General features: G+C 36.0%; 1 protein-coding gene across 1 annotated transcript; it reads right to left on the reverse strand.

Moving 5' to 3' along the window:
* Positions 1-18550: 18550 nt before the first annotated feature.
* Positions 18551-20322, reverse strand: LOC131035243 (coniferyl alcohol acyltransferase-like). Its single transcript, XM_057966911.2, has 2 exons — positions 19818-20322; positions 18551-19692 (listed from the first exon to the last, which is right to left on the reverse strand). Exons 1-2 carry the CDS (start codon positions 20256-20258, stop codon positions 18763-18765), a joined length of 1371 nt encoding a protein of 456 aa, XP_057822894.2. The 5' UTR covers positions 20259-20322; the 3' UTR covers positions 18551-18762.
* Between the last annotated feature and the right edge of the window lie 123857 nt (positions 20323-144179).

A 144179-nucleotide genomic window follows, 5' to 3' on the forward strand; every position in this document is an offset into this window, starting at 1 on the left:
TCCTATCATATGGGCGACCATGGCTTGAAATCTATTTGTATCCAGATTTTGAGGTACATTGGTTTCCAATAGCGCTTGTTCCAATATGTCTTTGTGCTTCGGTGATAGTTTCCACAATTCTAGTATAGATATTTGAGCTGGAGTTTTGAGTAGTTGGCTAACCAAGTCATATTGGATTTTTGGTGTAGTAGTTGCAGGTGATGTATGTCCTTTTAAGACATATTTCTGACTTCGGGTTGGTACATTGACAGATTCATGATCACACTGATCTCGGATGGTGATGACATTTACTTGATGATCTTCAGCTGATATGTGGTTTATGGTGTTGTTGTAGATATGGTTGATACAAGGTCTGCGTGTATCATCCGAGGTTGAAGCTCCATCTTTGTTGTAATTTGGGAGAGGATTTTTAAAAGCTCCATGATCATCATTTGTTTTGAGACCATCTATCATTAAGTCACCTCGATCAATCATATCCTGCACCATGTGTTTCAATCTCATGCAATCGTTCATCCGATGACCCTTTTTATGATGGAAATCACAATAGTGTGAATCATTCCACCAAGGTGGTTTGATTTGGGGTTCATAGTTGCTGATTGCAGGCAAGGAGAGAATTTTGTTTGCCAGAAGTTCTCTGAATGCTGATTCTAGTGATTGCCCCAGTGGTGTGAAGATACACTTTTGGAAATTGTTTGTGTTTTGCGTGAATTGTTGTTAGGTCCTGGATTCATGTTTTTGCTTTGAGTATCATTGGTGTTGTTTGTGTTGAGTTGTCCTTAATTGGTGTTTGGTGCATATGTGTTAGCATTTGTATTAGCATTTTTAGGATTTTTTGTATTTTGAGGATTCCTGGATAATGCAAGCACTGGCTGCTTAGATTTGGGATCATGTGAGTCATTGTTGCCTTCGTTTTTGTTTCGAGTCCAAAATCGAGATTTGTCTAGGTTGGTGTTATTCTGGTTATTGTAGTTTGATGAGTTTGTTCCTTCCTTGTAGAATTTGAGTGTTCCCTTTTTGACACATGCTTCCTCTACTTGAATGCCATTTTCAATCAATTTAGCGAAAGACGGTATACATTGAAGTTTTAGCCCATAACTCATTTCACCATTCAGATTGTCAATGAAGATTTCCATTTTCTCCTTTTCAGAAATATCTCGAGGATATCTGGAGACCATATGTCACCAGTGTTGAAGGAATATCATGAATGTTTCATTGTTCTTTTGTTTGGTTTTGCAAACATCTAGCATGGTTATGGCATGTTGGATGTTATAGGAGTATTGGGTTATGAATTTGTTAACCAATTCATCAAATGATCTGATAAGTGGTGTAATTTTGGATAGCCATTCCATGGTTTGCCCTCCCAGGCTTCTTGGGAATAACCTCATTAGATAGGTGTCATCATGAGCAAATTCAAGACTCATTGTGCAAAATTCTCAAACATGATCTCGAGGATCACTTTCCCATCATATTTATCAAATTTGGGAAAGTTTGAGTTTGGAGGAAAAGACACCATGTTCAATCTTCTGTCAAATGGATAAGGACAGATTTCGTTTAAAGAGTACCGCACTGTTGTCCCTTGTTGCATGTCATGTATTTGTCTTTGTAATATTTGCATTTGTTGAGTAAGAGAAACCAAAGGTGCATTATTTTGCCGAGGAAGAAACTCTTCCCTTGTATTAGTTCTTAGCTGAAAAGGTGTGTTAAATGGTATATTTTGCTCTAGACTTTCGAGCTCGGGTATACGCATTTCCGATATATGTTGTTCTAGAATGTGTTGTTTAGGTATGTGTTGTTCAAGGTTACAAGTTTCTTCTTCTCTTTATTGTTCTTGATATGCATATTGTCGAGATCCAATTTTAAAGATGTTTGTGTCTAAATCTTCGGGAAGTTTAATGCCTTTACTTCTGAGCATGAGTAGATACTTTTCTTTGTCATTTTCCATAAGCCTTTCTACAAGCCTTTGGAATGAAGGGTTTTCCTGACATTCCTGAAGAAGCGCTTTAGAAATTTCAGTCTCTTCTAAGTGTGGAACTTCAAAAGGATTTGACAACCTTCGATTCATACTAGACTCTCTGTGTGTCTCGCTTTGTTGGTTTCTTTGAGAGTGAGTAACAGGCATTTTAGTAGAAACTTTCAGTGATGAAGGGGAAAATATCCTTGTTGATATGCTGCTCGGGAGTGGGTGGTTCTGGTCGAGATGTGTTATAAGTGATACACTCGTCAGGCAAGAATACCGGATTGATTTTTCCTTCGCAGTTTATGATTTGATTAAAAGCAGACTTTTGACAGTAGGCTCTTGTTTTTAAGGGCTCTTTGTCAAATTCGTTGGATTTGTTTTGGATATAACGTTTGACGTGATGAAGGAATACCTGATGAGATTTGAAGAGTTGACGATTGATGCATAAAAACTTATTTCTCTTGATGAACTTGGAAAAACTAGGTTGTTGTTTCTTCAACGTGATGTTACGATAAAGGTTCTTTCTTCTCAGAATATGGGGATTAGTCATGCATGTGTGATCAATGGTTTCCTTTGATTTGTTTGGATTCAGTTGATCTTGTTTGGAAAATTTCAAATTTTACACTATCAAAGTGAAGGTTTAGATGCCCCTTCACGACAAAGCGTGTCAAATGATACGGATAAAAGCCTCCCGATATGGAGACTTGATTTGACAACTTGAAATTTTGAAACAAGTGTTTTGGAGATGAAATCCGTAAGATGGTAAAGGATTCTATTGAGACTGATGATGAGGTTTCCAGATTATGATAAAATAGAATGTTTTATCATCCGATCAGTTTTAGGATTTTTACAATGTTTTTTTTGACACAAATTTAGCTCAAGAAATAGTTTTAATGGTTTGTTTTCGCTACTCTGCTTTGATAAAAAATGTTGTTGATAGTGAGAGGCTTTTGAAAATGTTTTCAAAAATTCTAAAATTTCTCACTGTTTTCCCTCTGTCTATATGTTTCTGATCACACACTAAAACAGGGATGAAATGCGCTACCAAAATTACTCCACGCGTTAAAATAATGACCACATGCGCTAGGTTGCCTCCAGATACGCGCTAAAGTTTTGACTGTTCAAAAAAATAGTTTTCTACCTGTTTGAAAAGTCATGCACTAGCCTGGGCCTATAACGCGCTAACTTTTGAACCTGATGCGCTAATGTTTGGTTTCCACGCGCTAGACTATTTTTCTGATGCGCTAAATGTTTCAACACTGGTTTGATTTTGGGATAAAATGCTGCTATTTGGAACCGACGCGCTAACTTGATGGTTGGACGCACTAACAAAAGTACCTCACGCGCTAAGAAGTTGCTCTTATGTGCTAAACTACCTTGACTTTTCCTTTGGTTGGTTTTTGTAAATTTTGGATTTTTGTTGTGAATTTTTCAGGTTTGATGGATGATATTCTAAAGTAGTAAATGCAAGCATGACACAAAAAGTACAACCATTTTGCCTAATCTAACAAAAAGTGTATGTTCTGCGAGGATGTGTTCAAATCTCCAATGTTTTAACAGGTTTGGATACGAATAATACACTTCAAAAAGACTCTTTATTCAAAGGTCATAAATAACATCATAGCCCACTAGTCTTGATACCCCATCAGCTCAAACAGCCATGTCACCCCCTAGAGGGTGCCCATTTTTTTGCCTTTTGCCAAAAATTAACTCAAAGTGAATCGCTTCATAGTTGAGTAGTTATCTTGGGAGATATATGGTGAGTAATCTTGGGGGTAGATTCTTCCCCACCCTTGCACTATGATGTTATAAATGTCTGGTTACTGACTCGGTTCAAAGCTTCTATTTCTATGGTTCGTAATCAGGCTTCCTGTTCGACCGTCAGTGATAAACTCCCTCAGGAGGCTTCCCAACTTTTAGAACAAAGGCTTTACGTATCTCGAGGATACTGGGGGAAGGCTAATCACTGCGCGCAACCGTTGAAAAGGACTTTCGTTACTTTTCACTTTTGATTATAATGGGTTGGAATACTTGGCATCAAAGTCATTCCCCACTTAGGTCGTTCCCTTCACACCGGCCATAAATAGCTTTAAGAGTTGATTTCAACTCTTCGGGAAGGCAGGCCTACTAAAGGATGTAAAATGTTTTTGGAGGAAAGAAATCTTTTTAAGAGAGGTCTGGTTTTTTGGATCACCCAGTTAAGGGGAGAGCATATACCTTCCTCTTTCGATTCAAGGCAATCACAAATTCTTTTTAAACCTTCAATTCATTGATTTTATAATCTCTACTGGGAGATGTTGCTCCAAGAAAAGCATGGTGTTAATTTTACTTCCTCAAAGTAATGATTATTTAATCTAAGGAAATAACCGCGTCAACAAAGTAAAAGGTTCGATTTGGTCAACAAATAAAAATCAGTAAACAAAAGGGGAATTACTTCTCTCTTTAATTGTAACAAAACTTTTGAGGTGAGGTTCTTTCCTTTGCAAAAATGAAAGTGGATCCTTTTATGCACCAAAGGATGGTGAGGTTATTTTTAAGCTCTATTTTTGTGAAAAAGAAAATTTTGTGTTGTTCTTTTTAGAGCCCAAATTGAGAAATTTTCTCCTAGGAAAGCAAGAAAAGAAAGAAATTTGAACTTTTGCTTAACTTAGAAAAGTTAATAAAAATTTAAACTATTTTAACTCTAACTTAAATAAAATGGATCCAGAACCTGCAGCCAACTGTCAGTAACCTGCAGAAAACCAGTCAATTTGTTAGCAAAAAGGCGAATTCCGTGGACTTCCACAAGTCTAAATTTTAGTTTCTGTTACAAATTAGTTGTTTTTTTTTTTTTGTTTTTTTTTTGTCTATGATGTGTTATAGAACAAACTGTACGCGCTATAATATAACAGCGATGCGCTAAAAGAAGGTTTCAACATGCTACACTGTTTTTGGGATGCACTACTCTGTGCACCAAAAGCGCTGCTCTGTTTTTCTCCCGCACCGAGACCTATAGGAAAAATAGTAATCCTATTTGCTAATATATGGACTTCACGCGCTAGATGATGGACTCCACGCACTGAATAGTAAACCGAATGCGCTAGGCTGTTAACCGGATGCACTAAATAGTTAACTTAACGTGTTAATTCATTATTTCCACGTGCCTACAAAAGTGGTTAAATTAAAAAACCGATTTGATATATGGGGTGATGCCCTACGGTGGGCACCAGAAATGTATGCGGGAAAAATGGGTTGATAGAACTCAATATGTGAAAAATGGAGCTCTATGGAGCCTTGCTCACACACTCACAAGACTTCTTGGTGCAAGCTATGGAGTAATGAAGCATCACTTAGCTTCCCAAGGTTGGTCCCATGGTTCTCTATCTTACACGGTCCCTCAAACCAATGTTTTTGCTCTTAGATCACTGAGTAAAATGGTTTAGGGATGGTAAATGCAAGAACGAGGGATGCTTTGATAGATTTTAGAATGAAATGCATCTTAAGCTATGCATGATTCTAGAAATGCAATAAACTAGATTATAAGATGACAAGGTTAGTATAAATACTATCCTAACATGATATATTAGTCTATGATTGAGCTAAATGATAAAAAAAGTATTCTAAACATGCATATTTAGACTAATTTCTATTTTAAAGAGAGGCTAAATGAAGAGCTTGAAATGAAAGCTTGAATGTAGTTGAGCATAAGTATGATACTACAAACTTGGATTTTTAAAATGGAGGATGAGAGCTCTATTTATAGCAAAAATAGGGCAATGGATGGTTACGATTGAAAGGTTTAATCAAGGGCTAAGTTTGAAAGTCGGGAATCCATGTTTGCAATTTGCACCAATGAAATGGTGACAAGTATCAACATAGGGTTGGGTTGAGAGAAGGGGTTGGAGGCATTAAATGCCTGAGAAGACCTTATGGTTATCTAGAGGGTAAGGGTCAAGCTTAAGTTAGGCTTACCCATTGGATTAAGAGTTAATCCAAGGATAAACTCTTGTACAAATGATTAAGAGATAATCATGGTCAAAGCATTAAAGGCTTGATGAGACCCTTGGGTTGGATGAAGGTTAAGTTAGGCAAAAAATCTCTAACCATGTAAGAGGGTTGAATAAACCATTAATGGTCTGGGAGACTTTGGGGATATTAAGTGGTTGAAGATTTGAAGCCTTTAATGGTTATCAAAGACTTTAAGGTTTTGAGAAGTGACCTCCCCTTGCTTAGGGATGTGACAAAGTTTAGAAGATGGGTTAGGCTAATTAGAAGCGATTAGAAGAGTCTAGAAGAATTTAGGAAGGGGTTTAGGAAGCAAGTGGGAGATGTAGGAAAGTGCAAGTGGATGGAGGGATAATAGGATTTAATTGAAATAAAGTTAATTTAATTCAATTTGGTTGCAATTTGGGGAAATTAAATAAATTAGATTTATTCAATTTAGGATAACTATTTAATTAAATTTGAATTTAATTAAAAGTGGATAGGGGGGATTTAATTGAATAAAATGATTTTTTCATTAAATGGGTATAGTGAATTTAATTGAGTAATTTACTTAATTAAATAGAGGAATGTGGATAATTTAATTAAATTGGATTTAATTAAATAGAGAAATGAACATAAAATATTCATTTAGGAATATGGTCATTTTTATATGTCTACAAGTACTACAAGCACTGAGATAGTAAAGGAAGTTGGTCAGACATCAGGTACTTCACTAAGTGAATTCAGACCTAAAAATGTGACAGAAGTACTTCTGGACTCAATAAAAAAGATAATTGATTGTAATGCTTTGGCCTACAAGGCAATTGATGATACCATACCTATTCTTAAGATGATTACACCAAAATGCAATTTAGATAATGTAAAGGATTCTTTAGGATAGTTAGACACATTATCTAAATTTATTGTTGGAAATGTAATAACAGTGGATAAGGTAAATGAGAACACACTCAAAGAGAAAATGGAAAAAGAAAAATTATTTGAGGAGAAAAACAAAGAAGTGCACTGAGCATATTAACACACTTTTACCGGCACTGAATACAACAATTTTGGAGTATAAGGAGCTATATAGAGAAACATGCAAGCCACATTTGTTGACCCAAGACATTGATAAAGAGATAAGCAGAGTACAAAAGGAAATTGATGATATAGCTAATAACATCATTGGTTCATCCAAACCTATATCAGTTATTGAGCAAGAGATAGCAGGATTTGAGGAAAAGTTAGAGAAATTTGAGAAAGAAAAAGCAAGGATCAAGGCAAATGCCAGAGAGATAAAGTATAAACTCAGTCCCAAATTGGACAACCTTATCTCTTTGAGGAATGAGATCTCTAAGGCATTAATTCAAGGAGAAAGATCACCGAAGGAACATATGCATCATCTCACTGGTACGATCCAACGAACTGAAGCAACCATGAATGATAGCAACATATTCATGCAGAGTTTAAACTTGGTTTTGGCTGATATATTTCAGATTGTAACCAATCAGTTACAAACCTTAAGGTAAAATTTTGCACTCATTTGACAATTTTTGACAACCTTTGTCATTGATGTCAAAGGGGGAGTAGTGGATAGAGAAAAATGGCTATTCAGAGGAGATCATCTACTCAGGGGGAGCACATATTTTTTGGTAACTTTTTGGACTTCATTTTTGGAAACAATTTTTGGATTTTTCTCATGAGTGTTGCCATCAATGCCAAAGGGGGAGATTGTTGGCATTCTACACTCTAGTGAGAAATGATATTGTCGTCATTGATGGAAACCTACTGGCAACCTTCAAGCAACCACCCGGCATTCATCTGGTAAACCACCGACAGGCACCGACACTGATAGACTCTTCACCGACAATGACAACAATACATACCGACACTCCAGCCGATAGGAATAAACTTTTGTTTATTGTATTTAATTGTAAATATATTTTTCTAAAGCCAACATGGAATATTGTAATAGACTCATATATGTATGAGATCTTGTAAATCATTTGAGATGATAGAGAGTAAGGATAGTGGATGGAATAGAAGATGAGATATATGCAAATGCATAGGATAGATTTTGTATAAGGTTTATGGTTATAGTATGAGATTAAACTGGTACCGAACCTGGCATAGTTGATGCTAATTTGAAGCAGTACATTGTATTAGATTTTCATAATCCATTTTGTAAGTCAGTGAGACTTCTATTTTGTGGATTGAGCAGTAAGCTCTAGGCAGTTGGCCTTCCTGCATGTGCAGGCCCCTCATTGTAAGTAATATTTATTCATTGGCCAGTGAGTGAATATTGTGGGTCACAAGTCCCACCGAGGTTTTTCCCACACTGGGTTTCCTCATTAAACATCTTGTGTTATGGTGTGTTTTCTATGTTGTCTTTATTGTTCCCATTTAGTGCATTAATTTTTATTTACCGGTACACTGTTTTGGAATGCAAAACACTTAATAAGGTTAAATATTCTGCTAACCAGTTAGATACTGATTCACCCCCCCTCTCAATATCTTTGGGACTATCATTAATCCTAATAGAGGCACTACTTTTGGCCCAAATTGCATACATATGTCAGGAGATTTGTTGAGACATGTGTGATATGCCAAAAAGCAAAGGGGAAGTCCACCAATGCAGGCTTATACTAGCCTTTACCCATTCCTTCAAGACCGTGGGAAAGTATAAGTATGCATTTTGTTTTAGGATTGCCTAGGACAGGAAAAGGTTATGATAGTGTTTTTGTAGTGGTGGATAGGTCTAGTAAAATGACACATTTCTTGCCATGTAAAACCACTTGTGATGCTTCTTATGTTGCAGATTTATTTCAAAAAAACTGTTCGAATACATGGTTTTCATTTGACCATAGTCTCTGATAGGGATGTGAAATTTATTGGACACTTTTGGAGGACTCTTTGGAAGAAGCTTGGCACAAATATATCCTTCTCCTCAGCCTTTTGGAGGACTCTTTGGAAGAAGGTTTTCATGGAATCTAAACCTTTGTACTCAAGTTATGTGCAAATCTATTAAATATTATCTGGTGACATTTTGTGTTCTCTTCTTTCAAATTTATCTCAATCCATCACATTCATCAAATCCAACATTATACTCATGCCAACATATGTGGCACAAAATAAAGTCCGGGATACAAATAGAAGATTCCTTTAGATTAATATAAACAATCATGGATATATTATATTATTCATTAAATAATACCAAGCATATTTCTTCCAATATAAGATAAATTTGAATGACGTAATGAAACCCTATGCTACTCTTACATTGTTGTGACTAGGAACAACAAATGAAAAATTATTTGAACAAGGAATGAACTTGTATAAATGGTTCATCACATAGGTTGTAGCTTGTGGGCATGAAGTACAAATATTGAAGGATTTTTTAAAAAAATGGACACCAATGTGATAATGAAAATATATCAAAATAAATTCTAATTGATTTATAACATGCCATGGTCATCCATATCACTTGGGTGTATTTCTTCCACAATTTATGCTTATAAGCATTCTCATATATATCAAGATACACGAAAAAATATGCGACAATACACCCATTCAATTTACAAATTGCCCTTTTAGAGTTGTAATTATAGTTTTAGCACACTTATTTATGCATTGAATCCTCAAAATGGTGAGATAAATGCTTCGAGTTTAAGTGAACTCAATCTAGTAATTAAAACTCTTACCATGCTGAGGAGGTAAGTGAAACAATACATGCATTACAATCCTTTGGAAGAAGCTATTTGTTTGTAGTAAACTATAAATTTTGGTTCCTTTCTAGATTTAAATTCTAGGAGGGTCTTGAGGACTTATGTGTAATGAAAATTGGGATCTAAGGTTTGGAAGGGAAAATAGAATGGAAATTAGTCATGGACATGTGGATCTCATGTGCAAGCCCAAGATTAGAAAGAAAATAGGATTAAATGATAAAGTTGGGAATGAAAAGAGGAGATGATGACAGTGACTATAAGAGGCATGTGTAGCAAGGCTAAGATGACCATTACGTTCAAGCATGGTAAATAAACTAGAACTATGGAGCTTAGAAAAGTTCCTATTGCATAGGTCCCTTTAAGGCTCCAAAATCCAAGGAGATAAAGGAAGGATGGAGTTCAAGGGATCAAAACGATTAATGAAAATTGGTAGGGAATCATGGTGAAAGAGGGGTTTTTGACATAGGGAATATAATCAAGCTAGCACAAAGAACTTAGTGCCAGTTTTAGAATCCTCCAAAAATTCTTAGTTTCTAGACGAGGAATTATGAGTGACAAGGGTCTTAGGGTTCTAGGAATATTTATAACTAGGATAAACATCATGGGGATTAGGATGAAGAGGAAAATAAGGACTTCAAACTAAGTTCCAATATCTCAATTCTTCTTAGGGTTTACATGTTGAATATACTAATGCATGAGACAACTGAGAGGGGGGTGGGGGTGAATCACTTGTACTCTCAGTTGTATAAAACCTTAAATTTATTTCTTAAATCAGATCTACAACAACTTGACCTTAACACATAATCCACATAAATATATGAGCATGAAACATCAGAACACACCATACACAATGAGATGCTAGATTTTACATGTAAACCTTGTTAGGGGTAAAAACAACAAAGAAGGTTATTTTTACAAAGAAAGGCTCACTACCAGAGGCTCATTACCAGATGGCTCACTTCCTAAGAGAAAGAAAGATAGGATCACTATTGGAGGGATCACTACCATAATGAAGAAGAATAAAAGAGAAATAATCCACTACAAATGCACTTCTATAACTACAAGATCTATAGATACCTTCGGCTCATTGCTTCCAATAGCTAACACATGAAAGCTCACTTTACTCAACACTTCTCACCAACTTAGCATCAACCACGAAACAATTAGGAAGATAGTTTGTCTTTCATATACCTTCATCACATTTCACTTTCTTTCACACACACACACACACACACACACAATACTCAAGCATAACCATATATACCATCTTCTCATATGCAAAGTCTCCCAAGTTTGGCTAAGAAACATTTTCAAACATAATTCAAATTAGGTTTGCACTAAATATTCCCATAGTGGAAAAGAATGTAAAATATACCAAAACACATATTAATTAGGACCAAAATAACCATCAAACACGATATACAATAGTCATAATCATCAAAGAAACAATATGAAGTGTAAATACTCGAGGTTGGCAAAACCTAGAGTAAAACACCATTGAACTTGAAAATCATGATTCCAAAGCCTAAGAACATGTGCAAACAAAATTAAAATGAGGAGGGTGGGAGAAAAGGCAGGAGAGAGGGTTTCTAGAGAGGCCGATGGTGGGGATGATGAAGTAGATGAGGATGATGGATTTGGGTTTGTTCTCTCCTATTTGCGTTTGTGTCCTGTTTGAGGCGCTTGGTGGCAGGAAGAGTTTTTTTGGGTGTTTTTGTGTTGGCCTGTTCTCTTCGATGGATGCTCTTTACTGTGGGTTTGGAGCGCTGGATCTTTGGCTCGTGTTGGGGAGTCTGTTGCTTTGGCCAATCATGGGGTGTGTTTCACTTTGTTGTTCTCTGTCGTAGTGTTTGAAGTTGGTCGTTGTGCGGGTTGTTGTGTTGGGATAGCTCTAGGCTCTTTTCCTCTTTCTTGGTGCCTCTATCCCTATGGTTCTTCTACCTCATGGTGCTAGTATTCTTTAGGTGTTTGGGTTTCTTGGCTAGGGGCTATTTGGGTTGATGTTGAGGTCGTTATGGATGATGTGGAGGGGCGCTCTACCATGGCTATGGTTGCGGTCATTTCTTGGTTGCCCTCCTCGTGTGCTTTGAGCGATGGTTCTATGGTGTATGGTATTTGCGATTGTGTTGTTACAACTTTTCGTCAGTTTGGCTAGCACCCCTTTTCTTGGTTGTGAGCTTCTTTTCTTTCTTCCTTTTTCTTCTTCTTTCCAAGGTTTGTGGATTTTTCGGGTGCATGGTTCAATAGAGTTTTTAGAGGATTTTATTTTCCTTCCTCTTCGGCTGTTGGTCTTAGTACTTCTTACTTCCTTGGTTTCCCTCTTTGTCTTCCTTTTCAAGGGTTACTCCTAGATTTTTCTATTGAGGTGACTCCATCTCCTATTGAGGTGGAGATGTGTTATGCGTGTTTTCCTTTGATTAGGTGCAGGGAGCTATTCTAGGGGGCTTTCTTCTAGAGATGGAGCTCTCTTCCCATTTTTCTCTAGGAGCTATTGAGGGCTCTGTGGTTTCCTTTTTCCCTCTGCTTTCTAGATTATGCTTGGAGGTTTTATTATTTTTAGGTTGTTTTGGTTCTGGGAGCCATGCTAAAACCTAGTGCTTTTGGTTTGGGGAACTTGTTAAAACCCCATGGGGTGGTTTATTTTGATTGCAGGATCTTTGTGTTTACCCCTGGTTTGGTGTTTTTGGAGAAGGTTATGGGCCGCATTTTAAAACACTTGGCTCTTCTATTTTTGGGGTCTGGTCTTTCTTGTTCCTATCTTTTGAATCCTTAGTCTTTTCATGTTGAGGATTTCTTAGCACCCCTCTGTTTCGATTCCTTGGCTCAATTCATTGTGTTTCAACATCTTGGGGTTTCTCTAGTTGTTCCTATTGAGGTGGCCCTATCTTCTATGGAGGTGGAGATAAATGTGGTTGGAAGTTACCTATCTCCTATTGAGGTGAAGTCGGATGCTACTATTGTTGCTTGGAAATGTGGTTTTTGTGACTGATGAAACATAGCTTTTTGGCCTGATTGAGGTAGCCTATGAAAACCCTCATGGTATCCTTTGTAGGAGGATTTTGGATGCCTCGTTGTGTGACAGCAAGGGAGTTTGTGATGATATTTATGTCATGTACTTACTACTTTCTACTAGGATTAGTCTAAAGGATATGGTTGTGGGAGTCGAGATAAAACCCATGATGTTGGCCAAGGGAGTCTTGTTCCCTATGCTCATAATTATGTAATTTCTTTTGAGGTGGCTTTGGCCTTCTTTTTTGCCACTTGTTTTATAATGTTTGATTCTTCTTGTTAGTTTGTGGTTGGGCTACTATTTGTATTTGATAAATCTTTTGCAATGTTCATTTGTTGGTTCTGAATCCGTGTAAAATCCAAGTGTTTTAGGTCCCTTCAAAACTTGTTGTATGGGGTTTCTGGTCCCCTCAAAACCCATTTTCCTCTCTAATCAAAATATGTGCTAATTGAATAGAATTAAGCTAAGGACATTATCAACTTAGCTCCAAAACTGCAACACCAGAAACCATAACACTGAGAAATGTGGAGCATGCATTTCATATGGAAACATTGTCAAACATATTGGTAAAGACTAATTCCTTGTCACAACAATCCAAAGAACCAAATCTAGAATATAACATCTTCAAGCATACCTTAATAACATATCCAAAGTGCAATGATAGATATGCAACGTAGAAGATATGTGGAGAAAATTTGTTAGCATAAATACATAGAGAACTCAATAGCGCTCATACTAATTAGTCACTAATGACAACCAAAGCATGTTGACATCATTAACAACACATAAATAACTCATTCTGATCAACCTTGCAACGATCTCCCCCTTTTTCATTGATAGAAACAAATCAACAACAACAACAACAACTCACCCACTTTTCTAGAAACCTTGTCTTCTCATTCTATCTCCCTTTTCCATCAAGGATAAAGATGCATATACAAAAATTGTTAGCTCATTCAATTCAAGTCTTCATAAACCTAAAATTTCACCAAGCTCCCCCTAAGAGGTAGCATCAAATTATTAGTTTAGAATAGTAGTATTCATGAATTTTTCTAGACTAATGCATCTTTTGATGCATTTAGTCTAGAAAAGTAGTTGCAATAACCCCCAATTTATCCTAGAGATATTCAAAAGTATGTTTAGGAAGAGTTTTAGTAAATATATCAACAATTTGTTCCTTTGTGGGCACATAATCAAGCTTTACTTCATTCTCCAAAAACAATTCCCTCAAGAAGTACCGAATTGAAATATGTTTCATTCTTGAATGCAGTACCAAGTTCTTAGTAATATTTATTGCACTAGTATTGTCCCAATAGATAGAAATAGTTTCATAAAACATTATTCCAATGTCCATAACGTTTGTTTCATCCATATTACATGAGTACAACAATTAGCAGGAGCAATATACTCAAATTTAGGTAGATAGAGATATTGAATCCTATTTCTTACTTGACCAAGAAACCAAATAGGGTCCAAGGAAAAATGTACCCCCACTAGTACTTTTCCTACCATCCACATAGCCATCCCAATCTATATCTATGTAGACAATCAAAGTGAAATTGGATCTTTTAGGGTACCATAAACCATAGTATTCTAATCCTTTCAAGTATTTGAAAATTATTTTCATAGCAACAACATGCAGCTCTTTTGGGGTCTTGTTGAAATATAGCCACAAGAAAAATAGCATGCATGACATCCAAGCTAGTAATAGTTAGATAAAATGAACCTCCAGTCATAGATCTATATATGCTCTAATCAGCCTTCGATGATTCAACATCTTTTCTCAACTTACAACCAGTAGCCATTGGAGTACATACAAGTTTAGCATTGTCCATTCCAAAATTCTTCAACATTTCCTTAACACTCTTAGATTGTAAAATAAATATATCATCAATATTTTGATTAACTTGCAAACCAAGAAAAAAATTCATCTCCTAAATCATAGATATTTTTAAAATATAATCTTGTATTGGTGGTCTCTCTCAAACATTGCATCTATTTACAAATATTTTCTTAAAATTAAATGGGAGCTCTTTATTATCAAATCTTTGTTAATATAGTGACAAGATACATTGTGAAATACTATTTGTGTTGTAATAAATTTTTAATCTTGATTATGGAATGGAGGAGTTAAGTTTCTATTTTTTCCACATTTGCAACCTCATTATGGATGTTCACTCTAGAATTAATAAATTCTGGTACATTAGTTGCACATGATTATTTATTTTCTCATGTTTTATGTTTTAATCAAACTAATTGACATGTATGAAAAATATGGCACATGTAGAAGGTATATGAATTGTTCAACATTATGCACCATGTAGGTATAATATTTTGAATTTCATTTAAAGTATAGGTTTCTTTGTGACCACTTAAACTTTTTACCACTCTTATTTTCCCTCAATTTCTTTGTGACTAATGAATATTAAAAATTGATGCCTATAAGATTGTGTGAAACTTTATTTATTGTTGTAAGTGTATAAGTAATTTTTAGAAATGTTGCTTTATTTCTTTATGTTACATGTATTCAAATGTTGGTATTTTTGTTTGTTATTAGTTAAAAAAAGAGAAACAAATTATTATCTTTTTATCCTAACCTATAGTAGATAATACTATGATTCTACTAAATATTAAATTGAGACATGAATAAAGAAAACAATGATGGTAAGAAGATTATGCATTCAATAGAAAGGAACCTCCTCCTTGGTATGATTCTCAAACTAGATATACCAAAATCTTATAATATGGTTAAGTGAGACTTCCTGTTTAAAGTCCTCAATAAATTAAGTTTCGAGGAGCACCAAATCAGCCATATAAGAGAATATGCCAATAGTTAAGTATTTTATCCTTGTAGATGGGATTTCAAGGGGATTCTTTGGGGTCAAGAAGGGCATTAGATAAGGAGCTAAATTATTTCCTTACCTATTTATAATGTTGGTGAGGTTCTACGTAGGAATATTCTTAAGCTTATTGTTGTTGGAGCCCTTAAATGTGTCAAAGTTTCCTCCACCCTTCCTACTTCAGCTCTACAATAATTTGACAATGATACCTTCCTTTTCAACATTTCTTCCATGGAAGAGGCTAGGAGGTGGAAGAAATGCCTATATAACTATGTTGGGGTCTCAAGCTAATGTATCAATTATGATAAAAGTAAGGTATACCTCTTCAACACCAATGCTTGTTTAAGGAGGAAAATTCAAGATATTTTAGCTTATTAATGTGTTGAAATCCCTAGAATTTACTTTGGGCTCCCCCTCAATGTAAAAGTTGTTTCTCCCTCATAGAACTTTATCCTAGAGTGCCTCCAAAAGAAACTAGCTAGAAGGAAATAAAAACTTCTAAGCAATGGAGTTAAATTACAACTCCTTGCTACCTCTCTCAAAGGTATCCTAGTCTACTTCCTCACCATTTTCAAAATACCTATCTACATTGCTAAAATATTTTTTTTAAAATAGAGGAACTTTCTATGGCATGGCACCAAGGAAAGGAAAAGATTGTCTTTAGTAAGCTAGGATAAATCTTTCCTCCTTAAAAATAAGGTAGGATAGGGATTAGAAAAATCAACATCCTAAAGAAAACCCCCAGGTCAAAGATAGGTTGGGACCTAATGTAAAAAAAAAAATATTGGTCCACTATAATGAGTTCTTAATATCTCAACCATAAAAAATTTCCCTATGTTTTGTATGAACTAATCGTCTTATGTGGCTCTCGTATTTAGAACATTCTCAACACTCAAAGTTTGATCTTATTGAACCTCAAATAAAAGTTGGGAAATGGCCATCTCATCCATTTCTAGGAAGACAACTAGTTGACTAACCAACACCTCATTACCCATCCCAACATATAAGGATCCTCATGACCTAGATAAAGGTTTTTCAGCCAATTTTTCCTAGACTACTTGTTGAATGACAATTCTTGGAAGAATCATCAGATGTACAACTATGATCAAGATCACTTACTCCAAAAAGCTTTGCTACTCCAACAAGATCTTCAAAGGGGTTGGTTCTCTCTCTTCCCCACAGTGGATCATTGCTTTTGGGCCAAGTGACCTTAGGAAAACTTTTCTATCAAAATTTCTTAGAATCTACTACTAAAGGGCACAACCATAGTGTTATCTGGGGAAGAGTTTCAAACCATCAACTCCTTTGTGAAATATTTTTTTCTAGTGGATAACTATGCATAAGAAAATTCTAACATAGAAAAATATCATCAAGTGTTGCTTGTAATTACCAAATAGATGTGCCATTTGCATGATGGATAAAGAAATGGTCCCCCTCATTCTATTACATTTCTTAAAATAATTTATATAATCAAATGAATTTTTTAATATAAGCACAACCCTAAATAAAAACAATGGGTCACACAGATCCAAAATAAAATGATTTATATTCTTAGTTTCTATGATTTATTTATTTCAAAAAATTTGGTCTAGTTATTGTGTAAACAATATTTGTGTTACTTCTAGCCTGTACACTTTCTTTTATTAATGAAATGTGCATTCATACAAATAATTTAATAGAGAGAAGTGATGTATATATCTTTGGAGTGGTTTTCTTAGAGATGATATTTGAGAGGAAAGCATTTCATGTAGAGCTATGTGAAGAAGAACCAAGCCTTTTGAAGTGGGTGAGCCTTTATTTAAACCACACTTAAAATCTACCAAAGTTTTATTTTAATTAACTTATATCATTTGTAATATAGGTAGATTTAATAAAAATATGTGTGTGATTTTTATTTTCTTTTGTCATCTAATGCTACATGTCAAGGGGAAAGATAATTATGGTGGTCTATTCACAACCATCATAGACAAAAAGTTGTGCATGTCTGTCATTCACATGAAATCTTTATATCCTATATTTATTTTGTCACTTAAATGCATTCAAAATGAAGCATCCAAGAGGCCGACCATAACTCACATACCAAAGCAAATAAAAAAGTCCATGGCTATAATTAAGTTTTTTTATATGAAATATAAAAAACTTCATTTGATTAAAGTTTAAGAAATTATAGAAATATATTTAGTGATTTATATTTTATTTAAAATATTTATATTGAAGAAAATAATAAGAAACAACAAAAGAAAGTGTAAATTATAATTTGTATAAAGACATCCATTACCTCAATGTAAAGTTACAATCAAAGCATGATGAATGGTAGAAATAAAAAATTCACCACATATGTTGATTTAAAAGACATTCAAGCACATTGAAGTAAACTATATGTAGATTATAGTTTTAAGACGTTGAAAAAGACACCTATGTGTAGAGGAGGGTCTCAAAGTCATAAAGAAGAAAGTCAAACCTCGAAAAAAATGTATATATAGATTAAATTTAAGATAAGCATATATGTGTGAATGGATAGAATATACATGACAAGTATGTTCACATGAAAAAAATAATCTTGACTTAATAATTTTATAATGTAACATATTAAACTTGTGGAAAACTTATTTAATATACACTTTGTCATGGTGCTCAGCCAGGGATATTTATCTAAAAGTCCATTCATGTAGATTTGTGAATATCAGATGATTTTGAAAAATTTTACCATTAATTGGAACAATCAATACACAAGTTTCAATAGCTTTGATCACTTAACAGCCCATATCTATAAAGTGACTCACATCTTAAGTCAGATATGAACGTGTTTACAAATGACCACTTAACAGACAATTTCTATAAAATTACTCACATATTAACTCAGATATGAAAACATGGTTGTACTATTTAAAAAACTTACAGAGCCAAAACTAAGGTGTGTGTTTATAAATAACACTTACAGCACATATTTATAAAATGTGTGTGAGTAATAGATCCTCTCCCTTAAACCAAAAGGGTTGTTTCATTAGTTATTAACTCGACGTTACCTAGATTGGGGTACTCTATGTCTCATGAACTGGTTGATGGCATAAATTATTATTAATTATTCTTACAAGTAAGCCATTATATTTCTGCAATCTAGGTGATTTAGAGCGAGTTACCAAATTTATTACAAAACAGTGGATAAAAACTGTCGAAAACAATAGTTTAGCATCAAGAATCCTACCGTGGAGGAAACGCGATAGCCTACTACAATTCTTCGGGGATCTTTATACTATAAACTCCCTAGTACTACCAGAAATTCATCCGACTGACCCTCACAAACAAAAACTCACGATCAGTTTCAATAGCATCTAAGTCCTTCTCAGCCATGTGCATATAAACCACCATATTCCCATCTCCCAGGGGACTCGCCTGCAACATCACATAACCTGCTGTTCCTCCCCATGGAAAATATACACTTGAAAACCTAGGCTTACCACATCCCAAGTCAAATTGATACAATGGAATCCTCACTCCCGACGACACCACCACGGCAGACCCTTCCTCCCCATAAACTCTCACTAACATCGCTGCTGGTCTCTTCTCCTCCACCCAATCCACGACGGACCTGAAGTATTCACTGTTTGCTGAAGCACTTATAACGTTACGTACGATTTCTGCTATCTTGCTTAATGGCTGCTCTAATATGTGCTCTGCATAACTCTCCTTGAAAGGAATTGCTATCACGTTTCCGAAGTAGGAAGGAGGGAGGTTCAGATATGCACGCCCGTCAATCGGGATACCAATTCTGGTTGGTTCTGAAGAAGTCAAAGCTTGGGCTCGAGCAAAAACTTTCCAAATATAGGAAGAGACTGCTTCCATCTTTGTTATGGGTTTGCCAACAGGGGGATTTCCTTGAGTTTGGTTAGCCAGAGCCTGTAATCGGAGAAGCGTAGGAGCATCCAAATGATAGATGCGCCCAATTTGGGGTGGAGAAGGATCTGTATGATCGAGAGCAGAGAAAGGCAGTGCCATGTAATGGCTATCAATGGCACCAGAGTTGAGAGGGTGTCGTGGATTGATGAGTGAGCGGTCAAAGCAGGGCGTGATAATAGAAGATGAGAGACCTTGAGCGGCCTCCGTCCATGCTTGAAAGAAAATAGTGCTGCTTATTCCATCTACTATTCTGTGATCAAAACAACAACCCACTACAATTCCTCCACACTTCATCCTCGTCACCTGCAAACAATCATGGTCGCTTAGCTTCTTAATATTCTCACTAATATTCAACAATACTTTTTTAATTTTGTTCTATATCCAATATGGAATTGCCGGACGTAAGTTGTGAGTAACTACTTACTTACCTGTACAGCAAGAACAGGAATACAATGAGGGGATTCTCCTTGGAGAGGGTGCCTCTTAGGAGTCAATTTGGAAGCACTAAAACTTGGCTGAGAGAAATCAAGATCCTTAATGGCTGCACCCGCTTCAGCTTCAATGAAAGGCACTCCTTGATTATTACACTCTATCTCAGGCTCACCATTATGGCTGGTGATGAACCTTCCAGCCACTGGATAAAACAGTACTAGTGTCTCAGAGAGCGCCTTCTTGGTCGAGCTTGCCATCTCTTGGTATGTCTTATCTTGCACTCGTTTGTAAACAAAGAAGTGCCCCGGACTAATGGCAGGAACAGTGAGATCTATGTTGGAGCCCTTGAGCGTGCATTCTTTTGTGGGTACAGGCGATTTAATGATGGAGGTTCTTATGATCTCCACGCTATAATCCATAAACATTTCTTTCTCCATGCTAATTACTAAGCACCACACCTACTATAATATCAAAATAGTTCAAATGAGAGGTTCTGTAATAAGCAGAATATATGAAGAGGGACTAATGCTTGGTGTAATGGATGATACCACACATACATATATATAGTAGTCTGCAGGATCAAAGATCAAAAAACCAAAAAAACATTTCATAGTCTTCTCTAAACAGACGCTACCAGGAATTCTGACTGCATTTCCCGTTTTGAAACGGAAAACAAGCCCAAGAAATTCCAATGGCATTATTGAGTCCAGACAAAACTATGTTCGCTTTCCTCGATGGAGGAAAGTCTTAAGTGGGCAATGTCGGAAGTGACATTATTGTTACTTGAGTGGTAATTTTGATTCCTAAAATTTGTATTATTTCATCATTTCTATCAAGACTCTTTTCTACATAAAATCCTCTCTCTAAAGTACTAAATTTAGATTGCATTCAAATTATCGAGAGATGAGAACTAGTTTGTTCTGCTTTATTCCAACACGAATCAAGTGAAAAAACTTTATTTGTTTAAATCATTAGAGGGGCATTTAGTGTAAACATCTTTCAATGTAAATATTTATTTTTATTGTTGGTATCATTCTTGAAATTGTCTATTGTAGTTACCTTATACTCATTATGTTATGTTGTAGTATAAAAGGTTGATAAAACAAACATTTATTTTTCCCTTTTTTCTTGTTTTTTTTTTTTCATTCAACCATGTTTCTTTATGTATAGTGCAACCTAAACAATTAAACATTTCAATAAGATGTTAATAATTCATCACTCTATGATCAAGCATGGATACCTCCACATGTCTTCACATCAACGAAGAGTCAATCGTAGAATTTCATGTGGCTTAGTGCTTTAAGTTTAGTTGAACGTTGTGTATTAAAAAATATGTTTTATAAATATGGTAAAAAAATGAAACAAACCAAAACATCTTCATTCAATGAGCATTCTATTTCTAATTGTACAAGTCTATTGATAAAGTTAGGTTGTTTGATCTTTGGTAAGTTGTGCAAACTTGATCATGACATCAGTATTGCTAATTTGACATCCTTCTAAACACATTTGACATAAATATCATATTTGTATTCATTAATTGGTTTCTGCATAAACATCTCAAATGGGTTGAAATGACATGGATGAATAGCGAGCTTTCATATGATTCTAGCTTGCATATGCTATGTGTAGTCAAAGTTGTTGTTTTAAGGGTATGCTCTTCTGAATTGATTTATAGTAATATTTTCCAAATTAGATGTGTATGTGTAAGCAACACAATTTAAAGATAATTATTTGTGGTAGATTAAAGATATAATATGACAAGAACACACTAAGATGGCAAACCTAACTATCCATTGTTTAGGATCAAATATGCTTTTTATATCCATAATTGCAATTGCAATGCAAGTAGACTATGTGTTTATTTACGATTGGAATGGATAAAACTCAAGAGCCATCTATATGAATCCTCCATTTCAGCTCAGCTTGAACGCAGTATTTATAAGATGTATACTATCGACATTTGTTAACACATGGATGGTTCTTATTGTTCTAAAGATTAATGCATAGGAGTTCAAGGGGGGCACTAATGCAATGACTACTAAGTGGAATGACGTCTTGGGGGTGGTGAAGAAGTGTAATGACGTCGTGGGGTAATGAAGATGGTCGGTGAGTTCAAAAATATATTATAAGACCACCAATAAATTGTCACACGTCTGGTTCACATTAAGAATAGTGTTATAATAAAATATCTTTTGATTTTCATTTCGGTCTCTTTCCCCGCTTGGGTCAAATGGGAATTTGTGATACACAGCAACACACGTACTTGTTTTCTATTGGTTGAAAGATAAGAAGTATATAACTAGACAGAGTTTTTGTCTATCTAAAATGAGAAGTTGTCACATGGTATCTCGCTCTCTCCATGGTAAACTATGAATAGTTCAAATGGGAGGTTGAGGAATAAGAAGAATATATGAAGAGAGACGAATCCGTGGATGTGTATGGTAGTCCAAAGATAGAAGAAGACCAAAAAAAAAAGACATTTTAATGTCTTACTCTTGTGCTCGCCTGACATAAGCATCCACTCACGCGAAATTACGTCGAAATTACGATGCTTACTTACAACTAACCCACAACTTCCTGCTTTTTCCGTCTTAAAATGGTTAGGATATGGTTATGCTTCCACTTTAGGACACTGTTAGGAGATGGTTATGCTTCCTTTCTACAGTAAAGATAATGTAAGATGTCGAATTCCAACAAAGACTTCTTGCCTTTCAATTCGTTTGTTATTTAATTGCATGTATGAACTGATTTATCTCCATTTGTGGCTTACAAACTCTACATAATTTGAATGGACTCCAAATGTACCTTTTAAAATATAGTGCTCTTGAATTCTCCATATGCTTTAACTTGTCATTTTCATTGTAGTAGGTGGTGAGACTTTTTGTTTTGGTTAGTATCCGTAAAATCTGTATTAGCTTTATAATTTAAATTAAGGAATGAAAGATTAAGATATGTAAGAGACTTGTGTTGGCTTAATATTACATAAAATAAGAAAAAAATATTTGTTTAATTATATATTTTTAATGATAGCATTATTGTTTGAATGTCTTTTAATTTTTTATATTTATTTTATGTATTAGAATTTAGTTTAGTTTAATTTTATTTTATTTTTGAGTTGATTTTTAATAGATAAAGAATTTAAAAATATAAGTAGTAGTTTCCACGTTGTTCTTAATTTCTTTACAATTTATTTCTAATATAAAAATATAATATTAGATTGTTTCATTTTGTTTTATGGGAGGTTGGTTTGCATCTCGATGCCTTTGTTGTGTTTCGCGAGGCTTTCTTCACTACTGTCACTATTGAATTAAGGTGTGGTATTGCTTATTGGTTGTTTGGGGTTGTCGTGGTCCTTACCCCTCTTTCCACATCGTTGTATCTTACCACCATGGCTAAGCGATTCCTCTCTTCTGTGGGGTTCTTGTGGCAAGTGCTTGTGGAGATTCCTACTTGTTCATGGTGCCTTCCCATCCCTCTTTGCATCTGGTGTCTTCCCGTCACTTTGTTTTGTGGAACTGTGAAGCTCCCAAGGGTGTGGGTTTCGTTGTTGCTCGCCAATGGAGCTTCTCATTCTTGGTGGTTCAGATCGATGATTGTTGGTACTGTGAAGAAGGTCGTGGCCCTTGCTGCTAGGTTTCTCCTACACAAACTTTGTGATTTGCTATTTTGGGCTCCTTTGCTATGTTTTTATGGCCCTCTGGAGGGGGGCTTTTATGCTAGGCAGGGGGGTGTCCTTTGGTGTTATGGGTCTCTTGGGTGTGCTAGCCTTGTCTCCCACTCAGAGAGATTGTCTTTTAGTTCCCCTACTCTTCTTGGAAGGTGAATGTGTTAGTTATTCCATTCTGCTTGGAAGGTAAATGTGTTATGGGCTAGTGTTTGTTTCACCTTTGGTGAGTTCAGATGTGGGGGATGGTTGAGGGCTCTTGGGCCTTGGGATTAGTTCATTGTTTAGGAGAATAGGGTTTTTCCTTTGAAGGGGCTTTGATGTGGTCAAGAGCGGGTTGGATGTGGTTTCATGTTGATGGTTGGTTACCCTGTGAGCATCTAATTAGAGAGGGCTCTGCTACCTTCTTACTCGCTTCTTTGATAGTGTCAAACTTTCTTCAAGGGAAGCCATTTTCTTCTTGGACTACTTCTTTCCCTGTTGTCCATTGTCTTCCTACGATTTCTTTTGTGGGTTGGTTCCTAGTCCACTCCATGATTGCTCTGCTTTATGCTTGTCTGGTGTGGCTAGGTGTTTCATCCTTTTGGGGTTGTTGGGTGCCTTCCAAAACTTGTTTCTTCTGAGACCTTTTTGGTCTCATCATTTTTTGGAGCATGTTTTTGTAAAAGGAGTTTCTTTAGGCAAGAGGTTGTGAGAAGCCTTTCAAAACTTGTTGTTTGTTTTTTGTTTCTTTGGCGGGTATGTTTCTAGAGAAAGGGATTTTGGTTTGAATATTGTTGAGGGTCATGTCCTAAACTCCTCTATTCTAAAACTATAATCCTTTTGAGGAGTCAGGATCCCTGTTCCCATTGGTTGGGTGCTACAGTCAAGAGCCTCTCCTTCTATAAAGGGTTTTTCTCTCTATAGGTGTTGGTGTTCTCATTGCTTGTGAGTTCCCCCTTGTTTTGTATTGGGTCCAAGCCCTCTCCTAGTTAATCAATTTGAGAACTTAAGGACTAGTGCTACTAATCTTTATAGATCCTTCTAGTGTATAGACAAAATTAGTATATAAAACATGTTAAAATAAAACCTTTGACAATGATTTAATAATTGTTGAATACATGAACACATTTATGTTTCTATAATCAATTAATGATTCTTCATCTAAAATTTTATGCCATTATATTTTTAATATATATTAATTAAATAAAATAAAAGAAAAATGATTGTGAATAGTCATCCAAATAAAGTTGACAACTTTTGCATTTCCATATTATATGTTTGATTGATTCAATTTTACATGTGAAAGTATATGATGGGCCTAATAGTGAAAAAATTCCCCTAGCCACTTGAATTTGTAGGGAAGTAGCTTCTAATATTCAAATTTCATAGAGATGGGTAGGGAAATTTCAATTTGGATTTTAAGAACTTTTATTTTTAATTAATCCATTCATTAATGTTTAGGTTAAGAATTAGCAGTTAGTAAACATATGTGCAATATTTTTTAATGGGATTTTTTGTTCTAGGTGATTATTGAATCATATGTGCGATATTTTTTAATGTGATTTTCATTCTAACAAAGCAACCATAAAATTCCTCTCTTGTAATGATCAAATTAGTTCTAACTTTAAATAAATTTCTTAGCACAACTTAGAATTCATGTTTTAGAGAGACTATTTGATCCAAAAATAATGTTAATAGAAATGATAAAAATATTGTAATAATACTCCCTTAAAAGAGGATGAAAAGATGGGAGGCCTTCCTTTGCAGTTAGATGGAAGACAATATCTCATGGACTTTATCAATGATCAAGCTTTGATGGATGTGGATCTCAAAGGGATTAATTGTACCTAGACCAATAGAAGAATTGGCCATGATCTCATTCAAGTTAGGTTGGATAGATCCCTGATCTCCCCTAATTGGCTCTCTAAGTATAATTGTTCTCTGGCGTCTATCATTAAGATTGGTTCTTATCATTATTCTATCTCTTTCACTGCCAATCCTACTTCCTCAAAACATAATTTTCTGTTTAGATTTGAAAAAGCCTGGTTATCCCACCCCTCTCTGGAAAACTTTATTTTTGAGTGGTGGAATTCGAAGGTTGAGGGTACTACTTTAGTCAGAGTGGGAAAAAAGCTTAATATTATCAAAGCCAAAGTCAAAATCTGGAATAAAGAGACTTTTGGAGATATCTTCAAAAGGAAAGCCAATATTAAGATAGATATTAAAGAAGTTCAGGATAAAATTCAAGTGGAAGGCCTTTCTAAGGATTTGACGAATTCTGAAAATGGGTTGCTTTCCAAATACCATGAAATTATCTCTAATGAAGAAACCTTTTGGAGACAAAGATCAAGAGCATTATATTTGAAGGAAGGTGATAAAAATACCTGGCTTTTCCACGTGACTGCTCTTAAGCACAGGGTGGTCAACAAGATCTCCAACTTATCCAGTAGTAGGGGTATTTTGTCAGATGGAAATGAAATTAGAAAGGAAGCTGTGGATTTATTTAGTAATATTTTGCATGGTGAGGATTCTCTGGATATTAGAAATCAAGACCTTCTTGCTCAAGCTATCCCTACCATTTCAAATGAGGATGACACAAAAAATCTATCTAGGATCCCTTCGAATCAGGAGATCAAAAAGGCAGTTAAAGGATCCCTATGTTCTTCTTTCAAAAATTTTGGAATATTGTGGAGATTGACATCTGTAAAGGTGTTAAAGAATTATTTGGGTCTAGACAGCTTCTCAAAGAACTCAATGCTACCTTTATTGTCCTCATCCCTAGGATCCTTGGAGTTGATTCACTCAATAAGTTTAAACCTATTAGTCTTTGTAATTATTTTTACAAGATTATATCTAAGGTGCTCACTTATAAAATATTGGATATCCTTCCTTACATGATTTCTGCCTAGCAAAATGGTTTTGTCCCTAGTAGACAGATTCTAGATTCCATCATTTTAGTTCATGAGAACATTCATTCTCTAACTGCCGCTAAAAAATAGGGCTTTTTTCTGAAGCTGGATATGTCTAAGGCCTATGACAGAGTGAATTGGCAATTCCTTTCAGAATTATGAAAACTTTTGGGTTTAGGGAAAAGGTGATACAACGATGTTCTCAGCTGACTAGTACTACCTCTTCTGCTATTATTATTAATGGATCTCCCTCCAATTTCTTCAAAAGTTCTAGAGGCCTAAGACAGGGGGATCCTATCTCTCCTGTCTTGTTTACTATCTTGGTAAAAAGTTTGGGCAGATTTATTATGAGAAGTGTGGAGGAAGGGAAACTCAAAGGCCTTAAACCTTCATTGTCAAACTTAACCTATACTCATGAACAATTTGTAGATGACTCTATTACCATGGGAGAAGCTACCATAAGAGAAGCTAGAAATATGAAGATTGTCATGGATTCCTATGAAGCTGCTTCTGGGAAAAAAATAAACTGGGATAAGAGTTCTTTGTTCTTCATCAACACTCCTGTGGATAGACAAAGAAGGATTGAAAGGATCCTTGGATGTAAAATTGAAGAGTTTCCTTCTACTTATTTGGGTCTCCCTCTATGCTTAAAGCCTTTGAAGAATTTCTAGATGAAGCCAGTTGATAGATTTAATTCCAAACTAGTTGGGTGGAAGGGAGCCCTCCTCAACCAAGCAGGTAAGGTGACGATGCTTAAGGTTACTCTTCAAAATCTGCCTATCTATGCCCCTAGTATTTTTAAGATCCCCAGGAAGTTTGATGAGGCCATTGAAATAATACAAAAAAAATTCTTATGGTAGGGAGTGGAAAATAAAATATAATCCCCCTTATTGCCTAGAATAATATTTGCACTCTTAAGGCTTTTGGGGGTATGGGAATAAGGAACATTATGACTATGAACAATGCCCTATTAGCTAAACAAATTTGGTGAATGAAAGGGGAGGAAAGGGAATGGAATTCCATTTGGAAAAAGAAATACCTTCATATGCAACTATCTGATGAAAAATTTATGGATAATTCCTTCCTTGTGGATGGCTCTGCTATTTGGAATGTTGTTCAAACGACTAAAGTCTGGCCTGCTGTTGGAAGAAAGTGGAAACTGGGTAATGGGAGAATTATCAAATTCTGGGAGGACAGATGGCTAATGGATAAACCACTGGAGGAAATCTCCATTCTTAATGAATGGAAAGACTGGTTTAAAAGTAGGCATGGAGACCTTGATAGGGACTACTAGAGAAATGGTATGTGGATTTAGTTTAGCTAGGCATGTCCGGGCCTAAGATTTTTGGAGACCTTGCTCTCTTCCAAAATCTTCATGGAGCATTCCGAGGATTGTATGATTTGAAAGGAAACTTCTGATGGACGATATTCTATTTCTTCAGCTATCTCTATACATTACAAAGTTCTAGATGAGATTCCTCCATGGGCAAAAGTGTGGATGAAGAATTTGACTCCCAAAATTAATATCTTCTTTTGGATCTTTATCCAAAATAAGGTGCTAACCCTTGATAATCTCCATAAGTGTAGATGTTTTTTTCCTAACAGGTGCTCTCTTTGCTGCAGGGAGGAGGAGTATGCCTGCCATATCCTCTACCAGTGCATTTTCAATTAGGATATTTGGAATATAATCTTAATAAGTGGAAGTTGAGATGGATTTTCCTGAACTCACTTGGAGGGTTCTGGCAGCAATGGTTTTACCCTAGCTCTAATTGTAATAATGTTGAGCTTTGAAACTTATTCTCCCCATTATCACCTAGAACATCTGGAAGGAGTGTAACAATAGGATTTTTAGGGAAAAAAGTGTGAACCTTGAAGTGGTGGTGGATAAAATTTATAGAGGGATCCATGATTGCTTATATGGAATTGATACTGGATTATCTGCTAAGGAAGATTTTAATGAAAGATGGAGCCTTTCCAATACTAGAAATAGCAAGGATAAAGGTAGAGATGGTCTTTTCTAGAGCTTTCCTCCCCAGGGATGGATCAAGGCCAATTTAGATGGGGCATCTAAGGGAAATCCCAACAATGCTAGATATGGGTGTATTGTCAGGAATTTTGCTGAAGGTTGTCTTGTGGTTGTTGTTGGTCCTTTGGGTAAACAAACAAGCCATTATGATGAAGCTTCGACTGCCCTTAATACTCTGATTATTGCTAAAAATCTCAATCATGACAAATTATGGTTGGAGGGAGATTCTCTTAATATTATTAAATGCCTAAAGGGTGAGGCTGAGCCTTCGTGGTCTATCGAAAATATCATTTTTAAGGCCAGATAAATTATTACTAGTTTTAAATCTGTTATTATTGAGCATGCTTTTAGGGAAAAAAATGTCGTCGCGGATGGTCTTTCTAACCTTGGTGTTATATCCAAAAAATAAAGCATATGGAATGGTGAAGATAATATTGATTTCAATATTAAAGACCTCATTAGAAAGGACAAAATTATGGGGAAAGAAAGATTGCATTTTAATCATGGTTATATTAATGGTTAAACATCAAAACTTTAAAAAGGAGATGATAGCTTGTCAGAAGGGCAGAGTTTTAAATAAGAATATTAAAAATTTGTACGCTCTGTGGGTGCTTATTTTCAAGTGTCCGAGTGTTATCTGGAAGCTCGCTTTGAATTTGTTGAAGCAGAAAAATTGCAGAACAAAATCAAGAATGGGAGGTGACCTTAGAAGAGAGGAACCCAATAACCCTTCTAGATGGCGGGAGATGCCGAAGATCTGGACAAAGCTGGAGAAGGGTTTTATGATGTCGTTCATGGAAAAACTGGTGGATTATGACAAAAGCAGAGTTAACTTGGTGGTTACTAGAGTGACTAAAAACTAGAAAAATGGCACTTTCAAAATCCATGGTGTCAAATTCAAGTTGGATGTGGATCTCATCTCTATGGTCACAGGTATGCCCCATACTAGCCTCAATTTCTTTAGGGACCTGAAAGTCTCCAATAATGTTGTGAATCTTTTTCCACGCAAAGATAAGGAGAGAGATAAATTAGGCAAAGCGTCTGGGGGTATTATGAAGCATCTAACATTAAAAAAATTTGGGGTTTTGTGCTTAATGCCATTATGGAGTATATCACTGTGGAGGGCCGCTTCACTAGGGTCCATACCTATCACTTTGTGCTTTTGAACCACTTTAGGCATGAGAAAAGGGTGTCTCTTCCTTATTACCTTTTCAGGTCCCTATCACGCTCGTTGAACAAGCACAGTAAGAACCCCTCTTCTCCTGTGCTACATTATGGTCTTATTTTTCTCATTTATGAGCATTGTAAGATTTTGGCGATTCGAGAAAATAAAAGGCTGTTGGTATCCCCGGGAAAAGGCAAGAGGAAAAGTGAGGATTCTGGGCCCAGCAAGGATATGCAAAAACATAGTAAAAAGGTTAAAAAAGGCTCTGTGGAGAAAAATGTGGAGGACACGGATTTGAGCCATAAACATAAGGATGTGGAGGTTGATCTTGAGTATAAAGGAAAAGAAGGTAGTGATATGGAGACTGATGATACTAACAAGGCAGAGAGCTGGAAAGATGAGGAAGTGGGGGAAGAGGAAGGAGGAGAAGAGGAAGATTTTGATCAGAACAACTCAGTCAAGAAAACATCTAGAATGGACAGTGGTAATGAGAAGGGAAAATAAGAAGAGGATGAGGTTAATAAGGAGGAACCTACCCACAGTGTGAGCCCTAGTGATCTCAACAACTAGCCCATGGAGGAGCCGGACAACTAGAAAAAATAGGAGGACAAGGAAATGGAAACCGAGCTGAACAAGGATAAGGAGGATATGAGGATGGAAAAGGATAGAATTGGTGATGAGATGAATACTGGTATGCTTATCTTGCATAAGCTTAAGAACCAGTTTGATGCTTCTCTGAGTTTTGATAGATGGGTTTATGAAAGAATTAATAAAATGGAAAAAAAGGCTAAACATCAGGAAGAATAGGGACAGAAAGGTGAAAGCAACCTAGAGCAATGGGAAAAGAAAATGGATGAAAAGGTGGAGAAGCTGGAAATTCAGATCAGCAAGCTAGAGGAAGGGAAGGCTACCATGAAGAATTTCCTGATTCTGATTCTGAAGATCCTCAACTCCACGACCAGAAACATGGAGGAAATAGAAAAACACCTTGATGGTCCCAGCCCTACCAGGTCTATTGTGGACCTTGATGTTGAAGAGGCTACTACTGAGGTTGGGAATGTGGATAGTGCTCCTGGAGGTGTGGCTAAAAATGACCAGGGCGAGCTTGAAAAAGGTTGCCTTGGCTTCATCAAAGGAAATCCCTATCCTCAAGGAGAATATCAGAGAAATGCAAGGGATTAGTGAGAAATTGGCTAATGCCCTTAAAAACATAATGTAATTTGTCTTTTTTCTGTTTTTGCTCGTTGTTGCTAGTAGTGTTGGACTTTTGCGTTGGCTTTTTCCCAGCACTTTGCTGGTTTTTTCGCTATCTATCCTGTTTAGTTTCTTAATGCTTTTATCTTTTATGGTTCCTTTGTAAAGGGTTTCGGGGTCCTTTCAAAACATGGCTTTCCCGTAATAAAAAACATTGTAATAAATTTGATCATATTATAACAAAATATTGAGGTAAATGAATTAAATATTCAAGTTCATGTTTTTTTATGTATTTTTCTTCTATTTAATATTGAAAAATAGATTTATATTTAATTTACTATTTTGTTGATGTACTAAAATAATGCATAATATTATAATGAGGTTTCTCACCTTGAGCATAATCCAAGTCTTTGAAATTAGTGTTTGTGTCCTACCAAGAAAAGAAAACTACAATGAGATATTTGTTGGAAAATATTACATTTATCAATTAATTTTTAATTAGTTTAGTTTAATAAATAAAATAATAATAACTAGTATTTAGGAGTTATTCTCGTAAGTAGGTTTTAAAATTTTTGTATAGGAAAAGAAAAACTATAAAAAACTCTACTATATATCAATGCACTATCATCCTAATTGAATCAATTGAATATCAATTTCAATATTAAAATTTTGTTCTCATTTTCCCCTTTTGCGCTCTTATATGGGCATCAGAGCTTGACCTACACTCCTATGCATGTGTGCTAGTGATGGAAGAAGATCCTGATTCAAGGTTTACATTGAGGAGAATGCATGTATAATATGGTCTGGTATTTGATACATCCAATGATATCATTGTATGGTTCATAATTATGAAGAATAAGAATTCATTGATCACAGCACTGAAGGTTCATAGGAGATACATTTTCCTGCATTATTAAGTCGTAGAGCATGGATACAAGTCTCTTGGCTAGCTATTAATGGTGTATATATATGATTCATTTGTTAGCCCTATTTGAATACCCTCTTATAATACATCTACAATATTTGCATTCTATCATTCGCTTGTACATCACAACATTGTGTGTGTTGAAATTTGTGTGGAAAGCTCTATATTTCCATTGCCATAATCAGATTCTATGTGAAGTGAGTGAAGGATATTCCTAAGATAGAGGAAGGTGATGAAGAGTTGGAAAGACGTAGATAGGCCAACTTTGGGTTTTTTTTAATTTTGTTTTGAATGAACAAGTTTTGTAATGTAAAGGAGAATGACTTAAATCACACACACTAAGCCTACACTTGTAGGCTTAAAAGTGTTACACTCAAAGTTGACTGACATTTTATAGGCTTAATATGTTGCTTAAGGTGTGTGGTCACACTAAGAATACACTTCTAGGATTTGAAGTGTTAAACACTTAGAGTTGACTAACATTATCTAGGAGTAATATGTTGCTTAGTATGTGTGGTTTAAGGTTGGCCATGTAAATGTGTTAAAAAAGGTTGCAAAAGAAGGCATACAGAGTGAACTCTGTTAAATTGAACATCTACTATCTTCTAGTTTGGTAGATTTCCTAAACTATAATAAAATTAATTTTCAAACCATGGTTTTAAGTAGATGAATTCTCATGTTTGTGTGAAGATTAGCAATAACAGGAGTAAATGCTGCTACTTGAAATTAAAAAAGTTAAAATCTCACATTGCAAAAGAGAGGTATTTGAAAATTTTGGTTATTTATTTTCTTGTGTATGTGTATAAATTCTCTTTTCAATTGGATTGTAGATAATCACAGTTTCCCATCTTGTCAAATTGAGAAAGAGATTTCCTATTGGTGGTTTACAACACTCAACCATAAACATAAATCTATATAAACAAAACTTGTTGGTAGATATTAATTTCAGCCATCAAATATTAGTAAATTGTCAAGTTGTGCATTTAAAGAAAAAGCTTTCGTCCACATTTTGGATGTCTCTCTTGCTGACACTCTGGATGTTTTTGATATTTATTATTTTCTCATCTTCTCAGTTTTATGTATTACAAGTTTGTAATGTAAACTATCTTTGGGTATTATAAATACATACACGATTGTAATTTATTTCTTGACCAATCAATAACACTTGCTTTGTATGTTGTAGCATAAGTTGGTCCTTTGCAAATACGTATTTGTGTCTGCAATATGTATCTGCCATGTAATCAATGTATTTGTATTGTGATCAATAAAAATATTTTTTATATTGCAAACTTGAGTTCTATTTCAATTCATTTAGTTCTCTACATATTGTATGATCCATCCATCCACTCCAACAAAAATTTCATCAATCCATTGCAACAAAAGTTTCCTACCACTTGAAATATTTTTGCACTGGATTATTAAAATATTAAAGGTTATAGCTTCTTGTTTCATCTTAATTTGGCGGAGTCCTCTATTGTACTATGATAGATATATATTTAGATGTGGATGTGGTTGTTGCATAGTCAAAGAAGAGAACTTTCAAGAAGTTTGCTTTCAGAGGTATTGAACTCATTTGAAGAGGAAGCCAATTGCCTTCATCAAGAAACTATGCCAATCTAAGCAAGAAGCTCTTCCAAGTGAAAAGCCAGAAGTAGTTAAAACTCACCTCATGATGATGACATTGCTGAAAGATTTATGTTTTAGAGAGTAGAGAAGATAACATATTAGAGGTTGGAGTCAAATAGAGGTAGGAGGACACCTATCTCCTAAGCTAGCTTCTCTCTTAGGGATAATTTATTCCATGTGAAGAACCTTTCAAATTTACGTCCTTGAAGAAAAGAGGGGGCTTGGCACTATGTGTCCTTTCAAGAAGAAAGAGGGAGCTAGTTTTCTTGTGGATGAATTTGGTGTATTCACATTTGGTTGGTGATTTGTATAGTATTTGAGGAGGAATTATATACATTTGGAGGAGATGTGAACTTTTGATGGAAAGGTGTCTCATGTGCAGAACTAGAGGAGGCATTAGACACACTCAGAGGAGATGTGGAACTTTGGAGGAAATGTGTCTCATTTTGCATGGAGGGTGGAAAAACCTTTATGTTATCTCATGTTGTGTAGATGGTTACAACTTCTACAATGAGAAGATTCATTGATGTAGTCAGTTCAATGTTTCTTGGGTGACTGAGGAGGATTGGTGAAGGCACTTCATCAAAGTCTCCAAAAGAGTTATGATCAACCCTTACAATTTTTAACTCTTATTAGAATTAATTTTGTAATGGGGGGAATGTTGGTGAATATTACATTTGTCAATTAGTTTTTAGCTAGTTTAGATTAACAAATAAAATAATGTTGGTAATTGAATAATTAGTTGTTAGGACTTATTCCCATAAATGGGTTTTGGAAATTTTTTATGAGATATGGAAGGTTATAAAAAGATTATTATGTAAGAATGTAATATCATCCCAATTGAATCTCAATTTCAATATTAAAATTTTGTTCTATTTTTTTTCCTTTTGCGCTCTCAATATTATCCATCATGTACAAAAAAAAGAGTGTTAATAAACTTTTTTATACAATATGTATACTAATCATAAAATTCTTCCTTATACCTCCTTATAATAGAATAGAAATGTTAAAAGAAAATTCAACATAGATATTACACATATTAAAATATAAAGTTAACTATGCTTAATAAAAAATGTTGTAATATTTTTCATAAGAGGTAATGTTCCCTAGGTAATCCTAGTTTGGTTTAAGTTTTCTTATGTTTCCACTAATGGTTCTTCCCTTAGATTCTATATGTATGAAAAAATATACTCATCTTATTCTAAGTTCAGGTCCCGTACTCCTCTAATTGGCACGTTGAAGGTCACATGAAATATATTTTTAAAAAATATTGAAATCTTCAATCATTTAAAATTTGTTTTTGGTTCATGTGATGGACTTGAATGGTTTTAATTGATCATTGAGGTATTATTCAATTCCTTAGCATTAAATATAAAAAATCTCTTAAAAATTGATTTCATAATTTTAGTGGCATTTCATATTATTCGTTTTTAAAGGATAGAACATAACTAGTTTAAATCCCACTTATGTTTTATTAATAATGATTGAATCAATTTGGTTGACTTTACCTTTCTCACTATGAATTGTAATCTAGTTCCATTCAACATTCTTGAATATCCGAAATGACAAATTGGTGGAAATATTGATAAATTATTTTATAACATGCATATAGAAATCTAAGTTCTTTATATCCAAATAAAACATTTTATGCTCTTTTACAAAATTTAACATAAATGAATAAGAAAAATTCATGATGGGAAACTAATTCACTATTAATTTAATGTGGGTGGGGAGATTTTTTTCTCACTATGGGGCCATCACATGGCTCATATGTAGTAATATTGAAGCAATCAAGCATAAAATATGGGATTGAAGATATGGCAAGTTTGTTTGAATGACTATTCACATATCTTTTGTTATTATTTTTATTTAAAATCTATTTGGTTTGCATTTCATTTTCATGACTAAATATACCAAACAATATAGTGGCATAAAATTTTAGAAAAAGAATCGATAATCAATTATATTTATGTATTTAACAATTCTTTCATTTGTCATAAACTTTGTTCTAACACATTGTTTTAATTATCAATGTTATTTATATGATTGGAATGATCTCTAGAAGTTAATAAGGTCATTAAGCTAAGTTAATATATGTTTTTAATTTGTATCTACTAATACTATGTACAAATATTAAAATAAATTAAATTAGACTAAATTCTAATATGTGAAAATAAGAAAGAGTAAATAAAATCCCCCAAAAGAAGTCAATAGAACATTCTGGGTAAGAAATGTGAGCACATTAATGAGATCAATAGGAATGAGATAGAGCTTCTAAACCAACTGTTGATTTCTCTTTTGCTTGCATCACTTATAATACAAAGGAGAGAAAAATTCAACTCTAAATGAAATAGTCACAAACATTTCTTGTCTGAAAAGCGAATGATTTTTTTTACTAATAAGATACTTAGTAATTTCACCCAAGGGACAAGGTTGTCAAACACTAACCTCCCAAAGCCAGCGGTTGTGAATAAACATGAAAAATATTTGACTCTTCTCTACGAGACAATGATATCTTTTAAATTTTAAAATAACATAAATGTATTGTTCAAATATAATGTTTCAATAATTAGAATTCAATATAAAATTGTAATTATGTTTTAGTTAATAGTCAAGAGTTTCTAAAATTAGCTATCAATCAAATTTAGTTTGTTGTCGAATAATTATAATTAATTATCAAAGTATTTAATAAATTTATAAACAATTGTTAAATCATCTGGTAACTATAAATATGTAACTCTATTTATGAATAATCTATGTGCAACAAGAGTTTCACTTGTCTCATGTTTTTTCCTAACATGCATAAGTATTACTTAAAAGTCATATGAAATTCCTTTTTCTATAAGACAAAGAAAAAAGAAAGAAAGTTAAAAAGTAGATGAAAATAGAATAACAAGTTTTCCACCTGAAATTGACAGAAAACCTTGTGAAAATGGTATTCCATAGATGGTGTCATAACAAATGTACGAAGCAAGCGATCCACACAATTGGATATGAAAAGAAAAAGGCAATAACACCTCCCTGAGGCAAGATAAATTCAAAGATCGTCTTCAACGTTTTGGAAAGTAGAATATTTGCAACAGTATCATTGATTACAAAGTGCTCGGTTAGTTGTAATTTCCATGTAACATCGACTTTGAAATGTATCATTAATTTCCATGTAACATCGACTTGAAATATTTTTGTTTGTCTTCTTCTATCTTTAAACCTGTGGACTATCATATTTTCTTCCAAGTATTCATCCCTCTTCATAGTAGTTGTGGTGCTTAATAATTACAATGGAGAAAAAGACGTTGAAAGATTTTAGGGTGGAGATCATGCAATCGCCTGTACCCCACAAAAGATTGTACGCTCGATAAAGAAGGCTCTTTCTGAGATACTGGTACTGTTTTACATGGACTTTTGGTCTCTGGTAGACATTATTGAGTTAGGCTTAACAATAATAATTTCGATGTAATGATTTTTACAAGCTTCTTTCATTTGAAATTTGCTCTCTTCAAGATTTTGGAAGCACAAATATTTAGAGAAGAGGAATACTTATTATTAAACTTGATATGGTGCCTTGATTAGAAAGGGAAAGTTTATTAAATGAGTAAAATTGAATCATGAATGAAAAGAAAAATAAATTAAACAATGTGTAGTAGAGTTATGTAACAATTTGAAAGCAAATTATCTATCTTTTAGTGTAAGTTTTGTGGTAGTATGTTTTTTATTTCAATCAAATCTTATGCAATCCATCGAAACCCATAATATAAACTTGTATAAAATAATTTTTTCCAATCTATTATATTTGAAAATTAATACACCATAATTCATAAAATATAGGGTCTGATATATTTGTTTCACCAATCATTTGATTTGTTTTTCTTACTTTTTACTTATAATTCAAGGCACTCTTGATTAGATCAAACCCATGAGATATAATGGATAGTTAAAAAATGTATTATTTAAAAAATTAACTAATAATTTTAATAAATTTACAACTTAAAATTAAAAGCTATGAATTTAGATCTATATCTTTAAATAATACTATAGATTCATAAAATAAGTGGGTAAGAACACAAAGAACTTAAATTTATTCATTTTAAAAATAATCTTATAAAAGATTCTGAATAGATTAAATCGGGAGAAGCTCAAACCTTAACATAACAACATCAAACCAACAAGTGACAAATACTGAGGGCTCATGTGGAGTGAGGGCCCAAGACCATAATGCCTACTACCAAAAAGGAACAAAACCCAACAGACATCGAACACCACAAACATAATCCTATAAAAAGTTGTAGCTAAAACTGTATACCCATAATTAAAGTTAGTCATATTTCAAAAAAAGAAGAAGAGAAAAAGTTAAAATTATCGATACACATTTCTCACTATAATTCTATTAAAAGTTGTAGTTTTAATTGAGTACCCATAATTTAAAGTTACTCAATTTTATTTTTTTTTAAAAGTAAAATTTAGTAAGTCCAAATTAAATTAAAATTTTGATATAAACTTAGCTTTACAAAGAGTGTAAACATCAAGAGACGCTAAAGAGATTTTTGAAGGGATTAAGGGGCATTGCATTCTAGATCATTTTTAAAGCATAGTAGTATTTCATAAGGTATTCCTTTATCATACCATCTAAGAATCCAAATATGAAATGAATACCCACCTTAATGTATCTTTGGAAACATATGATATTCATGTTAGATGCATTTAAAAAAAATCAGATAGCTATATAGACTCTAATGAGTAAAATCAACACTTTTGTCTATTTATTTATTTATATAAAACTATATTATGGCTCAACTCTCTAGCAACTAGTTTCTATATAAATATAATTTATCAATGTTGGCAAAGATCATTTATAATCAATTATCATAGAATCATGATCTATTAGTGAAATTACTAGATACATCATATGAAACTTGATATAATTATAGAATTATCTTTACTACTATAACTGAGAGGTACTCCTATCACTTGTGATTTTTTTCATATATAATCCTAGATTTTAATTATATTCTAGTTCTTCACAATAGTCCCCATCGGAGCATGATCTACGTTAATATGAATTATCTAATGTTGGTGATACACAACAAGAAATATATCTATATAAATGTTGGTCTAAATGAACAATTGGATATATAAATTAAGTTAGAATGGCAATCTTAATATAGCCATAAGAAAAAAAAAATGTTAACGTAAGATAACAAGACCATATATAGTGATGAGGTAAGGATAGAGAACTGAGATATCTTTGTATCTAACAAACATAATAAATATAAAGTTTATCTCACACTTATCACTGAGTAGATTACCATTTGTTGTATTATTTCTATTCTTTTTTATTTCCGATTCTTTCACCAACTCATCCATCTCTTCAATGCACAAAGTTATCCATGATTATTGAAGAATGATATCATACTACATGGGTCCAAAAACTGTTGGGTGCAATGTGTCAGCAGACTTCTCGAATAACATTATTGAATTATACATATGTACTGATGAAATAATATAATAATTGTTTCATAAGTTAGAAACATGGTTGAATCTCCAAATAATAATAAATAATATTTATTGAAAAAGTAAAGATAAAATTTAATTCCTTATTACCACTATAAGTCTAATGCAATCAAAAATAAGAAATTTGAGCAATATTGATGATCAAAATGAAGGTAAGAAAAAACTCGTTAGTTTTTCTTCATTATTTTAAAATTAGATTTATCTAATTCACTCTAAAGGTAAAGTTACATATGAAGAATTGACACATTCCACAGATGAGAGAATGATGTTGCAAGTTTGGGTAGAATGAGTATTTGGTGTGTTCTCATTGATGTCAACATGCTTTGGTTATCATTAGTGACTAGTTGGTATAGTTGATGTTGAGTTTCCTGTGTAATTGTGTTGAGAGATTTGCTCCACATTTCTTCTATATTGTACATTTGTTCATGTGGTTTGGATATGTTATTAAGAAGTGTTTAGAGATATTAGATTCAAGATTAGGTGCTCTAGATTGAAGTGCAACGGAAGTTGTGTTCATCAGCGCGTAATGTTCAATGTTTGACAGTGTTTCCGTGTGAATTGCATGCTCCACATTTCTCCATGTTATGGTTTCTAGTGTTGCAGTTTTGGAGATAAATTGTTAATATCCTTAGCTTCATTCTATTCAGTTGGCACAAATTCTTGGGTTTCAAAGGCATGGTTTTAAAGTTTGATGGTGTTTACTCTAGGTTTGGCTAACCTCAGGTGTTTATATTTCACATTATTGCTCCCACAATTATGTATCAATGTGTAATGTGTATGATGTTTATTTTGGTCTCTGTTAAGATATGTTGTGCTCCAATTTACATTATTTTCCATCACAAGAATGTTTAGTGTTGATCTAATTTGAATTATGTTCAATTAAGATTCTTAGCCAACCTTGGGAGATTTTGTATATGTAAGGATGATATGAATATAGGATAATTTTTTGAGGATGAAAATATAAAGAAGTGTGAGTCATGGCATATGTGTATTGGTGTATGTGATGAAGGTCTATGAAAATGGATCTATTTTCTTGATTGTTTGAGTTGGTGATAAGTGTTGTTTGAGTTAGTAAAAAGTGTTGAGCAGTGTGGACTTTCATGTGTTATCTACGAGAAGCATTGAGCCAAAGGTATCTATAGATCTTATGGTTGAAGAGATGTATCAATGGTGGATTCTTTCTCTTTTATTTGTCTTCATCTAGGTAGTGAGCCTTTCTTTCTTCCTTTGGTGCAGTGAGCCCTTTGGCAGTGTGCCTTTCTTGGTAAAAATCACCTTGACTAGTGTCACCCTAACAAGTGTTCATATATTGAGAATAACATTCTCCATGGTTTTTCCCTTTAGAAGGTTTTCCATGTCAAAACCAGTGTTTCATTGTGTATGATGTACTCTATTTTTTAAGTTCTTTCATGCTCATATATTTTTGTGGATTAAGTGATAAAGTTAAGTTACTGTGGATTTGATTTAAGAAAAAGATTTAGATGTTGTCCCCCTCGTGCCCTCCCTCTACCCCTCTTAGTTTTCTTGTGCATAAGAACATTCAATAATTGGTATCAAAGCTTTGGTTCCTTGGAGAAGAGCCTAACTACTTGAGAAGATCCTGATGGCACACAAACTGAAAATCTCCATGTTTGATGTATCCAATCATGCTTTCTAGAAAGTGATGATGCAATGTTACCTAATTTCTCTTGGTTATGAAGTTTGGAAATCTATTTAAATTTTAAAATAATATAAATATATTGTTAGAATATAATGTATCAATAATTAGAGTTCAAATAAGAATTGTAGATATGTTTTAGTTAGCTGTCAAGAGTTTCTAAAACTAGTTGTCAATCATACTTAGTTTGTTGTCAAATAATTATAATTACTTATCAAAGTATTTAATAAATTTTTTAAATAATTGTTAAATCATTTGATAACTATAAATATGTAACTCTATTTATGAATATTCTATGTGCAACCATACTTTGAATTGTTTCAAGTTTTTTTTTTAATATGCATAACTATTGCTTAAAAGCCCGATGGAATTTTGTTTCCATAAGACAAAGAAAAAAGAAAGAAAGTTAAAAAGTAGATGAAAATGGAAGAACTCGTTTACAACCTGAAATTGACAAAAAAACCTATGAAGATAGTATTTGAGAAATGGTGTCATAACAAATGTACGAAGTGAAGAAAATCTTCAATTTCAAACATGCCAAGCGATCCGCATAATTGAATACGAAAAGAAAAAGGCAAGAACACCTCCCTAGGGCAAGATAATTTCAAAGATCGTCTTCAACATTTTGGAAAGCATAAAATATTTGCAAATAGTATCATTGATTGGAAAGTGGTCGGTGAGTTGTAATTTTCATGTAACATCAACTTTGAAATGTATCATTAACTGGAAAGTGGTCAGTGAGTTATAATTTCCATGTATAATCGAGTTGAACTAGAAAAGCTATTTGTGTGAACTGAGCACGACACAAGTCTTTGAAATGTTTTTGTTTGTCTTCTTCTATCTTTAGAGTTGTGGACTATTATATTTTCTTCCAAGAATTCATCCCTCTTCATAGTAGTTGTGGTGCTTAATGATTACAATGGAGAAAGAGAGGCTAAAATATTTTAGGGTGGAGATTGTGCAAACCTCCATCGTGCATTCGCCTGTACCCACAAAAGATTGTACGCTCAATAAAGAAGGTTCTCTCTGAGGTACTGGTACTATTTTACATGGACTTTTGGTCTTTGGTAGATATTATTGAGTTAGGTTTGTATTTTTCTATTGGGATTTTCTATGAGTAAGATTGGAGGTTTTCTTTGCTTGGTTCTTTCCTACCAGTGTTCTTTGAACTAAGTTTGTATAAAAAATTATAATTAATAAAATTAGTGGTCTTCCACTTTTATTGAAAAAAATAAATAAAAAATTTTGATGTAAAAGAAATTCATGATTTTTGGAAGCTTCTTTCATTTGAAATTTTCTCTCTTCAAGAGTTTGGAAGTACACATATTTAGAGAAGATGAATACTTATTCTACAACTTGATATTGTTCCTTTGTTAGAAAGGGAAACTTTATTAAATGAATAAAATTGAATCATGAATAAAAAATAAAATAAATTAAATAATGTGTAGTAAAGTTATGTAACAAGTTGAAAGCAAATGATCCAACTTTTAGTGTAAGTTTTGTGATAGTATTTTTGTATTTCAATCAAATCTTATGCAATCCATCAAAACTCATAATATAAATTTGTATAAAACGTATTTTTCCAATCTATTATATTTGAAAATTAATACACCATAATTCATAATAATAGTTTTTGTTTAAAATATAGGTTACAATATATTTGGTTGATCAATGATTTGATTTTTTTTCTTACTTTTCACTTAGAATTCAAGGCAAACCCATGATTTATAATGGATAGTTAAAAAATGTATTATTTTGAAAATTAGGTAATAATTAAATAATTTTACAACATAAAATTAAAAGCTATGAATTTAGATCTACATCTTCAAATAATACTTTAGATTCATAAAATAAGTGGGTAAAAACATAAAGAACATAAAATTATTTATTTTTAAGTAATCTTATAAAAAGTTTTAAATAGATTAAATCAAATCCAAATTTTAACATAATTGCATCAAACCAACAAGTGACAAAAATTAAGGACTCGTGAGGAGTGAGGGTCCAAGACCATGATATCTACTGTCAAAAATGAACAAAACCCAACAAACATCCAACACCTCAAACATAATCCTATAAAAAATTGTAATTAAAACTCTATACCCATAATTTATAATTATTCACATTTTAGAAAAAAAAAATTAAAAAAAGTTAAAATTATGAATATACAGTTGTAACTATGATCCTATTAATATATGTAGTTAACAATGTATACCTATAATTTAAATTTATTCACATTTAAGAAGAAAAAAAAAGGTAAAAGAAATAAAATTTAGTAAACCTAAAATAAATTAAAAATTTGATATAAACTTAGCTTTTACCAAGAGGATAAACATCAAGAGATAATTTTTTTGAAGAGATTAATGGGCATTGCATTCTAGACCATTTTTAAACCATAGTATTATTTCATACCATATAAGCAACCAAAAATATGAAATGAATATCCACCTTAAATGCATATTTGGAAACATATACCATTTTTAAACCATAGGAGTATTTCATGAGGTATTCCTTTATGATACCATATAAGTAGCCAAATATGAAATGAATACCCACCTTAAATGCATATTTGGAAATATATGATTTTCATGTTAGATGCATTTAAAAAAATAGATAGTTATATAGAATTCTAATGAGAAAATTCAACACTTTTTACTATCTATTTATTTATAAAAAAATAGATTATAGTTCAACTATCTAAGAACTAGTTTCTATAGATATAATTTGTCAATGTTGATAAAGACAATTTATAATCATTTATCATAAAATCATGATCTATTAATGAAAATAAAAATTACATTACATGAAACTCAATATGATTATAGAATTATCTTTACTACTATAACCAAGAGGTACTCTTATCACTTGTGACTTTTTTATTCATCTCCTCTATATAATCCTATATTTTAATTATAGTTCTTCACAATGATCCCCACATGGAATACTCTAGTTTAATATGAATTGTCTAATGTTGGTGATACACAATTATGTGTGTGTGTGTGTGTGTGTGTTGGTCTACATGAATAATTTGGGTATATAAACTACGTTAGAATGGCAATCTTAATATGACCATAAGATTAAAAAAAAATTAAGGTAAGATAACAAGACGATATATAGTGATGAGGTAAGGGTAGAGAATTGAGATATATTTGTTTCTAATAAATGTATTAAGTATAAAGTTTCTCTCACACCTATTAGTACTTGTATATTTTCATTTATTGTATTATTTCTATCCTTTTATATTTCCCATTCTTTCACCACCTAATCCATCTCTTCAATGAAAAGTTACACATGATTATTAAATTTAATGATATCATACTACATGGCTCTAAATATTATTGGGTGCAATGACTTCTTGAATCACATTATTGAATTATACATATGTATTGATGCTATAATATAATAATTATCTTGTAAGTTAGAAACCTAGTTGAATCTCCAAATAATAATAAATAGCATTTATTTAAAAAATAAAGATAAATATGATTCCTTATTACCACTTTAATTCTAATGCCTTTAAAATTAAAAAAATTCAGAAATATTGATGATCAAAATGAAGGTAAGAAAGAACTACTTGTTTTTTTTCATTATGTTTAAAATTAGATTATCCAATTCACTTTGAAGGTGAAATTTGTTGGCAAGAGACATTGCATTGATGATCAGATGTTTTCATTGATGGAAACTTGTGTAAGATATTCTATACATATTTCATGATTCATTCATTCCAGAAGATTGATTGAGGTCCAGTGAGGTCCGATGTGAAAATTAGGTCATCCGACAGAGTGTACAATATTTGGTTGGCAATTCATTTGTGTTGCGTATTTTATGTTGTAGATCTCAGAGAAGCATTATGGTTGTGTGATATGCATTATTCCAAGTTTGTGACCTTCGGTGATAAGTTTTGGGTGAGTTGGAAGATATGGTAGACATACTTTTGGTTAGAATAGTGTTCATTCGTAGTAATGTGTGAAGATTAGTTGTGCGGATCGTGCAGAGTGATTTTTGTGGTTGTTTGTGCGATAGAGGATGATGTGCCAACATGTTAGAAGAATGTGGACAATTTGTTTTGGTCTGCTTGGTTGGTTTGATTGGATTTGAGTCGACTTGGATAAAACGTTTCATTTATGTGTTATGTGGTTTTTGGGCCGACATGGTATTGATCTAATTTGATGTTGCGGATATATTAGACTGATTGATATGATCATTTGGTATGTTGATGGTGGTGAGGAAAGTGTGTATGAGTGATTGTGCACAGTTGAAAGATTTGTGCTTATGTATAGTTTAAAATATCACAACATAGCAGAGTAACAGAGAAGAGTGTGATCATGTATTTTGTGCTTAACCAAAACTATAATCAGGCATTTGTTGGTGCTATTAAATAGTTCAAAACTTCTTGTAATCATTTGTAAACATTTTGTAAGGCGGCGAGTCTTCTGGGTTGTAGCCCTTACTTGTAATTGAGCAGTGAGCTCTAGACAGTGTGGCTGAATGTATGTGCATTCCCCTCATGTAATATTTTTATACTTCTCATAAAGTATATTAATATTGTGGGATTTATTCCCACCATGGTTTTTACCTTAACTAGGTTTCCACGTAAAAATCTTGGTGTTATGGTGTTCCTGATCTTGGCTTTATGTTTCTGCACTTTTCTTTTCTTCATTTGCATTAAGTGGTTGAAAGATTAGGTTATTAAAGTTAAAAATTCCTACACTGATTCACCCCTCCCCATCTCAGTGTTCCCTTGATTCCATCAATTGGTATCAGAGCCAATTTCCTCAGAAGGAGACTAACATCTTGAGGAAGATCCACAAAGATGTCTTAATGGATTCCAATGGTCTTAGACAACAACTAGTTGTTGGACTTGATGATCTTGATCAATTCAAAGCCAAAGTCCGGGAATTGAAAATAAATCTCAAGGATGCTAAAAAATTCATTGAGACATTAAAAGAGAAACTAAGTAAGTCCAAGGAAAAGAGAAAGGAGCTTATTGATTAGCTTCAGGAGAAAGAAAGTCAAAGAATTGATGAAGAATCCCTGAAGGAAAAGACAGAAGAATGTGAAACACTTGCTAGAGCTAATGCAGTTCAGAAGAATGAGATAGAAGCCATTGTGATGAAATTGACAAGGGAAATTGAAGAAAGGAAGAAGAATGAGGAAAAGCTTGCTCATTATTTGAAAGACAAATCTGAAGAATGTTGCAAACTTGAGAATTAGAATGGACAGTTGATGAGTGACATTCAAGATGCTAGAGAACATGAGGAAGATCTTGGAAAGAAAATCCTACTTCTTAAGTTTGACCTTGAAGCTACAAACGAATACAAGGAGAAGTTATAGACCAACTCAACCAGACTATATGAGATGCTTGCAAGTTAGAAGAATCCTAACGATACTCAAGGTCTTGGATTTGAGAAAGGTGAAAGCTCCAAGTTAACTCAACAGAAGAGAAATTCAAGAAAGCCTCTGGTAAGGCAACTTAATTCTCATAAAATCAATGGTAACTATTTTGTTTGCAATAAATTCGGTCATACGACTAGTCAATGAAGAAATAGGATGAATAATAATGGTCTATCTTTTACCGGTGAATGTTTCAAATGCAATAAGTATGGTCATAAGGCAAATATATGAACAAGTGCGATGAATAACTTTCAAAATAGGAGAAATGTTAGATGTTATATGCATGTAGTATGTTTGGACATGTTGCTAATCAATGCAGATCGAGAGGAAATTAGATGAACTTCAGACATATGCAAGGAAATATTGTTTGTTATGCTTGCAACAAATCTGGTCATATTCCTAAGTATTGCAGAAGCAGAAATGTGAATAGGAGAGGTCCAACAGACAAGAGCAAGGATGTGAAGTCAGATGAGAAGGGTAAAGAAAAAGTTGAAGAGTTTAGAGAGTGGATGAAGAAGACTTGGGTGAAGAAAAGTGATGATAATGCAGTGAATGGGTTCGCACCTGATTTCGATGTTGAAACTTCATTGGTAACTAAGCTAAGGCATCTGGCCTTAGGGGGAGGTTTTCATGAAAATCTTTCAAACCCCCTGTTGGAGACCTGTACCTAGTTTTGACATGTTGCAAAGATATGTGTGATGGTCATGTTAGTGTAGGTTTTTTATTCTCCTTATGTTAGGGGGTATTTATTTTTCCTACACATATATTATTAAGCTTGCTTAGGTTATTAGGTTAATATGAGGAAACATGGCTAAATACTTCAGCTACATGTGTAACTCTCCACCTCAATGGGTAGTTAAGTTACACACCCTATTTTGGCTTGTTGTGCCACCTCTCATAACAACTATTTTGACATTTCCTAACTGGGTTATGGGGTAGTTGAATTTCTCACCCTCTTTTGTCTTTATATGTCAACTTTCTCAATGCCTTTCCTATCTTCATGTAAGGAGGTTATGCCACATGTTTTGGCATTTACCAAGTAGGTGAAAACCTCCCACCTTTTATGGGGTAGTAGGTAAAACCTCCCACTTTTTGATGGAGGTGAGAGTTAATGCACCTCTTGGATGTATATGCTATTATTTTTCTATATAATAAGCACTATACTCTCACCTTCACTAATTTAGTGATAGCTCGGTGAGAGTCTTCTCCAAAATTCTCTTTTGTTTCTATTTTTTCTCTCATATTAGATTTATGTTCATTCAAATATTTTGATCTTCGATTATGTCTATTGCTTGGAGTTTCATGTGATCTGCGATTGACATCATATCCTGGTTGGGTTCTCAGTTCTCGTAGAATTTAACATGGTATCAAAGTTGTGTTGTCTAGTATAGCTCATTGTTTTTTTGATTTATTTGAGAGATTTGAGACTATTAGATAGATAATATTTTCCTTAAATACCAAATATTCTCTTCTCCTGTATTCTTGTGTGACCTGGAGAATCAAAATTGTTTAAAGGAAAATAAGCTTCTAGTTAAATCTGGTTTTATATGTATGTGTTCTTTGAGATCTGGGTGATTGCAATATTTTGACAATATTGGAAGTTTCTTTAGCATTTCTATAGTGTCCAGAAGGCTTAAGAAAGTCAAAAGTGACTTTTATTTCACTAAAATTAGAGTTTGGAGGACACAGTAAAAAAAATCAGAGTAAAATCTTTTTATTGGAGTTGTTTTCATTTCGGCTTCAGAATTCCACCTTCCACTCATTTGCAGAAAAAAAAGATTTCTAAGGTTTCTTCCCAACATCAAAAAACTTCTGAGTTTTTGGTGTTGTTCACATAAATTTAATAGTTTTTGCAGAAATCGAGTTTGAACAGGGAGTAAGTTGTTTTTCCAGCAGGCAAATTCAACAACCCTTCTTAAAAGTTGCATAACTTTTTCCTCGGGTGTCAGATTTTTGCAAACAAGTACTTGACGAAAAGATAGAAATCAGAACTTTCCATTATTGCAACTCTAATTGAAATATAATGCCTTTTTTCATTACATATTGTAGGTTTAATCAGCTGCATTTATTCCTTATATAGGTCATATCTTTCACCTCACAACTCTTTTTTTCAAAAATAAATAGTTGTTGGAAAGGTATTGAGATTCTTTGAGAAGCTATAAGGCTATTTTTTTTAGATCTTGTATCAAAATTATTTGTATTGAAAATTTCTATTTTTGGCCATTGGAGCCTTAAAAGCATTGCAATCTGATAAAAGGCCTTGTAAACGCACTAATTATAATTCCCAACCTTGTAATATTTGGGGGGGTGATTTTTGAGACTAGTGGAAAGGGGGGGTGTCTCTTGTGTCTTCTTTCTTACACTCTTCTTGAATCTTTGCAATCTTCTTTTCTGCTATAATGGATGCATCTACAGTTCCTCTCTTAACACCATATAATTATTTCGAATGGAAGTCTAAGATGATAATATATCTAAAAAGACATGGATATCATCATGTTACTATGGGACTTGAAACTGAACCTTGGGATGATGCAGAAAAGATTAAATGGTTTAATAAATGTGATGAAGCTTTTTGTACTCTATGTATGTTAGTTTCTCTAGACCTTCTTTTTCACATTGAATCTGCCACTACACCAAATGGAGTGTGGACCACTTTGGGAAACCTCTTTGGTAAGGAGGATGAGCTAAGAGGTCATCAGTTGGAGAATGAACTCATAGGGTTGAATCCAACCAATTTTGAGACTATGCAAAACTTCTTCACAAAACTTAAGTTTGTAAGATTGTAGTTGGAACAGTGTGGAACTAAGAAATATGATAAGAAACTGATCTTGAGTATTCTTTCTAAGCTTGGTCCTAACTATTCAGTGTTATTTTCTACATTCTATGCTACAAAATGTGCCCAAGGTACCACATTCAAAATGTCTTCTCTAGATGAATTTGTTGTAGAACTCACTAGGGAGTAGGACAAATTAGTTTAAATGGGTACAATAAAACCCTCTAAGTCACATGCCTTAGCTATAAATCAAGGCACAAAAGAATAGAAAGGGTCTAGTAAGAAAGATAGGAAACAAAAGAACCAAGGAGAGAAGAAGAAAGATAAAAAAATATGCTACTTCAAAAGCAAATAATCAAACCTCTTCATCAAAAGGTGAACAACCTAAGAAGGAGAAGGTCAAGTGTTATTATTGTAAGAGGCCTAGTCATGATGGACATAAGTGTTTAAAGAAACAAATTGATCACCTTTCACATCTTCTTGAAAATAAAAATATCAAGGTGCTTGATTCAGTCAAACAGAGTTCATTAGAAGGATCTTCAAAAGACACAAATAAGAGTAAGGGGAAAGGAAAGGGTAATGCCCTACTTGTTTTTGCTTCACAACCCAATTCTTGGATAATTGACTCAGGTGATTTGCACCACATGGATTCTTTAGAAGATGATTTCACCTCTTTAGAGCCATGTTCTATGCCTACCATACTAATGGGTGATGACACTCATGTTGAAGTGCATGGGAGAGGGTCTATTGATGTGAGCAAAGGAAAATTTCAAGACGTCCTTTGTGTTCCATATTTATCAACTAATCTCCTATATGTTTATCAAATCACTCATACTAGTTCTAGATAGAAAGTTGAGTTCACACCAGATACAATGGTAATTAGTGAAATGCATAATGGGTCTACTGTTGATGTGGGAAAAGAAGATCATCATTCTAGATTATATCAATTTTCTCTCCATTCCTAACTCTCCTTTTATAGTTTTACTCACTCATATAGATGAGATGATTTATTTCTAGCATTAATGGTTTGGCCACTTGAACTATTGTTACTTGCAACAACTTAGTCAATAAGACATGGTTTCAAGGTTGCCTTCTATTCGATTTTCTGATGGAGTTTGCTAGTGATGCATTCTTAGTAAGCATCTAGAGGAGAAGTATGATAAAGGTAAAGCATGGAAAGCTACACAGCTATTGGATGGTACAAAGTGACTTGGCAGGACCATTTCCACAACCATCTTTCAGTAGGGCTAGATATGTCTTCACATTTATTGATGACTTTTCCAGATATACATGGGTTTACTTTCTAAAACAAAAGTCTGAAGTCTTTGAGAATTTTTTAGATTTTAAAGCTTTTGTAGAGAAACAATCTAAGAAGTTCATCAAGATTTTGTGTACAGATAATGAGGGTGAATATGTTAATAATTAGTTTGAACAATTTTGTGCTTTAGAAGCTATCAACATGTAGCACACAATTCTATACAGTGCTCAGCAAAATGGTGTTGTAGAATGCAAGAATGAGTCCTTGAAAGATATGGCCAATTGTATGATTCACTCCAAGTCTTTGGCACCTCGGTATTGGGCAGAGGCCATCAAATCTGTGTGTTACATCCAGAACTGGGTTCCTCACAAAGTTATAAAGGGGGTAACTCCTTTTCAAGCTTGGACTGGTTGAGAACCCATAGTTAAGCACTTTAGAGTGTTTGGTTCTCTTGCATGGGCCCACATTCCAGTAGAGAAATGCAAGGTTGTGGATCCACAGAGCAAGCCTTGTATATTTTGTATATTTTTTGGGTATCCAGATGATGTTAAAGGGTATATACTTCTCCATCCCACTACTCATGAGTTATTGATTGAGAGGAGTGTTCGTTTTGAGGAGAGTTCTTCTAGTTCTCCTCATCCCACTTCTCCATCCACTATCATATTAGAGACATTGCATCATGATGATAGTTCTTCTGAGGATCTTAATCCTCCTACTCCTGATGAGGAGTCTTCTTCCTCCACTTCAGATGGCGACAATGATGATGAGGATTCATATTCTTCTCATAGTCATCATTCAGAGGTTGATGATTCTCTCCTAGACTCTCCAGCCTCAATTACTCTTTGGGCTCAACAAACATTTGAGTCAGGAGGAGATTGGCTTGGTGATCCATCAGATACTAGAAGAAAAAGGTCACAATTTCAGCAAGCTCCACATCTCTTCATTGCTTCAACTTATGATCCACAATCTTTTTGAGAAGCTTCAAGTGTTCCCAAGTGGGATGCTACAATGCAAGAAGAGTTTAATTCCTTGGATAGGAATCACACATGGGATTTAGTTCCTCTTCCTTAGGGAAGGAAACTTTTTTGGTGCAAGTGGATCTATCAAACAAAATTTGTAGCAGATGATTCGATTGAAAAGTATAAGGCTCGCTTGGTAGCAAAAGGATTTTCCCAAGTTCTAGGGGTTTATTACTCTAATACTTTTGCTCCAGTTGCTAAGATGAATTCCATTTGACTTGTCCTTGCTATAGCTGCAGCTCATCATTGGGAAACTCATCAGATGGATGTGAAGAGTGCATTTCTTCATGGTGACCTTCAGGAGGAAATCTACATGGAGCAGCCACAGGGTTTTTTTTAGGATCCCTCACTTGTGTGTCGACTTCGAAAGTCTATCTATGGCCTTAAACATGCTCCTCGAGCTTGGTATGCCAAGATGGACTCATTCCTTCTAACAATTAGTTTCACTTGATGTCATTCTGATCCGAACATCTATATTCTGTAGCAGGATGATACTCTCACAATTCTAGTTCTTTATGTTGATGACTTGTTGATCACTAGGAGTCACTCATCCACCATAATATATGTGTAATTTTTTTTATTTTCCTTATGTTAGGGGGTATTTATTTTTCCTACACATATATTATTAAGATTTATTAGGTTATTAGGAGTGGTTAATATGAGGACACGTGGTAAAATACTTCAGCTACATGTGTAATTCTCCACCTCACATGGGTAGTTGAGCTACACACCCTCTTTTGGCTTGTTGTGCCACCTCTTATAGCCACTATTTTGATATTTCCTAAGTGGGTTATGGGGTAGTTGGGTTTCTCACCCTCTTTTGGCTTTATGTGCCAACTTTCTCAACTCCTTTCTTGTCTTCATGTAAGGAGGTTATGCCACATATTTTGGTATTTACCAAGTAGGTAAAAACCTCCCACCTTTTATGCGATAGTAGGTAAAACCTCCCAATTTTTACGGAGGTGGGAGTTAATGCACTTGTTGGATGTATATGTTATTATTTTTCTATATAATAACTACTATAGTCTCACCTTCACTATTTCAGTGATAGCTCGGTGAAAGTCTCCTCCAAAAAAAAATTTGTCTTTATTTTTTCTCTCATATCAGATTTATCGGCAATCAACTATTTTGACCTTCGATCATTTGTTGCTTGGAGTTGCATGTGATCTATGACCAACATCAGATCTTGGCTGGGTTCTCTCTTCTCACAAAATATAATAGGTCATAGATGAATTTCTGGAAGTTTCTAATCAGATTTGATGATTCGCAAATGATCCTTTGGGAGAACTCTATGAATGGAGGGTATCCAAAAGAATTAAGGTTAATAGAATTTATTATACCTAAAAGTTAGGTATGCAGAGAATAAAAAGAAAATCAACATTTCATTTCTCACTTTGAATTCGAAGTGAGAGAGAAGAAGAGCGCAGTGAAGGAGAATTAGCAAAGATTCAAAGTGATATCAAGATTTGGTGTGTGATCTTGCATCTGGTTGAAAGGTATTTAATAGTGAAACCTCTTTTCAGCTGATGTTTGAAATTTGAATTTGATAAGATTGTTGCATCTGGTACTGCAATTCCTTTGGTTGTTGAAATTACTAAGTGTTCACGTCTGAGCTTCAAGAATCATCCATTCATATCGATGGAAGATGACCCTAAGAGTGTGTTTTCATTAATGCCCTACGAAGCACTCCATATTGAAGAAATTAGGGGATATACATACTACCCCATTGAGGAATTGGGTAGCTCACAAATGCTGAATTTGTATAATAATTAACTGTCTAACAAGAGTTCGGTATTGAAACTAGAATTTCAAGAGTTGGAAAAAAAGGGTTTTGGATAGTTTGTTAGGTTTTCAGTTTTTTATGAACATAAATGGTTCTAGTTTATTTTAAGCCGAGTTCATAATGAATTTATATGGTTGGATAATCCCCACAAAATCACCAAGATAGTCATTCAAGACGTAATAGTTTTATGCACAACCAGAGAACTACCATCCCTAAAAGCTGTGAAGAATGACATTGTGACCAATGTGATAGGATCAAAATTAGAAAAACAAGAAGTAAAAATTAACGATATCCTAGAGCACGATATTAGGATTGCATAAATGGTCATTGGGTATAAAATCTATTATTCTACCAGAGAAAATTCTATTTCTAGTATTGCCATTTATGTCGTGTATGACATGATGAGAGACAATAAGAAATATGATATTTGTGAGTTTCTCCAGAGTGATCTTATCAAGAATATTAAGAAGATCAAAGAAAATAAGAAACATCCTTTCAAGTTTGGCACATTGCTTCTATGTGTATTTTTCTACTTTGTGTAAGAGGTTCCGAGTGTTGGGCAAGTACAATGGGCATTTGATAGACCTGTAAGAGTTTAGATCCAAGAATTCCTATACAATTCTGGTGACTCCAAGGTATGGAACAAGAATCTATGGGGCTATTCCAACTATTGTAGAAAAATATCAAGACACAATGTGCTTTATGGTTGATACCGACCAATTTCTTATGGAAGTTGTGGAACCAAGAACATCATGGATCATGCCCATGGGATATGAGGTGGAAGGACACATTATTGATGAATATGCTCAACACTTATTAAGCAAACTGGTGGATCCCAATGAGGAAAGGTTTGAAATATATAAAGAGAAAAGCCAAAAATTTCATCATTAATTGAAGAAACCAGTGATTGAGAAGAGGGTTTGGAAAGAGGTTGAGGATCTTGCAGAAAGCATGGGGATATCTAAGAAATTTGTTTGGAAAGCTAGAGAGGAAAATATTCTTTGAGGAGTAGACTATGAAGAAGGAATCAAAATCAGAAGTGCTTAAGCCTAAGCCAAGGGAATTCAAAAGCACAACTCCTTCCTTTGGTTCTGCAAAGCCAACAAGCAAGCCTAAATCTTTAATCAAGCCATCCAGTGGTGAAAAGAAGACACAGATAGTCATATTTATGACTGTGGATGATGAAGAGACTAGATCTGATGCGGCGATGAAGGAGGTGAAGGCCAAAGCTCCTAGAGCCACTAAAGTTGCAAAAGAAAAACCATTCGGTGGAAGCAAATCTTGTAAGAAATATAAGGTATCTGAGTTTGATGAAGCATTGAAATAATGAAAATTCACTATTGTACCTCCCATAACATTAGAATAGATTCTGAATGAAGTAGTTAAGAATAGTAACCTGAAGCCACTATCTGAGTGGTATGACAATTTTGATGAATCCAACAAGAGAACACTAGAAGAGGTTGTTGTATAATATCTAAATGTATATAATAAATCTTTAATTGAATTAATGAGAGTTATACCAAATATCTTGTATGACATTTTGGATGCTAGAAGACAGATAGAAAATAAATAAGATGAGAGATTGAAGGAGTATTTATTAGTCAGCTTCTGTTCAGTTATTTCTATAGAGGAGATAGATAGATTTCTTAAACTAGCAAAGAACAAATTTAGGAGTAAGCATAGGGTAAATAAAATCATGCTAGGGAAGATAGATGAGGTTGCAAAGGAGACTGAAAAGATTTTGAAAAAAATAATTAGATAATCAGTATGATGTAAATGAGGCTAAAGGGAAAGACGAACCTCATTCAAGAGAGCAAGAAATGACATCACAAGTCAATCTGGAACCCGAGTAGACTATGGATGATGCTTTTATTCTAGAAGTCTAGACTGGTGAACATGTAGAGGTCAATGTGCAAGAAGAAGTTAGAGAAGAGGATATAGGGAAAGAAGAGGAATAAAAGGACAAGGTTGAGAATCCTCTAGCTGTAGCAGTCAATCCTTTGATTCCTGAGAATACAAAAAATGAGCAGATGGAACCTAAGGTGGAGGTTAAGACTAAGGCAAAAGACATTACTGAGACAATGAAAGGAAAATAAGTCATTGATGATCCAGAGTTCATTCAATGTCCAAATAACCTTGCCTCTCTATCCCCAATTCAAAAGCTTCAACTTGCATCATTTGCCCAAGCCAAAGCCAGTGAGGATCTTTTGAAATCTCATACAAAAGACAACATGTTGCTAAATTTGGCAACCAATGTTTTGGAGAAATTAGTGCCCTCTTTTCAAAAGGACACTATAGACACTCCATCCAGACAATTAAAGAGTTTGATTAATTAGATAGATAAACATTTTGAATCTTTTGAAAAGTTTGATGACCAAAATGAATTTAATGCAAAGAGGCTTCAAAATTTGAAAAGGATGATCGCCAAAGATAGAGCCACATTAGGAGAGTGTGTGAAAAGAATGCAAGATGCATTGTCTGAAGGTGGGAACTTATATAAATAATGGCTATCCTTGAACAAGTTCACTGCAAATATCTAGAATAAGTCTACTTGGTGCATGAGAATGAGTTTGAGCACATATCTCAGTTAGTTGATTCCTTGTAAGTATCATCGAGCAGTGATGAGAATCATGTAATATCTCTACTTGAGAAAATTAGAAGCCTGAACCATGACCAGGAAAAAATAATTGGGATACTTGGAAAAGTTAGGAGTCTCATTACTCCTAAGATGGACATTATGCTGAGTGCTCTCAAAGATACTCAAGATGCTCTAGCTAGCGGTGATCTGGATGATGTAAAGGCTTCAAAGAAACAATCTTACTTGTTTAGTGGGTTCATAATCATGTTAGAGAATCTTCAGAAAGGCTAGGACAACCACTTGAACTCATTAAAGAATTCTTATGATGCTAATATCTTCAAATTTTTTGTATGTAAGGATTGTGTACATATTTAAATAGTATTTTTTATTTCTGAGACCATACCTTTGTCATTGATGTCAAAGGGGGAGAATAGATGAGTGAAAAATGTTGATCTTAGGCGGAGATCTTTGATTCTTTGGAGTCCGACACTTAGATTCTTGTTGCAATGTATATATCCTGGTTTTGGTCTGATACTTAGTCATTATTCACTAAGTGTTGCCATCAATTCCAAAGGGGGAGATTTTTGGAAAGAGACACTCCATTGATGATCAGATGTTGTCATTGATGGAAACTTGTGTCAAATATTCTATCCGTAGTTCATGATTCAATTGTTCTTGAAGATTGATTAAGGTCTAGTGAGGTCTGATGAGAAAATTAGGTCATCTGGCAAAGTGTGCAACATTTGGTAGGTGATGTTAGTATTAACCGGTGACTGAGACAGGGGGGTGAATCAACACTACACCGGTTTATTCTAGATTTATCCTTAAGCAAAACTTCTATTCAAACTTAACACTTATCAGTATGGGCAACATTAATAAGAAAAATGCATACATAAAATCAAACACACATGACAACCAAGATTTATCATGTGGAAAACCAAATGGGAGAAAACCATGGTGTGAGTAGAAACTCACAAAATCTGCACTATTCTTGAGTATGCCCAGTGAGGAGCCATCCCTGTTAAGTGATTACAAAGACACTGTTAGGTGCCACCTGGTTAAGGGATTTTCTTCAAGGCTTGTTAGAACCTTTACCCTATTAGAGGTAGCCTTGTTAAAGGACAGGATCATCATTTAAGGTGTCACCCGGTTAAGGGATTTTACAAAGGGACCTGCTAAAGTCCACCCGATTAAGGGATTTTACTGTGATGCAATTATTAGAGAGAAACAAGTCATTGATCTGATGATGACACTTTTCTTTCATATAGATCTATTATGTATCTGCTTCAATATTTTCTCAGTGATGGCTTCACCAATTCATTAGGAACCCTTGTGCACTTTTCTCATTCTTCACCTTTGCTCAAACTTTCAACCTCAATCCACTTAAAACTCCATCGACATTTTTAAATTCAAGATGAAGAACATGTATGTAGATGTCTTCAATCTTGGTGTAATATTTCCCTCCAAACCTCGAACTCAAAAATTCATTCTATGTGCCAATCTGTTTGTTCCTCAAATCTCGCTTATTATATCGGTGTGACTAACTGTTCATGCCGCAAATCTCGCCAGTTTTATATCAAGCACTCCGTCTTCAACTAGCACTTTCTAAATTGATCAGATCCTCATTTCACCATTGTGATCTGCTACCGATTGTTTTCTTTATATCGGTGAACCTGCTTTAGTCATCTCAACTACCAGTTGCTTCCTATAAACCGGTCTCTACTCACTAGTGGAAGTCTTAGTCCCTTGTTACTTACCAATCCACTATAACCCTTTTTTGATCGGTTATGATGAAATCTAAACCGGTATTGCCATCAATGACAAATTCTTAAGTATTTCAAACTTCATCATGCCCACCATGATGCCAACAATCTCCCCCTTTGGCATTGGTGGCAAAGCATCTAGCTAGATTGAATTGGATCTCTTCCTATTTTGGTTCTCCCCCTGTTCTCTGCCTTCTCTACCTTCTATTCCAGTTCTCTCCCTATTCTCTTCCTTCTCTACCACTACTGGTACTAGTGTGCCTCTCTAATAGTACTACTCTGCTACTACTCTGCCTCTCTGCCGGTACTTCCTTTTCTGCCAATACTGCTCTACCACTCTATTGGTACTACTTTGTCTCTCTATTGGTACTACTCTGCTAATATACATTGTCTCTATAGTCATTCCACCTCATATGTCCAATCCATTATACATTAATTCTCCCCCTTTTTGCAACAATGACAAAGAATAAAGGAGTCAAAGTATACAAAATAATTTAGGAGAGTAAGTCAAAAATTTCTTTGAAATTGACCTTAGTAGCCTCCAAAGAAGATTCCCATGTAGGCTATGCTTGTTTCATAGTGATAATTTGTCCATGCAGGTGTGTGACACAATCCTCCATGTTATCTATTGTCTTGCAATCAGGTTTACTGATGAGGCCTTCTTCTTGTTTCACATTGCCTTGCAATAAATCAATGAAAGGGGCAAGATAACACTATATCTGTAGTAGGTTTAAAGCTCATTTGTCCTATTCCTCTTTTAGTTTGTTGATTTCATGAGTCAACTATTTAAATTTTCCACTAAAATTTGCTACTGAGCTTGTAAGAGGATCAAAGGAGCCTAGCAGATCTTGAATTTCCTATTGAGTCTTTACTCTTTTGACTTCAGGATCTTTGATGAAATCGAAGAAGTTTGAGAATCTGACCAATAATTGGCCAACTTCCTTTAAGATTGATTTTACCTCTTTAGTGCTGGTAGAAAGAGAAACTTTTTCAACTGATATTTGTTCTAGTATATGCTCACCTCTTCTAGTTTCATACTGCCTTGTTGCAACCCTCTCCAGATTGGTTTCTTCTGAGCCGATTGCTTTGACAAGAGTGCCCAATTGATCGATGATAGGTGGATTCTCATCAATAGGAATATTAGGAATGAGATCCGATAAGATTGTCTTTGTACTTTTAATAATTCTTGTCTTCTTTTTCTTTGCTTTAAGTTTGGTCTTTTTATCTTGAATTCTCAATTTTTCTGAAACTTTTATTAACTGTTTGGGGGTCATCTTGTTGATATCAATTACTGATTCTTCCCCTTCTTCCTCCTCTATTTCTTCTTCTTCTTCTTCTTCAACTTCTACCTCAAAGCTGGCTGAGATGGGGAGTTTAGCTTTCTTTTTCTCATTTTCCTTTTCTAAAGCTAACTTCCTCTTTACCAGAGGAGTGTCCACCATTGTTTTCTGACAACCTTCAGGTTGACTGAATGAAGAAATTTATATCTTCTTCTCTTTTTCTAGTTTGTTGGTATCCCCTGAACCAATATCGGTTGTTCTAGTTTCCTTCAACTCTTCATTGTTCTTTTATGCTTCCTTCTTTTCTTGTTCTTTCTTCTTTGTTTCATCAATAGATGGTATTGATGAACCTATCATCTTGGGGTTTTCTCCCTCTGCACCTTTTTCTAGCAAATGACGTTCATTGTCAATATGGTGTACTATGGGAATATTTATTGTCACCGAATGCCTTTGAGGTTTTCCTCATAAGGGATGTCCTCAATTTTAACTTCATCATCTCCAGGATGCTTGGCTTGATCGGTTCCCTTTGTCGATGTATCATCAATATCAATAGTTTCAACAGTTAATTTTTGTTCAACTAGTGGCGCTGCATCCTTTGTTAGATTAGGAATATCTAACACAACATCGCCTATGATATCTTCAACTGAAAATTCATCAAATCCATTAGTGGTGTCCTTGTCTTTTCCTTTGCTCTTTTCTTGAGCAGCTATATCTTGTCCTTGTCTTTTCCTTTGCTCTTTTCTTGAGTAACTATATCTTGTCCTTATTTCACTTCTTTTTCTATTTCCTCCTCAGCTGGCTTTTGCTGGCTCAAAGTTTTTTTCCACATGTCAATGCCCTCATCATACACAGCTTGAATGTCTCCTATGGCCACTCTCCCTATTTTGTTCCTTATTTTGAAATGTTGTACACATTCTTCGACCACTAAAGTTGCTTGATTATAATCCAATTCATGTTGCACTTCCATGAGTGCCTTTATTCTATGTTCCTTGCAGTTTTCCATCTCCCTTCAATGAGATTTTGTAAATCTGATGGAATTAATCCATGTAGTTCACTAGGAGTTCTGTAGAAATTATGTAAGTTCCAAATGAGTGCATCTTCAATTTTTCTTGTCTTCCTTGTTGCAGAGGGGATACTTTCTCCCAACACCAACTAAACCTCCATACTCTTTGATCCAATGGACCAATTCATCAACAATTGGAGCTACATTCCTACCACATCAATATTTGGAGCTAGATTCTTACCACTTTTTCCGACTTCTTTAATTACCACATTAGATTGGGTGTCAGAGTTATCATCCTCCTTTACGTCTTTCTTGGGCTTCTTCTTATCCTTTGTGTTAATTGACCTTTCAATCTTTTTCTTTCTTGCATATGTGACTCCTACCAGTCCACTTCTACCTTGGAAGATGTAGGATTATCTGAGTCTTTTTCTTTCATATATGTTGTTGGTTTGTTGGATGCAACACCCTTGGATCTTATCTTGGACATTTTCTTCTTTTCATTTGTTTGCTCTTCATTTTTGCTTGATTTTGCCCCTTTTTGCTTAGTTGTACTGGTGGAAGCAGTGGCACCAAATGCTTGACCTCCATATTTCTTGTCTAAGGTGTCAATCATTTTCCTGACTTTCTTTTGAATGATAGGCTCTTTGAATTCCTTCTTAATTTTGGAGCTTGCCTCCTCATAAGTTCCAAATCTCTTAGCTTTTCTATCTACCGATTTAGATAGTAAAATGTTTGCATATATTTTGGCAATATTTGCCTTGATCTCATAACCCATAGCAAGTACCCATAAAGTTCTAGGTTCAACCACTTGTATGATGCAATAATCAGTATCAACAAGAAAGCAAATAGTGTCCTTGCACTTTTGAACTATACCGGTCGGGATTCTCTCTTTGATGCATTCTAGTTTGGAATTCTTTAAAATAACCCCACATTGTCTCTCCAAAATTATCACCTAAGTCTCTAATCATTTCACCTATTTGAACTGCACAATAGGTTTATCTGTAGACCACACTACATTGCCCTTACTGGGAAAGAAATTTTGCACATAGAAGAAGATACATACCAGTATTGAACCATACTTGAATGATTTCTTTTTTTCCTTCTTAATGCGGTACATGTTCATGAGAAATTGACTCCTTATCATCTCACAAATATCATATGTGGCATCCTCTTTGATGATCCGGTACGCTGCATGGATAGCACCGTTCGACACACTGTTCATTCGGCTTGATTGGTACACTCTATAAGCTATCACTGCAGATGCAAGCCTTACTTCTGCATCCTCAATGTGAGTGACTGTCATTTCTCTCTTGTCATATCGGGATTGAGTCAACTGAGTGACCTCACCAGATGATATTGTCCTTAGGGTTAGTGCTTTGCCTATTTCGTTGAACCTTGTTACTCTTTGGATCACATCCTTTGTGATTTTGATTAGAGCTTCAACTTCCAACCATAGAAATTGGTCGTGCACTCTACTTAGCACATACCTGATCCAATTGACATGGAATTGGTTTGGAATATAAATAACATACGACAAACCCTTGGTCTTCAGATGCATATGTTATTCCTTCAGTAGACCATTATTGCAGAACCCTTTGAATTCATATTGAATGAATTTGTCTCCAAGATCTTCAAGCTTGCAGTGGATGAAGGAATGGACATCTTCAACCAGTAACACACCGGAGGGCACAGATGATAGGACACCGGTTATGTTGATTTCTTTGCCATTCATAAGATGTGGCTTGAACTCGAGTTGTGGTTCCTTAACTACCTCAACCAACATAGGAATCAACACGGAAACTACCATGATGAGTTGGAACAGAATTCATAGATTGACTTCTTCTACCATTTCTGCTAGAGCTTTTGATCACCAAAACTTCACTACTTGATCTCAAACTAACTTTGCATGTGATGCACTTAACAGATTTAGAATGCCTTTGATCACACTAGGAGCTCACGAATGCACAAATGAAAGAAAGGTAAGAAAAATGAGCTTTAATTTCCTTATTTAATTGTTAATTTTTTCGATGCCCTTTTACAATAGTTAAGTTGTATGACCTCAAAAGGTAACATTTTATAATTTACTGGTGTTACTTCCCTACCGGTAACAATACAACATTTAACACCTATACTCTTAACAATTCACCGATGAAGAGTTACCAACAATATGTCAACTTTTTTGCATCTAAGTAATACAAATAAGAATTACCTCACTTTGGTTACGGGGAATCAACCATGATTTTTCAATAAGTTCTCCCCCTAAGCATTGGTTTGCTTAGTTTGAAGAAGAACTGTCATCACCAGTGGATGATGACTTAGTTTCAGACTGCTTCTCTTCTTCTTTTCTTTCTTCCTTCTTAGTCCACATCCTTTTCATTTCATTCTTCACCTCTTCAACTATCTTCTTTCCTTTCAAATTATTTGGCCCTTTTTTCTTGCTAAAATAGTTCGTGTCTTCAAACCGGTTGTAGGATTGGTTCCTGCACTCTGTGGCCAAATGACCGATCTTATGGCAGTTGAAACATGCCATACCATTTGTCTTCCATGGTCCTTCATTGTTTCTCTAAACCATTCTCATCTTTCAATTCGCTGCAACATGATCAAAGTTTCCACAAGTAGAATAGGTGGCATTGAGTTGATTACTCTTTCCATTAGGACTAACCAGTTTGGATGGAGATCTTGATGCATATTCATTCTTAGATTTGTGTCCATATTTATTGCATGTAAAGAAATATCCATTAAATCTTCTTCTACTAGACATGCTATTTGATCAAGGTCTACACTCATAAGCAGTGTGTCCATACTTGTGACAGTTATAGCAATAACCATCAAAGGTGAATGGCTTCTTGTGACTGACCAGTCGATTTCTATAGACATCAGACTTATGACCTAGTTTACCACAATAGTTGCAAGAGGATTTAGAAAACTTCATACCTTTCATTCCTCATTTGTTCCTTTTATCATCCTTCATCCTCTTGGGATTAGATGATTCTCCAGTTTCTATTGGACTTGTACCAGAGTAACCAAGACCGGTTGTCTCCTTTGTTCTTCTCTGAGCTTTTAATTGTTCATCTATCTTTTCAGAGATTTCATTAAATTTTCAAAGGCTTTTCATTTCTCTCATCTGCAGCTTTCAACTCATTTATGAGTTGTTCAATTTCCTTCATCATCTTCTCATTTTCCTCTATTTTTCCATGTAGATGCTCATACATAGCTATATTCTTTTGACTAAGAATTTGAATTTATTCATCCTTTTTAATGATGATTGCATCATTCTCTCTTAGGGATTCTTCAACAAGCCTTTTGGCTCTTTCATCTTTAGACAATACTTCATCTACATTTCTCCTTTTTTCTTTTGCTATCCTGCTGGCTTCTAGTATTTTAGTCATTCTCAGGGCTTGACTTTCATGCTCTCTTTTTAGATTTGTGATTTCTTCAGACAACTTTTTGTTCTTTTCCATCAATTCTGAGGTTGCCTCTTCTGCTTCTTCAGATCTACTCTGATCAGAGAGTTTATCTATGATATCCTGACTCTCATTAAGTTGTAGAGCATGTTTCTTCCTTTTGGCAAATGATTTTTTCAGTCTCTCCTTTAGCTAAGAAATCATCTCATTAGCTTCATCAAGCTGCTTTTGATACCAATATTCCTCCATGATCTTTTCCTCAAGCTTTTACACTTTTTCTTCAGAGGACCAAAGTTCTTATACCAATTGTTAGTATTAACCGGTGACTGAGAAGGGGGGTTGAATCAACACTATACCGGTTTATTCCAGATTTAGCCTTAATAAAAACTTCTATTCAAACTTAACACTTATTAGTATAAGCAGCATTAATAATAAACATGCACACATAAAATCAAACACACATGACAACCAAGATTTATCATGTGGAAACCCAAATGGGAGAAAACCACGATGTGAGTAGAAACTCACAAAATCTACACTATTCTTGAGTACGCTCGGTGAGGAGCCATTCCTATTAGGAGATTACAAAGACACTGTTAGGTGCCACTCGGTTAAGGGATTTTCTTCAAGGCTTGTTAGAACCTTTACCCTGTTAGAGGTAGCCTTGTTAAAGGACTTAGGATCATTATTTAAGATGTCACCCACTAACAGATTTTACAAAGGGACCTATTAAAGTCCACTTGATTAAGGGATTTTACTATGTTACAATTATTAGAGAGAAACAAGTCATTGATCTGATGATGACACTATCCTGTTGTATAGACCCGTTATGTATCTGCTTCAATATTTTCTCGATGATGGCTTCATCGATTCATGAGGAACCCTTCTGCACTTTTCTTATTCTTCACCTTTTCTCAAACTTTCAACCTCAATCCACTTACAACTCCATCGACATTTTTAAATTCAAGATGAAGAACATGTATGTAGTTGTCTTCAATCTTGGTGTAATCTTTCCCTCCAAAACTCAAACTCAAAAAATCATTCTATGTGCCAATTTGTTCGTTCCTCAAATCTCGCCGATTATACTAGTGGGACTAACTGTTTATGCTGCAAATCTCACCATTTCTCTATCAAGCACTATGTCTTCAACTGACACTTTCTAAATTGATCAGATCTACATTTCACCATTGTGATATGCTACCGGTTGTTTTCTTTATATTGATGAACCTTCTTTAGTCAGCCCAACTACCAGTTGCTTCTTGTAAACCGGTCTCTGCTCACTGGTGGAAGTCTTTAGTCCCTTGTTCCTTACCAATCCACTATAACCCTTTTTCGATCAGTTATGATGGCATCTGAACTGATATTGCCATCAATGACAACTTCTTAAGTACTTCAAACTTCATCATGCCCACCATGATTCCAATAGCCAATTCATTTGTGTTGTGTATTTTATGTTGTCGATATTAGAGAATCATTGTGGTTGTGTGATATGCATTTTTCCAGGTTTGTGACCTTGGGTGATAAGTTTGGGGTGAGTTGGAAGATCTGGTAGACATGCTTTTGGTTAGAACAGTGTTCATTGGCAGTAACATGTGAAGATTAGATGTGTGGATCGTGTGGAGTGATTTTTGTGGTTGTTTGTGTGATCTAGAAGCATGTGGACAATTTATCTTGGTTCACTTGGTTGTTTTGATTAAATTTGAGCCGACTTGGTTAAAACGTTTCATTTGTGTGTTATGTGGTTTTTTGGGCCGACATAGAATTGATTTAATTTGATGTTGCACATATATTAGACCCATTGATATAATCATTTGGTATGTTGATGGTGGTGAGACAAGTGTGTATGAGTGATTGTGTGCAGTTTCATGTGCACGGTTGAAAGATTTGTGCTCCGGTATAATGTAGAATATTAGAACAGAGTAGAGTAGTAGATAAAAGTGTGATCATATAGTTTGTGCTTAGCCAAAACTATACTTAGGGATTTGTTGATGCTATTAAATAGTTCAAACCTTCTTGTAATCATTTGTAAACATTTTGTAAGGCGGTGAGCCTTTCGAGTTGTATCCCTTACTTGTAATTGAGTAGTGAGCTCTAGGCAGTGTTCTTGAATGCATCTGCATTCCCTTTATGTAATATTTTTATAATTATTACAAAGTATATTAATATTGTGGGTTTGAGTCCCACAATAGTTTTTCCCTTAACTGGGTTTCCACATAAAAATCTTGGTGTTAAGGTGTTGCTGATATTGGCTTTGTGTTTCTGCACTTTTCTTTTCTTCATTTGCATTAAGTGGTTGAAATATCAGGTTATTAAAGTAACACTGATTCACCCTTCCCCCTCTCAGTGTTCCCTTGATTCCATCAAAATTAAATATGAAGAAAGGAAACATTCAACAAATGGGAAAATGATGCTATAGAAAAGATTCAAACATCAAATTTAGTAAATATTTTAGAATGAAAGGATGTGATAGGAGTAAAGTGGATATACAAGATGAAGTTAAGTATTGTCTTGTATTTAAAATCTTAATATGCAACATATTGACCATAACTTACATGATGATTTATTTAATAGTGGTTATCATGAACATGTAGGATCTTTCCATGCAACTCATAGATGCTATTATTGCATAACATTGTATTTTGACTGCTACATTTGCTATCTAAGGGCTATGCAAACTTCCATCAGCTCTATAAAATATTTGATTACAAGTTGGACAATTTGAAAAAAATTCAAGATATGTTGGGACCTATTTTTATTTTAATGTTAATATATTATAGTGAATAACTTTTTAGAAATTAAAATAAAAAGGTAAATTCTAGAGGCAACGTAGTGCTTTGCTATGGTTTTTTATTACTGTTGGGGTCAATGGAGCACTTTGTTGGCATTTTTGGAGGTGACATTGGTGCTGGTGATTTGGATGATGGTAGCAAGCATGAGTAAGATGGAGATGATGAGGTGTTTGGCTTATCTATATGTAGTGGATGGTTTCCTTTGTGTGGTGAGGGTCCAATCCCTCTTTTTCTTTGGTTTTGACTGCCCTCTTCTCTCATTTTATTGCATCCCCTGCTCGGTGGTGGCTTATAGTCTACATGAGATCTATTGAGGCTATTTTTGTAGCACTATTCCCACTTCCCTTCTTTACTTTGGAGGTTTTGGGTGCTATTATTTTTTCCTACTTTGGGGCCTTGTACCTTGGTTGTTTATGAGAGTTCCTAAACTATGCTTTGTGGATGTTTAAAGGTGGTGCTTGGCCTGCTTTATGGCCTCAGGGTTGGATCTCTACATGGACTGGTGGCTCCTTCTCTTTGTTGGAGATTCGGAGCTATAGTGTACCCTAATGCATCTCGATTTGTGACTTTGTCCATCTTGTTGGTGGGTGTTGTGCCTCTGATGTTCTTAGAGGTTCTTTGAGGGGTTTTTCAAGAAAAAATTGTTCTCATTGTTGGATCCTCTTTTTGTTTTGAGGCTTTTGGTGAGATTGATGTCTCTACTTTGATTCTTAAGGTTTTTGTTGTATTCTTGGTTCCTACTATCCCTATTAAGGTGGCTTTAGTGGTGGATCTAGATGTGGTGGGTAGATGGCTCATCTTAGTGGGGATTCCCATCTTGTTGATCCCTATGTTTACTTCTGAGCCTTTTCTAGTGGTGGAGTCTACTCAATTGGGTAAAGTTGGCTCTAATTTATGGTGTTGGATTGAGGTTTATATTTCTCTCTAGGATCCTTTTGTTTCTATTAACTCTTCTTGGTGGACTTTTCAGAGTTTGGTGGTTTTGTTGAGCATGTTTTGGAGGAATTTTATGCCTCTTTTGGTGTTGTTTGTTCCATAGTGACTATGGATATTGTTGTCTATGGACCTATTGAGGTAGTCCATAAAGCATTGTCTGTAGGATTTTCTACTAGTAAAAGTCTAGACACATAAATTTGTCCAGAGATTAAATAAATATTTTTTATTTATATAATACACTAACATTCTTCTATTAATTAAATATAAATTCAATTAATTCATTTTAACCTAGTCTTCTAATCTAATTAAATAAATCTCATTAACTTATTTAATTACTAACTATAACCCAAATATTAAATAAATTAATAAATTTATATTATCTTTTTCTCTCATTTAAAGAAATTAAACCTTTATTTAAAATCTCTAACCAAATCCCTATTTAAATAAATCAAATATTTATTTAAAAATCTTATCCACTTGCATTCCTTATTTTAATTAAATAAAATATTTAATTAAAAAGCCCATTTATCCTCACCCACGTGTTCACTAACCCCCTTCTAGATTCTCCTAAGACTTTCTAAATTAGCCTAATCCCCGTTCTAATCATTTACACAATCCTAATCCAAAATTAACCCCCAACCCATCATCTCAACCATTTAAGGCTCTTACAAAGTCTTAATGGCTTTTCTTCTTAAACACACTAACCCACATGGGTTTTGTCACTTTGGTCAAGGCTTAACCATGGGTAAACTTTGCATAAAAGTTTACCCATTGGAAATAACATTACCATTGGATAATATCTTTATCCAATAACCCAACCACATGAGGTTACCCTCATGTCCTCTAAGACATTAAATGATTTTGCTCTCTCCTCTCAAGCCCTCTCATAATGACACTTGTCAACATGGGATTGGTTTGAAAACTATCACATGGATTAAGAATCATGCAATCCTATCCCTTCACAAGCCAAGTCAATCTTGACCCTCCAATCCACTTTTTTGCCTATAAATAGAACCCTCATCCTAAAGTAAAGGAGGAAAGTATTTTAGCATTGTTACTATAGTTGAATAACACTCACACTTGAGCTTTATCATAGGAATACTAGTTTAAGCATTTTCATAGCATTATCATTTCATCTTCAACCACTTTCAATACTTCATTTGACATCCATGGTCTTATACTAAAACTAAGGGTCACACTCAAGCATAACTTTGGATCTTGGAGAGGAGAGGAACAAGGGAGAGCCATCAAGCAACATGGGAGCATCTTAGGGAGTCTTCTTGCTCCTCTTTTATTGTGCTTATGCTCTCTTTGTATGCTTTCATTCTCTTTTGATATGAATTTAAAAGATTTTTAGCTTTTTTATTTTATTTTTTGGTTGGAAACTAACTTATTAACTCTTTAGCTTTGTTTTTGACAATGTCCCCTTTTGAGTGCATCATTTTGGTGAACCCAACGTGAATCCAACACCACTAAGTTAATTTTTTTAACTAACCCTTTTTTGAAACTTGCATATTTTCATGCACGGTTGTGCTTTAGCACTTTCGTCACATGGATTAGCACCTTTGTTGCGCATTATAGTGCTTTTGTGTTGCATTCTAGTGCTTTTATAAACTGTCTATTTGTTTAAGTTGTAGCGCTTTTGTTTCTTTTTATAGTGCTTTTGTGTTATTCTAGTGCTTTCATTCTCAGTCTGATGCTTTTTTTTTTGTTACCAGTCTACCGCTTTTGTAATAGATAGAGAGCTAAAAATTGTAACCTCAAAGAAAATTTTAGGCTTTTGAGCCCACCATTTGGACTAACACTTTGAAGGTTTTGCAAGTTCTAATATTGTATGTAGGTTCTCAAGGAGTTAATTATTTTATTTTACTCTTGTTTGTTGCAAATTTCTTTTTTTTACATAAGGACTTAAAAGGAATCTAACATTTCAAGTTTGGTGCAAGTTAAAAATAACTTCCACATTTCCTTTGGTGCCTAAAAAGAATCTCATTTTTTTTTTGTTACAAAATGGTTTTAAAAAGAACAACAAACAAATCTTTATTTCTTGCAAAGGACTTAAAAGGAATCTCACATTTCAAGTTTGGTGCACAGTTAAAAAGAGCTTCAACATTTTCTTTGGTGCCTAAAATGAATCTCATTTTCATTTTGCAAGGGATAAAAAGAACTACAAACAAACCTTTCCCTTTTGCAAAGTAGGTCACATTTACTTTGGTGCAATCTAAAAAGAACAAACAAATTTCTTCATTTGATACAAAGGGATAAAAAGAACACCTCACATTTCATTTTGCAAACTAAAAGGAACAAGCCATCTTTCCATTTTTTGCACAAGGTTCTTTCAAAGTTGTTACAAGGTTCAAATTATCACAATTTTTTTTGGCTAAAAAGAATAGTTAATTTTTCTATCTTGGTTAAAAATAACCCCATGATTGTTGGAGCAACATCTCCAAGTAGCCAATATATCACATTGCGATGAAGGGTTAAAAAGAACATTGTCTACCATGCTTGTGACGTGATAGGTATATGCTCTCCCCTTAATTAGGTGATCAAAAAGCCAGACTCACTCTTTGTTTGTTTTTTTGGAATTAAGATAACTCCTTTAGTAGGCCTACCCTCTCGAGAAGCCCATAAGGTCGGTAAGAGGGGAACAAACTAAGTGGGGAATGGATAATGCCAAGTAATCCAACCCACTATAATCAAATGTGGATGTGATGAAAATCATGTCCAACGGTTTTTCTCATTGATTAGCCTTCCCCCAGTATACTTGAGATACGTAAAGCCTTTTTTCTAAAGGTTGGGAAGCCTGAGGGAGTTTATCATTGAAGACCAAATGGAACCCTTTCTATGAACCTTAAGCATAGAAGCCTAACTGAGTCAATTATCCAAACATTTATAATATCATAGTGCAAGTGTGGGGAAGAATATACCCCCTAAATACTCACCATACATCTCCCAAGAAAATGATCCAATTGAGGAGAAATTCTCTTTGGTTCAACTTATGGAAAAAGGCAAAAAAATGAGCATGCCTTAGTGTGTGATAGGGATGTTTGAGATCTAGGAGTATCAAGATGTGGGATATGATATTATAAATGACCTTTTTGAGCTTAGGAGAGTCTATCTAATTTGTGTTATGATTTTTCAAAAACCTATGAAAAACAAAAGATGATTTGAAAAGATCCTAAACATACACATTGAATTCAAATCAAAGTTATCAAAGAAAAGAAGTGTTTTATGTGCTTATGTGCTTGACATTTCTTCTTGTAAAAGAATCAAACATTTGAAACAAGTTACACCCCAACAACAATCTAAACAAACAAAACAAACATCCTTGAAAAAGCCATCAATGCTTCAGGTTTGGAAATCTCTCAAATACTCCAAGAAATCAATTTATCAATGGACCAAAAAGAAGCAAAGTGAAAAGAAAACCCAAAAGAAAAGATACTTTTTTTACAAGAAACACAAGCTTTTGTTGAAACATCGCACCTTCCTCCATCGCTATCATGATTTTACTCACAGTTTCACTTACGATTTTGAACTAGAACCCCTCACATGACAAGCTTTCTTTCAAACAAGGGCTCTATCCTATCATCAAAACATGGTCAACACATTCCTCCATCATAAATTCCACAACCCACAATCACATATTAGAGATTCTTAGGTTCACTTTTTATCTTCTTCATTTTTCAATCAATACACCTTCTATATTTCCCACCAAATATCAAGGTTTTACACTCATTCGAAAACTTCATAATCATTTTGTATTCCACACTTTCTTATGTTATTCACTTCAAATATTTCCAAAATCAAAACATCATAATCATTTATTTCATCTTTCTCAATCCAAAATCAAACATCATAATCCTCCTACATTTTCTTAAGTCATTCACTTCAAATATTTCCAAAATCAAAACATCATAATCATTTCTTCCATCTTTCTCAATCCAAAATCAAACATCATAATCGTCCTACATTTTCTTAAAGTCATTTATCCATCCTTTTCACTTCAAAACTATTTCCAAAATCAATCATCAAATTCATAGTCCCTTAGTAGAAATTCCAATGTTCACATTCATTCCAAAGTTCACAATCCAAACACCAAAAAACCATTCAACTCTCAAACAAAGAGGTTTTTTTTTTAGTTCTTTTGGATATTGCTAATCATACCAACAAAATTACTCTCTAGTGTGTCTCTACATCTAGGATAAATAATCCTTAGGGACATTACTAAGCATCTAGATAGGTTAAAACTAGTTCATGAGTGCATGATGTCATAGCTAGGTAGCTTGTGCTTGTAACAATACAAACCTTGCTACACCTCATCTCATAATTGTTGAAAACCAAGCAAGAAATATTAAAGAGGACTTTGTTAAGATGCAACCCTTAGTAAAAGATATCACTCATCCATAAGAATCTAAAAATCATCATCACCATCATCAAATATTGGAATCATAAGAAGGGGATCAACCACCCACTTTTCACCCACCTCACTTCCAAAAATACGAACTTCAAACATGGCTAGGAATAGATCTCAAAGTCAAAGACAATCGTAAGATGAAATATGGGAAGAGGAAGAGGAAATCAGACCCTTTGGATCTCTTACACAAGAAGAAATAGAGGAAGCAACTAGTAATCCTAGGTTCAACAGGATTTTTGATGAGATTCTTAAGGAGAATATTGCTAACACTCATTTCCTAAGACGTTCTCAAGAGGGTGCAAAACTCCTTGAAGACTTTGATGTATCACAACTTAGGGACACACCAGAACAAACACAACACAGTCGTCGGCAAGAATGAAATCAAGATGATAGGAGAGCAAGGAACACCAGCAATTATGATGACAACAACTATCAACATGGGAACCTCCTACCTCCTCCCACAAAAATAGATATGTTGAGACAAAAAATAAAAGACCACACCCAACAATTAAATTCGGGGAAGGCACAAGAGAGATATGCTCTCAAATATATATATCATTATCCATTTGATAGGAACATGGTCATGCCCCCTTTCCCATGAAATTTTGAAACTCCAAAATTTGACAAGTACAAAGGAAAGGGAGATCCAAGAGACCATGTGACAAAATTATACTCCTCTTTCTTAGAGGTTGCATACGATGAAACATACTTAATGTTCCCCTTCCCCCAAAGTTTAAGAGGATTCACTATGTAATGGTTTTCATGCTTTCCCAATGGAATTAGGACATTTGATGACTTAGTGCAAGAATCCGTCACTCATCATGCACACAACATAGAATGTGATACCTCCATGGCTGATTTATGCAATACTAAACAAAAGAATGGAGAATTATTCTCAACATTCTTGCAAAGATGGAGACACATTTCTAGTAGATGTTCCTTCCCCATTCCAAAGGAACAATTAGTCAAAATATTCATTTCAAACTTTAATGAAGAAATGGAATCCCACTTAGAAGTCAAATGCTCAGATTATTTCAAAGACGCAATAGCCCAAGGACTCAAAATCGAGAAAGCTCTTATCAATAAAGTACCTCTCAAAATCTACAAAGACAACAAAGACAGTCCATGACTAGTCTACAACAATGACAAGCCCAAATTTTGGACCAAGAATAAAAACATTGTTAACGATGATGTTGTAGATGCAAGGACTATAAGAATTGCCCAACCCATAGTCAAAATAGATGGGAAAGTAGATAATCATAACAACCACAATATCAATCATGGTAATCACCCAACCAATCAAGGAAATCAAGCTCCCAATATGCAACAAGAGGCACCTAAAAATAGGTACCCTACCTACAAACCCAATTGAACATACACACCCTTGGGAGAACCTCTTGAGAAGATATTACAGCAACTCATATCTTTCGATCTCATCACATTGCCTAAAACATCAAACTACAAACTACAGGTTAAACCTTCATGGTAGAGAGATAATGAGTATTGTGAATTTAACAAGGGAAAAGGATACAAAATGAACAACTATCATCGGTTAAAAGATATTGTTTAGTACCTCATTGATCGAGGTGACATAGAAGTAGATGACCATAATATGAAAACTTCCAATATGGATCATACCATGTTCAAAAATTTACTCCCATTGTATGAGAAAGGGGGTCCCTCCCATCAAGGTAAGAACCATGATAACATGGTGAACTATACACACCATATACCGATACCATCAATAACCTTTATGATGCTAATGAACAAGTTGCAACCATTATGATCAAAGGAAAAGATATTGCATGCAACATTGTTACATGCCATAGCAAGATCACCATACAAGGAACACCGTCAAGAGTGGCATACATGCCCAAACAATATAGCCTTGTGGATCAATTGGATAAAATGCCAGAACTCATTTCCATATTAGATATTTTGTGCCTATCACTGTCACATAAAACCATCTTGGACCAAGCTCTCCAAGAAGTGTCAGTTCCATCCAACCTAAACATAGATCAATTTCAAACCATGGTTGGAAGTCTCAAATCATCAACATGTCTCACTTTTGTTGAGAATGATGATCCATCCATCCAACAACCACATAATGCCCCTCTTGACATGGAGGGTTTCATACATAAACATAGAATCAAGCAGGTCTTTATTGACAATGGAGCTGGCCATAACATTTTCACATTGCAATTAATCAAAACATTGGGGTATGCAAAAGGAGCAGTTGATGCCAAAAAGAGGATCACCATTAAATCCTATGATGATGTAGAATGCTCCTCTAAAGGGTGCATTACTCTACCAGTAAGGGTAGGACTTGTGGTGAATAATGTGGTTTGTCAAGTCCTAGACCTACCTCTTCCATACAATATCCTATTAAGCAGACCATGGATTCATGGCATGCAAGAAGTACCATCCACTTATCGTCAATGCATCAAATTTCCACATAATGGAGTGGAGATAACTATCTTGGGTGATGCTAACCCATTCACCTTTTGCAATAATATAAGGCATCAACCAGATATCGTATTACCCAACAATAGGGAATCCACCACCTCATCATTCTACATGCACCCAACTTCTCTTACTTGTACACTGATCCCTACACCCAATCAATATAAGCTGGAAATGAAGGTAAAAGATATAGGCCCAAGAGAATATAACCTTAGCCAACTTTTTTGTTCTGGTTAGCTACCTATCTCACCTAGAACTCATGGAAAACCACAAATTTCCCTCAAGCCACCTATTGCAGCCACTACCTATACACTTCATGGATTCACCCTAGGTAGATCACAAGAAAAGGAAACTACTGATGAAGACTTGGCAGGATGGATTTACAAGGACCCTTAAGTAAAAGGTAAATAAAAAATCAATCTCCAAATAGAGAAGTATGGCAATGATTTTACCATGATGCAAAAGATGGGATATGATGGCCATAGTGCATTAGGATCCCCTAAGAAAGGTGTACAAGTGCCATTACAACCCTTCTTAAAAGAAAGAGATGTAATAGGACTCGCATTCAATTCTAGTTTAGGGGGCTCTTCTAGGATCGAGATTACCAATAAACAAAGGCAACCAACTTCTAAATCCATCACTCCAAGAATCGGGATAATGTCCATTGCAGATAGATCTACGACATCAAGAAATCCACATCACTCAAGAGCTTCTCAATTGAATTCCACACATGCAACAAACAAGAAAAAGAGTTATGTTGCAATCACTCCAAGGTTAAATTTCTTATCAACTTTAGACACCCAAGTAACACTAGCAACCCCATCAAATACAACACCTATAGTAGCTGTAACCAAAAATTTCACACCGGATGACATCCCTATAATATATAGTGATAAATTTATGTTGAGTGACTCCGAGACAGATTAACAAGAATACGAATGAGGTTCTTTAGCTTACATGAATCTGAAGAGGATTCTCATGATACTTTTGAAGATAAAGGAGCTGAAGGAGGAGAGGCATGGATCAAAACCTTTTGGGATCTAGATACTGAAAAATACTTCCAGAAGAAATAGGTCACCTCCTGAGCCTGATTATGAAGAGGAGAGTACAAACAATAACCTCAATACCTCCATCCTAACCATAATTGATGACTCCTATTAACTTAACCTAATCAATGAAGAAATACCAATCCTTCACCCTAAACTCATTGATTGGGACCAACAAAATCCCCCACACCTTGACACCTTCCAAAATGATGATGCAATCATATATTTTCTTGAATTACGAGATAAAATAACAAGCAGCGATCACAAGGTTTCTTATGCTATTAAACTTGATAGCATAGCTTACTTTGGAGAGCATGCCAAACCTTTCATTCGCAAAAATATTACAATCAAAATAGGATCTTCAAGTGAAAACCACACTATGGCACTCTTGGATCTCAAAAAAGTAAAAATAAAGGACACATTCAAAGGCAAAAACCTCTCTGAGGTTCCTAAGGATGGAAGGTTTGGCACTCTCCCATTCAGCGTGAATCAAGAGAGGTCATCCATTCTCATACTAGAGACTAAGGAAGTCTAGGATCAGAGGGGAACCCTCATACAATCCATTTAGCAGCATCCTTAACTTAGAGGATCCCTGGTTTATGGAATTCTTTAAGAAGTGAAAAATAAATTTTGCATGGTCTTATGTAGACATGCCAGGAATAGATCCAAAGATAGTAATGCATCATTTGACAGTAGAAAAAGGATAAAAACTAGTCAAACAAAATCTCAAAAGGATCAATCCTCAAATCGCACTCTTAGTGAAAGATGTTGGTTTCATAAGACCCATTGATTATACAGAATGGATCTCCAACATCATACCAGTGGCAAAATTGACTGGGGGTATGCATATCTATGCAGATTTTAGATATCTAAATAAAACATGTCCTAATCATGACTTCCCATTACCAAACATTGATATGATCGTGGACCTAACAATAGGGCATTCAATTCTCTCTCTCATGGATGGATTCTCAGGATACAACCAGATTAAGATCACTCCAGAAGATCAACATTTAACTACTTTCACATGCCCATGGGGAACATATTTTTGGAATGTGATGCATTTGGTCTAAAAAATGCAGGAGCCACATATCAAAGGGAAATGACTACCATCTTCCACAACATGATGCCTACACTAATGGAAGACTATGTGGATGATTTACTAGCTAAATCATTAACAGGAGAGGATCACCTTACAGTATTGGACAAAATCTTCACTAGACAAGAACAATATAATGTGTGCCTCAATCCAAAGAAGTGTATTTTTGGAGTGACTTCCGAGAAGCTCTTATGATACATTGTCTCGAACAAAGGAATTAAGGTTGATCCTGCCAAAGTAAATGCAATCATGGAAATGCCACCTCCGAAGAACATCAGTCAATTGAGGACATTACAAGGGAGGCTATAGTCAATCCATCGGTTCATTGCATAATTGGCTGATAAATGTCATCCCTTCACACATCTTCTACATAAAAATGTTTGTTTCAAATGGGAAGAAAATTTCTAGCAAGAATTCCAATAGCTTAAGGACTACCCAATGACACCACCATTACTGACACCACCATCTCTAGATAGGCCCTTATTGTTATACATATCAGCTACAACTACAGCCTTAGGAGTATTACTAGCACAACATAATGCAGAAGGAAAATAATGTGTAGTGTACTACATCTCTAGGACCCTAGTAGGGTATGAACTCAATTATATGCCTATTACATGAGCTTGTCTTGTAGTGATTTTAGAAACAACCAAACTAAGGCACTACATGTTGACAAACAAGATACAACTTATTGCCAAGATTGATCCACTCAAGTACCCACTCAGTACAGTAGCACTAACAGGACACTTGGAAAAGTGGGTTATGATCCTTAGTGAGTTCCCCATAGAGTATGTGGACCTAAAAGAAATCAAAGGGGAAGTCATCGCAGATCAGTTGGTTGAAGCGCCACTTATAGGAGACCATCCTATCATCTCAAATTTTAAAGATGAGGAAATCTTCACAATCATGCCAGCACAACAATGGAAGTTATATTTTGATGGATCATACACTAGGCATGGTTCAAGAGTTGGCATTCTTTTTATCACACCTCAAGGTGATAATATTCCTAAATCATACAGGCTCACATTCCCATTCACAAACAACATAGAAGAATATGAAGCCTTGATCACAGGACTATGAAGGTCCATATGATGGAACTTGAAAGAGTTACAGGTATATGGTGATTCACAACTGGTCATCCAATAGGTCAATAATGATTAGAAAACAAAGGATGATAAGCTCATGCCTTACAAGAAAATGGTTGATAGTTTCAAAGAATTATTCAGAGATATCACCTTTGATCAAATTCCTCATGACCAGAATAGAGCTACAGATGCAATGGATACAATAGCATCTCTTCTCGATCTCCCACAAAACTCAACATGCTACAAGTTCTTAGTTGAACAACTTTGGATCCCCACTTATGATATATCAGAATCTGCAATTGTATGTCAACTTATTGGTTCTGATTCCCCGTGGTATGGTGAGTTTTACACTTACTTATGCAATCAAATCCTTCCACCAAACCAATCTAACAATCACTGAAAAAACCTTCACACGCCAATCCGCCTAATACACCATCATTATTGAAACCCTCTATCGACGAAGTCTTGATGGTACTCTCCTCCGATGTTTAGAGCAAAGTGAGGTGACCATATCTTTAAAAGAAGTACATGAATTATCTATGGGGATAATTCAAGTGGCCCTTCATTGGCTAAAAAGATCATGGGAGTAGAATACTATTGGCCCTCCATGGAGAAATACTCCTATTACTTTGTCAAAAATTTCAAGAAGTGCCAAGTAGATGGAGATTTGATAGATACACCTACGCAAGAACTGCAACCCATCACAACACCATGGCCTTTTTGTCAGTGCTAGGGACTTGACCTTGTGGGTAAAACCATCCATCTTCATCCAATGGTCACAACTTCATCATTACCACCACTGAGTAATTCACAAAGTGGATCTGAGCCATTCCACTCACCCAAGTCACCGACAAGCAAATCACCTTATTCATCCTCTATTACATCATCTACTAGTATGGTGTACCCATGTCAATTATCACAGATAATGGGCTTCCCTTCAAAAATAAGGATGTCTGGGAACTCTGTGAGAAGTTTCATATCTAACATCATTTCTCCATCCCATATTACCCACAAGGAAATGGTCAAGAAGAAGCCTCAAACAAGAACATATTGAGGATCTTAAAGAAGACAATTAATGATGTTGGTTGTGATTGATACATTCATCTGAATCCCCCACTATGGGCATATCAAACTAGCATTGGAACCCTTACAGGCACAATCCCCTACTAACTTATTTATGGAGAAGAATCTATCTTGCCTATTGAAGTTGAATTACCATCCCTTCGGGTCTCCTTGCACAATCTAATTAATGATGAAGAGTACCAAGTCTCTCATCTTCAGGACTTGGAACTACTTCATGAGAAGCAACAAGTTGCCTACAATCACCTAAAAGCATATCAATAATGCATGAGAAGAAGCTACAATCACAAGGTCAAACCTTGCACATTTGAGGTAGGAGATCTTGTTCTCAGAAAAAATCCTCGCCATCAACCAGACAAAGAACACTAGGACAAATTTGAATCCAATCGATTGGGTCCATATGTCATCACTATAGTCTTCGGGTCTAGGGCATATCAGTTATCAAGTTTAGAAGGGGAACCACAGGCAGATCCAATAAATAACATGCATCTCAAAAAGTTCCACACATAAGCTGTGCAAAGCATCTGACATGTAAAAAAAAAAAAAATTCAGAAAAAGTCTTGAAAAAAGAAAGAAACTCGTAAAGAAAAATCATTCATCCAAACGGTGAAAACCACTTTGGTGGTGCCTTGGATAAGTACGGTGATGAAAACATAGCAAATAGGTTTCAATCGTAAAGATTGTGGCTCCATTGTCTTTCAAACTTGTTGTGATCACATCCATTAGCATTCGCTCATACATCATATCTATCATGGCTTGTTATTGATCTGCAATCAAGGTTATTGCCTCATGTGTCCCACATCATGCTTTCATACAGACACCTAAATGGGGGAACCCTTTTAACCTAATGGTGGGAGTGGATTCTCAATACTAGTGATTTACCAAGTTACTCACTTGGAAAATATCTTGACATAATCCAAAAACATTAAAAAATGGAATACCCAAAAACATGAGAAAACATCAAATCAATCAAAAACATTGCAATAAACTTGTTCCTTGTACATAAACATCTAATCAGATGCATAACAACATTTGAGATACCTACAAGATGACCAACTATCAAACAAACAAGCAAATATCTAAGCAACACATACACGTGACCGTCTTAACACAGATACATCTTTCCTTACAACAAGACATGATGACATATCTCTTTGACAAGAAGATTCTATTTGGATAGTAGGCACTTGGTCAGATTATTGCTTTTTATATCAGGTTCCTATGCTACTCTAGGATATCCACAAGTGATTAGAGTGGCCGAGAGGGTTCATGATATTTTTTTCTTTGTTTTCTATTTGCAGATTGTTCCAATGAAGTTTTGGGGAAAATACTAATATTGTCTATGTGGGAAGTTCATAAAGCTATGAGATCCTATGCAAAAATACATAGTCATGGATCCATGTTGGTTTACTGACTATAGCATATACCTTGACCATATGTATATATGACCCAAAATGGAGGGGAACCTTCCTTGTTTGCTATGTTTGTTTCTAGGTGCAACACTCAACCTTGGTTTCTGATACCTTGGCCAAGATTGGTACTACCGTGCTCGATGAGGAAATTAAGCATTATGAATAAGCCATGGATCGCCATGCCATCTCATCTGTATATATTGCATTCTATTGCATATCACCCATTCATCTGTTCATTCATATGTTGTAAATATTTTTAAGCATGCATATACATGAAATAGGGTTGCTATGAGAAAGCTAAGTGTCCATACCTATCACAATAGAGTACTCTGATACATCTACATCTCACATATACATTTTAGATCATTTGCATTAGTGAATTTCATTTCATACTTCATTATCATATAGGATCACTAGAATTATAGATAGAGGCATCACATTTCATTTTGTTATTTTGATCATTTAGGATATTCATTTGCATCTACCTTTTTAATTACCTAGGCCATTACATTTTAGGTTCATTTGGGCATTTTATACATTTCATGTCCGTACATTGCATTTATCATTATCATTTAATATCAACATTATCATCATTATCATTTTATCATATCATTATCATCATCATCATCATCACTTATATCAATTATGCATCGTCATTTAAAAAACATCATGCAATATCTCATTATCATTTTTTTATCCATACATATATCATTATTATCATTATCAATATTTAAAAAAATCATCATTCATTACTATCATCATCATCATTTATTGCATTCATTATTAAAAATTATACATCAATACTTTCCATTTAGAATCATTTTTAAATAAATCAATCAATGTATATCATTCATCCCATTTATAAACATCGTCACATAAGAATTATTCACATCAAATCATGTAACATATGCATCCATAAACATGTATAATAATCATCTAAAAGACATAAACATCATAGCATGCATCAAAATAGCCTACATTCATATATTAGTATCCACATCAAAATCATTACATTACAGAATAAACCAAAATCAAACATTCTGCATCCAATCATATGAATATATCATCTCATCATAAATCATATATATTACAAGCATGCATCCATACATCATCATAAAACCAACTGCATCATAAACACATATAAAGTCCATCATCAATCATGCATCTTATATAAAATCAAATCATCACATAAAACAACTCATATCATTACCGCAAAAAATAAGATCTCATCATACATCTCTCATCAAAACAAAGTACATGTGTATCAGAGTACAATGGTATCAACAAAATCAGCTACCAAGAGCCATCCAAGTATCAGTAAGTAACAATTTATCTAAATGTCAAATACAAAGGGTAATGAATATCATGCAACACTCTCACCAGATGTAGAAGGGGCACTTCCACCATCACCACTTCACCAAGGAGGATCCATAAAACCCCCACTTCTCACTTCTCTCTACGAGCGCTCTGATCTAGATCACTACATTTGATAATAACTCATAGCCTATTGGGCACTACCTACTTGTACAAACCCTGCCAGTAGTCAATCTCAGCCCCGACCCATCGCATCTCTCTCATCACCTCCACCATAGGGCTCTATCCCTATACCTTCTCTAGCACCTAGATCTTGTCTTGTGCCTATCTCAATCTATCCACGACATCATCTCACTCTCTCAAAACTGCAGTAAGCTCACTTCCTCGGGAAAAAATTTGTACATCCTTGGCTGCTATCTTTGCATCTCTATCATCTAACTGTGCCTCTAGAGCATGGATCTGAGCCTTGATAGTATCAACATGGGCATGTAACCTAACCAAAATGACCTCTCAGATGTCCCTCTGTCCTATTGCTTCACCTGCCTCTCCCTTGGTCATCCCTCCCTCCTATGCCCCTGTGGATGCTACAACCTGTACTGGTGCACCCTGTACTACTGGACCCTAGAGGAGTCGCACTGGTTGACCACCCCTTCTACTCCTACCCCCAAATCCACCTCCTCCCCAATATCCTCCTCCACCTCCCCCATCTCCTCCTCCTCCTCCCTTGTCATGGAGCCTAGTCACCCTCAGAGGGTGGAACTGGCTCTGTTGGATATGAAATGCATAGAAATGGATGTACAACCAAGTACTATGCATACTCCTCTATGACTCCTGTATCTGGAATCTCTAATATATAGGCCCATGGCCTCGATTGTTATCTCTAGAACTCTACCAAAGATTGATCATATGACACTATAGGACCCCACTGGTACCTCTCCCATGCCACTCGAGCATACCCCTGGATCCTCATGGCATACCCTATTCCCTCCCAAACTATCTCTTTATGTGGCCTTTTTTTCTGAAGATGTCTCTCAATAATATAGGACATGAGCCTAATAAAAAACCGAGAAGAATATACATATGACATAGCCTCGACATCATCCTCCCAAGGCTCACAATCTAAATAAGGGTGCCAGACCACTATATCTAAATCATCTAAAGCATGGTGCCAATACTCTAGCTTCCCTAGTTGGGGATATGTCATCATACGAGCACACATAAGCATGTAGGGCTGATCAATGGCCCTAAATCTCATATGGGAGCAATGTGATACCAACTACTAGAGATGTAATACCATGATATACAACATCATGTAGGTCAGTGTACAAATGTGCCAATATGCATGGACCCCACACAAATAGGGTGCCCTCACTAGCCATCTACTCAATCACTTATCCCCAGCTGATGGCCAACCCATGTGATCTCCGATCAGGGCATAGTATCCCTCCAATAATCCCCAATAATATAGCAATAGTGGCTCATACAAATTGGTGATGTCCTCCCATGGCACCGACCCATCGTGCACCTCTAGCTCCAGATGTGGGAAGATACATCGTAAAGCAGCCTCCCTAATTGCTCAATCATAAGTCACCAACTCTCCTATGATGGGAATTTGAAAAATCCTCCACATGTCCTCTGGCATCACTATCATCTTTCCCATCGATAGATGGAAGGAGCGGGTCTCATCATGCCATTGCTTGGCTAGCGTAGTCAACAATACATGATTTTTCCGAATCACGGGTAAATGTATCATGTCGAATAAACCAGTCGAGCATACATAATCAATCTCTAGGTCTGTCAGCTGATCTCGCAGACGCTGAGTGGCGGGATGCCTCTCTTGGGCCTGCAACACATGCAAGTTGTCCTACAAACACAATCAAATGACACTATCAACCTCTTTGCTATCCATATTTTGGCTCAAACCTAGACTTCATCAGATACTTTTTATCAAGTATCTCAAGTCTCAATATGTAACTTGACTCACATACACCTAGAATAGAAAAATACATTTACATCAGTTGCCTAGTCTCAATAGGTACACTAAGTCTAAAAAAAAAACCCACAACAAACAAGCATAAACAAAAAAATTGACATTAACTATCATCATGTCACAACCAACTAGGGCAATTGACAAAAACTACATTCCACACAATGACAATAGCGCTAAATCAAATATCAAAAGCGCTACACCAAAATTCAAACACACAAACGCACTATTCTAACCACACAAAGGCACTATACCAAGACAAAAACACTAAATCAACTATACAAAAGTTCTTCAATACAACAATAACGCTATACTGAGCGACAAAAGCGCTACAACATTCACAAAAACATGCAAAATCAAAAGCACCAAAACAAAAACAAAAAAATTAGCGCTAAAACAACATGCCGAAAGCACTAAACAGATGATAGTGCCAAAACTACCTAACAAAAGCACCATTGTGGTACAATAGCTCTAACATGGGTGAAAAAAGCGCCATTGCAATACAATAGCACTAACATGGGTGACAAAAGTGCTAAAACAATGTTTTATCACCTTTGTCATGGGTCAACTTCAACTAGCTTAAAAAGACATTAAATGAGCTCAAAAGGAAAAAGTTAGAACTTGACTTACCGGGGGTCTATAGTTAGTTGGCCACTGGTACCTCTGGATGTGCTCAAACCAATCATCTACAATCACAAACACCATCTTTTCTACAACTAGCTGCTTACAAAATCTCACTAGCAAAGCTCAAAATCACTATGGAGGTGTGTGCAAATGAGGCCAATTTTACCCCTTATCACCTAAATATACCCCACCCAACCCTAACCCTACTTCACCCCGCTCATAGTCATGGACTTGTTGTCACAGAGGATTGCACCTATAATGCTAAGTGCAAAATCAAGCAATCCTGTGAAACATGGAAACACCTTCAAGCCTGTGGGTTGCTCAAAGTGAAGGTGAATATCTGGAGATTAGGTCGACTTCCTATTTGATGAATCTCCTGCAAATACTTTTGATATGAAAAGGGATAGAAAGATTGCATGTAACTGAAAATCTATCCTAATGGGGTGATGCACCAAATAATTTTTTTTCTAAAATCTGTAAACACAGAACTCACAAAAACCTTCCAACAAATAACCCAAAATCTCACAACTCAATTGAACATGTAGATGTGTAAACATTTCTTAGAAAGGGATGAATTTAATGCATGCATGAAGGAAAACAACAATTTTTCACAACTTCAAGCAATTAAAATCAACTAACACAAACTAGAACCCACAACTAACATGTATCTCCTTGCACCACAAATTGACTGAATGAGATAAATTAGAGGATAAAAATCATAGGAAATCATCAAATCATTCATTCACTAGATAATACAAGAAGTACCAAGAAGGAAATTTGATGCTATATTACTGAAAAATAAAGAATCTGTTGTTACAAAACTCAAATACTACTGAGATTCAATGTCATCCTTTAGCATGAAAGGGCATAAAATCAATCCACAATCATGCTGAGGAAAGGAAAAGAACTAGGAAAAAAGAAGGAGAGAGAGAATATATAGAATCCATCATGTGCATCTCCTTCAAAAACTCTAAATAGAAAAAGATGCATGAGAAAAATCCTTGTGTGAATTTTCCCAAAATAACCTAGAAAAATCATGCATAACCTGTCAAAAATAGCCTCTAATGTTGTAAATAGGTTTGCCACTGATACTGCGTGAAAAAGAACTCCCACTGCCAAATATAGAACTACCAAAAATAGCTAATAAAAAGAAAACCCCTCCTTTTGCAATTCTGCATGCAGTGATCCAAAACTAATTGTAAAAGAACCTCTTCCCCTTATAAGATCTTCATGTTTCTCTAATCAAGGGTAAACTCATGGCTAAAATATATCCATGAATGAATATTAATATTTTATATTTTAATATAAATTTATTAAGATTTTTATTAAATAAATCTTTTAATAAATTTATATTAATTATAAAATTTACAATTTATAATTCAAAGAGGATATATGGTACTTATTATAATTTAATATATATTAATTAAAGCTTTTATATTTTAAACTTTAATTACTATATATTAAATTATAATTTACAAAATAAAAGAAATCAAAGTTTCTTTTGGCCCTATATACATGGGTTTTCAAAATATGGGATAATGACTTCTAAAAATACTAACCACGCCTTTTAACCCATGCATGATTTATTTATGAAAAATAAATTAAAATAAGGCACAATTTAGGGCATGTCGAGAAAAAAATATTAAACCCTAAAATATATGCCTCATTATTTTGCATTTTTTTGCCTTCTGCTGCCATGCACATTCTGAGAGCTCAAAATATGTCTTTATGGGGTTTCGACCTAGACTTTAACTAGACTTGAAGAGGGGTTTTGCTGGCTTATCTGTATGCGAGAAACATAGTATGCACATATCTTTTCCTTTTGAAGTTGAAATATCCTTGTCTATGATGAATATGTTTTATAGAAGACATATCTTCTTCTGTGCATGTATATTTCTTTCAAAGTCTTAAACTTACTGTCAAAACCTCTCTCTCAGACTAATGAAGAGTTTGGAGAAAATACAAACTGGGTTTTGACCAAATTTAATAGGATTTTTTTTCATTTTCACTTCGTAAATTTTGTACAAAAATTAGATAAATCGACATCTGGGTTTTTTAGAAACAATGATAACAATATGACTATATTTATCTGATTTCTTGGGATAACATATTCACTGTTTTTTGAAATGAGTTGCCAACTTTGCTTACCATTACCTTTACTAAAATTCTTGCTCATTTGGTACTTTTCTATTATGAAATATTGAGTTCCAATGTTGCCAAATATTGCCTTATGATTTGTATTTGAATCCTATAAGTTTTATATGCTCTGCTATGAATCTATATTGACTGTCATTGGGTTGTTTGCCTTTGACAAATGGTTGTTCACTTTTCTCCATATATGCATTATTAGACTATTGGCAAGGATACTCTAACTTATATGTCTATACAATCACATTCAGTTGTGTTCTCATTCTGATTGCTTCCCTAAGGCTTGATAATGTCCTCCAATTTATATTATTGTATCTCACTCTCTTCACTGAGACTTTAGTACTATTATTACTGCTTTTCTTGTGGTGAGGCTATGTATAGTATCTTTTTGATCTTCTATGCACTGTCATTCTATATTCTAAGATAATTTGCATTAACTCTTTGTCCTCTATCATCTAACCATGTAGCTTACTTTTGATTGTCAACTACTTATCTTTATTCTGACCTCATGTTGATTTGTTCTTTTAACAATATATCTTAACTCTAATCATAAATCTATTCATGGGTTCCAAAACTTAGTAGTAATGAATCATACCTTCTTTCATGGCTTTTGGTTTGATACTGATACTCTGATATTGGTATTATCATAGGCTTGCACTGTGTCATATATCTCTATCAAAATAACACTATCATTGCTTATGTTGAATGGTTTCTCTTATGTATAAAGGAGTGCATCTAAGGATGGCTTGGAAAGATAAATGGACTATTTCATGGATCTTTATTTTATATCTTGCATGTCTAATCACTATTGATTATCAACTTTATGTAGTTTGAGATTATATATCTCTCTTAGTGTTGTTTTTCTTTAATATGGCCTTCAAAACTATCACAGTGGACTATATGCATGGCTTATGTGAGTGCTCCATTTGTGGATAATATTACCTGCAATGATTTCTCTTTGTTGACCCTTATTGTGGGCAAATATATTGTTGAGTATAGACTGCTAAGACTATCTTTCACTCTAGGATAATCATTGATGTTTCTTTGAGGTTTTGTTCAATTTTTTGTCAAAATTATGAACATGATTTTTCCTTAATTCCTCATGATTTATGTCTTAAAGCACTGTATGCTTTCGTTTACTCATGTGATGGCCCTGACTTGTTTTTTTTTTAATCGGATACCATCATGTTTATTGTTGTATGTACTGCCACTAAATGATAGTTGTTATTGTCATGAGTGACAATATATAGGACTGTGAATATGATTGTACCCCATGTCTGGCAGCTGATTAGTGTCACCCAATGAGTGACGACATGTATGCTAAGCTCAACCCTTTTGGGAGCCCATTTTAGCCCACATACATGTGATATTTATCAAATAAAAACCTGTATCTGCACATGGAACAAAAAAACTAGATAAACATGATACTTGTTGTTTTCTCATGGCACCCTCTTTCTACACTGATTCGCTTCTCTCCTAAATCCGATATCTTGATAGCTGTAGACATATGTTTTAGTATCTCTATGCAGATACATTGTATATTCCATTGAGTTTGAGCATGACAATATGGTTATCCTCATTGCTCTAATCGTCAGTTTTAAAATCTCTTGCAGATGTTGATGGAATAGGAACGGAAGGAGCTAAAAATGGATGAGTGGATGAAGATCAACCACTTCTTGAAGCTCAGGCTCGTCATTCTAGGAAATGATGGGTCACCCTTTTGTCATCTCATTCTTTCTTCTATTTCTATAGTTTGTCTACATAAATGTATGAGAATGCATGCCTATAGCTTAGTTGGCTATTCCCACAGCTTTTGTGGGAAACTTTACACATTCTTGTAAATAAAAGAGTTATTTCTATGCAATCCTTTTGTTTGTATTTCTTGAAAATTACTTGCATAATGAAATAACTTCAATTTTGAAATCATAATGTGCAAAAATAATGAATTTGTAAAAAATTTGTGTACCTTTCTACAGTTGCAAGGTGTAAGGTCTCTGATAGGCCACAAAATTTAGCTGGTGCGAAATTTTGGTAACAGGACCTCAGGAACTTTCGAGGCTTGCTATTTTCCATATTAACCCCTTTTTGCTCCGTTATTTCACCATTTAATCCAGAATCTTCTACTCCATCATCCCACCAATTCTTTCTATTTTTTGAGAGATCACCCAATTTTTCAAAAATTTTGACCCATCTCTCGAGGGGGCATCCTAACCTACTAAATAACATCCCTGGGGAATTTTTTCTCATTTCTATTTGTTGTTCTTTGAAATGACACGATAAATCACACCATCTCAAAGAGGGGCAAATATAGACATATAAATTTGTCCATAGATTAAATAAATATTTAATATTTATTTAATACACTAACATTCTTCTATTAATTAAATATAAATTTAATTAATTCTTTTTAACCTATTCTTCTAATCTAATTAAATGAATTTCATAAATTTATTTAATTACTAAGTATAACCCACATATTAAATAAATTAAAAATTTATTTAATTCCCCTTTTCTCTCATTTAAATAAATTAAACATTTATTTAAAATCTCTAATCAAATCCCTTTTTAAATAAATCAAATATTTATTTAAAAAACTCATCTAGTTGCATTCTCCTACAAATGCAAGTTGCATTCCCTATTTTAATTAAATAAAACATTTATTTAAAAAGCCTATTTATGATCCTCGCCCACTTGCCAAACCCACTTTCTCACTAACCCCCTTCTAGATTCTTCTAAGCCCTTCTAAATTAGCCTAATCCCCCTTCTAATCATTTACATAATCTTAATCCAAAATTAACCCTCATCCTATTATCTCAACCGTTTAAGGCTCTTACAAAGTCTTAATGGCTTTTCTTCTTCAAGAAACTAACCCACATGGGTTTTGTCCATTTGCTCAAGGCTTAATCATGCGTAAACTTTGCACAAAATTTTACCCATTGGATAAGAGCTTTATCCAATAACCTAGCAACATGAGGTTACCCTCATGTCCCCTCAGGCATTAAATGCTTCTGCCCTCTCCTCTCAAGCCCTCTCATAATGACACTTGTCAACATGGATTGGTTTGAAAACTATCACATGGATGGAGAATCATGCAATCCTATCCCTTCACAAGCCAAGTCAATTTTGACCCTCCAATCCACTTTTTTGCCTATAAATAGAACCCTCATCCTCAAGTAAAGGAGGGAAGCATTTTAGCATTGTTACTATAGGTGAATAGTGAAGAGGGGAAAAGATTAGTGAGGAGGATTTAGTTAGAAAACCATGCAAATCAATCATAGAAACATATGAAATTGAAAGACATAATTTGAATCACACAAAAACAAGAATGAGATGCATATACCTCACAAACCTTATACCTTCTCCTTCGGATGGAGCTTGATGAAGTGAACGCACCGTTGGATGATGCTCCACTTGATTTGCTCCTCTTGCTTGCTTGATGTGGATGGCTCTCCAATGTTGTGCACAAATGAGATAGATCTTGAGGGATGATAGGGATGAGATGATTAAGTGTGGATGAGAGATGATTTTGACATGGTAAGGTTGCTAAGATGATTTTTTCTAGGCTTAAAATGGCAGCATAAGATTACTAAGCTTGGAGATGGTGAATGAAGGGATGGAGTCCTCAATTTATAGGAAGAGGAGAGGAAAAATGGATGGCTAGGATGGATTCAAGATGAAAGTCTAGGATTTCTTGTGAGCTCACACAAGGCCCAAGAGAGGGTGTGGAGACCAAGAGATATGGCTTAAAGGCATTTCTTGTCTCCACACTCCTCAAGGTGCATTGATAAGACTTCCCAATGTGCCTTGAGAATAGCAAGGTGCATTGGGAAGACTTCCCAATGTGCCTTGAGAAGAGAAAGGGATGGGACATTCCTTGAAGAATGGGGAGGAGGAATTTAAAATTCTCCAAAAAGGGATGATCATGGGGATTGGAGGAATAAGAAGGAATTAAAAATTCCTTGGGAGAGGAGATGCCTAGAGGAATGTGAGATTTTGAAAATCTCACATTCACCTAGGAAAAGAGAATTTAAAGCTAGTGGTTGGATGGAAGGGACAAGGAGTTGACTTTGTGGCTAATCATGATGATTAGCCACTAGCAACTCATTAGGAGGGGGATTAGAGGAAAGATTAGGTGGGATAGGATTTGTAGGAGGATTTGACTAGGAGAGAGAATGAGTGGAGGGAATTAAAAATTAGAAGAATAAAGTTAAGTGAGTTTAGGGAATTCCTAGAAGAATTTATTAGGTTAATGATGGATTAGTAAGATGAATTGTAGGAATCATGTGGGTTAACTAATTAATTGAAATTAATTAGCTAAGAGGAAGATTTGTGAGGATTTAATTTTTAGAAGAATAAAGAGAGGGATTGTATCACATACTATAGTGACAATATTAATTATAATTAATTAATATTGAGGAGACTTTGAATTAACATAATTAATTAATTAATTATGTGAGGAATTAAAAATAATTAAAATAATTATTTTTTAAGTGTCTACATTTTTCCCCTCTTTTATGCAGCGGCAAATTTGGCGATGTATAGAAGATAAAAGAAGAAAAGGATGACCTAGCGTAAAGCAAGGAAGAAATATGAAGCAGTCGTGAAGAATTTGGAAAGAAGAGTAGGAAATGCGAGACTGCAGAGGAAAATGGGCCCTCACGAGGACCCATATAAGCCACAACGGGCCCAATGAGGGGTCATTGTTACACACAAGCCTTGGAGCCACTCAAAGCGAAGAAGAGGAGAATAAGAGATGGACCGCATTCCACTTCGTGATCATCACACCGAGAGGATCCGATGATTCGACTGACCAATGAGCTATGGACCACTGGTGAGTAGGACTATCCCTCTTTTGAATTTTTATATTTTGAGTAAGTTTTAGGGCTGGAAATAGGGGTCAAGATTAGGCGAGGCACTCATGCTGATCATTGTTTCAGCATGCGCCCCCCTAGGCCAGTGCGAGCGCTCGCGTAGGGTTGGTTAGAATAGGAGGTTTTGGGAGGGGAATTGGGGGATCTATGCAGCTCCTCATGCTTCAGCACGAGCGGTTGTGCTTTGATGTGGGCACTCAAGGGATTACACAGGTGCTCGCGCTGAAGCACGGATGCTCACGTTAATGGGCCTAAGAGGGGGACAAAAGAGGGGAGGGGTTTCTCTATTGGCATGAGTGCCTACAAAATGGGGTGAGCATCATAGTTTTGGTGCGAGCACCTAGTAAATAAGCACGTGCACCTGGGATGGGTGGAAATGCAATTTTGGCTTAGAATTTTGGAATGGGGGGAAGGGTATGGTTGGTTTCAGAGGTCAGGAGGGGGTTTTGAGATGTGAAAGTAATGATTTGGTGTAATGGATGTAGGTGGAGAGGGGACCACTGGCTTCGAGAGAGCATTGTCCTGCCACGATGAGTCTATATCATGAGTTAGCTCATGATGAGCTGGAGGTGCTAGCTGCGCTAGGGTTGCTTTATGTAGGCAAGTGGCTGAGGATACGAGCACATACTTCCATGATGACAGTGTTGGTGGAGAGGTGGGATAGTTAGTATAACACCTTTTGTTTGCCGACTGGAGAGGCCACAGTCACTTTGTTAGATGTTTGGAGGATCTTGAAGATCCCCATTCGTGGCATGATCCCTGAGTATTGGTTGGACGTAGCTAATTTTTATTTGCGGGAGGTGTGTGAGTATGAGACACCACTTATGTTAGACAGGAGTAGGATGCTCTTAGGTTAGGCAATGGGTGTTCGGCATATTCCTTGATTGGTTTTGGTGATTTGTGGATTCTTGAGTGGGCGGATCATTCCAGATTTGGGTGGTCATGGATTTTCTCTTGGGTGGAGCAGATGTTTGTACTTCATGTTGCATGATGGTCAGCAGTATACATGGGGCACGACAATGCTAGCCCAGCTATATCATGATATGCATTTGGTGGTGTACAGAGAGTGCGCAAGTTTATCTGCAGGGGTCACACTGTTACACATCTGGGCGTGGGAGCATATTGCAGTGACTCGGCCACTGGGGGTTTAGGATAGGCGGCCACAACAACCATTTGTGGATAGGTAGAGGGGACTGCTGCACTACACACAGACAATGTCCATGTGGTTTTGGAGGAGGATCCTAGATGAGCTGGCGTAGTTCACATGGAGACCATTTTTGGGATGTGAGCGGTGGAGGGATGACTGGCAGCTACACTGGGCAAGAGTCAAGGTATGGATTTTTGGGAGATCTATGTATATCATGGAGTACTATGCTCCATTCAGGGTGGCTCGACAGCTTGGGCAGGTATAGGATATAGCGGGGGATATTCCAATGTATCCTCGGATTACATGGGAGGTGAGGTATTGGGGGCCTACAGCGAGTCCCTTGGAGGGCTAGACGAGCTTCCAGGCAGCATTTCACATAGTTTGGGATGAGTGAATGGGGGTAGGGGAGGATCCAGGCATGACAGGTGGTTACAGGAGCTGGTGGGAGGGGCACTTGCCAGTGTGGCTTACTATTCCTAGAGTTTTGGATGATGAGGAGTTGGAGCCAAGGGTTGATCAGGTGGTGGGTGGGGAGGATGATGGCCTTGGAGAGAGAGTTGTGGTTCGTGCAAGGCATTGTGTGGGCAGATAGTAGAGGAGAGTCCAGGTTGTGTGGAGGAGGGATCTAGAGGAGGGAGAGGGAGAGGGAGAGGGAGAGGATGCCCCAGTGGGAGAGGTTGCGGAGGCTGCGGTTGGCGAGGGAGGGGAGGTTGTACTATGGACATCCCTGAGGCATAGGTAGAGGAGAGGGGAGGGGTGGCGCAAGCTGATTTTGATCATGTTCAGTAGGAGCGGGATACCTATAGAGCGAGGCTTCATTCAGTGGAGGATGAGCTACAGGTAGAGAGGGCTCAGAGGGAGAGCATGGGGGCAGAGGTGGAGTGGTTGACATGAGAGATAGCTAATCTGATAAAGAGTCTCCATACTGCCAGGATAGAGGTGGATGCCTTGAGGGCGGAGGGGAAGGAGGCAGAGAGGATGTTGGAGGAGGCCTGGATAGGTACAGCCATTGCAGGGCTCCAGGATTCTCTTCATCGGCAGGATGTCAAGTTAGAGGGGTTATAGGCCAAAGTGTAGAGGGAGGAGGCGGATGCGACATGGCTGTGGGGGGAGAGGGATGCAGCCCACCAGGCATTGGTTCCTGCAAGATTGGCACAGATATTTTCTGATAGCATGCAGCAGTGGGAGAGGGCAGAGAGGTCAACTCGAGAGGCATAGTATTATAGGGGTCTATACCACGGAGCAGTGCCTATGGCACAACGAGCAACCTCGTACACTGAATTGTGTAGTCTCACAGGACCCATAGTCAGTGGCTGACTCAAAGTCAGCAGACAGGGGGATCAGTGGGTTTTTGGCCACCAGCAGGGGGAGCAGGAGGATCAGGTGGAGGAGGTACAATAGAGGGTGGTGGAGAGACAGGAGGAGAGAGCTAGCTCCTTGTTTTGCCTATGTATTATATTTTGACCCTTCGGGGCGATCATTGTATCATGACAGACACATTTTCCTCTTTATATATATATACATGATTTGATTGGTGATAGATGATGTATAGCCTTTATTGTGATAGATTCTTTTTGTTTTTTTTCTTATGATGCCATATGTGGATGCTTATACATGTATGTTTATGATGTGTCGTTGACATGTTTTTGGATGCAAGATGAGTGATGAGTGATGAGTGATTTTATACTTTATGCAAATGTGTGATGGATTCCTAGCCGTGAAATGATTTATGATGCAATCTAAATGTAATGTTGTATGGATGAATAAGTACCTTTTATTTATGTGATGCCATCTAAAAATTTTGTGGAAAATATGACTATCTGAATGCAATCTATATGATATGAATAAATAATACAAAGAGGGAATATGCCAATAATAACACAATGATCTTAGATAGAAGAATGTGGAATAAATGGGAAATGAGGGAAATTGCAGACTCTATGGGATTATTGAGTTTAGGATTTTATGGAATGATGGTGAGATTTTGTGCACAACAAATGTGGAGAGCCAACCTAGTTTGATATTGCCTTGGGTGACTTGCACCACTGATTATAGAAATCAGGATGCCATGAGAAACCCAAGGCATGGACTGACTCTCAGATAAACGGGAATTCCTTACACACAGCTATGCAAGTGTTAAGAAACACTGATACAAAGTTGTGGGTACATGCAAGGAAACCCTCAAACACACTGATAACTCTTGTACATGAGAAGGTAAGTGTTGACAAACACTAATACCAAGTCATCGGTTTATACAACAGAGATCCAAAACATGCCATGCAATGAAAAATATGCTCCAATATGCGCCTATTGTAATATATCTGGATATGGCAAATCCAGGTAGTCGTAGGGCAAAAGATGCAAGTCTAAATGAAAAGATCCGACAAAATCTAACAAGTCAATTCTTTTGTGACCAAACAATACCTCTTGCCAAGAGTAGGACTAGGATGGAGGATTAGGTTGCCAGGCGAGGCAAGGAATCATCCCTAGGGCAAAGTGGACTTGTGGATTTAGGCAAGTGGTTTTATGGTTTTGGAGAGTGATTTGCGGACTTGGGATTGTTTCTCAAGACTTCTTGAGGCTCACACAAAGGCACAAAAGCTTAGTTTAATGGGACATTCCTTCATGATTTAGGCGAAGACTCATCATCATGCGCATGTTTTAATGAGAGGACTAGATGGCAGGTGTTTTGCAATGTCGACCTAATAAACAATGGATCTGGTTATTTACCTTGGCACCTGCATGGAGGTTTTCACCAATGTACTTGTCCATAGCACCATAAAGTGGTTTTCACTGATGGACGAATTTGTTATTTTTTTTAATTGTTTTTATTTTATTTTATTTTTTTTTGTGTCACAAGGCGCTTGTTTGCCAGGTTTTCACCAAAGTGACACTTTTTTTAGGATCTTTTTCTTATTTTTTTGTATTTTTCTCAATTTTTTTATTTTTTTGATTTTTTCTACAATTTAAGACTTTCTGAGGACTAGGCATGAAATCTTTTGAGGTGCATGATATTCATTGGATCATCTAGAGGATCTCCTTTAGGAGTAGCCAACTGATAAGCTCCTAATCCATACTTTGATGTAATTACATATGGTCCAAGCCAATTAGGCTCGAACTTGCCTTTCTTTTCTCTTTCTTAGAGGTTTTTCTAATACTCCATGAGGACAAGATCACCAATTTGGAATTCCCAGGTTCTAACTTTGTTGTGATAACTCATGCGCAAATGGTTTTGATATACCCAGAGATGGTTCAAGGCCTTGAGGCACCTTTCATCTAACAATTCTAGCTCTTGTAAGCGGTCAATTCTATATTCCTCCTCTGGTAGGATATTTTGCAGCGATACCCTTAGAGAGGGGATCTCGATCTCAAGGGGAAGGATGGATTCAGAGCCAAAGACCAGGAAATAAGAAGTGGTGCTTGTGGGGGTGCAGATGGAGGTGTGGTAGGCCCACAAAGTGGGATGGAGTTGGAGGTGCCAATCATGACCAACTTCATTGACTGTCTTTTTGAGGATTTTGATTAGGGTTTTATTAGAAGCCTCATCTTGGCCATTTCCTTGGGGGTAATATGGGGTGGAAAAGCGATGTTGGATGTTGAATTTTTGGCAAAGTTCTTTGACATCCTAGTTTTTGAATTGTCTGCCATTAACTGTGATGATAACTTTTCGAATGCCATATCGGCAGATCAGGTAGTTTAGAATGAATTTGGATATCTTCTTACCAGTGGTAAAAGTAAGAGGTATAGCCTCTACCCACTTGGTAAAATACTCGGTGGCGGTGGTAATGAAATTATGTCCATTGGAAGATGGAGGGTGAATTTTCCCAATGAGATCAAGCCCCCATTGTGAGAAGGGTCATGGTTTAATAAATGGCTACAATTCTTGTGATGGTGCATGAATCTTGTCACCATGTTGCTGGCAAGGGATGCATTTGTTCACATAGCAATATGCATCTACTTCCATTTTAAGCCAATAGTATCCTGTTCTCAAAAGTTTTTTAGCCAATGTGAGCCCACTTGAGTGTGCCCCACAGATGCCCTCATGTACTTTACGTAATGCCCATTCCACTTCTTGTTTATCTAAACAACTTAGGAGGGAACTGTCAAAATGCCTTCTGAATAGGGTGTCTCCAGGGATAATGTGATGAGCACATCGGCGAATGAATGTTTGTTGATGGGTTTCAATAAGATGTGCGTGAATGGTGTTGTCTTCGAGGAAAGCGAAGGTTTTTTGGTACCAAGGGGACTGGGGACGAACGAGAACACACACCATTTCAAACTCTGGTAGGTCATATGCCGGTATAAACAATTGCTCAACCAAGAACTTGCACTTCTGACTGTGTGATGGAATTTGAAGGAGGGACCCAATGGTGGCCATTACATCTGCAACCCTGTTGTTTGTTCATGGGATTTGATCAAACTTGATTATCATGAAATGTTGCTTAAGATCTTCAACCATTGTATGGTAGGGAAGGATTTTATCATCTTTTATCTAGTACTCATCATTGACTTGTTTTATGACGAGTTGGAAATCGCCATAGACTTGTAATTCCTCTATTTTCCAATGGATAGCCAAGCGCAAACATGTGATGAGTGCCTCGTATTCTGCTATGTTGTTGGTACATGCAAAGGCTATCTTATATGATTTTGGGATGCCATCTCCTTAAGGTGTGATCAATAATATTCCTACCCCTGATCCATTTTGGGTGCAGGAGTCATCAAAGTACAATCACCATGTGGAGGATCTGGTAACAATCATAATGAACTCATCTGGTAATTTTGTGAGAAGAGGATGGTCTCTGGCAGTGGAGCTTCAGCCAACTGATCTGCAATGACTTGTCCCTTGATTGCCTTTCTGTCCACATATTCAATGTCAAACTTGCTTAAGAGCATGACCCATTTAGTGGTTCTGCCAGTGAGAGCAGCTTTTGACAGGAGATATTTAATTGGATCAATCTTAGAAATTAGTTTTGTTTTGTTGTTTAGCATATAGTGTCGGAGCTTCTGTGTGATAAACACCAATGCCAAACATGCTCTTTCAATGGGAGTATAATTGAGTTCATACCCCATTAGCATCCGGCTGATGTAGTAGATGGCATGTTCCTTCCCTTGATCATCTGTCTGTGCTAGTAATGCCCCCAATGCCATTGCAGTAGCACATATATACAAAATAAGGGGTTTTCCAGGAGTAGGAGGCATCAATACTAGAGGTGATGCTAGATATTCTTTTAGTTTCTCAAAGGCCTTTTGGCATAAGCAGTCCCATTTGAATTTTGTGTCCTTGCGCAAGAGGTGTGCAAATGGATGGTACTTATCTACTAGTTGTAAAATAAAGTTTCTAATAGATTGGAGTTTTCCCTGGAGACTGCAGAGTTGTCTGAGAGTTTTTGGTGGAGGTATTTCCATGATAGCTTTTACCTTTGCAGGATCGACCTTGATGCCTCTGCAGGAAACAATGAATCCTAATAATTTTCCCGATGTGACTCCAAACACACTTTTTGGGATTCAGGCATAGTTTGTATTTTTCTAATCTTTCAAAGATCTACTTTAGAATGGGGATGTGTTCTTGCCTTGTCTTAGATTTGCCTAGTAGATCATCCACATAGTCCTCCATAATTTTGTGTAAGTGATCATGAAAAATTATTGTCATGGCACGTTGATATGTAGCTCCTATATTTTTGAGACCAGAAGATATGACTTGATAACAAAAGGTACCCCATGGTGTTGTGAATGTAGTTTTATGTTGATCCTCATCTGCAATCTTGATCTGGTTGTATCTAGAAAATCCATCCATAAGCGACAGCATCTCATGTCCTGCTATAAGGTCTACAATCATATCTATATTGGGGAGTGGGAAATCATCTTTAGGACAAGCTTTATTTAGATCTCAGAAATCTACGCAGATGCGGATGCCCCTGACAGGTTTGCCGACAGGTACAATGTTGGAGACCCATTCAGCGTAGTCTATGGGTTTGATGAATTCTGCATCTAACATCTTTTGGAGTTCTACCTTGACCAGGAGAGTAATATGCGGGTGCATTTTGCGCAATTTTTGTTTTACAGGTTTTGCATCTAGGCAGACAATAAGATTGTGAGCCACCAAGGCAGGATCAAACCCTAGCATATCGACATAGGACCATGCAAAATTAATTTTTACCTCTATAAGGAAGTTGATGAAATCTTGTTTCTCTTTTTCCATGAGGGACTTAGCAATGAGCACATTTTGTGGGATGACTTCGGTGCCCATGTTGATGCTATCTGTTTCTTCTATCAGCAAATTCGATCTGTCCTATGGAAAGTAACCAATGGTAGGGAGGTCAAGTCCCTCATCGTCAAGCGCCTTTTATAGGTTTTCACTTTTGGATACGCTCTTTGTTTTTATTTTTTGCTCATCCAAAGGTGCCTCAGAGAGATTTTCACCTAGGGAATCATGTTTTTTGCTTTGATTATCTTTTTTGCGGCTAAGGGCATTGACCTGACTACCAAAGTATCCCTTTTCATGTAGTTGAATACCCTCCACTCTATTACAATCTTCTATATTTCACATCATCAGGAGAGTAATGAGAGCATTATCATCGACACAGATGTCTAACGTGGGTTTGTCTCATTGGCCCTAGTCTATGAGTTCAGGATGGACAAGATGTAGCTCATGTGAAGTGGAAGGGGTTATGGGGGTAATGGCATTGGCGTGAGTGTCAAAGAAGATATCATTTTTGTATTCGTAAGGCATTTCATGGAACTCCTCTTCATGAACGCTTTCGACATCCAAAGAAGGACTTGAAGGGGCATCTGCGATAGTAATCTTGGGCACCGGGGTGTACCCCAAGCCTCTGTTGTATTTGTAGGAGATAGGATTGATGGGTGTTTTTCTTCCTTTCTCCTCTAGTCCCAGGCCATGTCCTTTGTAACCCATTTTTTCGACTATGACTGATGCTTTTCGGTACATCTTTTTGGATATTTTTGCTGGATCTTCATCTTCTTCCCGATATAGCCATGAAGAGACATCTGCTTCGACGCTCTCCTCATCAAGTGGGCCTCATTGTTGGAAGGTGGTGTTTTGGCATTGCATATTTGGTTTTGGGTCCTTTTTGAGCTCTTTCGATTTGCCAAATGACTTAGGAGAGAGAGGGAGGTTGCCTATTAATAAGACATCCTCCAATTTGTATTCTCCATAGCCATTGTCCAAGATCTTGATTTGATTATCTGGTTGGGATGAAGTGGAGGCAACATTTGATGTGTCAGATGGAAGTGTTGGTGAGGGTCTATTTAGTGGGCAATGATACAGATGCTTCCCCTCTAATAGTTTACAATATTGAAAAGGTTGGGGATCACCTTTGATAGTGATCACTCTTCCATTATAGGGGAATTTGATGCATTGGTGATAGGTGGAGGGCACGACCTACAAGGAGTGAATCCATGGCTGCTCAAGGAGAATATTATAGGGGAGATCAAGATCTAGTATTTGGCAAGGGGTTTCAATTGTAATAGGGCCCACTTGAAGAGGTAAGGTGATCATGCCCTTCGAAAATCTCTCTACATCATCATATGCTTTTATGGTGATCCTTCCTGATGTGTCTATCAAGTCCTCAAAAAGTTCCAATTATTTTATTAACTTGTATGTACACAAATTAAGTTTGGATCCACCATCTATCAAAATACATTTAACCTTGTGTTTTTGGATAAGGACTTCAATATGCAAAAATTTGTTGTGATCTTCATCTGTAGGAGCATCTTTGGAGGTAAATACAAGGTGTTGTTGGGCAGCAAGGTTTCCAATGAGAGCTTGCAATTGAGTAGCATTGACGTTAGCAGGAATGCGAGACTCAAGGAGGGCTTGTTCCCAAATTTCCTTATGTACATGGGAAGTCTTGAGAAGTTCCAAAATGGAAATCTGTGCAGGGGTCTTCCCAAGTTGGTCTAGGAGGTCATATTGGCGGGTGGAAGACATGGGTGGGGGGTTTGGAGGGGGAGGAACTCCTTGGACGGTGACTTTTCCTCAATGTGTGGTTACATTACAGTCATTTTGGGGATGGGAGGTGGAAGGAATGGCACCTTGAATGACTATCCTAGCAGGGTTTGGTCTGCTTTGGGGAGGGGGAGGTTTAACTCCTTGGATAGTTATGACATTAACATGGTTGTCTGTGGGCTCGATGCGACCTACTAAAGAGTCAAAGTTGGTTATGTGATTGGTGTAGTCATAACCCACTGCATTAGATGATGAGTCCTTTCCTTTATCATGCTTTGGGAAGGGTTCCTAGTACATTTTAAGTTTGTCATTGTTATTACAAGGTTTTGCATTTGCTACTTCAATCTCACCCCTATCAATGAGATCTTGTATGTAGATTTTGAGCTTCATGCACTTTCGTGTGTCATTTCCCTTGATACGATGATACTCCCAATACTCATTCTCATTATACCATCTAGGTTTGTGTTGATTGGGGTCAAACGGTTGAGTGATCAGAAAAACCACTGCACCCACTTGGACAAGTTTTTGAAACACCATTTCAATAGGCTCAGCAAGAGGAGTGAAATCTCTTGGAGTCCTGTTATTTGATCGGGGTGGTCATCCTTGGACTGAGACATTGTTGTGAGGTTTTTGGGATTGATTTTGATTATTTTGATTGTTGAATTGATGATTATTGGTGGTGGATTTTGGGGGAGCAGCCACGGTTTGGACCTGCTTTGCATAAGTTACACCATCATTGACCACAATTTTGTTTTTAGACTAGAATTTTGGCTTGTCGTTATGATAAGAGGAAGAAATTTGTGTCGATTTCTAGTAATGTTTCAAGGTTCCTTCCTCCAACAAGACACGTTCGAGGGCAAGGCCCTTATCGGTCAATTTTTGGAAGGATTTGATACATTGGGATGTCAAGGGTCTTGAAAGTTTAGGCACCAAGTTCTTTTGAAATAATTCAATTTGATGTTGTTCTGGCATATCCCACTGGAATTTCTTGATAAGATGTCACCATCTTTGTAGGAAGTTGGTGAAAGTCTCTCCGAGCCTTTGTTTTGTGTTACATAGGTCCATCATAGAAACACCACTAGCCATGTTGTAAGCATAGTGGGCCACAGATTTCTCTACCAAGTCTGGAAAGGAGACAATGGAGCCTCATGGTAGAGATGAGAACCATGTCAGGGCATCTCCTGTGAGACTCTTGGGAAAGAGTCTTCAAAGATATAGGTCACTATAGGAGACTTCTTGACACAAGATATGAAATTCCCAGACATGGTCGCGGGGGTATCCTTTTCCTTCATACTTGGTGAATTTAGGGATCTCAAATCCTGGAGGATAAGGTGCAACTAAAATTGACATGTCATAAGGACAAGGACAAAATTCCTCAAATAAGTATGGTTTCCTCTTATTAGTCCCTTATTTCATGTCCTTGATGATATTTTTCATGTCTTGAATTTCCTTGATGAGGTCATTTTGTGGACTTTGATAATGATGAATTGTATTTGCCCCAAGGACTGGATGAGTCAAGGAAGGTGTACCACCACCAATGTATTGATATGATGAGGAGGCAGGAATATGAGATGTGATGATTGATGTCATTGGGATTTGAGTGATAGTTGGTTGCGGCCCACAAACTGTTGTGACAGGATTGAATATGGCTTGGATATAGTTTGCGATATTGTTGACAGGAAGCAAAGTTTGTAGAATAAAAATATGTGGTTGAATGGAAGGAGGTGGTATAGAAGCGTGTTGGAGAATAGATGAGAACGGATTTGATAGTGGTATAGATGGTAAGGAGGAAGAATGTGGGATGGAGACCATGGTGGGAGGTACCATAGGTGGTATTGATTGAGTTTGGATGATTGATGGGGCTGCAATTGATTGAATTTGAATAGCAGGTGCAACATTTTGTGTGGGAGCGAGGTCTCCTTGTGGTTGTTGGCTGAGAGAGGATTTGTCAAATTCAGGTGGAAGTTGAGCTCCATTTTCAAGGAGAGTTTTTAGAAGTGCGGTAGGATTGTGTTGGATGAATTTTTCAATCATCTCTTGGTTGTAAGAGTCTGCTAAGAAGGTTTGCACTTCTGGAGAGAGTTCATCTTGGCTAACCATATTAGGATTTTGGCTTTGATCTTGATTGATAGGTTGCCCACTTTGTGTAGGATCTTGCATGGGATCTTCATATAAGACACTAATTTCCAACATGCCATATTGGTGTTCAACCATCTTTTTCTTTTGAGATCGAGTTGTGACCATACATGAATAACCTTAGAAGAGCTTGGAGGAAGAAAATCTTTGATGAAAGGACTTAGCAAGATTTTTGTAGGATTTTGTTTGGATTTTTGCCTTGGATGACAAAGGATTTTGTTGATTGGTGGGGGTTCTTGGATTAGAGCCTGGATTTGATTATGATTAACACCTTAGTCCTTGGATGAGGATTTTAGGTGGTGGATGAAACCACAAGCAAGGTAATGGCCAAGTTGGGTATAATTTAGACCTTGAAATGATGATTAAAAAGCCTCTTTTCCACCAAGGGTTGACTAATGACCCTAAGCAAAGTAAAGGCGTGAGTTAAGAGTCTTGATCAACTCAAAAGGGATTAGGCAAAAGATACTTGGAGAGGATTCTTCTTCAAGCATAAGAGCCAATTAATTAATGATGAGGTCTAAATGAAACTTCACAAGGCATGTAACCTTAACGTGAGATTAAATTGGATTAGAGGATGATTGGATTCGAATCTTGAGAATTGATTTGATAGTGGTGGGAGATTGATTTGATGTGCTAGGTCCTTAGGAAATTTGAGGATGATTGATTGAGGAGGTGTGATAGTGATGACTTGGAAGAAGTTTGATGACTGGGTTATTCTTGGCATGAACATGACTCAATAGAAGATTGATTCGAATGGCAAGTTGTATGAAGGGACATGACCACCCTGATTTTGATGATAATTGGTGCTTTAAAGGACAAACCCAAACCTTGATGGAGAGCACAGACTCTTAGTTTCTCACTTGGGCTTATGAGACATGGGACGGATGGAGTTTTGATGCAATTTTGGACTTTGTGGGTAATGACTTGGATAATTGTTTGTGTCTTGACAAGTGTTTTTTATTTTTTGCAAGGTGTTTGGGGATAGTGATGTGTTTTTAGTCTACTCTTGGAAAGTATGTATCAAACAAAGAAAACACAATGATCAAATGCATACTGTCTCAAAGACACTCATGCTCATACACAACACTCTTAAGGCCAGCAAGGACAATAGTCATTGGATCCCAATTGGTTTCCCAGCTACGCCTACCCAGAGCAGACACTTAGATGCTTGACCCCACTGGCTCCCCTCCACGACATTGACTTCTCCGAGGCAGCCAAGCATCAATTCCCATGAAAACTCCTCATGGCGAACTTTGTGTCTCTACTAAGGGCTGCAAAAATATGGGCATCTTCGAAGGTCCGACCTCCTGCACCAATGACTAGAAGGTTTTTGGCCACTATGAACAAGGTATTTAGTAAGGCTTCTCGTTAGGAGCTACCCTTCATAGTTGTGCAAATGCAATTGAGGGCTATAGCCCAACGAAGCACCAAGAACTTAGTAGTCACGCAAGTATGATTGAGATCTCTAAGATCCTACTAAGCACCCAATGTGAGAGTGAACTCTCATATAGCCCCAACCATTGACCCTTTCATAGTCAATGGCCTATTTATTATAGTGAGTTGGGAACCCCAGGTCTGGGTGTACTCACTTGGGTCATTCCCCTCTTACCTTCTCAAAGAGAAAGTTGGGAGGGCAGACCCACTAAAGGTAAACATGCAATCAAATAAGAAAAGGTTCGAGGGTCTGGATTTCTGATCGTCTAGCTAGACGAGAGCATACTCTCCTACCTTTACGCTTTTCTTAAAAACACGCAAAATAATGATTCATTTCCCTCTAATTAACATCTAGATGCCTAATTAAAAAAAATGCACAATGTTTGGTTGAATCTACTAGGCAACTTGCAAAAAGGTGGCTTAGTAGTTTTTCTAAATTTTTTGAGTCTTGGACGGTCGATTTAAACTGCAAAACTAAAAAGATGGAAATTAGTACTAATTGTACTGCACATACAGTGCACGCGCTAAAGTGTAGTTAGCTTTGTTGAAGCACCTACACAGGCACCAAAACGCCTGCATACGAACTGAACTAAATAAACCAATAAAAGAAAATAACAGCCAAGACAGAATAGAGAAGGGTTTTTTTATACCTGTCAGTCATGCTCATCTGAAACGCTTGCATTGAAATGCTTGTGCTCGTGTTAGAACCCTGAAAACAAACACCTGGCAGATGATTGGGAAAAAATTTTGAAAATTCAAATTCAAAAACTAGAGCGGGAATTGTATGAAAGCGATCACGCTAATATAAATCACTCACACCGAAATGCCTACGATTGCGCCAAAATGCGTGTGCACGCTGTAAATAGACTTACATAAAGTAAAAAAAATTAAAATTTTTAAAAGAGCGGGAAAATTTTTAAAAGTTATGGAGCGGTCACGCTGATGCACTTGCACTCGCACTGATGCACCTGTGCAGGCGCCGAAATAGGATTTCTATCACACTGAACCCGAGTTGCTGGCACTGATTTGCAGTCTCTCGCACTGTTCCAGGATCTGCATCTCACAACTCACAAAAACTTACAAAAACATTAGTTTCTAGGGACGTGGGTCCCACTGGGCGTGCCAAAATAAAGAGGGGAAAATATTAGTGAAGAGGATTTAGTTAGCAAACCATGCAAATCAATCATAGAAACATATGAAATTGAAATACATAATTTGAATCACACAAAAACAAGAATGAGATGCATATACCTCACAAACCTTATACCTTCTCCTTTAGATGGAGCTTGATGAAGTGAAGGAACCCTTGGATGATGCTCCACTTGATGTGCTCCTCTTGCTTGCTTGATGTGGATGGCTCTCCAATGTTGTGCACAAATGAGATGGATCTTAAGGTACGATAGGGATGAGATGATTAAGTGTGGATGAGAGATGAATTTGATATGGTAAGGTTGCTAAGATGATTTTTTCTAGGCTCAAAATGGCAGCATAAGATTACTAAGCTTGGAGATGGTGAATGAAGGGATGGAGTCCTCAATTTATAGGAAGAGGAGAGGAAAAATGGATGGCTGGGATGGATTCAAGATGAAGGTATATGATTTCTTGTGAGCTCACACAAGGCCCAAGAGAGGGTGTGGAGACCAAGAGATGTGCCTTAAAGGCATTTCTTTTCTCCACACTCCTCAAGGTGCATTGGGAAGACTTTCCAATGTGCCTTGAAAAGAGCAAGGGATGGGACATTCCTTGAAGAATGGGGAGGAGGAATTTAAAATTCTCCAAAAAGGGATGATCATGGGGATTGGAGGAATAAGAAGGAATTAAAAATTCCTTGGGAGAGGAGATGCCTAGAGGAATGTGAGATTTTGAAAATCTCACATTCACCTAGGAAAAGAGAATTTAAAGCTAGTGGATGGATGGAAGGGACAAGGAGTTGACTTTGTGGCTAATCATGATGATTAGCCACTAGCAACTCATTAGGAGGGGGATTAGAGGAAATATTAGGTGGGATAGGATTTGTAGGAGTTTTTGACTAGGAGAGAGAATGACTAGAGGGAATTAAAAATTAGAAGAATAAGGTTAAGTGAGTTTAGGGAATTCCTAGAAGAAATTATTAGGCTGATGATGGATTAGGAAGATGATTTGTAGGAATCATGTGGGTTAACTAATTAATTTAAATTAATTAGCTAAGAGGAAGATTTGTGAGGATTTAATTTTTAGAAGAATAAAGAGAGGGATTTATTTATTAAATAAATCAATCACATACTATAGTCACAATATTAATTATAATTAATTAATATTGAGGAGACTTTGAATTAACATAATTAATTAATTAATTAATTATGTGAGAAATTAAAAATAATTAAAATAATTATTTTTTAAGTGTCTACAAATAGCACTCACACTTGAGCTTTCTCATAGCAATACTAGTCTAAGTATTTGCATAGCACTAGCATTTCATCGTCAACCACTTTCAATCCTTCATTTGGCATCCATGGTTTTATGCTAAAACTAAGGGCCATACTAAAGCATAGCTTTGGATCTTGAAGAGGAGAAGAAAAAGGGAGAGCCATCAAGTAGCACGGGAGCACCTTAGGGAGTTTTCTTGCGCCTCTTTTATTGTGTTTATGCTGTCTTTGTATCCTTTCATTCTCTTTTGATATGCATTTAAAGGATTTTTAGCTCATTTGTTTTATTTTTTGGTTGGAAACTAACTTATTAACTCTTGAGCTTTGTTTTTGACAATGTCCCCTTTTGAGTGCATCAAAAAGTTTTATGGATTCCTTTTCAAAAACCCTCCATACTTTATTGTTCTAGTCCATTATTTGATGTTGAGTGTTTGTCTAGAATGGATAGGTGATTCAACCGTTATAAGGTTTCTAGGCGCCCTCCAAAACTAGTTTTTATGGTCTCCATATTTGTCTATTCTTATCTTTATTCAAGAGAAAACCCCTTCAAAATCCACCAATTATTTTCCATTTCCTTGACAAGCTTATTTTCAGTGGAAGGGATTTTGTCTAGAAGTTGGTTTGGGGTGCTATCCTAAACCCCTTTATTTTGATTATGTGATATTGGTGTGGGCCTATGTTCCCATCAATTAGGTGTTCTAGGTAAAAGCATCCTTTAAAAAAAGGGTCTATCCTTTTTTGGGTGTTTTGGTGTTGGTTGTCTCATTGCTTATGAGTTCCTCCCTTTGTGCATCTATTTGGTGGTTATGTAATTGTTCAAGCCTATCTTGATTCTCTAATTAATCTGAACTATTTAGAAATTCATTATTTTGTTTGACATTTGATTGTCATTATTCTCTAATATAGTAATGCATTGACAAACAATTAATGATATCTCTAAATTGTACCAAAGACATAAAATGTTATCTCAATATTTTAAAAAAAAACACTATCTCTAATCCAAGTTCTTAGAAATGGATGAAAGGATTAAAAGTGAAGATAATGGAAATTGCACTAGATTGTAAAATTTTCTTAGTCACAAACTCAATAGTATCTCCCATGAGGGGTAATAAACTCTAGTGTAGCTTAGTTTGGTGTAGGTTTATTTAATGTTCGCCACGAAAACCTTAGAGAAACTAACACATAATCTAGGAAAAGTAGAAATAATTTCTTTTTTAAAGGATAACAAAAACACATACTAATTCCATAATTACATAATGAAATACATGCATAAATTGATCATATCAATGAAGTGCATAAATGGAAATAACTATACTAATAGATAACATTCTTAACTTCATTACATTTTTCCAACCTTTCAATTTCCAATTTCCCTAGGGTATCATAACGTCATTACTGAATTACAAATAAGATAATATTCAACATTCATAAATGTTCAATATCCATATATAATGTATATCAATGTTCCACAAACAATATTACATAAGTCACCGTAAGATTACATATTACATCATGTACAAGTATCTTGTCATTAATATATGTATCATTTGCTACAAATAGGTAATCTCAAAGTACAACTTCTCCTTAGTACAAGATCTGTAGAAATATAAGTATCCAACACGCTCACGAACATCCAACACAAATAAAATATCCCAATGGAAGAAAAGGCATCAACCACTTGACCATGTGGAGCCAAAAGGAACAACCCTCCATGCTGGGAGAATGATATAAGGCCCCACACACACTAAGCTTAGACTGACACCAAACTCCCAAATAACACAACTAAGAAACATAACAAATATCTGCAAATACAAAAACATATGCTCAATAAAACAAAGACTAATGCCAGAGACTTCCATGAAACAAGGCTAAGACCAAGGAAACACATGTAGGGGAAAGTGTCATCAAGGTTTCTTTAGCAATCTCTCTAGATCCTAGTGCCAAGTGACACCCATGTGGAACCAAATCAACCTCTCATGAAGATGAGGGAGTATAGTCTTTCCATCAAGGCCTTCCCAATCTAATCGTAAGCTTGTACTAGCACTCCAGGCCATGAGTGGTACATCAAAAATAATTTATTATCTTAATAATGCGAAAACTACCGAACCCCTAAATAGATTAATTAAGATTATCGCTTGTTAAAAAATACCTTCCAACGAGATTTCGTAGCAGCCACATATAGGCCTTGGCACTCACTTGTAAGGCACTTCCCCTAATATGCTCCTATGATCTAGGGTAGAAAACCAATCACAAAAATATCTCATAATCATCTATAATGCATGATCCAATGGTTCCCATAATACAAACTAAACCATAATATGATTTTCCAAGAACAATATAATTTCCAAGAGAAGATATCACATGCAATATCAAAAATTCCATCCAAAAGACCAATAAATCATTCTAAAAAAACATCACAATAATCTCAAGTCCAAAAATCAAGTCTCTAGTCTGACATAGACTAGGCGAAAATTTAAAAAATAACCCAAAAATGCAAAAATGCACATATAACACAGAATAGTGCATATAACATAGAAGTGCATATTACATAGTAGCGTGTATAACATGAATTAATGCATATATAACATGAATTCGTGCATTTATAACACGAAGTCACACATTTATAACATGAAATGGTGCATATATAACACAGTCTAGCACTTTTATTATACACTCTAGCGCATATATAACATAGGGCACATATGAAAAATAAGATAGTGCATACATAAAAAGATATAGCACATACATGAAAAGGTAAAAATACAACGCAAAAAAATAAAGAAGTCTGTAAATGGACTTCTAGAACACACAACAAAGTCCAAATTCGACCCAAACAAATTGAAAAGGGAATATAAATCCAACAGTGAATCAAATAAATATTTTGAAAGAAGAAACCATCCTCACAGGGTAAACATACGACAAGAATTTGAAAAGGCAAACTCGCAACATAACAATACTTAACCTATGTACAAAAGAAATATTGATTCAACAATAGAAGGCATAGTACCAAAATTCTTACAAAGCATGGGGAATATTAACACACAAAAAATTAAATCATAGCAAATTCCCAAATGCCCATAAGCATAAAGTAATGTGAAAAAATTATGATTATAATAACATTAACAACAATAATTTACCAATTTCTCCCCAGTAAACCCAGAAGACAATTTTTAGACACAAAGAAAACAATCTTTCCATTCTTGAAAATAAAATATATAGAATAAAATTCAGCAAATAGAAATCTCCAACCTAGTAAATAGAAGAAAGATCTAAATCTGAGAGAAGATTTGAAGCACAAATTCCACAATCCAGAACATGCCAAAGCAAATCCTCAATAACAAAGAAAATTCCCAATACACAATCCACAATGAACAATTGCACAAAAAATCTCTTCGAAAACCAAAAACAATTCTCCTCCCAATTTCACCAAAATTCTCCAAAATAATAACAATGCAAAACTTCTCCCAAAACTTCCACACACCTTCACCAAAATTCAGTCCATGCAAATAATAATGCAAAACTCCCTTAAAATTTCTCAGAAAGCTCTTAAAAAAACATAACAATTTTTTTTTTAAAATAATAATAATAATCACAAAAATCTTCATGCATCAAACTCAAATAGAAATTCAATGGAAAGCATAAGGCTTACTCTAGTTCCACCTTCAAAAATAATTAATAATAATAATTACTAAATAAAGGCTCCCAATTAACCAATAAAGCAAATTAAAATAAAATAAAAGAATAAATAATTAATTAGCAATGAAATAAAAAGCTTCAAATAAAATAATCAATTAAAATGCCAATTAAATATAAAAATCTAAATAAAATAAGTATATATATAAATTAAATTTCCAAAAGACTCCAACAAATAATTCCAATTAAAATAATTTATTTAATAACATTAAACTCACAATGAATATTATTTATTAATTACATATTTAAACTTATAACATTATTAATAAATTAATTATCACAATATAACGAGCCCATATAATAGTTATATAAATGACACATGATAGCTTAACCAATGTACTAGAACTGACAAGGTATCTGTGAGGCCTAGAATGTGATAGGACATTATATCATTCTCCATTATCAACTTTTCATTGGGATTAGAGACACGCTCAGACCTGTGAAGCCAGGTGGAGTCAATGTCTAGTACCTGCAATCCTGCATAACACTAAATGTCTATGAACAACATATATATATATATATATACAGTCATAGAGTAGACACACTAGTGGTAAGAGTCACAGCGTCACACCTCGCTCGTAATGAGTGGTATGACATCGTCCCATCCATGTACATACAATACATCATAATGAAGACACATAATCAATAACATCAAGATAATAATCATATCCAATATAATCATGAGGTAAATTTAACAAATAACATGATATGTTCATCATAAGTAAACCCACATCACTAAATATGCATAAATATCCAAACGTAAATCCCAACATAGTTTAGAGTATATCATCATCCATACAAAGCATAATGTATCATTTGTTAGCATGTGATAACTATCATCTACTAGTAACAAGATCAAAACCATAAGAATCTACTAAGAGTATCATAGATGTATCTCAATAAGTCCATAAATGTCTAAGAATGTATCAGAATAAAAGTGTATCAAGGAGGGACACTACAGTTTACATTTCATGCCACTAATTATATTTTTTTGTTAAAGCCTATGTGTATGATAGAATATTATTATCTAAATAATCTATTTTGAAGGACATTACTACTATTATATGTGAATGTTTCTAGGAGCCTGGATTGCACATCAAACCTTCATGAACACAAGAAGTTCTACCAAACAATGAATTACATTGGTAAAAAATGAGATGATAATTATGTACAAAACATACTACATTTATAATAGGAATGGTCAAATCAATATGGGATCTACACAGTCCACATAGAGCAGTTGGAGCGGTTGCTAAAAGAAAAATAATAAATATTTCACCAAATTGTAATTAAGTTTGTTGGGCATGATATGAATGTCCACACCAACACCCTCCCTTAAGTACAACTTAGGGAGAAATATATAATAGATGCAATCAGAAAATGAAAATACAATATGGGTCCTGGCAACACCATAAAGTTAGGTACCCATTTACAAATATAATGCAATGAAATGTGATCCCTCATAATTGGAGAAAAAGGAGAAAAACCCTATAGAAGAAAACTCCTCTCCAAAAGAGAGAAAGAAAAAATGCTGAAAAGAAAAAAGAAAGGAAGGAGGACTCCTCAAGACCCCCCAAGGACTACTTTCTTCACCCCTAACATTAATCTCAACTGAAGATAGCGAGGAGATGCCAAATATGGTGAAGATGTCTACAAATTTCTTCTCCACAAGAAAATACTCCAATGAAGGTACACCATCTTGAATGAGTTGCCAAATGAAGAGAATGTAGATCTCACTATGCTTAGTGCATTGATACTCCACTGGGTTGCTAGAAATATGTATGGAACTTTGATTATCACACCAAAGAGTAGTGGGATGATCAATAGGAAATTCAAACTCAACCACAAATTGTCAAATCCAAAGAACCTCTTGACTAGGCAAAACATCTCTCGATACTTAACCTAAGTGGATGATGTATACGGTGAAAGTATGATGATGAAAACCTATTGTAAAACCATAAGGATTCAACCATAAAAAATCTAAGTCCTACAATGAAACATCTACCATACTCCAATAGAGATACCTAAGATCATGTAAATCAACAAAATGAACAATATTACCATTCACATGTCAAGTAGGGTTTCAATCTATATTGTCTCCTATCTCCATTGATCTTGTTTAATATATTTTCTCTCAATTTTTATGTGTGGACAAGATCTCAACAAAGAATGGATTGTGGTTGATACCTTGATCACAAGAAGGCTTGATTGACGTGGTCATTCGGGTTGAAAAGAAAGAGGGCATCCCTCTTATATAGAGAACATTGTAGGAAAATGGAGGGATAAGATTAAGAGGTATATAGATAAATGGTCCGATAGGATTAAAGGGTAGGTAGAGAAAATAAGAAAATAATGAGAGGGTAGGTGGTGTAGGAATTAAGAGATGAATGACATGTGTCATGGGTATAAAAGGCTAATGAATTAATTAAATAAATAAAGATTTATTTAATTAATAGAAGAAAAGGGATAGTTAAATAAATTAAAGTATTTATTTAATTTAGGAAAAGAATAATTTAAATAAATAAAAGTATTTATTTAAACTAGAAAAGAGCTAGAAGAGGCAAAATGAATTAATCAAATAAATAAGAATTTATTTAATTAATAGAAGACTTAGGATAAAATAATTACATAAATAAACATATTTATTTAATTCAATAGGACAATTTTGGGTGTCTACATTTTGCCCCTTTTTGAGACAATGCAGCTTGTCGCGTTGGCCCAAAGAAGAAAAAATGATACAAAGTCGCCCCAAGACAGGAATTATGATATGCCCCCTTGAGAAATTGAATGGAAAGATTGAAAGGGGTTGCAAACAATCTCTTGATAAGAGAAAAAAATAGGAAGGAGTGACGTGAGAATGACTAATGCTGGGAGAAAAGATCGACATGGGAGACTAGGGCTAAGAAACCTATATGTATATTCCACAAAGAAAACATCCTCATTTGTATCCACACACTTAAGAGTTCAGAGTGCATAGAGAGATAAGAGAGTAGCCAACAACACAAGAGAGATGGAAGATAGGCTACATAGTTTCAATTGCATCTACCGGTTCCAAAGGCCAGATGACATGGGTGAGCTGGTAAGTACCTCAAACTCACTTTGTACAATTTTGTATGTATCGTCACATTTAATGCATTTTAGGCTAGGTGAACAAAAATGTGGTAGCAACATTTAGGGTAAAAATGTGCCTGCGTTAAGTTTGAGTAGGTCTATATCAAACAATCCTGTCTAGGTAGGTTGAAAGCACATTTGTGATTGTAATCACATGAAGGTATAGTTGTGGGAGCGTCTGTGATAAACAAGCGTGTCTATGTTGAAAAATTGTGTTTAGGGTAGGTGAAACCACATTTTTGTAGCAAAAATGTGTCTATGTTTGAGTAGGTAGGAATCTATAGTTCTATGATGAACATATGCTATCAATTGGATAAACTATTGAGAGGATTCAATCAAATAGGTGCCCTAGGGAGACAAATTGAAGGATAGGCTAGAATTGACAATTTTGTGATAAACATACGTTTCCAATTGGATAAACTACTGAGAGGATTCACTCAACAGGTGCCCTAAAACAAGTAGGATTGCTAAGCTGAGTATAGGATAAGCTATCAAATTGATAATATTTGGTGAGTGCTCTAACAAAAAAAAAATCAAGTGCAATGTGATAAACATATACACTAGGATAGGATGCAATGCCATGTGATAAACATAAGCACTAGGATAGAAGTAGCACTATGTGTTAACATAAGAACTAGGATAGAAGTAGCACTATGTGATAAACATGAGTACCAATAGGATTGACACAATTGATTTGATCAATTAAATAGTACTTTCCCTAGATTGAGTCTAGAGAGTGATTCCCCATGAATCAGAGATTGCATGCAGAGTTGACCTTCGAGGAGCATGCTGCTATTTAGGGTATGGGTTTGAGACACGTCCTATACATGCCAAAGATTATGAATAACACAATATTGTTGACTTCTCTTGTAGATATATGGCACTTTGAGACATGCACATTTCATTTTCCAAATAGCAAGATGTCAGTTACATTAGAGGATGCATACAAGAAAATGTAGGTTCCAATCCATGGGGATATTATAGTTTATGATAGAGAGGGAAACATGGATGCATTGTGATAAGTCTTTACAGACCCACTGCTAGATTTGAGACCAGGACACTTGAGCTGAGATGATATGCATTCCAGCAGACAAAGGTTAGTAGTTGTAGTAGGCGGGATGATCAACAGGTTTCTATGTCCCGACAGAGCTGCACAAGGGTTGGCTATTGGCTAGGGGAGGACTGTGGAGATCCTTGTGACTGAGCAGCAAAGAATAACATGAGAGCCATGCATTTTGGCACACTTATACCATGAGATGTACCAATTTGTTTACCTCGGTGGCTGTGGATTGGGGTGCAAAGTTACACTGCTACAGGTTTAGGCATATGAGCATATTGTTGCGACCAGACCTATTTACTCCAGGTTTAGAGGGCATGGGCAGTCTTATGCACATGTATATAGTATGATTATTTCCTATCCATGGATTGGGAAGCTAGAGTACTGGTGGCGGGTTATTGATGACATTGATAGTGTTATATGGAGGTCGTACTTAGACTGCAAGGCTTTGGAGGAGGATGTGTCAGAGTTGTCATTTTTCTTCAAGAGCAGGTATCTGATTGGGTAGACTCCCTATATTTTGGATAGACATCTTATCGATAGGGTGTGGAGGTAGTTTGGTAGATAGGAGAGGCTGCCATGGGGTTCTGGTGAGTTTGCACATACGGTTAGAGAGAAAATCGGGGACCCATTTTGTCATATGATGCAACAGTGTCATAGTTTGAGCAGATGGTGCCAATGTTGTGGGATATTTTTCTAGATGTGATTGATGCGGGTATGGATGACAAGTATGCGGCCTATTTTGTAGGTTATCCTTTCCCTAGATTGACAGATCCAGTAGAGCCCATTCCTGTAGTGGATGTGGAGGATGATGATGAGGATGGAGGTGAAGGTTGATGAAGGAGGCAGAGGAGAGGAGGAGTTAGGGATGGAGGGAGGGAAGAGGGTGCTAAGGTGGAGATGCAAAGCAGGGAGGCAGGCCACAAAGACCACACAGGGGTAGAGGGGGATAGGTATTATAGGTGCCAACCTAGATACAGGTATAAGGACAACGATAGGTACCACCCCAAGTATAGGGACAATAGGATATACAGGAGGAGGGTTCTCATAGGGAGGGGATGAGGAGGAGGATGAGCTATTCATGATGTGGGAGCTCACAACAGGACATGTAGATGAGATCAAGGATCTCGAAAGAGATGTGACTCGATTGAGATGGTAGTTAGCCGATTTGCAATGAGAGAGAGATGAGGCCATACAAAGATATACAACCACAAAGGAGACCATATGGGTTGCAAGGGCGATAGCTGCAGGTGACAACACACCAATTTTTTCTTTTTTCCTCCAGGGAGGCGATGAGATAGCCTATTGGAGGAACCTCTACTATGCAGCAATACCACTAGAGCTACGAGCAGGGAGCTACCAGAGAGCTTCATGCGCTATGACTATAGGGAGAGATAGGAGAGACGCATCTAGTGGCAGGGTCATGGGTCCACCCGCACCACTAGGAGGAGGAGGGGGCAGATGAGGTGATCCAGGGGTTGGATCTTTGGGAGCTCAGATTCCTTTGAGGCCTACTGGCTCCGAGGGAGGATCTTCATCATATCTCTCTTGGATCCATTTTGCATCAGTTTTTGTATGATGATATAGACACCTAAGAGTGATTTTGTAGCCATATAAGATTTTTTATATCATTGTATCATGACACTTTATTATCTTGATATATATATGAGATGACTCATTCCTTATGGTAGCTATATGCACGTGTTTCCATGTGATGTTGTATTTGCTTTATGATGATGTAATATGATGGTTATGATCCTTTATGATGATGCATGTTACTAGTTTTATTATAAATACGATGATCCTTATGATAATGTGATGGATATATACATGATGAAATGCAATATATTTTTGTTCCTTTATGTTTTATATGTATGTTATGCATGGTGCAAATGCAAAATACAAATGGATGTGTTAGTTATGAAATGCATGATATGCTATTTTTTTTTTTAATGTTTTATATGAGAATGCAAATGTTAATCAATGATACATGCAAGATGTGATCCAATATTAATATCTATATGTATGCGTGAAATGCTAATATGTGATAATGTTGGTGAAAACTACATGAAATGCAAATATTTTTGGCATGTCATTATGCTTAGTCATGTGAGAGTGGGCTACACAGACTCAAGAAGGACAATGGAGATCAATCAAGAAAGGGGGATGGAAGTTAGAAGATATGGAAGTGAAAGAGCTTCTTGTGCATTATCATCATTGAGCTTTATTATGGAAAATAAGTTATGACCATCTAGGTATAAGTTCGACCTAGAAAATCATTGTACCCATTTCCATGGAGATTAGATAGTCACAAACAAGGAATGCCCCAATTCATACTAGACTCACAATGTCCTCATATCCTTGGACAAGCCATAGCATTACTAAGAGACAATCCACAAACAACAAAACAATAGGTGAGCATATCCCAACCTCGCCTTTCTAGTCAAAGACATCCTAGAGATAGAATCTCTAGTCAAAGACATCTTGTAAAAGCTAAAATACATGTCACCTTAAAAGATGAAATCAAAAGAAAACCAAGACTTAACACCAACACACAATGAAATCCTCAAGTTATTTATGTTTCTTGCCACATATCTTAACATGTTTGATTTGGTCACTATGTTGTTATCCTAATAAAGGATAGATCATGCTGAAAATTGTGTTGTTCCCAAACACTACTAAAAATTTTGATTTGTTGAAAGCCCATTGTTGCTTGCGTCTCATCGGATTTTGACTGAATCTATGAAACTAATATCTTATTGTGAACACGAACAAATATTTATTACGGATTGGCAATGCAAATGAATTTTTATTGAAAATTGTGCATGAAAATGAGGAGGAAGAAAAAGATGATGCTCCTCAAAACATGTGATGCTTAGGGTACCACTTCCATGACTAGATTTAGGGTTTTGCCCTAATTATAGATTGGACCTGATTTATTATGGAAAGAAAGGGTGAAAAGGGGGATTTATTATGAATGGCTAACCAATCTTAGGTAGATCAATAACAAGCCATGATGGGAATGGGTAAATTTATTATGGAGGAGTAGGTTGTGAGTGTGTGCAAGGTGAAAGGATGAGACTGAATCCCAAAGGAGGGGGGAGAAATGTCTCTACACATGGTACCAGTAACCCGGTTTTCACCATGGTACTTGCCTAGGGCACCACGAAAGTGGTTTTCATCATTGGATGGATTTATTTCTCTTTACTTTTTTTCGATTTTTCAATTTTTTTCTACCACAAGGTGCCTATTTTCCAGGTTTTAACCAAATAATGATTTTTATTTTTTTTTATTTTTTTTGTATTTTTGATATTTGGATATTCTAAAAAACTATTTGTAAAACCTGGGAAGGTGCATGTTGTTGATATGATCCTCTAAATATTCTCCATTTGGTGTTGCGATAATATATGCACTTGATCCATAGATTGTTGTGATGATGTAAGGACCAAGCCAATTTGGTTCGAACTTTCCTTTCTTCTCTTTGTCTTGTTGATTTTTAGGTTTTTCTCTAAGAAATAAGTCACCCACCTCAAATGTATGAGGCTTTACCTTATTATTATAGCTATGACTCATTCTTTGTTGATATGCTTTGAGATGATTAAAAGCAGTTTGTCTATGCTCATCCAATAATTCTAGATCTTGCAAGCATGAGACCTTGTAATCCTCATCATTGATTAGATTGTGCAAAGAAATTTTTAGAGATGGTAACTCAACCTGAATAGGTAGGACAACTTAGACACCATAGACAAGTGAATAAGGTGTAGCTCTAGTAGGTGTGCGATAAGCCTGTAAAGTGGAAAATTGGGAGCCTTAGCCAATTCGTCACTTGGGAGAAAGGTGGGAACTTTACTAAGGTTCAATTTTCACTTGGGGAGACTTTACATTCAAAAGAGAGGGATGAATCTACTAGATCCAATCCCAAAGGATGCAAGGATTGAATACTAAGTAGATTGATTGTAATCAAAATGTAATTAACCCTTTTTGTAAGTTGTCAAGTTGAATTAAGACTAAATGTTGAAAATGTAGACAAAGTATGAGAAAATAGCAAGCTATAGATTTGGGATTTAGTTGTACACTTAAATCTAAGAAGTTTGAGATGATTTGGAGCTCATCTGCAAAATTTGGCAAAAGTTGCAGGGACCATGTGTCTAGATAGGGGTGCCCTCTTATCGGTCCTCCAAAATTTTCACACGTCGAAAAGGGTTTTTCCGTCTCTGCGAATAAAGCTTAATTTTAGAAGTAGAGATGCGTACCTATTTCCTGTACATACAAAGAAAGGGAAATGTGTTGGGAATAGGGTTTGTCTTCAAATCAAACCCCAATTTTGGAATTAACCAAGTAGTTGAAGTAATGTAAATGAAATGACTGAAAGTAGAAATCCTCCTCTTTGAGGGGATGTTGAATTGATTGAAAATGAAATGCTTATACCTCCTTGTGAAGTTTTTCTTTCCTCCACATGAAATTAGGGTTTCATGAACTAGAATGTTGATCTCCTCTTCAATGCTTGAAATCGTGTCTCTATTGTTGCTCCAATGCTTTCAAAGGAAGACTGAAAATGCTCAATTTCTCTTGAATGCTTGAATGCTTGATCTCTTGAATGCCCGAATGTTTGATTGAATTTCATGATTTGTCAAATGAGATGAGAAATACCTCTTAGATACTTGTCAATGGAATTAATTGACTAATTTTCTGACTTAGGCCGACATAGGGGACATTTTCTCGCTCTAATTTGAGATGAGCCAAAGGAGGGACCCTAAGATAGGTCCCAAATAGGGGATCCTAGGGTGCCACACCCTGGTCTAGGTGAGGACTAGGGCACCATACTGTGGCCTTGCCCTATTCTGGGGTAGGATCAAGGTGCATGCAGAGTGCTATGTTGAATTGAATGCATTTTTGATGTGCATGAGCATATTCAAGTCTTCGATCAAGTCGGGGGGTGTAAACAATAAGGTGAAGACCCAAATGTAGTTAAAAATTGCAAGGGGTGTAATTTTAGGATGTTACAAGGCCCAAAGTATGGGGTTAAGTTGGATATGCCAGTTACGGCCAGTGTCATCGACTGTCTTTTTAAGGATTTTGAGAATGGTTTTATTAGACACCTCAGCTTGACCATTACCATGGGGGTAATATGGAGTGGAAAAGAAATGGTGTATATGGAAAGGATCACAAAGCTCATGAACATCCTGGTTATTGAAAGAATGCCCATTATTTGTGACAATGGAAAGGGGAACACTGTAGTGGAAAATTATATAATTAATTAATAAAAGTTGCAATCTATTTTTCGGTGGCTTGGGTGACAGGAAAAACTTCAATCCATTTTGTAAAATATTCTATAGCTGTGATAATGAATTTATGACCATTGGAAGAAGGAAGATGAATCTTTCCTACGAGGTTGAATCCCCACTAGCAAAAGGGCCATGGAGTAGAAATTGGCTAAAGTGCCTACGCTGGTGCATGAATAAGGTCTCCTTGAATCTAACATTGCTTACACTTTATGACAAACTGATATGTCTTTTTCCATAGTAGGCCTGTAATATCCAATCCTCATCAATTTCTTGGCTAAGGTTGGACCACTAGAGTGAGCACCACATATACCTTCTTGAAACTCACGTAACATAATTTGAGCTTTGTCACTCTCTAGGCATCTAATAAGAGTACCATCTAGGCCTTGATGATAAAGGGTATCAGCTAAGATGATGTACTAAGAGGATTGATGAATGAAGGTATGGCATTGATTATTGGAAAGGTCGGGTGGAAATATATTATCATGGAGATAAGTGAATATGGTACTGTACCAAGGGGAGTTGAGACTAACAACACATCATCTTGGAATGAGTAATTTCATATGAAGGGACCAAAAGATTATCCACCAAAAAATCATAGTGGGTCTCATTTTGAGGCATATCGATCAATGAAGCAATGGTATCCATGGCTTCTGCACCTCGATTGATATCCCCTGAAATTTTCTCAAAGAGTATCTACGTGAAATATTGCTTGAAGTTGTCCACCATTTTCTTGTAAGGCATTAACTTTTCATCTTTAGTCTGATAATCATCATTTGCTTGACGAATTACAAGTGGAGAGTCCCCAAAAACATGAAGTTCTTGGTCTTCCACTGAACCACAATTCATAGTCTTGTTGTTAATGCTTTGTATTCTACTATGTTGTTGGTGCAAGGGAATGACAATCGATATAACTTAGGAATGAAGTCCCCTTGAGGTGTGATAAAGAGGATACCAATTCTTGCGCCATGTTGCATGTATGAACCATCAAAATATAATTGCCAAGGCATTGCCTTTGTCACTATAAGAATGGATTCATCCAAGAATTCAGAGATAATAGGAGTGTCATCAATCATGGGTGCATCTACCAATTGATCTGTAATAGCTTATCCTTTAATTTATTTTCTACCCACATATTCAATGTCAAACTCACTCAGAATCATAACCCATTTAGCTAATTTGCCAATGAGTGTTGCCTTATTAAGAAGATATTTTAGTGGATCTATCCTAGCAATGAGCTTTGTCTTATGAGTTAGCATGTAGTGTCATAATTTATGCAAGGCAAAAACCATAGAAAGACATGCACGCTCAATCACAATTTATTTAAGCTCATAGCCAACCAATGTGCTACTGATATAATAGACTGCTCTTTCCTTGCCTTCATTGTCCCATTGCACCAAGAGTGCCCCTAATTTTATTTATGTAGCTAATATGTAAAGTAGTAGGGGTTTTCTTGGAATAGGTGGCATCAAAACTAGTGGATTGAAAAGAGTCTCTGAGAATTTGAAAAGCTTGTTGACATTTATCATTCCATCTGAATTTGATATTCTTGTGAAGGAGATGCTGAAAAGAATGAAATTTACCTGCTAGTTGTGTGATGAATCTGCGTATCAATTAAAGTCTTTCCTGTAGTGACCAAAGTTGACCGATATTGTTTGTGTTGGCATTCTACACTCTTATGAGAATAGTTGATGTTGTCATTGATGGCAACCACCTAGCAATCATCTGTGGTGCAAAAGCACCTAGGACTTAGGCTTATAGTCTTTTCTCAATTTTGGCTTTTACTAACCTTAGACAAGTGAGGTACTCAATAAGGACTCCAGGAGGGTCCAAATAGTGTGTGTGATGAGTCAAATGTAGGCCTAGATTGAGTTAGTTTCTTCTTAGGTTTGCATTTTGTGCATAAGTAGTGGTTTGAGTAGGAAATTGACCTTCTTGATGGTCAAAAGTGGTAAAAATTGGTGTGAGACTGAGACAAGTTTAGTATGGTCTTAGGAATGCTTAAAAATTCATGAGTAATGACTTAAAATAGGTTTTATAGGTTGGCAAAGCAAAAAGTGCAAAATTGTAAAAGTTGTCATGACAACTTTTGAAAGTTGTCATGACAACTTTTGTGCTGAAATGCTTAGCGATGGAGTTAGGGATAGAAAAATGCCCTATAAATGAATCCACATGTGGGGAAGACTATAATAACCTCCTCTTACATGGTTACCAAGGTTAGATTTTTGTTTTTGTATGATCAACATTCTGAAACTACTCATTTTTGGACTGTTTGTCACTATTTTGGCTTCTTTTGCTTGCAATGTGAATACAAATGGATTGAATCCATTGATCCAGTAATGGATTGAGTTTCTTTGGTGTGTTTCATAGTTATTTAATTCATTTTAAGCTTTTTAGTTAGGGTGTGTTGGTGTTTTCCAATTTTTATTTCCAAATAGCCAGTTTTGGCTTGTACATAGCAATTTTTGTGTAAAATGGTTGCCCCATGAAATCCCTTCGTGATACCATCATGGCCTATTGGTACATGGAAAGAAAAAACTTTTATAGTGTACATATGCAAGGAAAATTTCAGGAGATGAAGATTGATATGATTATCACCTTGTTTTAGGCGAGTCGAGGAGCAACCCGACTAGAGAAGACAAGGTGAAATTGGAGTGTAAAGTGCAGGGGTGAGCATAAAACCACAACCAAACATTTTGGAAGGGTCCATGAATTTCATAAAAAGTTTCCAATGCAAGGAGAAGCCTATCCAAGACCATTTTATTCCCATACACAAACTTGACCAGTCACTGCCGGTTAGAAGGCCTAGAAACCCTTCAAAACCCTCATTTTTGGGTTAGGGCATTGTACGATGGGTTGAGAAACCAAAACCACTGAAATCACTTGGGGATAGGTGATTCTTTGAAGAAAAACCAATCTTGTTGTAGGGACTTTTGGACCATTTTCCTCCAAGCCCTAGAAAATCGGATTTTGGAGGCCTAATAGGGGCTCATTCCTTGTAGCCCTTTTTTTTAGGCAAAATGGTGAAATCAGTAAGAAAGATAATGGATGCAAACCTCAAATGGACCCAAATTGTATTCAAATCATTTTAGAAGCCACCTCCACACCTTTGCAACAACTCACAACAGTAGGGGGTAAAATTGACAAATTGAGGTCAAGATAACAATGATGAGAAAGTGGGAAACATCTAGAATTGGTAGGGTTCCTAGTTAAACACTTGATGCAAACACATTGAGATAGACAAGAAGCAAGCCATAGAAGAGATTGAGAAGGACTTGGAAGTCTTAGAGCATAGCTAGACCTAGAGAGTTGGTGGAATTGAGCAACACCAACTAGGTGGAGTGTGAGCAAGCTAGGTGAACCCCATCAAATTGGTATCAGAGCCTATAAGATTTGGGCTAGGTGAGTAGATGTCCTCAGTGGAATCTATAGGAGACAACAAAATGGTGACCAATGCAGAGTTGGTAAAGAAAGTGGATGATTAGGAGGAAGAGAATAGACTCCTGAAGGAGAAGTTGATTGAATTGGAAAGTAAGCTTGGTGGGATTGAAACCAAGGAAAATGAAGTGTTGGTAAAGGTTGAAGGAGCAGAAGGGAAGGGTAAAGAGGTGTCTGAGATAGAAAAATTACTTGAACCTGATCTTGTCTTAGAACAAGAATCTTTCCTAAAGGAATTGAAGGCCTTAAGTGGTAAATCACTAGAAGGATTGCCATTGTTCACTGGTAAGATGGAAGCAGAAGTGGTCTTAGAATGGATAGAAGGACTGGAGAACCATTTTGAATGTGAAGGCATAACTGAAGCCCAAAGAGTCAAATTAGCCAAGTCAAGGATGAGAGGAGCTACTCTCACATGGTGGAAATTTGTGCAAGATGAGAGAGAGAAAATGGGCAAAGAACCCATATCTTCTTGGAAAGGGACGTTAGTCAAAATCAAAGAAGTCTATCTCCCTGATGACTATGAAGTGCAAATTCATAGGAAGAGACAAAACTTAAAACAAAAAGACCTTGATGTCAGTAGTTATATGGAGGAGTTTCACAAACTTAGCCTTAGATCTCATGCAATGGAAGAAGAGAGTCTCAAAGTTGCTAGGTACCTAAATGGCCTATGGTGGCATATCCAAGAAGAAATCAGTCTAATGAGCCCAAAGATAGTTCATCAAACCTATAAATTTGCCCTTAAGGTGGAAGAAAAACTGAAAAGAAGACATGATTCAAGTAGCAATAGGGGCAGGGGTAGAGGAAAATACAATAGAGGCCATAGGGGAGGCTTTGGAGGAAGAAGTTCTGAACAAAGAACACAAGGTGAGTCTAAACTCACTAAGTAGTAGGAGAGTGGCACTAGTAAAGGAGGATTAAATAGAGGAAGGGGGTCAAATAGTGGTTTTAGAGGAAGATCTAATGGACAAGGTAAGGTTCCTCATATTTTGCAACAATGAAGTGTTACCATTGCAACCAACTTGGTCATCCAGCATATAGGTGTCCAGAGAAGGGATCATCATCACAAGGTAGTGAAAGGAGAGTGAACTATCTTCAAGAAGAGACTTCAAGCAACAAGACTTCAAAGGCTGCCTTAGAATCAGAAGTAGGTGACAAATTGATGATAAGGAGAAATTTGATAAAAGAACCAGTCAGAGAAGAGCCTAGCCAAAGGAGGTCATTATTCAGAATTAAATGCAAGATAATGGATAAAGTTTTCAAAGTGATCATTGATTTAGGGTCAATAGACAACATTGTTCCAGAAGAGGTAGTGAGTAAGCTTGGATTGCAAAGGATACCTCACAACAACCCTTATAGAGTCACTTGGTTGAACAAAGGCCAACATGTCCTAGTCAATGAGAAAGCATGGGTGGATTTTACCATTGGGAGATATAAGGACAAAGTGCTATGTGATGTCCTACCCATGGATGCATGCCATCTTCTATTAGGAAGACCATGGAAATTTGATAGACAAGCTATTCATGATGGAGCCAAGAATACATACTCATTCAAGAAAGATGGAGTCACATTCAAGATCCAATCTATCCTTGAAGAAGGTGAAAAGAGGGCAGCAGGTCCTAATGTTCTTTTGGTGAGTGAAAAATAGTTCTTGAAGATACTTGAGGAAGGTGAAGGTATAGGATTTGCATTAGTAATGAAGCCTAAAGAGGAAGACAAGAAAGAGCAGCCAAATTTGCCAATAAAGGTTCAAGACCTATTGAAGAAGTTCAAAGGCATAGTGAGTGATGGATAGCTAGCCACCTTACCTCCTAAAAGAACCATAAGCCATCAAATAGAATTAATTTCCTAAGCATCCTTACCTAACAAGGAAGCTTACAAAATGACTCCCCAACAAAATGTTGAGATTACCAAGCAAATCCAAGAGCTTTTAGACCAAGGCCTAATTAGGAAAAGCATTAGCCCTTGTGCTATCCCTACCATGTTAGCCCCAAAGAAAGTTGGTACTTGGAGATTGTGTACTGATTCTTTTGGTATTTTGGATATGTTGATATGGATTTGTTATTGATGTCAACACTTGTCAACACTTCTTAACACTTATCAGCACTTGGAGATCTTTGGTTTTGTCCACCGGCAAGTCAGTGACTTATGCACAGTCACCAATATTTGGTTCACCGATAGGTTATATTATTCACCGGCACTTGGAATGACTTGGAGACTACCTGGTTATGTCGAAGACATGATTTGATCACTTGGTTTTGGTGATTTGGTTATTGATCTATTTGGGTTTGCATAATTGTTGTTACCGAAAAATATGTCCAGGTTATGCACCGACAAGCATATCTATTCCAGATCAGCATGACATGTTATGAAGATGATTTATTATTATTGTAAATGCATTGAGTCTACATGATACATCGCATATTGATTTATTTGTAATTGACTTTATTGTAATATCTTTAGTGAGCCGACCTACTCAAATTGGTCTTAGGCTTTGGTATATATGTAAGATCTCATTTGTGAGATTGATATAGGATTGAAATGGGAATGAAAGTAAGTGCGAATATACGAAAATAAGCAGAGCTATACAAGAAGACATCATTTGAAGATTAAAGGAAGGTTTTGAAGAAGGCATATTAGAGCTTAACCGATATTGAATCTAGCATATGAAGATGCTATTTTGAGCAGTACATTATCATTAGTGTGACTCCTATTTTGTGATTGAGCAGTGAGCTCTAGAGTTGTACATCACTATCAATGGCTGAATCAGAATATTTTGCAGCAACAACTAATTGTACACAAGTATTATGGATTAAACAAATGTTGAAGGACATAAAAGTAAAATAAAAGGAACCTATAACTATTTACTATGATAATATGACAGCAATTGATATATCTAAGAATCTAATATTTCACTCAAAAACTAAACATATATCTATAAAATTCAATTTTCTGAAAGAGAATGTTGAAGCAAAAGAAGTGAAATTGGTTTATGTGAATACCAAAGAACAAATTGCAGATATTTTTACTAAGCCTTTGCCTAAGGAGACTTTTAAATATCTCAGAGAGCAGCTTGGAGTTCTACCCCCATGAGTAGAGACTTAGACAGTTGATGTTTGTCATCAACTGACAGAATTAATAGAGAAATCTTTTATTCTGGCTTTGATGAGGAGAGCTACTTCTCAAGGGGAGTAGTTGGTATTTTGTAATGAGTTGATATTTTGTATTTGAATTTGATTTTTGTATTGCTTTGGAATTTGATGTCAAAGGGGGAGAGATATCTATGGAAAAAAATATTATCTTTTGGGAGAGATTATTCCTAGGGGAGAGATATTATGTATTTTGATTTCTGGTTAATGATCTCTTTGGGAGATTGTTGGTTTTTGGTTTTTGTCATTTTTGTTTTGGCACTTTGATGGTTTTTCCATCTTGTGTTGCCATCAATGCCAAAGGGGGATATTGTTGGTATTTTGGATATGTTAATATGGTTTTGTCATTTATGTCAACACATGTCAGCACTTGTTAACACTTATCAGCACTTGGAGATCTTTGGTTTTGTCCACCGGCAAGTCAGTGACTTATGCACAGTCACCAGTATTTGGTTCACCGACAGGTTATATTGTTCATCGACACTTGGAATGACTTGGAGACTACCTGGTTATGTCAAAGACATGATTTGATCACTTGGTTTTGGCTATTTGGTTTTTGATCTATCCGGGTTTGCATATTTGTTGTTATCGGCAAATAGGTCCAGGTTATGCACCGGCAAGCATATCTATTCCAGATCAACACGACACGTTATGGAGATGATTTATTATTATTGTAAATGCACTGAGCTAACATGATGCATGGCATATTGATTTTTTTTTAATTGATTTTATTGTAATATCTTTAGTGAGCTGACCTACTCGAATTGGTCTTAGGCTTCGGTATATATGTAAGATCTCATTTGTGAGATTGATATAGGATTGAAATGGGAATGTAAGTAAGTGCGAATATGCAAAAATAAGCAGAGCTATACAAGAAGACATAATTTGAAGATTTAAGGAAGGTTTTGAAGAAGGCATATCAGAGCTTAACCAGTACTGAATCCAGCATATGAAGATGCTATTTTGAGTAATATATTATCATTGGATTTAACCATCCAATTGTAGTCAGTGTGACTCCTATTTTGTGATTGAGCAGTGAGCTCTAGGTAGCAGGCCTTTCTGCATGTGTAGACTCCATATTGTACACACATATTATCTACAGTAGTATCATTTCATTGTGCATAAGGATTCCCACCATGGTTTTTCCCCTTACAAGGTTTCCACATACAAATATTTGTGTTATGTGTTGTGGATGTTATTGCCTTTTTGTTTCATGCATTAATCTTTACTAGTACTGCAATTAACTGATAGAACTGTCTACTGACATAAAGTTTGGTTTATTGGCATTAAGCATTAAGTTTTGGTTAAGTTAATTTTGGTTTGAATTTATTGGACAACTGATTCACCCCCTCCCCTCTCAGTTGTCTTCGGGACCTAACAGATTCTAGAACTATAAATAGGATCACCATCAGATATAGGTTTCCTATTCCTAGAATAGAAGACCTAATGGATTGTTTATGGGAAGCCAATTAATTTACCAAGATTGACCCTAAAAGTGGATACCACCAAATTAGGATTAAGGAGGGTGATGAGTACAAAACTGCATTTAAGACTACAGAGGGTCTTTATGAATGGCTTGTAATGCCATTTGGCTTATCCAATGCTCCAAGGACCTTCATGAGACTCATGAATGAGGTGATGAAGGAATTCATAGGTAAATTTGTGGTGGTATATTTAGATGATATTCTCATTTTCAGTAAGGATAGGGCAGATCATATTAATCATTTGCAAGATGTGCTACAAATATTGTATGATGAAAAGCTAACCATGAATTTGGACAAGTGTGAATTTGTTAAGCAGGAGATGGTTTACCTTGGGTTTGTTTTGTCTTAAGGAAACCTCAAGATGGATCCCAATAAGGTTGAAGCCATAGTAAATTGGCCTACTCCTAAGTCAGCAACAGAGGTGAGAAGGTTCCATAGACTAACTCAATACTATAGGAAGTTCATTAGGCAATTCAGTGCTATATGTACACCAATGTTAAACACCATTAGAGGTGGAATGAAGGCAAAGTTTTAGTGGAATGAAGGCAAATTTTTAGTGGAATGAACAAGCAAATAGGGAATTTGAAACCTTGAAGGGGAAGATAGCTACTCAACCGGTGCTAGTGTTGCCTAGTTTTGAGAACTCTTCACAGTGGAATGTGATGCAAGCAATGTTGCAGTTGGTGCTATCCTAAGACAAGAAGAAAGACCAGTAGCTTTACATAGTGAGAAGCTAACTGATGCAAAGAGGAAGTACTCCTCTTATGACTTGGAACTATATTCTTTAGTGCAGGCTTTGAGGAAGTGGAGACACTATCTCCTTCCTAAGGAATTTGTAGTCTATACGGACAAACAAGCATTGAGCTTTCTAAACTCACAAGACAAACTCAGTAATAAACACATGAAATGGGTGGAGTACATGCAAGCCTACACATTCATAATAAAGCACAAAAAAGGATAGTTGAACCGGGTTGTTGATGCATTGAACAGAAGACTCTTGACAGTCCAAGAAATCCAATTAAGGAGCATAGGTGTTGACAGTTTTAGAGACCTATACCTGGAGGATGAAGACTTCTCAAATGCCTAAAATGTGTGTAAAGAATACCAAAATCATTTCCATAGTGAGTAATCTGATTTTACTTTGCAAGATGGACTATTGTTTAGAGGTGGACAACTTTGTGTCCCTAGAGGATCAATGAGAGAAAATCTCATTCAAGAGAAGCATAATGATAGCCTTAGTGGTCATTTTGGAGTCAATAAAACTCAAGAGTTGGTTCAGAGGTATTACTATTGGCCTAGGATTAATCAAGATGTGAAAAAGTATGTGGAGAGTTGTATAGTTTGCCAAAAGGCCAAGGGTACTTCTTCAAATGCCAGTTTATACCAACCTCTTCTCATACCAAATAGATCTTGGGAGTGCATTAGTATGGAATTTGTAGTAGGTTTACCAAGGGCAAAGCAGGGATTTGACAACATTTATGTCATTATGGATAGATTTAGTAAGATGGCCCAATTTGTACCTTGCAATACTACTCATGATGCATGCCAAATAGCTCATTTGTTCTTCAATGAAGTGATAAGAATACAAGGCTTACCCATGAGAATTGTTTCAGATAGAGACTCAAAGTTAATGAGTCATTTTTGGAAGACACTTTGGCAAAAGCTTGACACCAACCTAACTTTTGGATCAGCCTACCATCCACAAATAGATGGGTAGACCAAAGTGGTGAATAGGAGTTTGGGGAACTTATTGAGGTGCCTTACCAAAGAGTATGGACATACATGGGATAAAGTACTATCACAAGATGAATATTCTTACAATGACACAATAAATAGGACCACCAACAAGAGCCATTTGAAGTGGTCTATGTTGTTCACCCAAGGGGTATTTTGGAGTTGAGAGACTTAGGTAGTGCAGCAACAAGAAGTGGATATGCAAATGAATTTTCTCAGTCAATGAAGGAAGTACATGAATCAGTCAAGCAAGCATTGATGGAGAACACAAACAAACTCAAGCAAAAAGTTGATGAAAGAAGGAAGAACCTACAATTCCAAGTAGGAGATCTTGTATTGGTGCACCTAAACAAACAAGGCTATAGTAAGGAGTGCCTAACAAGTTACAAATGAGAAGGTTGGGTCCATGTACCATTCTAGCTAAGTATGCAGAAAATGTCTACAAGGTGGACCTACCTAGTGACATAGGATTGTCACTAGTTTTCAACATAGCAGACTTAGTTGCATACAAAGGACCAATTCAAGGTTCAGATTGTAGTCACTCAAAGGTATCAGATGATGCAAACAACTTTCAATTACCAGCAAAATCAAATCCAAAGGCTGAAAAGGTGTTGAGTTCAAGAATCACCAAGAAGACAAGGCATCAAATCTATTGGGAACACCTAATTAAATGATAGGGTATGGATGATTCTAAAGCTACATGGGTGCTGATGATAGAGTTTAAAAAGTTAGGCATTGATCAGAATCTAATCCCCAAGGAGGTGACTTAATTTTCTTTTGTTTGGGAGAATGGTGTAGGAGCACCTAGGACTTAGGCTTATAGTCTTTTCTAAATTTTGGCTTGTACTGACCTTAGCCAAGTCAAGTAATCAATAAGGACTCTAGGAGGGTCCAAAGAGTGTGTGTGATGAGTCAATTTTAGGGCTAGATTGAGTTAGTTTCTTCTTAGGTTTGCATTTTGTGCATAAGTAGTGGTTTGAGTAGGAAATTGACCTTCTTGATGGTCAAAAGTGGTAAATATTGGTGTGAGCATGAGAGAGGTTTAGTATGGTCTTAGAAATGCTTAAAAAGTCATGAGTAATGACTTAAAATAGGTTTTATAGGTTGGCAAAGCAAAAAGTGCAAAATTGTAAAAGTTGTCATGACAACTTTTGAAAGTTGTCATGACACCTTTTGTCCTAAAATGCTTAGCGATAGAGTTAGGGATAGCACAAATCCCTAGAAATTCCTCCATACATGGGGAAGACTATAAGAACCTCCTCTTTCATGGTTACCAAGGTTAGAGTTTTGTTTTTGTATGATCAACATTCTGAAACTACTCATTTTCAGACTATTTGTCACTATTTTGGCTTATTTTGCTTGCAATATGAATACAAATGGATTGAATCCATTGATCCAGTAATGGATTGATTTTCTTTGGTGTGTTTCAGAGTCATTTAATTCATTTTAAGCTTTTTAGTTAGGGTGTGTTGGTGTTTTCCAACTTTTGTTTCTAAACAACCAGTTTTGGCTTGTACATAGCAATTTTTGTGTAAAATGGTTGCCCCATGAAATCCCTCTGTGCTACCATCATGGCCTGTTGGGAAATGGAAGGAAACTACTTGTATAGTGTAAATATGGAGGGAAAATTTCTAGAGATGAAGATTGATATGACTGTCACCTTGTTCTAGGCGAGTCCAGGAGCAACCTGGCTAGAAAAGACAGGGTGAAATTGGAATGTAAAGTGCAGGGGTGAGCATAAAACCACAACCAAAACTTTTGGAGGGGTCCAAGAAGTTCATAAAGAGTTTCCAATGCAAGGAAAAGCCTTTCCAAGACCAGTTGATTCCCATACACAAACTTGACTAGTCACTGCTAGTTAGAAGGCCTAGAAACCCTTCAAAACCCTCATTTTTGGGTTAGGGCATTGTATGGTGGGTTGAGAAACAAAAACCACTAAAATCACTTGGGGATAGGTGAGCCTTTGAAGAAAACCCAATCTTGTTGTAGGAACTTTTAGACCGTTTTCCTCCAAGCCCTAGAAAACCGGATTTTGGAGGCCTAATAGGGGCTCATTCCTTGTAGCCCCTTTTTTAGGCAAAATGGTGAAATCGGTAAGAAAGCTAATGGATACAAACCTCAAATTGACCCAAATGGTATTAAAATCATGCTATAAGCCACCTCCACACCTCTACACCTCTGCAACAACTGACAATAGTAGGAGGTAAAATTGACAAATTGAGGTCAAGACAACAATGATGAGCAAGTGGGAAACATCTTGAATTGGTAGGGTTCCTAGTTAAACACTTGATGCAAGCACATTGAGATAGACAAGAAGCAATCCCTAGAAGAGATTGAGAAGGGCTTGGAGGCCTTATATCATAGCTAGACCTGGAGAGGTTGTGGAATTGAGTAACACCAACTAGGTGGAGTGTGAGCAAGCTAGGTGAACCCCATCAATCTGGCAACCAACCGATAGATACCGACATCGGCAATAGACTTCTACATACATCGGCACGCACTTCATCAAGATTGGAAACAATGCATACCGACACTCAAGCCAACATGGAATAAACTTTTGTTTATTGTTTTGTAATGTAGTTATCTTTTGTAAAAGCCGACATGCTATATTGTAAAAGACTCATATATGTATGAGATCTTATAGGTCATTTTTGTAAGGATATAGATGAGAAGTATAAGACAATTTTGTATAAGTTGATATAGTTGACATCAAAGGTTTTGGTTATTGGCTGAGCTTAAACTGGTACTGAACCTGGCATGAGAGATGTTGTTTTGAAGCAGTAAATTGTATTGGATTTCGATAATCCATTTTTTAGTTAGTGTGACTCTTTATTGAGCAATGTGCTCTATGCTATTGGCCTCCCTACATGTGTAGGCCCCTCATTGTAAGTAGTATTTATTCATTGGCTAGTGAGTAACTATTGTGGGTCACAAATCCCACCGAGGTTTTTCCCACACTGGGTTTCCTTGTTAAATATCTTGTGTTATGGTGTGTTTTCTATGTTGTCTCTATTATTCTTATTTGCTGCATTAATTCTTATTTATCAGTACACTGCTTTGGGATGCAAAGTTTTAAATAAGTATAAATATTCTGTTAACCGGTTAGACACTGATTCACCCCCTATCTCAGTGTCTTTGGGACTGTTATTGATTCTAACAATTGGTATCAGAGCCTAGTCCTCTATTTTCAAAAGCCTAACTTGAGGAAGATTCTGACAATGGTACAGATGGAGAACTTAAAAAAATAGTTGGAAGGAGCCCTTAAAGATTTTGATGCAGAAAAGTTTAAGCATATCAAACTTGAAGATGATCTAAGGACTGCATAGGAATTTATTAAAGGACTTCAGGAGAACTTTTCTATAGCACAAAATAAAAGAAAAGAACTTCATGAGAAGATACAAAAAGATGATGATGAAAAAGAAACTCTTACAGACATTGCAAACAAGTTGAGACAAGAAAACAATAATATGAAGAATGAAATGCAAGATATGACTATGATATTATGTAAATATATTGAAGACAAGAAGAAGAATGAAGAAGACTTGAATAGGAGACCTAATGATGCTGGAAATGAAAATCTGAGACTTAGCTATGAAAATGATATGTTGAAGATAGATCTGGTTCACATGCAACATGATAAAATTGAGCTTATGAGACAAGTTGAAATTCTAGAAAATGAGTTGGCTACTACAAATAAACACAAAGATAAATTCAAGAAAAGTTCAAAAGAGCTTGATGACATGCTGAAAAGTCAGAAGCCTAATGGAGATACTAATGGACTTGGATTTGAGGTTGGAGAAAGGTCTGGTACTGCAAACAATGAAGATCATAACAAACCGGTAAGACAACCTAATGCTTATAAATTTAATGGCAAATGTTTCAATTGCAACAAATATGGTCATAGACCAAATCAGTGTAGATTTAGAAATAATCAGAATACAAACTCACCCATCAGTCAATGTTCCAAATGCAACAAAATTGGTCATAATTCAGAAAATTGTAGAATGAATGTGAAATGTTATGTTTGTGGAAGATTTGGGCACCTATCTAATCAATGCAGATCACAAACTGGTCAAGGATATGGAAAGGCTATTCAGAGGAATAATGTGACTTATTATGCTTATTATGCTTGTAACAAGATTGGATATATTGCTAAATTCTATAGAAGCAAGAATGCACCGGCAAACAATATGAGATCTAGCTTGAAGGGAAAAGAGAAGGTAGAAGAAGTAAAGCAAGAATTTTCTAAACAATGGATTAAGAAAATAGATCAGAGAACTGATGAAACTATATCTTCACTGGTAGAATAGAGTAATCCTCCACCGATAGGAGATTCTTAATCTAACTGAGGAATAATCCCTTGGGGGTATGGCGGCGAATTGAAAAACATGCATTCTACCCTCGGTTAATGGAGAAGATACATTTTTTCTTTACCGGGTGTGTTAAGTTTTCACTTAACCAACAAGCATTTAATGATGTTTTGAAGAACTTTTTGGCTATAAAGCAACGAGAAACCCTCATTTCAAACTCACCGGGTATTTAAACTTTCTGTGAGTACGAAATTGAGCAAAGGCATTCAAGGCAAATCTAAGAAGTGTTTTTCAAGCATTCAGCAAGCATCCTGATAAGAGGTATTTTTCATAATGTCTGCTTCATCTCCTATTCTTGAATTTATTCCGAACCCTACCATTATGGAGAATGTAAAACACTCTAGGCCTGTTTTCAAAATAATTCCCTAGATTGCGAAGCAAGATGACTCTGTAGGAGCTTTTTCAAAAATACCTAATGGAGTGTCATTTGCAGAAGACCCTAGAATTTACATACATTGCAATATAGAAGATCTAGGATTTGAGGAGTTAATGAAAATGTTTAATAAGGTCATTTGTGATGAACATGAAATTGTTAAACCCGAACACAAGATTGTGGAAACTTTAGGTTTTGTGGAGATACTAAATATCCCTCAATTTCCAGAGGAAGTGGTAAGGATTGTATTGAGTAGAGCACATGGAGAATTCTTATGGTTGGATTATGTTTACAAGATAACCCGACAAACAATTAGGGCAGTTACTAGTTCACCCTCAACCGGTAGTAGACCTGATAAGACAAAGAAGATTCCCAACAAAATGGTGACAAGCCTAACCGGAGTAACATATGACAATAGATCACTTAGAGTAAATGATATTAAGGACATCAATATGAGATATGTAAGTATGGTTCTTGGATACAAAGCCACACATGCTAATAGACTCAATTTTGTTTCCAGTCTTTGTATTTACAGTGCACATGAAATGATAAACAACAATTCTAAGATAGATGTGTGTGAATGGTTAAAAGATGAGCTTATTGACAAGCTGAAAAAGATTAAGGGAGACAAGAAGGGTACTTTATGCTTTGGAAACCTTCTGGTATGTTTGATGCTATATTTCACCAAAGAGATCCCCGGTATAGGACCCAAAGACTTTGGTTGTGATATACCGGTAGGAAAACAACTACAAGAATTTTTTACCAACATGGGAACTACTAGAGACAACAACATAACAAATTACTTTAAAACTTTCCAATCTAAGATGAGAGCTAGGGAAAGGATTCCTCAAAGTATAGTTAAGAAATATCACAAGGAAATCTACTTTGTCATCAAAAGAGAGGAAACTTGGATGGAAGCATTTTCCCTAGAACTATTTGGGTTACTGAAATGGGTTATGAGGTTGATCTACATGTTCTGGAAACGTATGCAAAAGCACTGCTTGATGCACCAAGAGAGCCATCTGAAGAATTCTTTGGAAATTCCAAAACCATAGAGAGTAAAGTGTCTATGCAGAAAAGGACTTCGAGAAGAGAAAAATACATTAGGGATGCATCCAAGAAAGCAAAGGAAATCAAAGAAAATGTCATGAACGTTAGTGGCATATCAGCTAGTGAGCTTGAAGGACTTCAACCGGAGGCACATATTTCACTAGTTGACATATATTCTGACAGTGACAGTAGTAAGGCAGCTAAACTTAAAAGAGTGGAAAGGAAGAGAAATCCCTCACTGGTACCCTCTCCTTCTCTAAAGAAAATAAGAACATTAAGGAAGAAACAATAGGCGGTTAGGGAACCCAAGAAGAAACTCACACCCAAGAAGAAAAAGACATGCACAAACCCCACATTGAATGACTTACTGAATGAAATAATAGAGGAAGGTAATTTGTCTAATGTAAACAAATGGTATACTTCTTCAAATGATACTGATAGAAACACTATTGAAGAAAGCATTATTCTTCATTTAGACATTTATAAGAAAGTTTTGATTGAAGTTGTTGAGGAGCTACCAAATGATCTCTACAAGAGACTAGAATCTAAAAGGCTACCAATGATGGAATTAGACAAGAAACTGAAAGTTGAAGCACTCTTGGCAGTTCACTCGGTTAACTTGAAAGAATAAATTGATGAACTTATTTCTAAGGTTAACTGATCAGTTTTTGCTAGTGGACACTGGAAGGTAAGCTTGATGGCTGGAAGAGTGAAGGAAATTGTAGAAGAAACAACGGACAACTGGGATATATTCTTTGTGGAGAAAGAAAAACAAGAGGAAATGAATAGACCGAAGAAGACATTTAAGGTTTATCAAAAAGACAAAGGTATTTAGGAAAAATTGGTGGAGTTCCAAACATTAAAATTATTGACAATCTTCCACCACCACCTTTGGATATTGCACTGGTACACTCAAAAGATCCACTAGTTATTAACACTAAAGGAATAAGACATGATGATACTAATCCTGAATCAGAGATACTTTTTACAATGAATGTGGATACTCAAGAGGTAAAAATTATTCTGGATAAGGATAACTCTGAAGTTAAGGCAGACAATGTTGACAGTAGTAACATAGCAGAGAAACCAGTAGAAACTGTTGAAACTAAGACATCAACACAAACAGAGAAATCGACATAGACTGAAAAACCTACTAAAGATAAAGGTACTTGCATAGGGCCACCAGAGACAGAGATATCGACAGAGAAAAAAAATGAGGCAGAGGTACACACAGAGACAGAGAAACTGGAAATCATAGAGACATTAAAACAATCTGAGAAACCTTTGTGGGTTGAGATGAGAACCCAGACTGATCCACCAGAGGAAAATGCAAGAAAAATGGATACACCTGATGGAAGCAAAGAGGTAATGAAGATAATTGGTTAGACATCCAGCACATCTACAAGTGAATTCAGACCTACCAATGTTATAGAGGTACTTTTGGATTCAATCAAGAAGATAACAGATTGCAATGTAATGGCCTACAAGGCAATTGACAACACATTACCTATTATTAAGTTGATTGCACCAAATTGTAACATAGATCATATTACAGACTCTTTAGGTAAATTGGACACATTGTCCAAATTTGTTGCTGATAATGTAATAACTATTGATAAGGTGAATGAAGACACAATTAACGAGAGAGTTGAAAAAGAGAAAAATAAATTCTTTGAAGACACTATAAAGAAGTGTACAGGATACTTGAACACATTATTACCAATATTTAGCTCTAGAATTTTGGAGTACAAGGAGCTATATAGGGAAACATGCAAACCTCACCTTTTGACAGAGGACATAGGTAAGGATATCAGAAAAACACAGAAAGAAATTGATGACATAGTTGATAATATAATTGGCTCATCCGGACATATATCAGTTTTTGAACAGGAAATGACAGTTTTTGAGGAGAAGTTAGAGAAACTTGAGAAAGAGAAGGCAAGGATAAGGTCAAATGCTTGGGAACTTAAAAATAAACTTGGTCCTAAGTTGGACAATTTTATCTCTCAGAGAATTGAAATCTCTAAGGCATTAGTTCAAGGAGAGCGATCACCGGAAGAACACATGCATTATCTCACTAGCACGATCCAACAGACTGAGGCAACTTTGAATGATAGCAAAAGGTTTAAGCAAAGTCTAAATTTAGTTTTGGCAGATATTTTTCAGATTGTAACCAACCAGTTACACACTTTGAGGTGAAAGTTTTGCACTCATTTTTTACAACCTTTGTCATTGTTGTCAAAGGGGGAGTTCACTTGCTCAGGGGGAGCACATCTTTTTGGACTACAATTTTTAGATTTTTCTCATGAGTGTTGCCATCAATGCCAAAGGGGGAGATTGTTGGCATTCTACACTCTTATGAGAATAGTTTATGTTGTCATTGATGGCAACCAACTGACAGATACTGGCACCGGCAATAGACTTCTACATACACTGGCAGACACTTTACCAACATCGACAACAATGCATACTGGCACTCAAGCCGACATGGAATAAACTTTTGTTTATTGTTTTGTAATGTAATTATCTTTTGTAAAAGCCGACATGGTATATTGTAAAATAATCATATATGTATGAGATCTTATTATAGGAGTTGAGAAAATACAACACCACAGGAGCCTGAAGATCTTCTGCAAGCCGAATAACCTGTTACAAGGAGAAGCAATGAAGCAAAATCTGAAGAACATACAAAACACAGAGAATATGCTCAAAAAGAGAGAGCTCAATATTCACAAAAATATGTAATGTGATTTTTACAATGAAAAGAAAGAACTCAACCTTTAATAGGTCAAGAAACCCTAAAAAGAGAAAACCTAGGTTTGCACATAATAATTAATTATATGTACCTAAAGTTAGCTTAAGTGTAAAAGAGATAAAGGGAACTTAAATAATTAAACAAAGAATATTTAATTAATCAAGTAAATACCTGAATACTCTAACACCCCCCCTTAAGCTAGACTTAGGGAGAAGCTAAAACCTAGAACAACTACTGAAAGCAATAAAGATGGGTCCCGACAATAAGGCCTAATCAGGTACCCAAATATAATGAAATCTCTATGAACTAGAGAAATAGAGAAAACCTCATGGGAACAAAACTCTACTCTAAAAAGAGATGGAAAAGAATATCACTGAAGCATGAAGACCCTGCAAACTCTGTTGAAGAATAACTGTTGATCTGAAGAACATCCACTGAACTAGAACATGACTAGGTAGAGAAGACTGTAATCTGCATGAGTGCCCTCAAATGACACTACTCGAATCAGGAGGCAAACAAGGCAAAAACAACTGAAATCAAAGATGCAGATGGCATGAGAAACCAAAGCCTAAAGAGCTAATCAATTGAACCATGAAAGCATTAGAACCAACAGGATAAACCTCCCCATAATGTGGAAGTGGGAGAGGGGCAGGAACACTAAAATGGATAGCCAAAAACAACTGCATGATGAAGAACCAAGAACATCAAAGGTGCTAAGACACATCATCATGAGGTGAATGTCATGGAAGGAACACTCACTTGACAAAGGAAGATGGCAAACAAAGGAAAACATCAACCCCCTCATGGCACTTGATCAGTAGTGCATGTACAACAAGACACAAGATATGCAAGATTCCAAGTAAACAATGCATGATGGCACTTTATCTCAGTGCATTTGCATAATTACAAGCTACAATGATAAGAAAACTCAAAATAGAAATGAGAATCAAAACAGAGACACCCTACTCAGAAAAGAGATCCCAGGACTTGAAACAACCACGATATCCACCAGAGTGCTGAAAAACAAAAAATTGAATAAAATATGCATGGAGCAGAATCTAGAAACAAAACCCATTTTTTTGGAAAGTACATAGCACAAGCTTTCCGAAAATATAAAGTTTTTGAAAAATGGAGTTCGGATGCTCATTCTTTGTCTCCCGGAGTGCAAAAACGAGACCTCACATTGACTGTAAAAAAACACAGTCAAATAGCAAAATTGGAAAAAATTACCAACACCATGAGGTCGGCCTTGGAACCAAATTTTAGATGCCTATTTGTTTTCAAAAAAATGACTCCGTATGCCCTAGATAGGGCAAAAAAACCAAACCCCCCTGAAAAAGCCAAAAAAAAAAAAAGGTCTGGTGGCCTGTGGATGGTCTAGTGGCTAGGGAGCAGCGCTTTGGTGGCGGTCGGGAGGAGCTCCGGTGGCAAGGCAGCGGGCAGGTGGTGGCCCGGTGGCAGAGCGGTGGCCAGTCGGGAAAAAGGGTCGGGCGGGCCGGTGGCGGGGACTGAGTGCGGAGAGTTGAGCGGGGAGCTGGCGGAGGGCAGCAGGCTGAGCGGCGGGGGCCAAGCGGAGGGCCGCAGTCTAAGTGGTGGGGGCCAGGGTAGAGGCCGCATGTAGGCGGGGGCTACAGGGAGTAGTGATGGCGGCCGGGGAGGCGTTGCTACCGGGAAGCAGCAGCCGGGGACTGAGTGGTGCCGGAGGCTGCAGGGAGGCCAGCAGGTGGCCTGACTGGCGGGGATCGGGGAGCCGGAGGCCGGTGCCGGGAAGCAGGAAGAAGATGTTGGAGAGAAGTAGGGCCATTGGAAACCAGACGGAGGGGCCGTCGGTGGGGCCATAGGGGCCGGACTGACGGGTTTGACAGGCCTGTCAGTCTAGTACCCTGTGGTACCCAAAAAACTTTTTCCCAAAATTTTTTTTTTTCTTAAAAAGAAACAAAAACCTCTTTTTTTTTTTTTCTTTTTTTGAAAGAATTTTTTTAAAAAGAAAATTTTGGCCTTCATGCCGTAAAAAGGCAAAAATAATTTTTAAATTTTTTTCTCGATATGCGTGCCAAGGTCGTACGACCTAGATCTGAGAAAAAAATTCACCCAAAGGCTCAAGAACCAAAATAGGTCAAATTTTATATGACCATAGGGGTTCTTGGGCCTTCTGAGCATGATGGTGAGGTCCATTTAGGCCCAAAATGCTCAGGAAAAAAGCTCAAACCCTAGGTACATAAAAAATTCCTGAAACCCCAGAATTGCTTCCAAAACCAAAAATCTCAAAACAAGAACAGGTAGCTACAGGTCTGAAGCTCTGATACCATATAGGAGTTGAGAAAATACAACACCACAGGAGCCTGAAGATCTTTTGCAAGCCGAATAACCTGTTACAAGGAGAAGTAATGAAGCAAAATCTAAAGAACATATAAAACACAGAGAATATGCTCAAAAAGAGAGAGCTCAATATTCACAAAAATGTGTAATGTGATTCTTACAATGAAAAGAAAGAACTCAACCTTTAATAGGTCAAGAACCCCTAAAAGGGGAAAACCTAGGTTTGCACATAATAATTAATTATATGTACCTAAAGTTATCTTAAGTGTAAAAGAGATAAAGGGAACTTAAATAATTAAACAAAGAATGTTTAATTAATCAAGTAAATACCCGAATACTCTAACACTTATACATCAATTTTGTAAGGATATAGATGAGAAGTATAAGGTAATTTTGTATAAGGTGATATAGTTGACAGTGAAGGTTTTGTTTATTGATTGAGATTAAACTGATATTGAACCTGGCATGAGAGATATTGTTTTGAAGTAGTACATTGTATTGGATTTTGATAATCCATTTTGTAGTCAGTGTGACTCTTTATTGAGAAGTGTGCTCTATGATGTTGGCCTCCCTGCATGTGCAGGCCCCTCATTGCAAGTAGTATTTATTCATTGGACAGGGAGTAAATATTGTGGGTCACAAATCCCAGTGAGGTTTTTCTGACACCGGGTTTCCTCATTAAATATATTGTATTATGGTGTGTTTTCTATTTTGTCTTTGTTATTCTTATTTGTTGTATTGTTTTTCATTTACCGATACACTGTTTTGGGATACAAAGTTTTAAATAAGTATAAATATTTTGTTAACCAGTTAGACACTGATTCACCCCCCCCCCCCCCCTCTCAGTGTCTTTGGGACTGTCATTGATTCTAATACTTTGGTGGTGACATCTCTAATATAGCTTTGACTTTGTTTGGATCTTCTTCAATTCCTCTTTGTGAGACAATGTATCCAAGGATTTTCCTGGAGGTCACCCTGAAGACACATTTCTTAGGATTTAGCCCAACCTTGTATTTTTCCAAGCGTTCAAAAACCATTGATAGGATATCTAGATGTGTTTCTCTTGTTATTGACTTTCCTAGGAGATCATCAACATAAACTTCTATAGTGATGTGCATGAGATCATGAAAGATTATCATCATTTCTCTTTGATATGTAGCACCCACATTGTTTAATCCAAAGGGCATAACATTCCAGCAAAAAGTACCCTAAGGACAAGTAAATGTTATTTTTTGTTGGTCTTTGGGTGCTATTTTGATTTAGTTATACTTGGTGAATCCATCCATCAATAATAAGATTGCATGACCAGCTATAAGATCCACTATCAAATCAATGTTCGAAAATTTGAAATCATCTTTAGGAAAAGATTTATTGATATCTCTAAAATCTGTACATATTTTGATGTTGCGATCTGGTTTATTGATAGGTGCTAAATTAGAGATCCATTTGGGATAGTCAATCAGTCTAATGAATCCCACATCCAATAATTTCTCCAGCTCTACCTTGACTAATAGTGTCACCTACAGATGCATCTTTCTTAATTTATGTTTTACAGGCTTAGCTCCTGGAGTTATTGTCAAATGATGCATTACTAGATCAAGGTCCAATCTAGAAATATCTGCATATGACCATGCAAAATTTATTTGTCGTTCTATGAAGAAACTCATAAACTTTGGTCCCTTTTTCTGTCAGAGATTGTGGTAAGAATATATTGTGTGGAATCTCTTATGTGCCAATGTTTGTCTTGATAGTCTCTTCCATGAGCATTGAATATTTCTCTTCATACGATGTCCTAGGGAGAGTGTTAAACCTTCCATCCTCGGGCGCCTTAGAGAGGTTTTTACCCTCGGATATGTCCTTTCTTTTTACTTTTTTAGAGTCAGATAACACCACAATGTGGTTTTCACCATAAGACCTGTGATTTGTTTTTATTTTTTATATTTTTCTGACTAGAAGGTTTAGCATTCTCTCCAAGATATGTCGCACTATCAAACTCTATGATGAATCTTGCTTTGTGGTCCTTGCTGGGTAGATCATCTCTTAAGCCAAGATAGTCAATAAAACCATCGTCATTTTGATAAATGTCTAATTGTAGAGGCTCCTGTTGGTCCCAATCATTGAGTTGTGGGTGAATGAGAGGAAGGCCATCAATATTCTCAAAGTCAATGGGGGTAAGGATAAAGATATAAGAGTCTTTGAGTTGTTGGCATATGAACACTCCAATGAGACATTGAAGATGATTGAAGGTTTTCTCATTGATGGAAACCTTCCAATCCTATGACACTGGCATCAGTAGAACACACTCTACACTGGCACTCAGAACATTGGCACCGACACATAGAAAGGAAGTATACCAGCACAGAGGCCGACATGATTTTTGATATATTATATTTTGTTTATTAATTGAAAAACTTTGTAAGCCGACTTGATATCATTGTAAAATGACTTATATATATAAGAGGTCATTATAGGACATTTTGTAAGAAGTAGGATAAGATAATGAGGCAAAATTAGGCAGACCTATTATGCGAAATATAGGTTAAGGGATATATATATAGAGTAGAGTAGGAACCGATACTGAATCTGACATTGAAGATGCTATTGTAAAGTAGTACAAGTTATTGGATTTGTATAATCCACATTGTAAGTCAGTGAGACTTCCATTTGAGTAGTGAGCTCTAGGAACTTGGCCTTCATGCATGTGCAGGCCCCCTTTTGTAAGTAATATTCTCTTATTGGCCAGTAAGAAAATATTGTGGGTCACAAATCCCACCAAGGTTTTTCCCACACTGAGTTTCCTTGTTAAATCATTGTGTTATGGTGTGTTTCTTATGTGGTTGCTTCCATTTATGTTTACTACATTATTTCTTGTATACCAGTACACTGTTATAATATGTTCTGCATGTTTTAAATTGAGAAATTCTATTCACCAGTTAGATACTAATTCACCCCCCCCTCTCAGTATCTGTGGGAATCCTAACAATTGGTATCAAAGCTTAGTCCTCTATTTTTAGAAGCCTAATAGCTTGAGGAAGATCTTGACACTGGTAGAGATGGAAAATTTGATGAAGCAACTTGAAGCAGCTCTCTCAGACTATGATACAGAGAAATTGAAAAACGTCAAACTTGAAGATGATCTAAAGGAAGCTCAGGATATCATTCAGGCACTTCAAGAAAATCTCACCATTGCAAGAAACAAGAGAAGTGAACTTTGTGAAAAGATACAATTTGAGAATGATGAAAAGGAAACTCTAAATGATATGATAGGGAAGCTGAAGCAAGAGAACATGAAAACAAAGAATGAAATGCAGGATATGACTATGAGGTTTTGCAAAGAAATTGAAGATAGAAAGAAGAATGAAGAAGATTTGACAAGAAGATTAAGTGATGTAGAAAATGAGAACACCAAACTTAGCTATGAAAATGACCTATTAAAGACAGATCTGATGCATACTTAGAATGATTCAAATGAACTCATGAGACAGAAAGAATTTCTGGAAAGAGAATTGGATACTGCAAATCAGCACAAAGATAAATTCAAGAAAAGCTTAGAAGAACTTGGTAACTTGTTGAAAAATCAGAAACCTAATGGTGACACTAATGAGATTAGTTTTGAAGTTGGTGAAAACTCCGATACTGCAAACACTCAGGATCATAGCAAACCGGTAAGACAACCTAATGCTTATAAATTCAATGGAAAATGCTTTAACTGTAATAAGTATGGTCATAGAGAAAATCAATGTAGATCTATAAATTATCAAAACATCAACACAGCCACCGGTCAATGTTCAAAATGCAACAAAGTTGGTCATAACTCTTAAAATTGCAGATTGAATGTAAGATGTTATGTTTGTGGAAGATATGGACACTTATCTAATCAATGTAGAACTCAAACCAACATAGGCTATGGCAAAGCTATTCAGAAAAATAATGTAACTTGTTATGCATGTAACAAGACTAGGCATATTGCAAAATTCTGTAGAAGAAAAGGATCACTGGCAGACAACAAAAGTCCTAGCTTGAAAGGGAAAGAAAAAGTTGAAGAAGTCAAGCAAGAATTCTCAAAACAATGGATTAGAAAAGTAGATCTAAATGTTGGGAATACTCCTCCACTGGTAGAACTAATCAACACCCCACCGATAGAACCAATCAACACTCCACTGGCAGGAAGTTCTTCATCAAATTGAAGAAAGTTAATTTGAGGGTTTGTAAATCTAATGACACATGTGCTATTATTCCCTCGGTTAAAGATAAGAAGTTGAAAGACACTTCTATACCGGTAGACATGTTAAGTAATTACTTAACCAACATGCATTAAATGTGGTAGATGGTGAAATAAACATTATAAATTAGTGGTTTTAGCTCCATTTCACTTCACTGTGAATTCAAACACCCAAAGAGTGTGAAATCTCCAGAGCAAAGGCATTTCAAAGCAAAGAAGCAAAGGATTTCAGCACTCATCCATCCTAAGGTAGAAAAATGTATTTATCATCATAGCATCCACCTCTGCACTTGAATACATAGCAAACCCTACTGTAGTTGAAGTTATAGAATGCCCTAGGCCCATTTTTCAACTAGTTCCCGAAGTAACAAAGAAAGATGATACAATAGGTGCTTTTTCCAAAATTCCTAAAGGAGTTGTTTATGCTGAAGACCCTAGAATTTACATCCATTGTAACATAGAGGAATTAGGTAATGAAGAGATTAAAACCATGTTTGAATCCATCATATGTGATGCTTCTAGTAATGTGAAAGATGAACATAAAATTATTGAAACCCTAGGATTTACAGAGATCCTTAGCATTCCTGAATTCCCAAAGGATGTGATTAGGATAGTTTTAAGCAGGGTTCATGGAGAATTTTTCTGGCTAGATACAATCCACAAAATCACCAAAGAAGCTGTCAAAGCAATGACAGGGTTACCCTCAATTGGTAAGAGACCAGACAAAACCAAGAAGGTCTCAAATGACTTAGTTACTAGCTTAACTAGTGCTACATCCAATAAAAGGTCTTTAAGAGTAAATGATGTAACCGACACCAATGTAAGGTTTGTCAGCATGATATTAGGGTATAAGACAACTCATGCAAACCGACTCAGCTTAGTTTCAAGTTTGTGCATTAAAAGTGCTTATGACATAATCATTGATAATGTAAAGATTGATGTATGTGAGTGGTTGAAGGATGAATTAATTGACAACCTTGGAAAGATCAACAAAGATAAGAAAGGAACTTTTAGGTTTGGAAATCTGTTAGTATGCCTAATGCTATATATAACCAAACAAGTT

The sequence above is a fragment of the Cryptomeria japonica genome, chromosome 5 (genome assembly GCF_030272615.1).
Source record: "Cryptomeria japonica chromosome 5, Sugi_1.0, whole genome shotgun sequence".
Taxonomy (NCBI): domain Eukaryota; kingdom Viridiplantae; phylum Streptophyta; class Pinopsida; order Cupressales; family Cupressaceae; genus Cryptomeria; species Cryptomeria japonica.

What these genes read in the sequence shown, in the direction of transcription:
- LOC131035243 (XM_057966911.2), bottom strand. Translation starts at nt 20,258, where the DNA reads ATGGAGAAAGAAATGTTTATGGATTATAGCGTGGAGATCATAAGAACC. An exon ending in TTCCTGTTCTTGCTGTACAG is followed by an intron (nt 19,693 to 19,817) that starts GTAAGTAAGTAG and finishes GATTGTTTGCAG; the next exon opens with GTGACGAGGATGAAGTGTGG.